The sequence below is a fragment of the Cyprinodon tularosa genome, unplaced genomic scaffold (genome assembly GCF_016077235.1).
Source record: "Cyprinodon tularosa strain WSP-4 unplaced genomic scaffold, ASM1607723v1 ctg433, whole genome shotgun sequence".
Classification (NCBI taxonomy): Eukaryota; Metazoa; Chordata; class Actinopteri; order Cyprinodontiformes; family Cyprinodontidae; genus Cyprinodon; species Cyprinodon tularosa.
Genome location: NW_024039156.1, coordinates 404,958 through 518,434, shown reverse-complemented (window position 1 = coordinate 518,434; position 113,477 = coordinate 404,958). Strand labels below are relative to the sequence as shown.

The following is a 113,477-nucleotide window of genomic DNA, read 5'->3' as shown; positions in this document are numbered from 1 at the left end:
GACCTCTGCTGTGAGCCACTGAGACAGATAGAGACTGCCTTGCTGTGGCCTGCCTGCTAAGCTCCTGCTGGATGGAAACTTAACCTTCCATATGGACACGGACGAAAAATGTTTGCAGGTCTGGCATGGTTAGGGACAGAACAAACATGTCTTTTGATGATGAGTAGAGACAAGCTAACAGGATGGACTGCATGCTCTGCTATGCGACAATAATATGTTTTGAGCTGTTGTTGAAGCTTTGACAAGCTTTATTTCACTAAGGGTTTAAACACTGATATAACATTAGTGTTCATGTGTTCCTCAGATGCTCGTTACATTTCCATTACCAAGAGTCCAAGAGTCATTTAGTGGAATCCTGATGTCTATTCGCTGCTAGCTATTTCAAAGAGGGTAAAGAATCATTTAGCTAAAGGTTATTGATTTATTCTTGATTAAGCAAATCATTTAATAAAACATTATTTGGCCAAATAATGTTTTATTCACCTCATGGATTTGCATTGTGAATTGGTCTGAAAATATTCCAAATTTTCTAAATTAGTGAAAAAGTAATTTGATCATATCCCAAATTATTCCAGATAAACTTTGGTTTCAAACATAAAATCCATCTTAAACTCTAATGTGGTTTTCAACCATGTTTCCCCTTCATCTTTGTACATAGTAGTTAGTTTAGTTCAGTTTCACTAGTTTTAGTTAAGAGTATTGAACTGAAATATGTTTGACTTGGAGCTGAATGATTTTTGTTAATAAACTCTTATATTTTGAACAGAAGTTGTGGTGAATTTATTCCATGTTCCATCTGCACAGTACCTACAGTAGCAGGACTGATAACCTTGCAGATTGTCCAACAGACTATGAGACAGAGGCGGTTTCAAACATCATGTAAAAATATGCTATAGTTTCTTAGACCTTTATATACTTTTAAGCGTTTTTATTGGAAGTGATGTCATATTTCTCATAGATTATAAATGATTTTATTTAAAACTGAATATATTACTAATTATAAAATGGTTATCTTCATGTGAAGACAGGCCATTTTATATAATTCAGTTTATTTATATAGAGCCAATTCACAACACATTTCATCTAAAGGCACTTTACAGTTCACCAGATTATACAGTCAGATTGATTCAGTTTTCTATCTAAGGAAAACCAGTTGATTGCATCGACTCATTGACTCGAAGGCAATCCCTCACATCAAGGATGCTTGTAGCAACAGTAGAGAGGAAAAACTACATTTTAACAGGAAGAAACCTCCAGCAGAACCAGGCTCAGTGTGAGCGGCCATCTGCTGAGGCCGACTGGGGTTCAAGGAGACAGAAGCAGACATAGAAAAAGACTCAACCAGCTCCACAGGCGGCCCCATCCAGGAAACACACAGCCAGGCAGACGAGCTCCGAGCCAGCTCCCATGTCAATGGATGAAAGAGAACACATACAGTTAGTCACAGAAATAAAACTATACTGACGACAGGCCAAGCTCCAACATCTTCAAAAAACAAAAGGAAAAAGGTTGATGGCAGCAGTACAGCTGATATTTCTCTCCATGATGGAGTCACAGCCAAAAAGACCAGATGAAGCTACTAAGAGAAAAAGCAAAGAGAGCATAGCATCAGAGATTAAACTAACAAATTCTACAGAGTGGGAGAATCAAGCAGAATGATGAAAAAGGGTCCCTATGTCCTCCAGCAGTCTAAGCCTATAGCTGCAGAACTATAGATATAGCTCAGGATAACCTGAGCCACTCTAACTATAAGCTATATCAAAAAGGAAAGTTTTAAGCCTAGCCTTAAAAGTAGACAGGGTGTCTGCCTCAAGGACCCAAACTGGTAGTTGGTTCCACAGGAGAGGAGCCTGATAACTAAAAGATCTGCCTCCCATTCTACTTTTAGAAATTCTAGGAACCACTAGTAAACCTGCAGATTGAGAGCGAAGTGCTCTGTTAGGAACATAAGGAACAATCAGATCTCTGATATCAGATGGAGCTTGGCCATTTAAGGCTTTATATGTGAGAAGGAGGATTTTAAATTCTATTCTGGATTTAACAGGAAGCCAATGAAGAGAACCTAGGATGATCTCTCTTTTTCATTTCATCAGAACTCTGGCTGCAGCATTTGGATCAGCTGAAGGCTTTTAACTACAGTCTGTGGACTTCCTGATAGTAAAAAATTTAAATAGTCCAGCCTTGAATGGATGTTTTGCTCGTTAATTTTCCTTTTGGAACAGTGTAGACTGACCGTGAGGTTCTGATGCCTATCCGCTTTCGGCCCCCCCTCACTGTACATTGGTTATTGCCTGGCCACCCTTATAAACATGTTCTGGCTACGCCTCTGATGTTTAGTTGAAGAGATCCATCCAAGCTTATGCCTTCGAGACAGAGTTTGATTGCGATGACCCCTGAGTCCTGATTAAAGCTTCAGTGGATGGAGAAGCTGAATCAAACTGCAATGATGAGAATGATAAACAAAACTTGAACTGTTGCTAATTCTATAGGCCTACTGCTTGATAAACTTCTGTGCAGATTACGTCCAAAAGTATAGCCTATGTTATCACGATAGAGATGTGATTTCCCAGTGCTTCTTTAAACAGAATAATTTTTCTTGAACCAGACAACATGGTTTTTTAATAGTTTGATTTAAAACAGGGGGATTTTCTCATCAACCTTTTTCATGTGCTTTCCTGTTCCCAAATCCATGCACTGTTCTTAATCCATACTTGTATGTACACCTGTAACCCCATACTTCCCACCTGCCCCGCGTCCCCTTACAATTAAACATAAAAAATTAATAGGAAAGACAGCAAGAACACCATGAAAAAAGTCCTATCGGCTTCATTGTGCCTTTGGTAATGTCACCAGACCAACTTGTGTAACACACTGTGACTGCAGTCGGAACCTTAATTAGTGGGAAGTCCCCATTACCCGGACATCTGAGTGTGTGACCCCGCACTGTCAAAAGCAGGAAATGAACGCTTAAAAGTGCTATAATGTGAGCGATGTGAGTTATTTCCCCCCTATTCTCCTTTATTTACACAATATCTAGGTGCATCTGAACGTGTGGGTCGCATTGTCTGGAAGGTGAGTGCTTACTTAATTTTTAAGGAACGTGTAAAGTTAGGTTCGGTAACCCGGTTAGCATGTTGGCTAGGTTCTGCTAGCTGTGTCAGTGGCTAAGCTACAAATAATGGGAAGAAGTTGATGGATTCTCGTCAGGTTTCTAAATCTGTAACATCTGAATGCACTTTGTAACATTTTAGTGCAACACTTGGCTTTGAAAGACATTTGAGGCTCATTTTTTGGTACATTTTCTTCTTTTCGTGAGATTTTGCCGGCTTGTCAGCTTCACTCTTTTATAGACTTTAAACATCAAACAGCAAACTACAGGAGATCAGTCCTTTTTTAGAAATCAGTTATTTTCGAATAAAGTTAGATTTTTCCCTCTTTGGAGATCTAAAATTAAATTAATAAACTCTGAAATCTAGAGCTGCTTAGAAAAACGCTAAGGACTTTGAGAGATGTCTCACATTTCTCCTAAACTGATTATTTGCACTTATCTCTAAAGCAAAATTAAGTATCAAAACCTCATGTCTTAGAGAAATGATCAGACTGTGTATAAAGTAGGAAAAAAATATAATAAAGGTAACACAGATATTATTGTTATTTTCCAGAAAACATACAAGTTTAATGTAAAGAATTTGGTCAATCGGCCTTTTAAGCAGAAATTCTGTTAAATTTTGACTTTTACTTCAGATGGTCATGTTGGGTCTGATTTCCTCATGTTTTTTTTTTATTATAATTATTATTATTGTTGTTATTATTCATGAAATGATGTAGAGACAAGAGGTTACTGCTAGAGTTGTAACCAAATATTAGGTTTTCTTATATCATGCTGCTGCTTCTGTAGCTCCCCATTGACTCCAGATAACAGTTTAAGATCTTATTCTCACTTATTGGGCTTTGACCAGTTAAGCATCAGCTTGCATCTCATTCCTTTTAAATCAGTATATCCTTAGCAGGTGATTTGAACCATCTGCTATTTAGTTTGAGGTCAGTGGAATCTGTTAAGATTTTGAAGAACCAACTAAAAGCCAACAACTTAGAAATCACTGAATTACTTATTTTGATTTTCTGACCTTTTAATGTTTTTGGTTTTCTTCCATACATCACTTTATTATTCTATTGATTTTACACCATTTTACACAAATATCATCCAATAGAAGAACATATAGCTATCATGTTTTTGCAGAAGATTGACACCCCATTTTTTTAAGCATAATATATATGAAATGAATTGTGATTCTGTAAAAAAATTCCAACAAACTTTCTAGTGTAGATATTTATCAAACAAACTATAAACTCTAACCATGTTTTATTTAAATGAATTAAAGGGAAAAATGTCTCTCTTTAAAGGTTGCTGAGCTTTGGTGCTGACTAACATCTCACTGCATTTTAATGAGAGACGAAGCTTAGAAGTTCTATTTAATTATTTTGTCCTGTAGGCAAACGGCATGGTACCCAGATTGTCAGTGGAAGAAAGGAAACCCAGATACAGTTTACACTAATGCTAATGATAAGGTAAGAAGGATTCAGAGATCGTATTAGTGTGACCTAATTGAAACTGAAGGTTTTTTTTTTGTCTTTGTGCCTTTTCCAGTCCCAAAATGGCCTCAGGAGCGCAAGAGAAACAGTTCACACAATCCCTTCTGAGTTTTTTCATTTATAACCCTACGCTTGGACCACGCGAAGGAGAGGTGAGCAGGACTTTCAGTGGATGACGTCCTTTTATCTTGTTTTTGAATGATTTTAATTCATTTAAATATTTCCACTTAGGAAGAGAAAAAGATTTTGTTTTACCACCCGAGTGAGGTCGAGAAGAATGAGAAAATCCGAAATGTGGGCCTTTGTGAAGCAATTGTTCAGTTCACCAGGTAAAATTAATACTTTTTATGGGAAATGCCTGAAGATACATTAGACTGAATGAAGTGTCTGAAAATCAGCTTTTAAGTATTGCTGCAAATTCTTAGATGGATTTAGGTCTCTTCAAAGACTGGATCAGTTTAACACTTGGATATGTTTTGAGCTACGCTATTCTATGGTGTAATCGTTAGCACTCTGGACTCTGAATCCAGAGATCTAAGTTTAAATCTCAGTAGGACCTTCTTTCTTGGGGGAGTCTTGGTCTAGTGGTTAGAGCAGTGCACTGGTGCTCTAACAAAGTTGAAAGTACTTGGTTCGATTCCTGCATTCTGGGTCTTTGAGCAAAACTCTTAACCCCACACTGCTCCCCATGATGGCGGCCCACTGCTCCCCAGGGGATGGGGTAATGCAGGGGTAAATTTCTCCAGTGTAAGATCAATAAAGTTCTATTATTATTATTTCATGGTAGATGCAGCTTTATGTTTAGTCACTTAAACGTCCTTTGCAGCCTCTAAAAGATCTAGAAAAGATTGTGTTGTTAATGTGCCTGCTGAGGTTAGGAAAGATGACTAGATGCGCTCCAGCACTACCATCCTTGTTTACTTTCTTAAACACAGAGCAGGCTAGCTTGTGATGACATTGAGTGCTGTACTGCTCGGGAGATCACATGCAAGTTGCATATATTTTTAAATGTGAACGACCACGCAAAAGAAACAGATTTCACAAAACAAAAACAGAATTGAGCATTAATGCTGAATGCAGCCATAAAGTGTAGTTTTCATCCATGAAAAGTGATCTTTGACAGAACAGGGAAATTATTTAATTAGTGTGTGCTTGCTCACTGACGCATATCAGAACTATTATAGAGAACAAAGGAGCTTTGTTTTTTGTTCTATATTTTTCCATTCCCCTTCCTTTTGTGTTTCAGGACTTTCTGTCCAACAAAACCAGCAAAATCTCTGCACACACAGAAGAATCGGCAGTTTTTCTTTGAGCCAGAGGAACATTTTTGGATAGTCATGGTAAATAACATTTAAAGATTTCTTGGTCGCTGTGGACTTGTTTCCATCTTTAGCAACTTTAATGCTTTGTGGAGTGTTTTTATTTTCTTGTTTATGTTTTCCTTAGGTTGTTCGAAACCCAATGATTGAGAAGCCGAACAAAGATGGCAAACCTCCAACGATAGAGTATCAAGAAGAGGAAATACTGGTGAGTTGGTGCTTGTAAAAAGGCAAGGGCTGCGGATGAACTGAGAAAATTACCTCAGTTTAAGTATCATAGGTCTGTAACAAAAAAAAAAACAAACCCAAAATGATTGTATTACTTTTATAAAAGACAAAAAAAAAGCAAATGTTTATTTCTGTTGAGATTTATGCTTTTTTTTCTGCTATTAGATTCCAAAACATGGAGGGAATCTCTTTCATTTTGTGATAGTTCAGAACAGGCTCTATGCACAGCTCCACTACTTCCTGAATTTAAAGCAGCTCCTTTGTTTCCTGTCTTTCATTACTGGACGAACTGATTAATCCAGGTGTGTCTGGCCAGTTACTTAGGTCATACACACCTGGATTAATCAGTGCATCCAATCATGAAAGACAGGAAACAAAGTAGCTGCTTTAAATTCAGGAAGTAGTGGAGCTGTGCATAGAGCCCATTGCTTTGTGCTCTCAGGGCACCAAAATTGAATTTACAGGTCTAGCACCTCTAGTGGTGAAAGGTGACCGAGGGTTTTATTAATTATTAGTTGCAAATAAATATATCTTAACTATGAATTATTGTTTGACCCACAGACTAAAGCAGAAATATAGATTAAATATATGTGATAGGATATTATTATCAGGTTCTTATTGTCCAGGATATGTTCTGCTCTTTATTGAGTGAAAATAAGATTTTAAATAAAGTTTTTAAAAAGGAAATGTTTTAACTTGTTAGTACCCTTTTAAAAAGTCAAACCCTCTCTGGGATTAATGAACTTGCCAGTATTATGATGATTTATCTCCAGGAGAGAGTTTCAAACCTTTGGTGTTGAAGGCCCTCTGTACCATCTCCCTAATTTTTAGCTCGCTCTAATGATTTTTAGATTCACTTTGTTATTGTGGATGTGGCAATCCAAAAGCATGAATTGATTCTTTCAGTGAGAGAATATGTTGACTGAATAAAAATAATTTAAAACCAAATCTGTTAGAATTCAACTTGACTGTAGCAGTGGGTCTTAATTAGGAGCTGGTTAATCAGAATCACTTTATTAATTAATCTGCTGCTTAAAGGAATAGTACACCCAAAACATGATTAGCCTTCATTTTCTACTCACCTCCATGCCGAACAACACTCTGGAGTACTTTTTTGATATCTCAAATGCATCTGGAGATCTGGGAGGCTTCTTGCTGTCTGCTGACATTCAAATAATGGAGGTCCATGGCGCCCGAGACAGAAAGGTCCATAAAAGTCCACAAAAACGTGTCAATATTCCTCCATACTGCTCGTCCAATGTAATCCAAGTGTCCTGAGTGGGTAGCATCCAGAATTTACTCGAAACGAAGTAATTTAGAATGTTTTTAGAGCATAAACAGTAGTGTATAGGATTTCCTAATAGCGCCCCCATGCGCGCTCACGATTCTACGGAAGCCGGCAGACCAAACCGGAAGGAAGTGCGCATTCAGCGTCTGGTCTGCCGATAATGCAAGCGTAGAAGAAGAAATGTGCTGTTTACCTGTGCAAAGAAAGAAACAACGAAAGAAAAATGTCTGAGGACTTCAGTGTTGAGGAAGAGCATGAGTTCTTTGCCGAGCTGAATGCGCTGGTTTGGTCTGCCGGCTTCCGTAGAATCGTGAGCGCGCATGGGGGCGCTATTAGGAAATCCTATACACTACTGTTTAGGCTCTAAAACGTTCTAAATGACTTCGTTTCGAGTAAATTCTGGATGCTACCCACTCAGGACACTTGGATTACATTGGACGAGCAGTATGGAGGAATATTGACAAGTTTTTGTGGACTTTTGTGGACCTTTCTGTCTCGGGCGCCATAGACCTCCATTATTTGAATGTCAGCAGACAGCAAGAAGTCTCCCAGATCTCCAGATGCATTTGAGATATCAAAAAAGTACTCCAGAGTGTTGTTCAGCATGGAGGTGAGTAGAAAATGAAGGCTAATCATGTTTTGGGTGTACTATTCCTTTAAGAAGCTCTGGAATCGCACAAAAAACAGATCCTTTCAATTCATTTTATTAATTTATCTATTGATGCAATTTTTTCCTAACCTTCTCATTTCAATTTTCCACCATGTTTTCCTTGTAGGATACGGTTTATGGTGCAGTGGTTCGGCAGTGCTACAGCATGTACAAGGTAAGAATTATTCCTGCATCAGAGGCTGCTTCACCTTACGGCTAACATTTGAATAAAGAAAAAGATCATTGCACAGATTAAAATTAATAGTATATGACAGAGTAATTAAAGGGTAAATAATATCCGATCATCAACATTTTTTTTTAAAGTCAAGATATATTATACTTTTTTAAATGTTTCTTTGTATCTGTGCAGTTTTGTCTTAATTACTGCTGTAAGTAGGTTATTCTTTCAGCAGATGCCATGTTTTAGAGTCTGTACTATTACAGCAGGAAACAATTTAATTAGTAAATTATTAGACAATTTTGATATTTTTTTTTCAAATTGGTTAATCTTGATTAATCACCAAATATATGATTCTAGTTCGCATTAACAACAACAGCTTTAACTCCTCTCAGCTGCTCTCGTTCCGTACTTGCCAGGTCTCCTAATACTAACCTTTAGTTAACTTTACCAAATATGTTTTATCTGCCTGTTCAGTAGAAACGTGGGAACATCTGCGTAGCTTCTAAGCCCCTATTCTTTTTTAAGTCGTCACTGATTAAAATCTTGACATGTTCACCGTCGATTTGTTTCCTGTTTGGGATTTTTGGCTTTAATTTGGGGCTCGTTTCCAATGTTGAAAATCAGGGAGGACATTCAAGCGAAGGTAGAGGTGCATAATAATTAGTTCCATCAGAATAGTTCTGTTAGTTAGGAAGGAGCTAGGAAGGGGAAGCAGTATACTTCCTATCACCAGTTCATAAAGCATAGGAAGTAGGGGTGGAACGGTTCACAAAATCCACGGTTCGGTTCGGGTCACGTGGTCACGGTTTTCGGTTCAGTTCGGTATATGTTGATTGTTACACTGAAATCCCATAAAAAGTAATGAAAAAAAAAAAAAAAAAATTTATGAATTGTAATTATTTTTAATGATCCGCGGAAACCATGGATCATTTCCGCATGTTTTGCTGCTTTGAATTTAATCATCTGGCGCATGCCCTCTACCATCTCCAAGGAACTCAGAGCGGAGCGGACAGGAGCCACAGTGGAGGCTGTAGGCTTTGCTTTGAGCAGCCGGTCTGGAGCGCAGCGGGGCGGAGCGCTGACGGAGTATGTGGGATTTCGGGGTTAGCATGACATGTTGTTCATGTTGCTGTTAGCATAAACAAAACGTGTTGCACAATGCTTGCACACTGTTGCACTTTTATCCACAACTTTCTTTCCGCCGTCATCGTAGGTCACTCTAAATGCAAAGTGGTCCCATACAGCAGACCTATATAGTGCTGCTGGCGCGTCTTCCAACTCCTGTTCTTTCCCACTCGCCATACCCACACAATTCTCCACAACTACTGATTTTTTTTTCTGCTACGCCCGGTTAAGCTGCTTCGCTTCTTCTTCTTGTTTACTATTGGTGGTTGGCTTTGGTCGCAGTACCGCCACCTTCTGCTCTGGAGTGTAAACGCTTCGCCTATGAGAAAAAGGAGCAACGCATGAACCGAACGCAACACACACGAACCGAACCGAGACAGTAGAACCGAACGGTTCGGACGGTTTTCATCAACCGTTCCATCCCTAATAGGAAGCTCCCCTGCTAAGAGCTAAAAGATTTCCCACAATCCTTTGTGTGACAGAACATAAAGGTACAGCCCACCTCACAGAGTTTTGGAAAAATGCATTACTGCTTCACCTGTATTTGTGTGACACATGCTAATGTTCACACCTTCGCAGTTGTTTGTTCCTTTTGTCAAATGGTTGTTTTCTGTAAAGCAAACATCCTTCCTGTGTTCTTCTTCTGTTGGTGTCCATAAGGCTGAACGCTGTTCAGATTCACCACAGCAGTTTGGAGTTACTGATCTAACTTGGATAGTGTTCCTATTGTTGACCCCATGAAAGGTGAAGGAACAGAAGGGAGGGGCTACAATTTAATTAGGTCAGAAGGAGGCTGGGAAAATTAACTCAGCTCTATCAAGGAGAAATCTCTCACATGACTTTAACCTGCTTTCCTATTGGTGCAGAATCTTTCATGCTGACGTTGGCTTCACAACCCGATGTAAATATTTAATGCAGCCGTCAAAATTTATAAAGCAACCTGCTGTTTTTAAAGCTTTTTTTCAGTAAAATGGATGCTTTTATTTTGCTCCTCTAGACATATTTCTCATATTTTTGAGAAGTTGATCGTTTTGATTAAAAGTTATAGATATGACTTTAATATCCTGATAACCTGAACCCTCAGATGTGCTTAGAGTTTAACAATGACTTCTCTTTTTCAGCTATTTAACGGCACCTTTGGTCGAGCGATGGAAGCGGGTGGAGTGGAGCTGCTCATTCAGAAGCTTGAAAAGTTTTTCTACAGGGTAAATATCGCTGACATCTGTCCAATGACTCTTTTCTACCCGATGTTGTTGCTAGGTGTATTTATGTTTTTGACTGTACATATTGTCTTTAGCACAGTGTGTCAAATTAACTCCACCATGGCTTCCATAAAAAGTCACCAGAGCCTGACGGCTGGTGTTTTCACAAGCAGTGAGATCCTCTCTGAGTATTTGATGATTATTTCAGGTGGCTCCTTTAGTGCCTTTGTAAACAGTTGGGACCTGTTTGCAGTCGTGTTTAATTTCTTGGTCCTTCATGACCCGCATTATACGTTCCTTTCTCAGCAGCAACAGAACTGTTGGATTAAACACTGTAGAAAAGTTTTAAAAATTCATTTCTAATTAGGAAACACCCGAAGTGGATCCAGGCTTCCCTCTCCGATGTGTAATGTACACACGGAGGGAAAGTAGACGTTACGGTGTTCTGTATCTGACCTTGATTGTCAGATGGATATCTTATCCTTTTAATGATGCAGAAGCTTCTGCAGCCGACCGGTCAAGAGCTGCTTAGTCTGCTGTCTTTATTGCCTTGTAAACAAGCTTTTGTAAACTAATCCGTTTCTTTGCTTTTTTTTGTCTCTGTATCTGTCTGCGTGTTCTCTCTGGGCATTCCAGTATCTGCAGACGCTCCACTTGCAGTCCTGTGACCTGCTGGATGTATTCGGAGGCATCAGCTTCTTTCCGCTGGACAAGATGACCTACCTGAAGATTCAGTCATTTGTTAACAGAGTGGAGGAGAGCCTCAGCCTCATCAAATACACGTCCTTCCTCTATAACGACCAGCTTATCTGGTACGAATGCTTAAAACTTTGCAAGCTTGTCCAACTAATCTAGTCTCTGTGAATATTGTCTGCTCCCACTCCTCTAAAAACAAACACTGCATATTTGCAGCTTCTCACAATGGTAGAATCACAATATTAGAGTGTGTAAACTAATAATTAAACACCGAATAAACAGAGGTGGTACTAGACATGAACCTAATCCTCTTTGTGGTTTGACTAGTCACATAATGTTAGCCTCCATAATCCGTAGGTAAATACATGGCTGTCAACTAAAGGAATTCACAGAACACCTTCTACAGAGAGGGAAAAGGTTCTTTAATTATTTCTGTATAAGTGATATGCTCTCTGTTGCAAAAGAGGAAGCATTTTAATGATTATTTTAATGGTTTAAAAGTGATTGGTTCTATTTTTGTCTCCATGTTTGTGCAGGAGTGGGCTGGAACAGGACGACATGAGGATCCTTTACAAATACTTGACCACGTCTCTTTTTCCCAGGCATTCGGAGCCTGAGGTAGATGGAAGTGTAACTGTGTCACTGTGCCTGGCAAACTTTATCGCATTTTATCGATTCAACCAAAAATGTTTAAATTCTAAGGTCAAAAATGTTTCTGCTGTTAGGAAGCTTCTCAGCAGCGACATGGAAGCTGATCAAGGTTTAATGGAAACAACAAATACAGAACCATCCTATGAGAAACTCTGTTAGATGCTGAGAGGAGTTGGGTCACCATCAGGCTATTAGATAGCACATTGTACGGCCTTTACAAAAATAAAAGACAAATTTCCCCTTTTTCTCTTCTGAAAAATTCACTCTGTTAAAAATTTCACAGGCAAAAAAAGCTGGAGTTGGAAAATTAGAACTTTTGCTGCTTGATGCATGACATCAACCAATGAGAGGAGCTTATCTGGTAGCAGGCAGGGAGACAGACAGAGTGCTGCTGATGAAGATCACTGAACTGAAAATTTTATTAATGCCTAAACTAACTTAAAAAATCCAAACCTGCCAGCAAAATGTGTTCTTTTATTATTGTGGTGCCTGCAGTTTGAGCCACATACCTGAAAAACACTAACATCTACTTCCAGCCGCCACCAACAGCAGGGGAGGGCCTAACGCAGTATGTGGAGGTTTGAGCGGCTCTAATAGAGAAATACTTTTTAAAGAAAGGATCATAATCCTGATGAACTGACTGCACAGACCATGTTTTCAGGTGGACTTTCTCACATAAAAATATTAAAGCTACTTTTTACCCACTGATCACAGCAAATATAGCAAATCCGCTCTCTGTCATTGAACACAGGAGCAGTAGAAGCATCAGATGCATCTGAACACACTTTACTGGATGTCTAACCTTAATATGGACAAGCATAAGAAATGAAGCAGCAGAAACTTTGTTGCTGCTGAAATCACGTGCCGTGTGAACGTAGCTTTAGACTTTCTGGTTGTTTGAATCAACCTATGAATCAGAATATTCTACCTAAAAATCTAATGTCTTCATTATGAAATTTCCACCTCTAGTCAAGCAAACATACTTCCCATAATCGGGACAAAATTAGTGTTGGAACAAAGACAAAAAGTTGGCTACATTCCACTTCAAAATGCAGGAAATGCAGCTTCATAGAGCCTATATTTAAAATTTTTAGCCACCTATGACCTGCAAAGCCTAAAAATATGGTACACCAAGGTGTACAAACTATGAAATATTCCTAGCTAAAAGCCTGGTCACCATAAGTAGGATGATGACCTCATGAAATGGAAAAGATCAACTCAAACTTGGAACATTGTGAACAAATTAAACATCTCATCTCCCATTTTAGAAAATTAACTTTTGAATTTGAAATTTTTTAAGAGATTATTGTGGCTTACAGAAAATAGACACTCGTTCAGTCTGAGATAATAAAAAAATTGTGTGAGATCAATGGAAAAGAGATGAGTTTGCCGTCCATTTATAATTCTTTTCTTTCCAAAATGTACTAATACTAGATGATCTAATCAGTGTTGGGAAAGTTCTCTTTCTACGTGAACTAGTTCAAAGTTCAGTTCACACATTTTAAAATGAACTAGTTCAGTTCATAGTTCATAATTCAAAATTTTGAGCTAAGTTCACAGTTCGAAAAAATGAACTAGTTCATAGTTCTTTTTTTTTCATATATTGCTCAATTACACCATAGCCTACTGTAGAACCACAGACAGCAATTATTTTATCAGTTGTAACTCTGAAACTGTGCGTCAGATTTCATCTTCATATCCAGTTTTGAATCCTTATCCAACCAGGGTTTACATTAGCATTGAGGGGACAGCATTTCCCCATTGTTGCTTTGACGCTTTGTTGCTGTCCATTCACTTCACACTAGTAGCAGCTGCAGCTTTCACCCCTACAGTATATTCTCAAAAACATCAGGAAAAATGTGCTGCTTGAATGGTCTTTTTATGAGGAATTATTAAAAGAAAAACAGGAAAGTAGTCTTTAAGGTGCAAATGTTTTTTTAATTTTAATATTTTTTTTCCATTTGAAATTCCATTTCAATACATACTAAAAAGGAATACTGGAATCCTGGAAAATTATACCAGGCAGGTTTACATGAATAGTAAAACCCTCAAGAACATTTTACTAACACAAACTGAGGGACCAGGCTGAGGTAGGAATTTAAGGTTACTGAAGTGCGGATTTTTTTTACTGAAAGCCGGTGGGCAAACTTGTTGCCATCATCCTCACCGACCACCTGGTCATAAAACTGTTTTAAGGGATCATACTGCTGCTTTGTCGCCTCCACGGTCGCCTCCATGCTGCTGTGGCTTCCACGCTGCATTTTGTTTTGATGACGCACGCGGCTGTAGGCTACAACACTGGTAGCTGGTGTTGCCAGATTGGGTGTTTTTCCCGCTACATATTAAGGCCTGTTTACGGTGTGATTTAGCCGGGGTTTCGCCTTGAGGGCTCTATAGAAATCGGACAACCTATTGAAAGGAGTTGAACTGAGAGAGCGTGCCGTTCACAGACACCAGAATGAACGAGTTCACAATAACGTTCATCAGACAGTACTTTCAGTTCACGTTCACCCAAAATATGAACGAGTTCATGAACTTTCGTTCAATGAACTTTTGCAAGGTGCTAAAGTAAACAAATTCATTGGACTAAATTATTTGAACAGATCTCAGGAAGCCAGAGACACTAGAATGTAACAATGCATTTAGTTTGTTTTGTAAATCTTTAAATCCTGTATCAGGATATACAACATTATTTTTTCCAAAATAACATGATTTCTGAAACCTTTTGTATTCGTCTCTCTGTCCCTCTGCAGTTGGCTGGTAGAGACTCTCCTCTGAGGCCTGAAGTCACGGGAAATCTGTTGCACTATGGGAGGTAAGTCCTCCTCTATCCTTAATCCTGCCTCCTGCAGTGCTGTAATCTGGCAGAAAATGTGATTTTATTTATTCTGCAAGTGTCATCTGTGTACATCACAAAGCAGGCAGGTTATAATTCATCTCTTGGATTCCTTTCAGCTGGTGTAAAATCAGCCTTTCAATCATAATGCAGGTGTTTTCTCGGTATTTAATTTGTGAAAATTAACACTATTTGTTTTCCAGTGGATTTAGCCTCATCTGTTCTTCAGAAAAACACATTTCCCAACCACTTCTTCTTCTGTTGGCCTGGACTAAAGCTTTCATTGTAATGACATGTATACTTTAATAGTTTTCATGGAAACTCTTAAATCAACAAAGATTTCAAACCAATTTGTTCAGGTTTATCCAAACATTTTGGATTCTTGACTGTTTGTGTTTTTTCAGAGGACTGAACATTTCCTCATAGATTCTCATAGTCTTAACAGTTGTTCAAGCGGCAGAATGATGGACTGTCTCATCTGTCCCTCAGCTGCTTCATAAAAAATACTGCTAGAGTTATAATGTTTGAAACTGGAAATCTGATTCTAGATTGAGCCACTTTATATATTCAATTATTTGAGTGTGAGACAGTTTGTTTTTCTTGCTGTAAAGCATTCTATCAACAAACCAATTAAGAAGCGTTTTTATTTTTTAACTAAAACCTTACTAAATATTTAATTACAAGCTTCAACTAAGTGTTTACAATAAAATGAAAAATAAAAAACACCTAAAAATTCAGAAGAAAATGTATCATTGAAGTAGGATGAAATTTATCTGCCAAGATGCAATCAAAATATGTAACGGCAAATAAAATTTTTTCTCTTCTTCTCTTACTGTGGGTAGTTTTTTTTTTCTCTTTGTCCCTCAATTTCTTTTTTTGTGTGTTTCCATTAGAGACTGACACGGGAGTGGATTTTTACTCCTGTCCCGTCCCACTCCCACAGAAAAACATTGTGTCCCGTCCCGATCCCGGGCCAGAGTAGAAATCTAAATCCTGTCCCGTCCCACTCCTGGTGAAATTACTCCCATCCCGCTCCCATTCAGAATGACTCCCGCTCCTGCACCACTCCCATTCTTGTTGTCTTCAATAAGATTTCTGCCAATACATTGAATCTGAATTTCTATGAAGGGTCAGTTAACTTCCTGTTTCTAACTGTAGTAAAGGTCAGTTAAAGTAAAAGGAATAATAATTATAAATGTTTTTTTGGTTGTGTAGTTTTTTTGTCTCGCATTATAGTGTAGGCTTCAAGGAAAAAACTACAAAATGGCGGCGCCAGTACTGGATTTTTTTTCTTTCTATTTTATTTTATTTGTTGGCATCGATCCTAGTTTTTTTTAGTTACTATTGGTTTGCTCCCGCTCCCGTCTGCTCCCGGTAATGTTTAATCCTGTACCGTCCCAATCACGTGATCGTTACTAATACTGACTCCCATCCCACGGGAATCCCGTGACCCGTGGGATTCCCGAAAAAATGTCAGTCTCTAGTTTTCATGTATTGTGGCCCCATGTGTTACAAAGACAAACACATTGTTAAGGCTAAAAAATAAAATAAAATGTCATTGTTTGGCTAATGCTAAACGTTTTAACAGTTTGGTAAGAAGAAAAAATTAATGGGGATGATTTATTTTTTTTATTTTTTCTCCTCAAAAATTGACCGCCTTTTTTTGGATATCTGTTCTAACTAGTAAATTTTGTATAACATAGTCAGGTTATTTTTGGGGGGGTCTAAAAGTTTTTTTATATTACGTGAACTTCTTAACTTTCCTTCTTAATTATTTCTTATCTGACCGCACAGCTGATGATAACATGAGGTTCTTTGTTTGGGAAGTGGGGGGTGCAGTTGACTCTATGTCCAACTGCTGAAAAAATATGCTAATGTTGGCTGAGGGAAATGTCTGGCGCTATGCTAGGCTAACAGTAGCTTGCCTCTTGATATAACTCATTAAAGCTCATAAAAAGTTTCATTTTTTGTTCCAGTTAATTATCTGTAAAGTTGCATTTTTTTGTTGTTGTTGCAGCATTATGTTGCCTTCAGGTCTCAGCTAAACACGCCCTAAAATAAAGCTCATGCTGTAGATTAAGACTGTGCCCAGACCTGTTTAGATTCTGGACTTTAAAGATCAGTGAATATTTCCTCCTTTAAAGCCTCCAGATGTCTTTAAAAACTATAAACTCATGTTAAATTAAAAATCGGCTTTAAGGTCTCACTCCCTGGTCTCCATTTGTTCTCTTAGGTTTCTGACAGGACCTACTAACCTTAAAGATCCAGAGGCTAAGTTCCGATTTCCAAAAATATTTGTCAGTGCAGAGGATGGCTACGAAGAGCTGCATCTCATCGTTTATAAGGTGTGTGGAAATAAACCAGTCTCTGTTCTATTTTATTTTGTTAAGTTCCTACTGTATGTTCCTATTTTGTGTCAATTCATGGATGATTTTCTAAACTAATCTGTAATGGAGGGGATTTTAGTTCTTTTTTATTATACTAGACTTAGGATTAAATATTTTCCTCTCTGTTGATGGGTTTTTCTGGATTAGATGGCTCAATTTTAAAATGAAGCATTTCCTGCAGTGCTTATCATCCGATTAGTGGGAATTTTTAACCTTTTTGACCTAGATTCTCCATGAAACCTGTACCAACGTGTTTTATGTTTTGGTTTTCCTTTGCAGGCGATGAGCGCTGCTGCTTGTTTTATGATCAGTGGTAAGTTTAAACCTTTATTCTTATAACTGTTTTCGATTTTTATCACATTTAAGCTTTTTTTCATCTAAAGCTAAAACAAGGCATCTTATCCACTTCTTCTTAAAATGAACTGACTTTCTTCTTCTAACCATATTTCTCCAGCCTCTGTTGAGCTGACCAGGGACTTCTGTGAGCAGCTGGACAGCTTGGTGGGCCCCCAGCTCACTCTGCTGGCATCAGATATATGTGAACAGTTCACAATAAACCGCAGGATTTCTGGGTCAGTGCAGATCTCTGTTAGTCCTCATCTTCTGAACAGTATCAGTCATCCACGTTGTTCTGACATTTAATTTGGTCCTGAAAAGGATCAGAAACCATCTTAAAAACCTCTATGCGATCTATGAGCTTCTAATTGATGTCCTGTTATAAACTGACTCATAAATTGTCCCGGCATCAAAAAGTTTGCGTTCCACAAATTAAGCTTCAGTCAGAGGTTTATGCATCCGCATCCAAAGCATTAATTATTTATTGATTTGGGGATTTTAAAGACATTTGAGCTTTTCATTTTTCCATCATAATACAAAAACATTTGTAAAGATGTTAACAACATAAAGGTGAATTTATCTGTTGTGGATATTCTGTGATCCACATATCCTGAAAAGTAAACATTGTCTGATAAATTAGCTTTACTAGCAGCAAACAACGATCCTCTTAGAAGCTGTTAAGAATCCCTGAGCCAGCTCTGACTGACTCAATTGTTTGGTTTCTGTCATAGGCCGTCTTAAAAGTATAGTCTGAACATTTTCAGGTTAAAGGTTTAGTGGAGGAGTTTTGTAAATAAAAAAATAAATAAACAAATTCACATACTCAACCTGTACCCACTCCTGAGAGGGAACGCCTATTAAACGCGTGTGAGCGTGACAAAGCCCATTTCTCCTTGTGCATCCTCTGTTTAAAAGTTGCTGTTTGCAATGCTCACACAAGCTTACTTTCCATAAGAAGTAAGCAAATTTTTCCTATGTCAGACTCACCACCAGTAAGGGAAAATGGGGATGAGCACGTAGGACGACCTTACATAAACATGTCACCAGAATGATTGACAATTAGGAGGACCACTTATTTTGATGGAAAAAGAACATCCTCCACTATACCTTTAATCTACTCCATCGATTACTAAACTAGTTTTAAAGACATTTTGGGGCGTTGTTATGATTTGCATATAATGGTGTCTAAAATTAAAGCATTTTGCTGCTGATATCAGTAAATCTTAGTTCATTATTATTATCAAACCTTTTTTTTCTTAATACAGTTACTTTCAGTGAAACACAAGTTCTCATTTGTTAGAGAGACCTGTTGGCACGTTTTAAAACTTTAATTGTTTATCCTCATCTTGTGACACAGATTCGGATAAATCTGTTTCAGATCCAGGACTGGTAAATGGTGGAGGTCACCATATCCCATGGTGATTTCATCCACCCTGCGTAACGTGCCTGTGGACCCTCACCATGTTGCTGCTATAACCACACTTAGCAGTTGGATCTTAATATAAGAAAGCCTCACCCTGACAGTTTTCCACTGAAACAGTTCCAATGTTAGTGAAGCTGGAGCTAAGGTCAGGCTTCTACCCCAGATTCAGTTTGCCAGAGGAAAAAGACTCCACAGCTGAATAACTGATAATGGTTATCTAAGGGTAATATTTTGGATCAGTTGAGGAGAGTTTTTGCACAGTGATGCCAACAGGAAGGCGCTCCCAGCCCACATCATCACTGCTTCTTGGATGGTTATCGCAGGCTAACGTTGATCCTTTGGAATAACCATTGAAAACCCTTCAAACTGTCTGTTTCATCAGACTAACTCATTTGATTAAACTCTCCGGTTCCTGACAGGAAGAGGAGTCGGACATCAAATGAATGTTTTTCCAGAAGCTTTATACCAACTACAGAAAGTTAAAGGTTACCAGCAATTTGCTCAAAAGGAATCAGTTGGTATCAGCGTATGTCTGAGCCTGTATGTGTAGTTTTAGATCCTTTGTGAACGAGGGAAAAAACAACAACAATTTTTTCCTTGCTGTTTACTATAAACACTTGGGTAGCTGAATGTTTTATCATTATTCCCCAGAAGGTAAATATTCTGTGTTTAGGAATAAAACCTACATCTGCTTGCATCTGGCTCACCTTTTGAGGAAGAACCTTTTTCTGCTCAAACTTTAGCCTGAAACTGTGCAAGATTGTTTTTACATGACGTCATCCCAATACATTCTTAATTCAATTATTTTAAGGCTGAGCAGTTAGATTTTTCTATAAATAACGCCACATTAGGGCCGATGCCATTTAAGATTAGATTAAATGAGCAACAGGAAGCTGATAATGATGCATTAGCTGTCAACATTAGCTCTGCCTAGCTGGCAGCAGCAAACAGAACTCTAACCTTACTGCAGATCATGGTTCCAGGTAACACATGCATGCCATTAATGACAGGTCCGCTGCACTGGCAGCTAGCTCCTGATCCGTAATCTTAGACCGGCTTTTGCAATCTGATGGACTCCTTTCTAATCAACTTGGTAAAGAATGCACTGAATAAATAACAAGGCTCCAAATTCCTTAGCCGGTATTTTACACCATTCCTGAATTTCTCCTCCTATGGATAGAAACCCAGGGCTTGTTTGAATTAAGCAACTGATTCATTCCAGTTTCAGAGGAGCTGTAATCCACGGTTGAAATGTTTTTGTTCATCTGGTTCCTGTAGGCCGGAGAAGGAGCCCCAGTTTAAGTTCATCTACTTTAACCACATGAATCTGGCGGAGAAGAGCACTATTCACATGAGAAAAACCGCCAGTGTGTGTCTCACCTCAGTCCACCCTGACCTCATGAAGATTTTGGGCGACATCAACTGTGACTTTGCAAGGTACAGCATTTTCTGTAACAAAGCTTTATGAAATGTTTTTTATTACTTAATGGGATGTTTTTTAAAGTAGATAGAAGGAGAAACTCCACCTTTTCAATTCATGTGCATGTAAGGGAGCAATGCCATGAATTAAAGTAAATATATGTTGTTTTGCTGCCTTAAAAGTAACTTAAGCTCTTGTAAACAAATCTTAAAGGACTTTATGCTTCCATGGTTTGTTTCATTATTAGAAGTTCTTTAGATGCGCTAAAACAGCCGCTTTGTCTCGACTTTGCACAGAAATGATCACCGTCTGCCTCACATCAACACTTTTCTCTGACACCTCAGTTTATTTTGCTCACCAACTCTTTGGCAGGTGTCAGATTTAGCTAAATAAACAAAATTACATGCTGTGAGGTTATAGGGGTACCTCTAAATTATTTATTTTAAAATGTTAGAAACTGACTCCTATAATGACACTCATACAGCACATTTTATAAAACATCAAGAAGTCTGAGTATAACCACAATTAAAAACTGTTTAAATTCTCTTATTTCTGCTAATCTGCCTCCTAGGGTTGATGAAGACGAGGAAATCATCGTGAAAGCTATGACCGACTACTGGGTTGTCGGTAAGAAGTCCGACCAGCGAGAGCTGTATGTGATCTTAAACCAAAAAAATGCCAATCTCATTGAAGTAAATGGTACGTCTTCTCCACCAGGAAATGTACATTCGAATTTTCTTTCCAGAATATGCTGTAATGATCCCAACCTTCTCCTGTTTTTATTTTAATTTCAGAGGAAGTAAAGAGGCTTTGTGCAACACAGTTCAACAACATTTTCTTTTTGGACTGAGCAGACACTCTAAAGACTCTCGGCTTTGCAGGTTTGCAGATTCAGCGTAATGCAATAATTGCATTGTAAAATAAACAAGTTGAAAAGCTTTGTCACCAAGTTTTTTATTTAACAGAAAAAAGTGTAATTTTATCTTGTAAGTACCTGTAAAAACACAGATTGGATTCATGTACTTCATCTCATCTCTATGTACATAATTGTTGGATTTTATCATCTTTTTAAGTTTCCCCACATATTTCTGCATATTTTTAATTCTATCATATCTTACTTTAATGTAAAAATTATGTTCATTCCAGTTTTATTTGAGTATCAGTTTTGGTTTTGAGATGTCCTGCCAGAACTATTGTGGGGTTTGTAAAACACTGCACTAACTTGAAATAAAGGAAGAAATCATTTTCCTAATTGTATGCACTGCATTTTACTTTTGGTTTAGTTTTAAACTAAAGTTTATGAAACATGCAAAGTGTGATGTCAGTATAAGAATAGAAATTAACACATGAATTAAAACTTTACCAAATCTAAGCATTAAGTGAAACTTAGTTCAAATAGAAATTACCTTAATGCAGTTGTTTAAGATTACAAGCTTGTGTTTACAGACCTACAGGGTATTTTATTCCAGATTTTGTTATGACAGTCTTATTACACATGGCGATAGTTGGTCTTTATCAAAATTATAAGATAAATCTACAGTGGAATGGTTCACAAACATATCCAGGTGTTTTAATGGCCAAGTCAAAGTCCACACCAAATCCAATCGACACTCTGTGGAAAGAAATGAAAAGTGCTTTTAACAAGCGCTCTCCATCCAACCTGTCTGAGCTCCAGCTGTTTGGAGGTAGAAGGGGCAAAAATTTCAGTCTCTTCTGTGCAAAACTGACAGACATGCCAGCATTAAAAGATGGTGCTACAAGTATTAACTCAATGTTAATGTTACACACCTATTTTTTTTTTTACTTTTAAAATATCCAATAAACTTTGTTCCACCTCATGATTGTTTCCCACTTGTTGATTCTTCACCAAAAAATTAAATTTTATATCTTTGTTTGAAGCCTGATATGGCAGAAGGTCAAAAAGATCATTGGGGGGGGGGGGGGGGGGGGGGGGGGGGGGTGAATACCTTCTCAAGGCACTATATCATGATTTCCATTCTTTTAATATTATAATTTTCAATTATTACTTTTGTCAATTTCAATTTGTTTTACTGGCAGCTGATTTTGTTCTGTCTTTAATGGAAGGGTGTGCAAACTTTCAAGCACAACTGTACATCCAGGACAAAAAAATATGAGGAAAATAATATTTTATAAGTGAAGCTGTAAAACGGGAGAAAATTATATCGAAGGGAAAAAAATCTGCAGTTGTAAATATAGTTAATCATAGGTAAAACTGAATTATTTTAATGTAAAAGAAAAAAATAAAAGTTCCTTATTAATTTTGCAAAATATAGACAACATAAGGCAGGCATCCCCAAACTCGGTCCTCGAGGGCCGCTGTCCTGCAGGTTTTAGATGTTTCTCTGCTCCAGCACAGCTGATTTTAATTGATAGTTGATTAACAGGCTTTTGCTCTCCTGCAATCATTATAATCAGCTGTGCTAAAGCAGGGAAACCTCTAAAACCTGCAGGACAGCGGCCCTCGAGGACCGAGTTTGGGGATGCCTGACATAAGGGAATAAAGACAAAATCAGGGACACAACAAACAAACAATTAGCAAACAAAACAGAAAAGACAGGATTACATGTTTTTTGACAACATAACTTGGGGAGACGGTTACCTCATACAAGTAAATACTTATGGGCAATTTGGCACAACCCAAGAACTTATATCATAATTTTACTATGTAGAGTATCTCAATGCGCTCAGTCAGACATACCTTCCATATGCAACTGTCCTTTCCATAGAGGTGCAGAAAGTCGAAAATAAAGATATCCCTGTTAATACACTGGATCCGGATCACACACTTTTTTTTTCTTTTTTTTTTTTCTCCAGAACACCAGACCAATACTGTCAGACCTTAGGTCAGGAGTAAATGAGACAGCGATCCATCAACAGACTGATATCTATGGCATTCAGTGGAGATATATTGAAATAATCTGTGAATTAACCTTAACCTGAATAAACTGATGTTTTATATTAATGGAGAAAGAATTAATCCTCTTCAGGCCCTCCTCCAAAACGCCATTCTCAATCTTTATTCCCTGTTTCTTCTCCCATGCAGCCTAAAGGGAGCTTGAGGCAAGTTTAGATTTCTCTATAAATATGTCAACAAAGCCTAAAACCAGTTTTGTTTTTACTCTAGAGATCCAAGAAGCAACTTGCAAATCTTTTTTGGGGGAGAAATTTGGAAAGTTATGTTGGACATAAATTTGCACAAGTAAAAATCTAAATAAGCGAGTGTTGATGGGGAAAAATGGTCCCTAAACTTACTAAATGAAGCAAATATTTGATTAACATACACATTTTTCTAAGCATTAATACCTTTTATCACCTAACTATTAAAGGATGAATCTGTACCCTTATTTATAGGCAACATAGGCGCTTAGAAGAGAGATACCATTCTTCACACTAATATTTTTGATGATGGTCTAGGGGGCTGTCTATGTACTATTCTCCAGGGAATAGCCTTCTTGCCTTCTGATAAAATATAGTAAACATGGTAACTCCAGTCCTCTCCTTGTGTTTTGGAAATGAATATCAGAATCAGAAATACTTTAATAATCCCAGAGGGAAATTACTTTTGTTACACGCTCCAGTTACAGTTTTATATATATATATATATATATATATATATATATATATATATATATATATATATATATATATATATACACACAACCAACCACACAAGATAATAAAGATAAAAATAAAAAAGATAAAAAATATATACACATATAGCTCTTCTGTATATATATATATATATATATATATATATATATATATATATATATATATATACAGGTGCTGGTCATAAAATTAGAATATCATGAAAAAGTAGATTGATTTCAGTAATTCCATTTAAAAAGTGAAACTTGTATATTATATTCATACATTACATACAAACTCATATATTTCAGATGTTTATTTTGTTTAATTTTGATGATTACAAATGACAACAAAATAAAATCTCAAATTCATCATATCAGAAAATTAGAATATTACTGAAGACCAATAAAAACAAAGGATTTATAGAAATGTTGGCCAACTGAAAAGTATGAACATGAAAAGTATGAGCATGTACAGCACTCAGTATTTAGTTGGGCCTCCTTTGGCCTGTATTACTGCAGCAATGCGGCGTGGCATGGAGTCGATCAGTCTGTGGCACTGCTCAGGTGTTATGATAGCCCAGGTTGCTCTAATAGTGGCTTTTAGCTCTTCTGAATTGTTGGGTCTGGTGTATTGCATCTTCTTCTTCACAATACCCCATAGATTTTCTATGGGGTTAAGGTCAGGAGAGTTTGCTGGCCAATTAAGAACAGGGATACCATGGTCCTTCAACCAGGTACTGGTAGCTTTGGCACTGTGTGCAGGTGCCAAGTCCTGTTGGAAAATGAAATCTGCATCTCCAAAAAGTTGGTCAGCTGCAGGAAGCATGAAGTGCTCTAAAACTTCCTGGTATGTGGCTGCGTGGACCCTGGACCTCAGAAAACACAATGGACCAACACCAGCAGATGACATGGCACCCCAAACCATCACTGACTGTGGAAACTTTACACTGGACTTCAAGCAACGTGGATGAAGTGCCTCTCTTCTTTTCCTCCAGACTCTGGGACCTTGATTTCCAAAGGAAATGCAAAATTTACTTTCATCAGAGAACATGACTTTGGACCACTCACCAGCAGTCCAGTCCTGTTTCTCTTTAGCCCAGGCAAGACGCTTCTGACGCTGTCTGTGGTTCAAGAGTGGCTTGACACAAGGAATGCGACAGCAGAAACCCATGTCTTTCATACGTCTGTGTGTGGTGGTTCTTGAAGCACTCACTCCAGCTGCAGTCCACTCTTTGTGAATCTCCCCCACATTTTTGAATGGGTTTTGTTTCACAATCCTCTCCAGGGTGCGGTTATCTCTCTTGCTTGTACACTTTTTTCGACCACATCTTTTCCTTCCCTTCGCCTCTCTATTAATGTGCTTGGACACTGAGCTCTGTGAACAGCCAGCCTCTTTAGCGATGACCTTTTGTGTCTTGCCCTCCTTGTGCAAGGTGTCGATGGTCGTCTTTTGGACAACTGTCAAGTCAGCAGTCTTCCCCATGATTGTGTAGCCTATAGAACTAGACTGAAAGACCATTTAAAGGCTTTTGCAGGTGGTTTGAGTTAATTAGCTGATTAGAGTGTGGCACCAGGGGCCATCAATTTTGAACCTTTTCACAATATTCTAATTTTCTGATATGATGAATTTGAGATTTTCATTTGTTGTCATTTGTAATCTTCAAAATTAAACAAAATAAACATCTGAAATATATGAGTTTGTATGTAATGTATGAATATAATATACAAGTTTCACTTTTTAAATGGAATTACTGAAATCAATCTACTTTTTCATGATATTCTAATTTTATGACCAGCACCTGTATATATATATATATATTTTTTTTTTATGTATGTACGTATATATATGCATATGTAAAACTAGATCCAAGTAAAGTGATACGTGACGTGCAAAAATAGTCCACATATATTTGATACATGGTGGACTTTGAAATCACAGACAAAATACATTATTAAATCTAGCTTTATAAAAACACCCTGGTTTAATGGATGGGTAGACCCTGAAGAAAGAACAAACAAAAGAAACTGCAATAGTCAACTACTATAGACATTAACATACGTCAAAACAATATTGAGCAGGTCTTAATCAGAAAAATGCATGGTTTTAAACACCATCTGGTCTGCTGGGAGCAGAAAAGGTTCTACAATCTAACAGCATCTGAGAGAAAGACTGCCTAGGGTTCCAGTCTTTTCCTGAATGCGTTCTCCAGCTTTCCAATGGCTCTGTGAATTAAATGGCATTTTCCAGCTGTGTTGTGTCTAAGGATCACAGGGATGACCCTCCTAATTTAGTTGCCAATAAACTTCTACACATGTCGAACCTTAAAAGATGGCTGATGCAACCAAAGTTAAAGGTCCTCAGGAGTTCTCGCTCACTGGGTTCCTCAGCAGGTAGAACCTGCTCTGCCTATCTCTGTAAGGAGCACCACTGCTGTTCATCCGATCCAGTTCATTGTTGAGGTCAACACCTAGATGTCTAACATTAGTTCCCTGGTGGTTCCGCATCTGTGGAGGTTATTTTGACTTGCATTTCCCGTAGTAAAAAGTAGTATACTTGAGGTAAATTCTATTAAGAATACTTAAGTATAAGTTTAGAAAGTATACTGAACAATGTACTTTTAGTGTACTTGAAGTATTACAAAAGTAATACTTTTTCAAACTAAATTGGGACATTTTTAAGTTTACTAAAGTATGCTTGAAGTATACTTGTCAAGTACACTTGACTGTACTATTGTTAAGTATATGAAATATACTTTAGTAAACTCTAAGTGCACTGCCTGATGTAATATCAAGTATGAAATTAGTGCACTCTTAGTATACTTGAATAAACTACTTTTTGCTAAGGGTTAACTAAACATGGTTCTACTGTCTAGTCATCTGAGAACTTCTACAGTTGGGATCCAGATTTTTATATATATATATATATATGAAATGTGTGGTTATGTATATTTATATATCTAGCAATGACTCAATCATAAAACATAAAAAATTGTTTTTTGCAATACTAAATAATAAAATGTAACATTTTATTACGCAATCTACATCTGGAGCAAAGTACCAATCGAGCAAATAAGTTTTCTTATGCATCATTCGCTGTCACTTTAAGTGTTGTTGAAAATGTCTTCCTGTATGGTAGGTAAGAACACCAATCACAGGCCGATGTCGTAGTGGCAGGCAGCCAATCAGCGTCACCTTGACAGAATTTGAAAAAATTCACCCGCCATGATTGTTTTGTTTCTGGTTCAAGCAGCGTTAAGGTCGGAACGACTGACTTTAGAAGAGATATTTTAAAAAGGAAACGCGTTTTTTCCCCCTGCTTTGTGGTAAAAGAGAAGAACTCGGGTAAAGTGCTGATTTGCTATCTTTATGTTTTTTTGGTGGCGGTTACAGACTTGGAAGACTTGCTGTTATTTTCTAATGAACTATCCTGCTGGTTGGAGCAGCTAAGCTAGCTTTGGTCAGTGCGTTAAGCTAGCTTCGGGGGGTTACAATAAATATCACGATTTGTTCAATGATTTACTTGCTTATTACAGCATTTTTATTTTCACAAAATAACAAATTTGTTGTAGCTCTCAGTTTGGTATATAATTACTCTGTGTTTTAGATTTGAACGTTAACTAATGAAAGGCTTATTTTTTCTTAATCTACCTGTAGATAGAAATAACATATTTGATTTAGACAACGTAATTTTCTTTTTATGTACTGAGTAGTATTAAACAGTTTATTTCCCTTGTATCAGGATCAACCATTTTTTTATCTGTCAGACTTTAATGCTCTACCTAGGAACTATATCTTGGTTATTCTTATCATGTTTGTGTTTTTATTTTAGTAAGTTTGTCATGGTTTATTGTGACTTTTGCATTTATTTGATTATTTATATTAGACATGATGTTTTGTTAGTAGAGACAATGATAATCCAACTGGTTATTTAAAATAAATAAGCTTAGATTAACCTAAGAGCAACAGAATAAATAAAACGTTTTTAAAAAATGAACTAAAGCAGAGTCCTGTCACATGAAGCCAGATTACTGGTGGTTTTATCCTCTTAATTTTATATCTTGGTAACTGAACTATAAGACTCTGGTTAAAGATGTATATTTCCAGTTGTTATATGTGTTTATATCTCATGAAACCTAGCTGCTGAGTTACAGAGATTCAGCAATCATCCCTCTGTGCAAACTTACAATGATTGCTGAGCTTTAACGGGAAGAAACATCCAGCAGAACCTGACTCAGTGGTAGCAGCCAAACCAACAGAGCATGGAGAAGACAGACCGCACACACAAAAATCACAGAGGAAAAGATCCTGAAGTATTACCTTAATCTTAAAGGAGAAAATAAAGAATTTCATATTAGTTCCTGTAGTGGCTTCATCAATGACAGATTAGTTCTGAGTTTATTTTAAAGTCTGTACGATGAAAACAAACAGTTTAGCTTTTAGTTAAGTTGCAAAAGTTAATCCAGTTGATGTGTTTCAGAGTCCATATTACTAAAGGTTGTATATTCATTTGTTAATCCACCCATCAGTTAATTCAATACAGTTTTATATATTTTTTCTTTCTTTTTTTTGACACCCATCCATCCATCCATAAATATTTTATCAGTGTCCCACTTACTATGTACTAGTAACATGTGAATGTCAAACATATTTTATTATTTTTGTTTACTCCAGATCTCTAAACATGGAGTCGCGGTTTGCTGACCTGCGGTGGCGTGACACAAGTGTGTCGATGCTCAGAGTAAAGCAGTCTCGCAGGAGGTCTCAGTCCCAAAAGGAGAACCGCGAGCGGTTGGTGAACGCTCGCAGGCAGATGGAGAAGCTCCCAGAAATGGATATCTCTTCTCTGGACGCCTCCATCATGACAGCCAATATGTCGACTATTCAGGAGAAGACGCAGCTCAATCCTAAACCTGTTAAAAGTACGGCCTAAATTCTCAACTGTAACGCATTTCTAGAAATTTTGATGCTTTTTAGTATTTCAAAGATGTAAGTTATCTTCTGTAAATATCTGGCTTGCTAATGTTTGTTTGTAGGCTTCTTCTTTTTTTTTTTTTAAGTTGCTTTATGAACGTTTTTTTCCAAAAGCTGCAGCACTGGATAGGCTGAAACGGCTTCAGAGCTGGAAAGAGCAAAAGGAACTAAAGAAGGAGAAGGAAAGAAGAGAGAAGGAGGCCAAAGGAGTCTTTAAGATTGGGCTGTATCAACCGAAGGACACGTTTACTCTCGCGCCGCTGCCTGCCGTTCCACTTGCCGCATCTAAAGTGAAAGAGTTGGTGAGCTGCCTGACTCAGACGTATTTTCTTTATTAGATCAACAGAAAAATGTTTGTACACTTCGCTTGGGAAATGATTAAGAAAAGAATCTGCTGAATTGCTCTAAAAATGTTCAGAAAAAGGTGAGCACTGCTGCGCCCCAAAGCACCAGAGTCACACGGTCCATGAAGCAGCCTCAGCAGGAACAAAAAAAGGTAAATCAGAATTTTTCTAATTCTTCATATTTTTCTCATGATCGCTGTTACATTAATTAAAACATCTAACGTTTTATCACTCTTATGCAAATATCCATGCAGCCTTTGGCGACACAGCATCCGAATACTCGGACAAACAAAGGTAAATGAGGAACAAGAACAACATTTAAGAATATTATTTACGGTTTGATTAAAAAATGAGACTAATTGTAAATATCACTACTTTTAGAGACATTTATTGAAGGTTTTTTAAGAGGATTACAAAAATCCTAAATGAGGATTTTTTTCTTTTTCTTGTTTTGTTTGTTTTAAGAAATAAGTGACAAGTGAAATGGACAACACTGACTAAATGCTTTACCTCAGCCTCTGGTCTTTAAGAAGAATCTTATTTCCTTTTCCAACGTTTATTATGAATCTATGGATAAAGATAATGGCCACCAGAGCCATTAAACCAGAACCAAAGGAGTCTGATCATCTCCCTCCAACACCTCACTGATGCTAGAAATCCTCCAAAAGGAGCTCTAAATAGGACTTTGACCTCTGACCTTTAATCAGCAGATATTCTTGTGTTTAAATCCATTCATCCATTTTCCATCACGCTGATCTCTGCTGGGGTTGCTAGGGCTGCTGGTTTCTATCCTCAGCTGTCAGTTGGTGAGAGGTGGGGTACACCTAGGGTTGGGAATTGATTCCGAATGCCTTATCGATTCTGTGAAACAATTCGATTCCTTATCGATTCCCTTATCGGTTCTGTGAACGCATCGATTCCTTATTGGTTCTCTTATTGATTCTGTGAAACGATGAACTCTTTAGTGCACGGTGACATTCGTCTACCTTCTCCTGGGACATTCTATTTCTGCCTGCCTCTGTGAAAACAGAAGGCAGTGATAGGGAGCTGCCAGCTTCTGATCCAGCCAGGCTACCCGTCTCGTTCACATTCATCTAAATATAATGGAGAAGGAATCCGTTTAATGAAAAGCATTACTGTAGAATTTTGGGTGATAAACTCATCTCCCCCTGATTTAAATAAACGAGCGTCACCTTTCTCTCGCTCCCTGAACTGTGGAGCAACTTCCTAGCATGTTTAATAACTCCAAAGAGAGGTAGGAAACTGGTTTATTTCCAGTATTGGCATCTGATTTACTAGGAACCATATTAAGCACAGCCAGTGATATAAAACTAGCTACTTACCGCCAGAGTTTCCTTCCATGCTGGTCGTAACTGTAGCTTCTGTCCGGAAGCATCAAAAACACGGCATTCGTTAAAATGTATGCCACCTTGTGTGCGCAGGTGTTTCTGCATGTTGGATGTATTTCCTCCCGCGGATGTAATTGCCACTTTACATCCAAACTTTCAATCGGTTTACCAGATGGGACGCCATTTTTGTTTGTTTTGCTTTTCTAGGCTAACACTACGTACTTGCTTACTGAATGCAGTGTGTGTAACTTGCATTAAAAAAACATGACATAACTTGCGCAAACAAGGTGACGTAACTTACGTGGAAAACGTGACGTAAGTCGTGCTGCCCAGCGCTAGGCTCTGGTGCTGCCTGGAATTGTTAAGAGAATCATTAAGCAAGCTGCCAAACGGTGCCATGGAATTGGAAGACAGGCAACCGGTTCTGAACAGGAACCGGTTTTCGATTCCCGTCCCTAGGTCCACCCTGGACAGGTCGCCAGTCTTTCGCAGGGCAACACAGAGACAAACAGGACAAACAACCACACACTCACACCTAAGGAGAATTTAGAGAAGCCAATTAACCTAACAGTCATGTTTTTGGACTGTGGGAGGAAGCCGGAGCACCCGGAGAGAACCCACGCATGCACAGGGAGAACATGCAAACTCCATGCAATGCAGCAGGGCTAGCCAGTGCCACTGAGCAGCATATATTCTAATTCAATCAAGGGATGATCAGTCTCCAAAAACAGTGTTTTCATCTGATATAGAAGTATGTAATGTATGGTTTAAATATATCCCCCTATGTGGAGCCAATATGTGTGTGATTATTTCTGACTATGAATTGGATGAAGGAAAGTCTTCCAGGACGTTCTAACCAAAAACTTCCCTTTTCCTTTTTAGCACAACCTGCTGCCGCAACATTGAGCAGGAGCCGAGCAGCTCCCGTCAAACCTGCTTCAGCTGCCACCAAGACCAGTGCTGGTAACTCTTTGGAGAGAACCGAAGAACCTCAGCAGCTGTTTTCTTTCCATTTAAGTCCTTTAATATGTGCATCTCTGTCAGGCTATCCTGCAGCATCAGGGCCCACTGGGCGAGCTACATCAACTAGATCAGCCACCAGGCCTGCTGTTACAAAAGCTCCTGTAGTGAAAGACAATCCTAAAGCCAAATGTGCAGGTACACATTACACAATGACATGCCTGGTACCTGCTTCTAAACAGCTCTTTTTAATGTGTTTGGTGGAGAAAAAGAGGCTTTCTATATGAAACTGGATGAATCTTTCTGTTTTCAGATGTAAGAGCTACAAGGAACACAAAAGCTGCCAACCCCTCTGCTCCTCCGTCTAACAGAGTGAGGAACTGTAAAGGTACATACGATTCTGTCCTGTTTGCCTGTTTAGGGACTACCGGTAAGCTTCCTGATACATTTTTGTGTTTGTGTCTCTGCAGCCGTCAGCGTCACCGCTCAGCCTGATGACCACCAGGTGGGTGGTTTCTGTTTGTGTCGAAGCACAAGATAAAGGTTTGATTAAAGCGCATCCGTTTCTTTAAATTCCTGTTTGTTTTCATGGGAGGTTGGAGTCACGGAGTCTCAGATCGAGGAACAGCAGACGAGCATTTGTCCACCAAGCCCGACGCCGTGTCCTGAAGAAAAGAACGATGTGGCGAACCCAGACCCTGCTGCTGCTTCTGCTCCTTCGTTTGCTCCAGAAGGTTTTCTCTTTCAGGCCCCCTCTGGTTTGTCATCCTTCAAGTTTGAGCCTCTCACCCCTCGATCAGCTGATGCCTTCCTCACACCAAGGTATTTCCCCCTCCCAACAGTTTTCTGTTCTTTATCATGTTTGGTAAGAAAGCACAAGATATTGGCATCTCTCAGTGTTCTTTAGTTGTATTTATATATGCTTTTTATTTTATGTTTAATATATTTTTAGTGTTTCTGCATATAATTGTATAAAGTGTCGTTAATACAAGGTTATACTAGGAATACTTAGTAATACTAGGATATTACTTAAGTGTCGATTAAAAACAAAATAAAAGCCTCAGAAAGACGCTGAGAATGCCCAAAACAGAATCCTGTACAAACTAAAGATATTTTGCCACATTTAGAAAACTCCAGTATATCATTTTAGGAATGTTTGCTTTAAGATAAATGCTACCCCACGCCAATAGAGGACCTACTAATTCAATTCCAAAAAGGCAAAGAGGATAAGAAGCTGATAACTAAACTATATAAAGAGTTTCTGGCCAAACTTTAGTGGGCCCACTTGGACAAAACAAAGACTGTAGGCAGAAACGGCCAAAAGCATTTCTGATGAAATATGAAAGGAGACTGGACTGAGGCACACAGAGTTACAAGCTCTAATATGCGGTGGGAATATAAATGGAAAATTGTCTGTAGATATTTCTGGACCCCAAATTTAGTAGCTAAGATGGATCCTAAAGATCCACGTTTGTGGTCCAGTAATCCATAATCATACACATATGTTTTGGTCATGCTCCAAATGACAAAAGTTTTGTGATGACATGAGCAAGGTTATTAAGCAGATCTTTCAGGAGGTTGTCCCAACGGATGTTACAGTTGCATCACTCTGTACCTTTCCAGCTGGGTGACAAGGATGAGCCCAATCCTATATCTTAAATGCTGTTCTTAAAGCAGCCCTGAAATGCATTACAATTAAGGTGAAGCAGTAGAAGCTGCCTTCTTACCACCATGGGTTCAAATGATAAGGGAATGTACCGAATAGAAATGATAACATAACTTACGGTATTAAGACTTAAAAAATCCTCTTTTAGCCGACACTGGGGCCCACTGGAAGATCTACTTAAAGCTACAGTGTATAATACTTACAGGGATATACAGTCAGAAATGTAATATATTATACATAACTATGTTATTTATCATCATCTACGAGCTCAGCCTCTTAACCTTAATATTTGCGTTGCCTTAGAATTCGTTATTTATAATTACATAGGAGCGGGTCTCGCAGTCATGGAGGCAGACATCTTTGCGCTACGGCAGCGCAGAGCCAACAAACTAGCGATTGCGAGATCGCCCATTACGCTCGAAAGTAACTACGGCAAGTTGAGAGAGATGAACTGAGACGGTACTGAAATCTATACCCTACACAGACTAATGAAATACTATCTGTAAAATTATCTATGTAAACAAACCTCATCACTTGAGAAGGTAGGTGATGCGGACGTCGTGGAAGACATTTTGTCCCGTAACGCTCGCCGTACTGTTGGGGAGGAGAAGCGGTGGGGGGAGATGTTCATGTTGCTGCGGTCTGCAGTCTGACCGCTAGATGTCGCTGAAAATTAGACACTGTAGCTTTAAACAAGTTCTATAACTGTTGGATTATAGTACTTAGCACACTTTTGTTAGGTTTATTTTGTGATGCTTTTTTTTTTTTGTAAAATGTCCTGCTGAGATGTTAAATATATGGTATTATTTCAGAATTGTTAAAAATTATAATTATTATATATACGGTTCTATAATTGCTCTGTTTCTAAAATCCATAAAAATTTAAGTTCTACAAAAAGTATAAATGCTCTAATTATGGACAGTTGTGTATGTTAAAATGCTGGAGATATCATATAAGTATTATTAAATAAAACTATCGCTATATATTAGGGGTGGAAGGGTTCAGAAAATCAACGGTTCGGTTCACGGTTTCGTGGTCACGGTTTTCGGTTCGGTATATGTTGATTGTTAGCATGACATGTTGGTCATGTTGCTGTTTGCATAAACAAAACGTGTTGCACAATGCTTGCACACTGTTGCACTTTTATCCACAACTTTCTTCCCGCCGTCATCGTAGGTCACTCTAAATGCAAAGTGGTCCCATACAGCAGACCTATAAAGTGCTGCTGGCGCGTCTTCCTACTCCTGTTCTTTCCCACTCGCCATACCCACACAATTCTCCACAACAACTGATTTTTTTCTGCTACACCCGGCTACGCTGCTTCGCTTCTTCTAGTTTACTACTGATGGTTAGCTTTGGTCGCAGTACCGCCACCTTCTGCTCTTGAGTGTAAACGCTTCGCCTATGAGAAAAAGGAGCAGCGTGTGAACCGAACGAAACACACACGAATCGAAGCGAGACAGTCGAACCGAACGGTTCGGACGGTTTTCATAAACCGTTCCATCCCTACTATATATGTGTTTATATAAGCTATTGTCCACCCTTAGGCACAGTCAAATACTATGCCTTTAAAAAAGAAACCCCAGGGAAACCCAGATGTTTATGTGAAAATGAAGCTATATTTCCAACCATTAATCCTATTGATGTTTACTAGTCCTTATTTTTTTATGCCAGGAGTGATCAGTGGACCTAATTGTTGCAATCTGTCACCATCTGCTGGCGATACGAACTCACAACTCCATCAACTCAGCAGCTTTAGCTCAATCTTGAGTTAACATTAATGCTCCTGTGTTTTTCTGACAGCTGCTTCTGATTGAACCCTCTTAGCTTCTATCATTCTGTTCACTTTTTCACCCTTATGGTTTGACTTTTTTGCTTTTGCACGTCTGCTTGGTGTTCCTTTGCTCTCATCCTTGTTTAACCATTGAGCTCATTTACATCATACCAACATAACTTTGGTCTCCTTATGGTAAATACTGAAGAAGCTTAAGTTTATTAACTCATGGAGAAAACCTAATGGTAAAACAAATAATATTTAACAAGTAGAGATGCAAGTTATCAATTAATGAATTGATCTAACCTTGATTGATCCTTTCGACTGACGATTAATTGATGCAAGGCCACGTTCTTCAAAACCCAAGTTTTCTATTTTAAAAACAGAATCTTCCAATTAACATGAGGAGCTAAATATGTTTTCAGTATACTATATTTAAAATGTAAAAGTTTAAGATGTATTAACGGAATAAACAAAGTTTTCTGACACATTATTAAACCAAACACATTTACAAGAAACAATAAAACCGGAACCTATAGAGTCACTGAATAGAATCAAGAAAATGAAGGGAGGAGGTATAGTTTGAAATGTACAGAGATATAAAAGTATCTTTAATAGTCGTGGTATGTCGCTCTGACATACTGTCAGGGCGACATACCAACAAACAAAGTTTGTTACGGTACTTTGTTTTAATGAGCTGGAAGCCAACTGTGATGTTTGGTCCATTAATCAGTGCTGGGAGAGTTCTGTGTAATCAACTCCACATCATCATTGCGTCCTCGCCATCAAAGCACCTGAGAAGGTGCACCGCTCCTCCATCAGCACGGCTGAATGGCCGCTAATTAGGTGATGACTGAAGGAGTTTATCTAGTGTTTATATTTAAAAAGCAGAACTCCATAAAGTTCATTCTGCATCTTTTTCTGCATCCACTGCTGGGAATAATCGCAGAATGGACTCTGCATCAGTTTGCTGTTCTCATCTTAGCAGACCTCCACTTTGGCATTACCAGTCATGCTCTCCTTAAAAATTATAATCAACAATCATAAATCTATTATTACAAGCTTACAGAGTGCATTAATTTAATCAAAAACTTTTATATGCAACCAGAAGAGCTGCTGGTGTAGAAATTCATAAAGTCTCAGTTTGAGACTGATCCTCTTAATCAACAATATCAGCCCAAAGTAGTTTATCTTACTGTGCTTGTTTTCTGACACTTATGGTTTGACCTTATTAATAATGTTCTTTAGTAGGAAAATGTGTCTTAAGGCAATCAGGGGTCATATTTTTCTTTTTTTTTGTATAAGGTAATTTAAAAATGCCACCTGTTTCTGATCTAAATGTTTTACGCTGTGACTCTTTCTGCCCAGTCCCAGTTTCAATCTCCCAGCAGCCCCGGTGTTCAGTGCAGAGGCTCCTGCTGAGTGTGAAGAGCCGCTTCCTCCTCAGACTCCCAGCAGCTCCTCTCTTCATACGTCTCCAACCTCAGGCAGTCCTCAGGAATTAAAGCATGATGTTCCTTACTTCAGGTAGTGCATGTTTTTTTATTCATTTTCTTTTTATTCCTATCACCTTAACTGTCTTATGACTAAGAAAATTAAAGTATTTTCTGTTTTGTTCAGGTCAGAAATTTCCAATGAGACGGACAGACTAACGAGCCTTTGTCTCCACTGGGAATCCAAAGTGGAGGACGAATCCATCCCAGAGGAAAGTGAGTATCTTCTTCTCTAGAAGAACATTGACCAGGTTGATCAACAGAGCCGTATTCAGTTCAGTGCTCCTGTGTGACAGTGAGAGACCGAATGCGCACAGCCGTAGGCCAAGCCAGGCTGCTGATGAAGGAGCGTTTCAACCAGTTCAGTGGTCTGGTGGATGACTGTGAACTGGGCCGTGGAGAGAAGATTACCACCTGCACCGACCTGCAGGGCTTCTGGGACATGGTTTATTTCCAGGTATGAACCTGTGGGAGGCAGAAACAAATTAGGCTTGAATTCAGAAACTACCACCATAACCAGATGTGTTGGACTGCTGTGGGCTTTCAGGTAGAAGATGTCCAAAAGAAGTTTGATTCTCTCAAAGAAGCAGAGAGCCGTGGCTGGGTGGAGGAGCAGAAACTTCCACCAAGGCGGAGGAAAGTCAAGGTGAGGCTCCACAATTCAACAGCAGCCTTAATGTTGTTGTTTTCTTTCTGCTAAATATTTATTTTAATTATATTTTCTATCATTCATATACAGGTGCAATCAGAGATTTAAAGGCCAATTTCAATCATGTTTTCTAAATCTCTTATCTGAGTGTACTTGTTTTAGCAGATTGGTTTAATAACTGTTACTTTAATAACTGTAAAGCACAACTTTCTCTTTTTTATTTTAAATTTATTCTTTTTTTTCATCTGAAAATCTCAAAATACATTAAAATCCTCCACATAATGGGACACAATGTAGAATGATGGGCTAGTGCAGGGGTCGGCAACCCAAACTGCCCAAAGAGCAAAAAAATAAAATGTAAAAGTCTCATATATGCCTGGTATGGCAACACGGGCTCTTAGTGTATTATCTCACTATAGAAAGGATGATGTGGACTTAAATATATAATAAACATTCATGTTTACATGTTTATCCTGGAGCAAATGTCACATAGCAGCATGAGGTGAGGGACGAGCAGTGAAAGCTCCAGCTCCGGTTTAAGTTTTGTTGCATTGATGAAATGATAGAAACACGATAAAGGAATCTTTCTATGGTGGACGCGTTTCTATCGGTAGGAGTTGATTGAGTCATGAGGAACCGAGCAGGAACTGAAATCCCTCATCCTCCGTCACCAGCGCTCCTTGGTGTAATTTATATTTTTAGGATTTGGGGAAAAAATGGAGGAAAGTTCACATGCATCAGAGCTCTGCCTGTTTGATCTGAGGACGGTTTTCCATCCTTGTAACCAAACTAGCAGCAGTTGTGCAGTTTGGAGATGCAAACTTCTGAAATCTATCTTTGCGCTCCTCTAATTTATCCAGAAGTTCTGCAATCGCACTTATTCTCTCCCTCCCAGCTTGGTGGTCGGCTGCATATTTAGCCTTCCCTGGAAATGCCTTTCCAAATTACTCTTTTTATTTTTTGACAGCCTGTCATGACGAAGCAGAAATGTAGGCAATCCTTCCGCATTGATGATGAAAGCAAATGATTCGGTCTGTTTGAATCCTCTTTTCTCATCGGCTATCTTCTTTTCCCTTTGGGTTCCATGGTCTGAGACTCACCTGCAGCTTTGGTTGCCTGGCACTGGCATTGCAAGTTGTAACCGCTGATCTCTATGGCTATGAAACAAATTATTGTTTAAATTTATTTATAATACAAATGTTTACAGTATTGGAAAACATTATACATTTTTGTTTAACCTCCTGCACACTATATTAAAACAAACAAACTAAAAATAAAATCATTTTCCATACATTTTTGAAAAAGCTCCAGGGAGCTGTAAAGGGGACGCTAAAGAGCCGCATGCTGCTCCGGAGCAGCGGTTTGTCGACCCCCGGCCTAGTGGTTAGAGCAGTGCGCTTGTGCTCTGAGAAGGTTGCAAGTACCCAGGTTTGATCCCCACAGACTGCCACTCTGGGTCTCTGAGCAAGACCCTTAACCTCAGACTGCTCACTGGCCGCCCACTGCTCCCTAAGGGGAGGGGTTATATCAGAGGTGAATTTCTCCATTGTAAGATCAATAAAGTTCTATTTCTTTGTGTTTCTGAAAATCAAAATCTAGCTTAAATTAATAAAAGCATTTCACATGTAGTCTGTTACAGAGATTATTTTCAAATCATATCAAAAATATATTATTTGTCTAAAACAGAGGCCTTCAACAGGCTGTCCGGGACACCTAGGGGTCCACGGAGGTACTGCATGGGTGTTGTGAAAGTTTTGGTTGATCTGATTTTATTTACTTTTTATATTCAACCCTGCAATTATTTCCACTAATTGAAATGTCTTTAAATCCACATTAACATGAATTCAACAGACTGTAGTAAAAAGATAAATGGAGGCAGAAGATGTCTTTCAGTCATCAATACTCACATTCAGCGACACACAGGAGCTCTTTCAAGCTGGGCACCGTTTCATTCACAACACCTGTCCCATCAACCAGGAATCAGAAATACTTTAATAATCCCAGGGAGGGATTACTTTCATTACATTACTCCATCTGTAATAGAGTGACTATCGGACCAGTTTGATATAACAGTTTTATACAATATATATAATTGGGGTCCCCGCTCCATCTCGTCATCAGTTTGGGGGTCCTTGGCCTGGAAAACGTTGAAGACCCCTGGTCTAAAAGATCAACCAGTGTCCAACTCTGGTTTAGTTTCCTGTAGTTTGCTAAATGCTTCTGCTGTCTTCATGTTTTAAAAGCTGATAGTTGAAACATGTGAATCTTGGTTCAGTAACATAATTCACACTGAGGGGAGGATTCACCTGGATCTGGCCTAAGCAGGATTCATTTTGGAAAAAAAAACTTTGTCCACTTCCCTTCCATGTTGATTTGCTCAACCACCAGCCTTAAAGATTGGATTCAAACCAATCCACAAACTAACAAGCTTCAACCTGTTCTTTTATTATTTTTTTTTAAGACGACCTCAGTAGCTCCCACCAAGCCAACAGGAAACAAAACAGCAGCCCGATCTCGTCTGGCTGCTGTGAAAGCTGCAATGAAAGCTCGCCAGGAGGCAGCTGAAGCAGAGAAGACATCCAAAGACGCTGATGTGCCGCAGCCACAGGTGGAAGGCCAAACGGTCGTCTTTGACGGAGGTTTCTTCCAGGTGGAGAGCCCAGCCAAACCATCAGGTGAGCCACTTCTTTTCTGTTCATTACCGTTAATCTTTCACATCATTTTTACAATATACCATATTTTAGTGCTTTCAGTTCGGAGATCTAGCCGCCTAAGCGCTGCAGCGCTGCCCTGCGCTTCTCCGTGCTCCAGCTACTTCTCACCCAGGAGAGTCACCCGGCGGTCCCTGGCATTGGCCCAGACATCTGTTGAAGCAAACGCTTCCCCTGCTCAGCCACTCCACTCTGCAGAGAGGTTCTGCCTTACTCTTGAGCAAACTCCAAGACCAAAGTCTCAACCAGGAACTCCTCAGATGTCCCAGAAAAAGAGCAACACGGCGAATCTCTCTCCTGTGAAAGATGTGCTTTCAGAGGAGGCCCAGTCAGTCCAAAGTCCTCAACCATCAGAAATCTCCTCTCCTGCTGAGCAGGTTCCAATGGAGACAAAGCCGTCTGTCTGTCCCACACCAGATGGTTCCGTCATTGAGGTACGGTCGAAATAGTTATCTTTATATTAACCCTACTCCTTGTTATATACTGTAAATGATTTTGGTATATTTATCAATGCAGGAAATCCCTGGTTTGGACTTTGAACGTTATCTCCAGCCATCACTGAGGTGCAGTTTATCACCAAGAGGCAGCGTCGCCGTAGAGATGTTATCTATGGGAACAGATGTAGAGATGGAGAGTCCTAAAGGAGAGGCTGAGGAACTGCTGACTCATCTAGAGCCAGGTATGAAAAAGGGCTAGAAGAACACTGCACACGCCGGCTTTTGGCATTCTCACAGGGTGACACTTCACTAAGCAACAACCTTGGAAATTGTTCATACGCCCAATTTCTGTTTTAATTATTACCATAATCTTTAAATCAGTTAAAAGAAAGGTGGATCCAGATGTTTTTTTTTCTCTTCCTCGTTAGCCATGCCTTCCTTTATCACATAAAGCTCAAAGAATAGATGTTTTTGGTGTTAAAGTGAGAAATTGTCTGTATGAACAGTTTATCAAGGCGTTCCAATATTGGTTAAAAACCCAAATCTGTGGAAATCACTTCTCATTTTTAATCTGCTCCTGCTTATTGCTGCCTGTCTGGTTGCTTCGGGGGAATAAACTCTTGGTCACGGTTTTGTTCATGTGTCACAACAGCACCGTCAGCGGCGTCCCTGGTGTCCACTCCTCAAACTCCACAGGTTAATGTTTCACTTGTTCTTTTCGATAGAAAATAACATACTAACTTAGATCAACACCCCACCCTTCTTCTGCTTTTAGTGGTTCATTCATTCAAGCATTGTTTTTCTATTTTCACCTGAACACATTTTCTTTGTGTTTTGGTGCAGAATGCAGCGTCAGCCCTGCTTCTCTTCACCTCCGACCTCACGGACAGGATCCGCCAATCCACCTGCCCCAGTGACCTAATGGTCTTCACCCCTCCTATGATTTAAAGAATATCTTGCGTTGACTTTACAGGATCATTGATGATCCTCTGTGTTTTAAAACTCTTTTAAAAATAAAGTTGTAGTTAAAATGTAAAGTCTATATACATCCAGTGCTTTTGGGTTGATTCACTTTTTCATACAGTGGATAATGCTGAACAGGCTGTTGGTTTATGTTGAATATGGGTCTAGTGACATCTAGTGGCACAGCTGTGCAAGGTCAAGTACTGATATGCAAAGTCTGGTTTTGTTGTCTACAGAAACTTGTCAGACATGTTGTAGAGCTGTTTTCTTTTGTGGCATTCATTTTTATATATATATATATATATATATATATATATATATATATATATATATATATATATATATATATATATATATATTTGGCTTTTCATTTTATTTTGAATTTTAATAGAAAATTAAACTCACTGAAACTGAAGATTCTGTCAAACTTTACAATGACTTCTGAAAGTATTGTATTCAGAATTGTAATTAAAAAAAAATTGGAATAAAGGCATAGTTCATTGGAATCAATACTCAGCATTTGCACAAAAGTCCGCTGTTTGGTCAGACTGAGTTTTTACTGCAGCTTCTCTGCTGGATTTAATTCAAAGCTTTTGGAGAACACTTGGAAATGCTTTGATCTAAAGCACTACACTACAGCTCTGACTGCTTGTTTCAGCTTCCAAAACCTTTTTGTCCAGTTCTCTGCTCAGTTAAGCTTTCATTCAACTCTGACCCGCTCCCCCAAAGAAAAGGGTCCAAACAGAATGATGCTGCCACCACCTTGTAACGAGGTGAGAATGGTGTGTTCAGAGTGATTTCAGCATCGTTTGTGCATAGCATGTTACATGTAGGCCAAATGTCCTCAGACTTCCACTTTCATAAGGGCTGGATTTGTAGGGTGGGGATACCAAGACGAGCCGTGGGTATCTGCGGCTCCTCCAGAGGTTCTTAGGGGCTTCTCTGTCGTCTATCATTACTGATGTTCAATTCAGTTTTATTTCTATAGCGCCAATTCCCAACACAAGTCATCTCAAGGCACTTTACAGTTCAACCAGATCATCCAGTCAGATTGATTCAAAGTTTTCTATCTAAGGAAAACCAGTTGATTGACTCAAATACAATCCCTCACACTAAGCATGCTTGTAGCGACAGTGGAGAGGAAAAACTCCCTTTTAACAGGAAGAAACCTCCAGCAGAACCAGGCTCAGTGTGAGCGGTCATCTGCTGAGGCCGACTGGGGTTCAAGGAGACAGAAGCAGAGATACAAAAAGCAGCTGTAAAAGGCGGCCCCGTCCAGGAAACACACAGCCAGGCAGACGAGCTCCCATGCCAGAGGATGAAGAGAGCACATCCAGCCAGTTCTCTAATGAATTAGTGATGCAGTCAGACCCTTTTAACTGAAAAATGTATTTTCCAAGAAAGATAACTTGGAAAGTGGATTAATTTCCATTCATTTCTACAGTTTGGTGTTCATCTACCTCAGGTTGTGACAAAAAAAGGTTTGGTCTTTGAAAAAAGTTGTAAGAAATTTTAACATGAAAATCTCCTAGGAGGTTGTTTTTGCTAGTCGCCGCAGGGAAAAAAAAAAGTAATTCCAACCTCAAAAGAAATAAAATTATCTGACAGTTAAGGCTTTCTGATTTCAGTGAAATAATTCATGGCTGAGTACAAAGCTAATAGTACTTTGGTACTTAGTTTTAATAATACTATTTAAGCCTAAAAGATCAGAGGGATCTCCCGCTCCATTCTTCCCTCACTCGTGAACAGGACCCCAAGATACTTGAACTCCTCCACTTGAGGCAGGGACTCTCCTCCAACCTGAAGGGGACAAGCCACCTTTTTCCGGTCGAGAACCATGGCCTCGGACTTGGAGGAGCTGATTCTCATCCCGGCCGCTTCACACTCGGCTGCGAACCGCCCCAGCGCACGCTTTAGGTCTTGGCAGGAGGGAGCCAGCAGAACTACGTCATCCGCAAAAAGCAGGGACGAGATCCGCTGGTCCCCAAACCAGACCCCCTCCGGTCCTTGGCTGCGCCTAGAAATCCTGTCCATAAAAGTTATGAACAGGACCGGGGACAGAGGGCAGCCCTGTCGGAGTCCAACATGCACTGGGAACAGGTCCGACTTAGTGCCAGCAATGCGAACCAGACTCCTGCTCCGCTTGTACAGAGAACGGATGGCCCCTAATAAAGGGCCCCCGACTCCATACTCCTGGAGCACCCCCCACAGGGCGGCACGAGGGACACGGTCGGATGCCTTCTCCAAGTCCACAAAACACATGTGGACTGGTTGGGCAAACTCCCATGAACCCTCAAGCACCCTGCAGAGGGTGCAGAGCTGGTCCACCGTTCCACGGCCAGGACGAAAACCAGACTGCTCCTCCTGCAGCCGAGGTTCGACAATCAGCCGGACTCTCCTCTCCAGCACCCTGGCATAGGCCTTTCCGGGGAGGCTGAGAAGTGTGATTCCCCGATAATTGGAACACACCCTCCGGTCCCCCTTCTTGTGGAGGGGAACCACCACCCCAGTCTGCCAATCCAGGGGGACTGTCCCCCACCTCCACGCGATGTTGAAGAGACGTGTCAACCATGACAGCCCGACAACATCCAGAGCTTTAAGATACTCAGGACGGATCTCGTCCACCCCCGAAGCCTTGCCACCGTGGAGTTTTTTGACCACCTTGGTGACTTCGGTCTGGGTGATGAACGATCCTAGCCCCAAGCACCCCGTCTCTTCTTCCCCCACGGAAGGCGTGTCCTTCGGGTTGAGGAGGTCCTCAAAGTATTCCTTCCACCGCCCGACAATATCCTCCTTCAAGGGATTAATGCGGAAGCTGCACCGGTCTGTCGTGGTGAAGAGAGAGCTGAGCGAAAAGGCAAAGCTCTCAATTTACCGGTCGGTCTACGTTCCTACCCTCACCTATGGTCACGAAATTTGGATCATGACCGAAAGAACGAGATCCCGGATACAAGCGGCTGAAATGAGCTTTCTCCGCAGGGTGGCTGGGCTCTCCCTTAGAGATAGGGTGAGGAGCTCGGTCATTCGGGAGAGGCTCAGTGTAGAGCCGGTTCTCCTCCACATCGAGAGGAGTCAGTTGAGGTGGCTCGGACATCTTCTTCGGATGCCCCCTGGACGCCTCCCTCGGGAGGTGTTCCAGGTACGTCCCACCGGGAGGAGGCCCAGGGGACGACCCAGGACACGCTGGAGAGACCATGTCTCTCGGCTGGCCTGGGAGCGCCTAGGGCTTCCCCCAACAGAGCTGGAGGAGGTGTCAGCGGAGAGGGAAGTCTGGGAGTCTCTGCTTAGTCTGCTGCCCCCGCGACCCGGTTCCGGATAAAGCGGGAGACGACGAGTACGAGATCAGAGGGAAGAAGGACTGGTGACCTGTCCAGGGTTTACCCCGCCTCTTGCCTGGAGATAGACACCAGCACCCCTCGTGACCACAGCTGGGATAACGTGGGAAAATGGATCAGTAGGAAAAAAACCTGGGCCTGAGACGAGATAAAAATATATACAACATACAGTAATTAATCAATAGCAAATTCTGGATAAGACATACTTTCCAAAATGTACCTTTTATTACAATTCTATTAAAAATAATGTCAAATAATATAGTATTTTCTGTGTACAGGTTTGGTTACTTCAGTAACATGATTCATTGTACTGTTTTCCGTCTGTTCACTTGGCCTTAAAATGACAGAAGAATAGAAAATATGAAAACCGTGAAGTTTAATTACAAACGGTTTAAAGCAAACAAGCTTTTCTTTTCTGAGAGAAGTTGCAAAGGTAAGAGTTGTGAGACTTTATATTGTTACTCAAGTAAAACTAAGTACAATGGAACGACAGTAAAACTACTAATACTAAAGGAAATGTAACTAGTCAGTAGCTACAGTGATATCATTTTTTTAACTATGTATTTGTATGATAGAGCTCCAAACACAGTGATGATGGGTGTAGCTCTGTGGCACATGGTGACATAAAATATAGCATTTGCCCCTTTCTTAAAACAAAAGTATAAGCTTAAACTTTCAAAGGCAACCTTCTATTTTGAAATTGTACTTATACCCAGGCATGGCAAATGCCCGGTACGCCCGATTACCAGGGGCGTACTGGGCATTTGCCCGGTGGCCCAACGTGCTGTTTGGGTCGGCAGACCTGACATTAATAATTAATATGTAATACATATTAATAATATGTATTATTATTATTATATATCGGCCTCGTTATATTTTCATAATGCATGAAGAAAAATAAAATCAGGAGCGCAAGAGTCTGTTCCGATCATCCGGCCCTTACCACAGGCTACTGCTGCCCATTGGTTATCATCCCTGACAGTCTAAAGGGCTAGGCCAATCAGAAAGTAGAAAAACACCTTCACTCTCCATTGGAACTTTATGCAGCGGCGTTCACAGTAGTAATAGATAAGAAAGTTCTTCAAACGGACGCTGCGAACTGTGTCAAACTGACTGACATGTTCCCAACAGCAGGCCCTTCATCTGCTCCGGTGTCTGATGTTAAATATGATGGTGGTTTTAGTGGAGGCGACGGCGAACCGAGCAGTGAACATGTCAGTGCGGCTGCTGCAGTAGTAGAACCTGCAGTAAGCCGGACAGTTTTCAGAGCCCCAAACTATGTAATGCAGACATCCCAAGTCTCTCCCTGATATGGATAGATGTTCACGGATTTCCGCGAGTCGGATAAATTATCCCGGATTTTAGACTGTGAGGTGGAGTTTTTTAATGCGAATGAGAGCGGGCAGGCGGTACAATGATTCATGCATCATGTGAGGATTAGAACTACTTCGATTGCCCAGGAACAAGAGAGAGCGGGGTGAGGAAGAGGTTGCTGGTGAAACCTGTGCACAGTTCTCTGTCTCTGGCAGCACCTAGTTACCGCTCAGAGCTGTGCATCCTGTGAAACGGCAGAGGTTCAATCCTCGAGTAAAAAATTTATATATAGGACTAATTTTACAGCAGAATATACTAAAGTATATCTACGTCTAATGAAGGGGAGGAACAGTGGCGGATCTAGACCAAATGTAGGCTACCAGGGGGCCAGGAGGGGGCCAGAGTGTTTTCAGAGGGGCCCAGAAAAGCATGAAATAAATAATCAGGGCAAGAGATTCAAATATATAAAGAGAGCTGCATGAAGGGAAATGTCTTTTCAATGAGGTTAAATAAAAATTCTATTTCTTATGAGGTCAATATACATTCATTATTTAAGAATTTTACATATTTTTTAACTTAATTTAAGTTAAAACTACAGTTTTCTATAAATTTGAACTCAAGAAGAACTGTTAAATTCAAATGTGAAAATTAGAGCAGTTTTTTATTTGTTGTGGAAAAAAAAAACCTTTAGCAGATGAAAACTGGGATCCTATCTCAGTACCACTGAAACTATCACCTCATTGTTTTTGAATAATTAGTAAAACAGAATTTGTAATGAAACAATGAAATAGATCCAAAGGACCTATCAGTAATCATGTCTGTTCCAGCCCAGATCATCATTAGAATTTCTTTTAAGTATCATGTCTTTAGTACAGGGGCCATAACAGGGGCCAGGACATGATCTACAGGGGCACTGGCCCCCATTGGCCCCTGTCTAGAACCGGACATGGTGAGAAATGATGACACGGTGGCGAGGTGCACTGTATGCTAAAGTCTCATGAAAAACAGAAAGCACAACCGATGTTCAAGGCTACAAGATTGAAAGTATTAAAAATAAAAGAGCAATACTGTTCTGTTTAGTGTTTAAGAAATTACTGTTAGGTAATAAACAGTTGTTGAAAAGCTGCTGGCCTTAAGTGTGTGTGTATGGGGCATGGTGTGGATCCGTTGACCCTGGGGGCGGGGGGGTTGGGGTATAAGCAGCTCTCTAAATTGAGTTTTTGGAACCCTTGATGATTATGATAAAAATTACATAACCCCAATAAAAATATGTTGGTTAATGTTTCATGGTAAAGTTAGTTTAGTAAACACAGGTGCTGCTACCCATAAACTTCATGCTAGCACTGGTGGCTAATGATGATTTTTTGTAGCCTACACTGAGTGCATCCTCTTTGACAGGATTTCTAATGGTTCATCATTTTGTCATTGACATCCTTTTTAACACAATGAGTGCTCAGTAGTCCAATGTTACCCTACAGTATCTGGAAGACTGAATAGATCTGAGGAGAAACTTACAATAACTTCTTATGAAGATATAACGTGGTAATATGTGTGATTGACTGTGACTTTTTTCTCTCTCTCTCTCTCTCTGATCTCAGAATTGTTCCTGTGCTGTGCTGGAGTTCACATTTTACAGTGTTAACAAACTAAGATTTTGGAAGTATTTTAAGTGTCCACTCTCACTAATTTCCATTAACCTGGCCTCAATGTATTGAACAGTTGGCATACACATTCAGTACACCAAAAAAAATGTGGTGGGCCAGTGTAGCCCAAAATGCCAGGACAGATTTTTTGTCCCAGTCCGCCCCTGCTTATACCTAACTTGTGATGAAGATGTATCAAACCGGTAGAATTCCCATTTAAATGCCCACGTTTACTCCAACCATTAAACCACTGTTACACCTGCTGCCACGTTTCAGCAATTCTGCACTTTACGCAGACTCTCTATTTAAGGGCTGAACGGTCCACTCGCCCTACTCACTACTGGGTTTGGGGTTTGGAGGAAGAAGAATGATGAGCATCATCCTAAGAACACCTCCCTACTGTGAAGCATGGGGGTGGTAGTGTCATGCCTTGGGGGTATTTTTCATAATAATAATAAAACATTTTATTTAACAGCGCCTTTCTAGACACTCAAGGTCACTTTACAAACAATAAAAATGGAGATGGACAAGAACAGTGTATTTACAAATACGCAAGCTGGTGGGGTTTGAGTGTGGTTTTGGGGGGGGTCAATTCTGCAGAGGTCAGGTGACAGTGAGTTCCAGAGCTGGGGAGCAGGGCGGCTGAAGGCTCTGCTTCCATGGTGACAAGTCGAGCCCGGGGTACAGTGAGGTGGATGGAGGAGGTGGCAATGGGAAGGAGGTCTGATAGATATGGAGGAGCAAGGTTATGCATGGCTTTGAAAGTATTCAGAAGGATTTTAAATTGTATTCTGAGCTGCTGAAGAGACAGGGCGACTGCACTGTATAAGGAGAGGATGACCATGTATTACAAGATATTGGGGAACAACCTCCTTCCCTCCGTTAGAGCAATGAAGATGGGTCGAGGCTGAGTCTTCCAGCATCACAATGACCTGAAGGAGTGGCTCTGAAAGAAGCATATCAAGATTCTGGCATGGCCTAGCCAGTCTCCAGACCTAAACCAAATAGAGAATGTTTTGGAGGGAGCTCAAATTCTGTGTTTCTCAGTGACAGCCCATAAACCTGACTGATCTGGATAAGATCTGTGTGAAGGAATGGGCCAAAATCCCTCCTGCAGTGTGTGCAAACCTGGCGAAAAACTGCAGGAAACGTTTGACCTTTGTAATTGCAAACAAAAGCTACTGTACCAAATATTAACATTGATTCATATACTTATTTGCAGCTGTATTGTGATTTCTAGATTTTTTGTTTTTCAAATTATTTCTCTAACAGTCTACATGCACCTATGATGACAGTTTCAGACCCCTCCATGATTTCTAAGTGGGAGAATTTGCAAAATGCAGGGTGTTCAAATACTTATTTTCCTCATTGTATTCGCTGTTGGATGAAATGAACACGAAACTGCCACTAAGTTAAATATTGTGGAGGTTAAAATAACTGTTATGTAAAATTAAATTCTGACTCGGCACATTTTCCTCAGTGTATTAACCAGGGCGTGAATTATTTGCACTGTGATTTTAAACTGTTCTAGAGTGAGATGATCTATGCCATTACTACTTGGGAAATCAACCCTCTGCAGAATTTCTGCTGTGTTTCATTTTTTCCAGTTTATTTTTAGACCACCAATTCACAACACCTATAATCCCAAGGCATATTACACTCGATTGAATCCAATCATACAGACATATCGGGTTAACTTTTTTTTTGAGATCACATCGAGTCATTGACTTTGCAGAAATTACTTTTCCTGGATAAGCATGTTGCAACATGGACACCTAATGCATTGTGTTGTTGACTTTGCAGCAATTCCTCATACCAAACATGAATATAGACACATTGGAGAGGAAAGCTCCACTTATGCGGATGATGCCCCATCATAACCTTGCAAAATGTTTTATAAAGGTCATCATCATAATTTGCTTTCATTTTATAAAGTCTACTGTGGTCTTTGTCCTTTCAAATACAAAAACTCAGACTTCACTCAGTTCAAACACCTGCAAACCAGAAACCACAGTTATTTCAGAGCTGTCATTTGCCACTTAATCTAAAGAGATGGAAATAATTGCACATGCAAGATTTCAGCTAGATCAAACAACCGGAAGTGGGTTAGGGGCAGTACTTATTGAACACCCCTCGTAGCATCGCTTTACTGCTAAAGTGTCACTACAGGCATCATTGTTTCTTATTCCCACCTTCCACCCAGTCAAACTTATTGAAATTATTCCGTTTTTGCCAGGCCGTTGAACATTAACCTCACAGAGAGCAGGGAGATCTGGAACATCTAAATGCTTTTAGATCACTGACTAGAATAAAGCAGCAGTTTACAGTCTCAACCTGTAGTGAAATTAGCATTACTCTGTTATTTTTATAGAGCTTAGTTAGATTGCTTCACATTTTAATCCAGAACATGAAAATGTCCGTGGTCCCTTCTTTGTCTGCCTGCTCCTCCAAATCCTCACCCTTCTACCTCTGAGCTTAACCAGAGATGGCAAAAGTACTCACTTTCTGTACTTGAGTAAAAGTACAGATACTTGCGTTAAAAAATACTCTGGTAAAAGTGGAACTACTGATTAAACTTCTTTACTCAAGTAAAAGTAACAAAGTACAGGCTTGTAAATGTACTTAAATAATAAAAGTAAAAGTAGAAACCACTTTTTTCCTGCCGTTGCCTACATTTTAAATGGATGTCTGCCAATAGGACTAGATCTCCGTTGCATTCATTTTCAATCATCTCGTCGTCCATGCTACTATGCTAACGCCACCGCCACCAAGCTGCTATGATTTGCCGCAAATGAATACCGCCGAATCTGTCGATTCATCTTGTAGTGGTGCATCAAATGCAACGTAGATTCCCATCCAATTAGATTGAATTTGGTATTGATCACGTGAAAAATAATAATGGTAACTCCATTGAAATGATTCAAAACTAAAGTAACGAGCCAATTTTTTAAAATGTAAGGAGTAGAAAGTACAGATATTTGTGTAAAAATGTAAGGAGTAGAAGTAAAAAGTCGCCATAAAAATAAGTAGTAAAGTAAAGTAAAAATATCAGAAAAATCTACTTGAGTACAGTAACGAAGTATTTGTACTTTGTTACTTCCCATCTCTGAGCTTAACACACGCTTTAGTGTCTGAACTGATTTGCTTTATTTTCATTAAACGCATTGACTTTATTCTCCCAGGTGCACAGAATATTAAGGCCACCATACATGTTCAAACTCACAGTAGCAGGCATTCAAAATGGCCCTTCCCAGTTTAACACCAGCCAATTGCCAACTCACTTCCCTCCAACTTCCAACCACTGGAGTTGCATGTTTTTTTACCCTGAGTCCTCACTTTCACTGGATTACAGGGTCTGACCAGGAGATGACGCTTCTCTTTAGATCTTAATGTTCACAAATTATGACAGAAAGAATATTTTAGCACAGATATTTATGTTTAGAAAGAAATGGAAGGGAACCAGCCAAGGAAAGTGGGGAAATTTTGAATGGCTACTACTTTAAGCTTCATAGTAGTCACAGCATGCTAACCTACAGGTGTCAAAAGTATTCATGTTTATCACTCAAGTAGAAGTATAAATCCTACTGTTCAAAAACTATTTGTAGAAGTTAAGAGTAGGAAGCTTTTTACTCAAGTAAAAGTACCAGTATTAAAACTGCTTAAAGTATAAAAGTAAAAATAATGCAGAAAAAAATGCTTTACTGCACCACCCTGTTAAAGGAAAATGTTTCTACAATGCTGGATGATAACTTCTTTATACTAAATTTTCTTAGCTTTATAATAATGGTAACAGTCTCAAATTTAACTTTGAAAAACTATTTATTTTGTTATGTGGTGAACAACAAGTTGGTGCAGTACTTAGGCCAACCACAATTACATTATTTTGATGATTTTTATTTTCTTTAAATGCTGTAACTTAAATTAGCTTAAATTAAAACAAAACTAACGCATCTATTTTCAAATGTAAGGGATGGAAAGTTAAGATAATTGCAAAGAAATATAACAAGTTTGTCTAAAATAATAACTCCAGTAAAGTACAGATACCTTACTTAAGTAGAGATTTTGGGTAACACATATTTGTACTTTGTTACCTCTGCTAACCAGGGCATGCATTCTCTGACTCTGTTTGCTTCACTCAAATATGATAAATCTTGAATGTTTTTAAACTGTGAATGAAACCTCCTCTGTAGGATGACTGCCATATCAGCCAAACAATCTCAGATTGTTCCTTTTGTCCTTCTGCTTTGGTATAAACATGCCTTCCTAACAATATGTTCATACCTCTCATCTCAGTTCAACAGAAACAGGAATCCTTTTTTGACATGTAAAATGATTTATTGGAAATAACAAATAAAAACACAGATCTTCTATTTAAAAGAACAAAAAAATATATCAAACAGTATCCAACCAGTGACTCTGAACCAGTCTAGATGTTCTAAGGGTTTCCATGACTGAACCGACTTACAGAGAGTAAGTGTTGATGCATGGGGTCAGTCCTGTGAGATCATTTCCAGGTTGGCGAGGTGTCGCATGGTGGGCCTGCCGTGAGGACAGTTCCACGGATGCTTGATCTCCCCCATGTGAAGCACGAGCTTCTTCATCTCCCCGACGCTTAGAGCCGTCCCGATCATCACCTGAAGGTAATTACAACCAGAGGTACGCTGCTGAAGATTCTGTCATCCAGGTCATAGTCATTCCAAAAACGTTAAAAAACAAACAATCCACTGGAGTTTATTTCAAAGTTTAAAGACGTTTCGCTTCCCATCCAGGAAGCTTTTTTTTAATTCAAAATGTCAGATATAGCGTTGAGTTCCAGGCTTTGTAGAGTGGAACAAAAACAAAGCCTGCTTTTTGGCGTAGAAAACATGCAAACTGAACCGGAAGAACGGGGCCACCCCTTAAAGGAATAGTACACCCAAAACATGATTAGCCTTCATTTTCTACTCACCCCCATGCTGAACAACACTCTGGAGTACTTTTTTGATATCTCAAATGCATCTGGAGATCTGGGAGGCTTCTTGCTGTCTGCTGACATTCAAATAATGGAGGTCTATGGTGCCCGAGGCAGAAAGGTCCATAAAAGTCCACAAAAAACGTGTCAATATTCCTCCATACTGCTCGTCCAATGTATTCCAAGTGTCCTGAGTGGGTAGCATCCAGAATTTACTCGAAACGAAGTCATTTAGAATGTTTTTAGAGCATAAACAGCAGTGTATAGGATTTCCTAAAAGCGAGTTCACGACGCTACGGAAACCGCGGCAGACCAAACCAGATGAAAGTGCGCATTCAGCGTCTGCTCTGCCGATAATGCAAGCGTAGAAGAAGAAATGTGCTGTTTACCTGTGCAAAGAAAGAAACAACAAAAGAAAAATGTCTGAGGACTTCAGTGTTGAGGAAGAGCATGAGTTTTTTGCTGAGCTGAATGCGCACTTTCATCTGGTTTGGTCTGCCGCGGTTTCCGTAGCGTCGTGAACTCGCAGGCGCGCACTTTTAGGAAATCCTATACACTACTGTTTATGCTCTAAAAACATTCTAAATGACTTTGTTTCCAGTAAATTATGGATGCTACCCACTCAGGACACTTGGAATACATTGGACGAGCAGTATGGAGGAATATTGACACGTTTCTTGTGGACTTTTATGGACCTTTCTGCCTCGGGCGCCATAGACCTCCATTATTTGAATGTCAGCAGACAGCAAGAAGCCTCCCAGATCTCCAGATGCATTTGAGATATCAAAAAAGTACTCCAGAGTGTTGTTCAGCATGGGGGTGAGTAGAAAATGAAGGCTAATCATGTTTTGGGTGTACTATTCCTTTAAGAATGGGCAGGTGTTTGGCTTCTTTGTTAGCCTGCCATACCAAATACTGGTCTATCCCTTTGAAAGTGGGGTCTTTAGGGGGAATTCTTGGCCTGGCTGAACAGGCTAGATGTTCTATTCTGCTGTATAGGCATGGGGATTGAGATGGTAGCGGAAAGAATTCAACTCCATCGCTGCATTGTAGATTTTTTAAAGAAACCAGCTCTGTTTAAGGTTGGTTTTACTTAACTCTCAAACCACCTGTCTTCTTTGTCTAAAATGTGAACATTCAGGTCTTTAGAAGAATGTTCTTTGTCCATCGGTGGTACATTTACACCTTTTGGAAGCGAAACGTCTTCAAGCTTGGAAACAAAGTCCAGTGGTTTGTTTTTTTAAACATTGCTAAGTAATGTTGAGAAAAAAATATCTCTCAACATTACTAAGAAAACATCAATTAATTTTGGGTTTATTGGCTTTTATTAAAGCAGGAATGATGGAGAGAAAGATCTGTGTGTTGAAAGTGAGCTGAACTCAACTGATTTCCTGCACGCTCGAGAGGCAAACATCTGCCTGACTCTGGATGGGCGGCACATGACGCCTGGGCTGTCAGTCAACATGAAGATCAGCTCTTCAATGTCTGCCGGGCCGAAGGTCCAGTTTTTACTGGTGGGCAAAGAGACCAGCTTCACCCTCTCCATCACCTGAGCTGAGGTAAAGTTTCAGTGAGAACAGGAGCAAACACTGATTCCAGCCTGATGATTGAGCCGTCCTACCATCCTCATCGATCTGAAATTCAAAGCCGTTCTTCTGGAAGATCTCCAGGTTCTCTATGAGCACGTTCTCGCTGACTGCAGTGAGGTGAAGTTTCTGTGGGCTTTAAGGGTTCATGAAATTTGCCGGTGAGACTCTGGTCACATCAGTGCATAGCAGTGCAGCATTTCATCCACTTACACGATAAGTTTCTGCCCCTGAAGCACAGTGTGCTGCTGCAGCATCTCAAAGTTGTATTTCTCATCGCTGGCGTGCTGATCGATCATAAAGATGTCCGAGTTCAGCTTGGTGATGATGAAACCCAGGTTAAACTGACCGATGATCTCCATTTCTTTAAACATTTCCTTACTGGAAGAAGAAGAAAGAAACTTTTACTACTTTCAAGCTGCATGCTAGGATTGATCTCTGGGCTTTGACTAGGCCAATCTGTTTCATTTAACCCAAAGGATAATAAAGGGTCACTAGGCTTACGTTGGGTTGCTAGGCTCCACAAACATGGAGGAGGGTTTGTCTTCTGGAGGAAATGAGGGGGGGGTTAAGTTTCTGTGGTGGAGGCCGGCGGCTTAGAGTGGCCTGCTCCAGAGATTCCAGGGGAATCAGACCATAGAGTGGGAATGGTTTCTGTTGGTGTTTTAGATGCTAGGTTTTATGTTAACTGTTAATACTGAGGTAAATATCTAGACTAGAACAATTTCGCCAAAAATCTAAATTGCAATTTTTTTTAACCCAAATTGCAATGCCATTTTGTTTCAATTTTCCTTTGCAATAACCCAGAGATTGTAGATGTTTCATCCAAGGCTTTCGGTTTTTGAAAGCTTGCTTGCCCAGAGTCCATTGCTACACAGACTTATTGTAACCATTATGTGAAAAAAGTGTTTTCTTCTACTTGCATGGATCTGCGAGCTAGCTGCTACTCTGTCTACATTTCTGTATGGCAACCAGAGATGGGAAGTAACGAAGTACAAATACTTCATTACTCTACTCAAGTAGATTTTTCTGATATTTTTACTTTACTTTACTACTTATTTTTATGGCGACTTTTTACTTCTACTCCTTACATTTTTACACAAATATCTGTACTTTCTACTCCTTACATTTAAAAAAATTGTCTCGTTACTTTAGTTTTGAATCATTTCAATGGAGTTACCGTTATTATTTTTCACGTCATCAATACCAAATTCAATCTAATTGGATGGGAATCTACGTTGCATTTGACGCACCACTACAAGATGAATCGACAGATTCGGCGGTATTCATTGGCGGCAAATCATAGCAGCTTGGTGGCGGTGGCGTTAGCATAGTAGCATGGACGACGAGATGATTGAAAATGAACACAACGGAGATCTAGTCCTATTGGCAGACATCCATTTAAAATGTAGGCAACGGCATGAAAAAAGTGGTTTCTACTTTTACTTTTATACTTTAAGTAAATTTACAAGCCTGTACTTTGTTACTTTTACTTGAGTAAAGAAGTTTAATCAGTACTTCCACTTTTACCAGAGTATTTTTTAACACAAGTATCTGTACTTTTACTCAAGTACGGAAAGTGAGTACTTTTGCCATCTCTGATGGCAACTAACTCACTTCAAGCATTTAACCACCACTTAAAGGGCTGGAGGGAGAAATGTGTTTTGTTAAATTGCGATTATATTATAAATGCAATACATTTTCCATCCCTAATCTAGACTCACTTCAGCGTCCTACAGAGGCCCGGGGCTGCTGATGCCAGTTTCTCTGGGTTTATTCCCAATACTGGGCAATGCGACAGTAAATGATCAGATGCAGTGACACAGCTTAAACATGGGGAGGGCGCCAAACAGACAAAATAGGATTGCAACAAATGTGCAGTAAGCAGTATAAGACGACCATGAATGCTGTTTTGGTCTATCCAGCTGATTGGTTTAACTTTCTCGCTGACCTGCCTGCTGTGTTCCTTGTTTGAAGCCATTTGTTCATCAGTGTTTACTAAAGAACTCTTTGAGGCTGTAATCTGGAATATTTTACCTAATCTCTCTGCGGAGTTCATCCTCTGCGCTTTGGTTTTCTCCAGGGTTGATCTTGGCCCTGAAGCGCCTGTAGTGCAGCTTCTCTCCAGCTCTCTGTCTCTGCTGTTCCTGCAGCCTCTTCATGCTAGCCGTCAGGTCTTGCAGTGAGAAACGCAAAGGCACCGCCTTCCTCTGCAGAGAGACAGGGACGTCCACTGTAGAAGGAGGTGTATCTGAAAGGTTTTCAGAACTTTGTTCCACCTTGAGAAGTGGAGAATCTGTTCTGGGCTTTTTAGCTTCCGGGCTAATCATGGAGTCCTCCGTAGCTGAACCTGCTTTAGTTTGTAGATCCAGGTCCTCAGCTTCGTTTTGGCTGACTGACGAGTCATTTTCTACACTTTCAACAACCGGTCCAGTGACTTCGGAGTACTCTGTACATGGAGACTGTTCTGCACTGTCACCAGTGGGCTCAGCCTGGTCTCCCTCATTATCCGGTTTATCCTGGTTCCATGTCCCTCCATACCTAAACGCATCGAGCACAGACCTCCCCCCTGTGCTGCGTTTAGCTGCATCTGTTCTGGGCTGTAAAGGTGACTTCATACACAGGGTGGTGCTGGCAGATTTAACAGGATCTTTAAAGAAAGACTGCAGCGTCCTCTGGCTCAGCCCACTACCAGACGCTTTTTCAGTCCCCGCCTTACTCCCACAGGGGGAACTGTTCTGGTTTGAAAAAGCAGCTTTGAGGGCAGCCAGGTTCATGGTTGACTTTGAACTGGGAGCCACAGGTTGGTCACTCTCTGCTGGTTCTTCCTTGTTTTCTTCTTTAGATGCAGCTGCAACCACTGGAGAATAATAACACAGACATAACATTCTAATTAAAAGAGGTCAAATAAATTAAATAAGAGAATAATGTAAAATGTCTTCTCACTCTGAGTTGGTGCACAGTTCAGACTGATCTTATTAACTCCAGCTTCATACATAGCGATGAGGGAAGTCTTTAGGATGGCAAGTAGGAGTTTCTCCTCTTGAAGGAAGATTTGTCGTTTATCAGGGGTTACATTCACATCCACACAGTCTGGAAAAAAGCAACAACAAAAACAGACTGGATGGATAAGTGGACAGACAGATGGAACGTTTAGAGATAAGAATAAGGAACAAAAAAAAAAAAAAAAATCGATATATACAGAAAGTACCCCTCCTCCAACTTACACTACAGTCAATTTAACATGTTTTAATGCCCTAAAAAGAAATCAGCTGTGGTTGATGAATACCATTTATCTGTGATACTCCAGTTTATTCATGTTCATAAGAAATTCACAAACTCTGATTACTTCTGGAGAACCACCAGGTTCAGTGTTAGGGCCAGTTCTCTTGGCCCTATCCTGGTGCTGGATCGATTTGCATCATTTCCTGTGAAGCAGACTAAGTCAGTGGGGATGATAGGATTTAAATTTCAACAGGACATCATGTTGAACATTTTTACAATCTGATCCTTGGGTTTCCCCTTTAAAACTAATAAAGACACTTTGGCACCATGGTGAAAAGTCTGTAGTGTGATTTTAATTCATCACTTTCTAGTTGTATTCAAACATTTTACTGCAATTTGAAGGATCACTTTAACATGAGATTTGAAGACATTGATATATCAATAGTCACGAAAGTCTCACACTTAATCCATAAAGTCAACTGCAATTCATAGGATGGAGGAAATTCCCTTTATGTCCTATGAAATATAAAATGATAATAAAAACATCAAAAACATCAAACTTTGCTTTCGTCAAAGAATCCTCCATTTGCAGCAATTCCAGAATTGCAGACCTTTGGCATTCTAGCTGTTAATTTGTTGAGGTAATCTGGAGAAATTGCACCCCACGCTTCCAATTCTAGTTGGATTGGTTGGATGGGCACTTCTTGCGTACCATAAGGTCAAGCTGCGCCCACAACAGCTCAATGGGGTTCAGATCTGGTGACTGCGCTGGCCACTCCATTACCGATAGAATACCAGCTGCCTGCTTCTGCTCTAAATAGTTCTTGCACAATTTGGAGGTGTGTTTAGGGTCATTGTCCTGTTGTAGGATGAAATTGGTTCCAATCAAGCACTGTCCACTGGGTATGGCATGGCGTTGCAAAATGGAGTGATAGCCTTCCTTATTCAGAATCCCTTTTACCCTGTACAAATCTCCCACCTTACCAGCACCAAAGCAACCCCTGACCATCACATTACCTCCACCATGCTTAACAGATGGCGTCAGGCATTCTTCCAGCATCTTTTTATTTGTTCTGCATCTCACAAACATTCTTCTTTGTGATTCAAACACCTCAAACTGGATGAATCCGTCCACAACACTTTTTTCCAGTCTTCCTCTGTCCAATGTCTGTGTTCTTTTGCCCATCTTAATCTTTTTCTTTTATTAGCCAGTCTCAGATATGGCTTTTTCTTTGCCACTCTGTCCTGAAGCCCAGAATCCTGCAGCTGCCTCTTCACTGTAGATGTTGACACTGGTGTTTTGCGGGTACTATTTAATGAAGATGCCAGTTGGGGACCTGTGAGGCGTCTGTTTCTCAAACTAGAGACTGATGTACTTATCTTCTTGCTCAGTTGTGTAACGCGGCCTCCTACTTCTTTTTCTACTCTGCTTAGAGCCTGTTTGTGCTGTCCTCTGAAGGGAGTAGTACACACCGTTGTAGGAAATCTTCAATTTCTTGGCAATTTCTCTCATGGAATAGCCTTTATTTCTAAGAACAAGAATAGACTGTCGAGTTTCAGATGAAAGTTCTCTTTTTCTGGCCATTTTGAGCGTTTAATTGACCCCACAAATGTGATGCTCCAGAAACTCAATCTGCTCAAAGGAAGGTCAGTTTTGTAGCTTCTGTAACGAGCTAAACTGTTTTCAGATGAACATGATTGCACAAGGGTTTTCTAATCATCAATTAGTCTTCTGAGCCAATGAGCAAACCCATTGTTCCATTAGAACACTGGAGTGATAATTGCTGGAAATGGGCCTCTATACACCTATGTAGATATTGCACCAAAAACCAGACATTTGCAGCTAGAATAGTCATTTACCACATTATCAATGTGTAGAGTGTATTTCTTTAAAGTTAAGACTAGTTTAAAGTTATTTTCATTGAAAAGTACAGCGCTTTTCCTTAAATAATAAGGACATTTCAATTTGACCCCAAACTTTTGAACGGTAGTGTATATAAACAGAAATCCAGTTCATTGTGCCCTCCCCCTTTAATAGAGAGCATCTATTAAAGGACTTAGTATTAAAGGACTTAGTACGTAGTCAGAGACGAATGTATGAGCAACTCCGATAAAGGCATAAATCATCAGTTTTAGGAGAGTAATCTCAAGTAGTATAATTGGATGTATTTAGAGAAGACAAAACAAGTGTTATATTTACAAAGACACACACGTGTAAAAAGTCTGTGTATATAATAACTGAACCAAACTTCCAGAAGTGACATATGAACTGTAAGAGTGTGTAAACATACCTTCCCCTCACAATGACAGTAGAGTCATCCTGAGCTGATAAACTGCTTCTTCTTCTCACATACTTGGATTGTATGATGGGTTGCTAATGGTTGCTAATTCTGAACAAGGAAGTCTCTTTGCTAACATATGGTTTATTTTGGCAACTGTGTCCCTGGCCTGTTTAGGTCTAACGCCATGGATCTTTGCCTTGCATATCTGTGTCTGGGGTGCAGTTGGTACAAGATGGCAGCACCCATGAAAGGCACAGACAAGTGAAAAATACAAAAAAAAAAATAGTATCGCTTTATATTTTCACACATTTGTTAAAATGATAAGTGATGGCACTTGAAGTCTGCCATTTAATGAGGCTAAAACAGAAAATCTCCAGGGTTCAACAAATCATATCTTATAAAATGAACTAAACTGATTTGGGAAAATGTAAAAGTCCATGCAAACTCACACATTGCAATATAACCAATTAAACTAGCCATTAATAACCTCTTCTTGTTTGGTTTCTTTTCTCACCTGAGGCCACAGCTATGTTGAGAGCAACAAATGGATACTGATGTCTGTTATACATGTGGTAGACTTCATTCACAAGTTTGCTGACCTACAAAGTAAAAAAAAGGGGGATAAGATGAAAGACAAACATGAACAAACACGGTTTAATACATTCAACAGAAATCACCTTAATGGGGTCACATGGGCGGCTGTTGATGAAGAAGAACTGCCTGTCTGAGACGCTCCGCCCAACGCCGTGGTCCCCGGCAGACACGAAGCCTGTGATTCTGCCCAAAGCATTGGAATTTGAAGCCCGGACCAATTAAAAGAATATTATCACTTAATTAATGCAGCGATCCCACTCACGAAAAAGTCGGTGTGGGTAAATCTCCGGCTTTAAGTCCGTATTCCTCCAGAATGTTCTCTGCAGCAGATACTTGGTGGAAAGGAAGAAGACTCTGAAGCTGCAGAGCAAAGAATTTAAATCAGAGACCCAGATTTCTGCAGAATATTTTGATGCTGCTGCCATAAAATAAAAGAACCATAAACGAATCAGAACCTGCTTTGGTCCGAATATGGCGCCGATGTTATCTCTCATACTTTGGCTGGCGCTGGTGCTGAGGACAGTGCTACGCTTCCCCTGCCCATTTTGGTTTGAGCAGGTGATACGCACTCCTGTGGAGATGATGCAGTAGGCCTGCAGGACGTGGATCATTTTGGCGTACTCCTGAAGAAGCAGCAGCAACATGTTTAAAATGAGAGAAAAACGCAGCTGGGTACGTTTTCAGCAGCAGTTAAACAGCAAAGAGTTTAAAGGGTCTGGTTCAACATTAGGGGTGAGTATTGGCATGTGTGTTGCGATACGAACGGAGTCATGACACTTGGGACACAGAACAATATTATCATGATATTGCAATATCACCATATCTTGCAATACATTTCCCAGACATTAAATTAAATGTGTAGATAAAAAAAGAAAGAGTATATACCGGTAGGGTAAAAATCCCATTTGGGTGCTAAGATCCTATCCAGATCCGTCTGACATCACTGCTGCCAAGCAAACATGAATGATGTGCATTCCTCAACTAGATATAGTGACTTAATGTCACTGTGTTTTTTCTTTTTTTTTTTTTTTTCTTTTTTTATCGCTGCTGATTGCCTTGTCAAGGCTGCACTTGAAGAATGAGATGCTTTAGAGTGCTGTTCTGAACAAAATTTCTTTTTGTTTACACTTGTTTATACAAAATGACAAAATAAATCTGTCTAAGTCGAATATGTTCAGCAGAATCCATCCTGTTTGGGGTTTGAGTCAGTCCACGTCTTCCACTGTGACTGCTTAGACTACAGATATGGTGCTTCACTGCACAGCAAAAGGGCTCCATGGCGCTATCTGCCAGAGTGGCGGTGCAGAGCTAGCCCATTTTCCCTCATTGTTTTAGGTAAAAAAAATATATATATTTTTTTCTTCATCGGGGCACCTGAAAATCACGATATTCTGCCAAATAAATTTTTTCCCACATCCCTATCCGACATTAAAGGAAAAGTCCACTCATATTCCGAGTCAAACTTCTGAAAGTACTTTAAATAGGAAATTATTCTTTACTGGAGGCATCCATGTTTGTCAAAGAACACTACTGCCACCTACTGGTTTGTGTTTCACGGTGCGGTATCGGCTGTTGATCAAGTCCCAGTGCTGTATCTGGTGTTTGTCACAACGCGCTATTATCCAAGTCATCTTGAAAACATTCTTCTTCCAAATGTTGGCTACATATTACGGGTTTTTTCTCTGGCCAGAAGTTCGATGGCAAATCCTCCCTCTTCAAGTTGGCGATCCAACGACCAACCCGTCCGTGGAGGATCAGGAATCAGAAAGGTGGAATAACTCTTTTTTTCACTTTTACCCGATGTATTCCAGCATCCAGCTGCCATGCACGTGGGCATTGTCAGTTTCACTATAGCTCTGGTGAATTTCAATGGTGAAGTCCTCTGGAAATCTTCAATAATTCTTGTTGATTGCAGATGTGTCTAGTAGTTCCCATTGATTTAGCTTGTAAAGCGGGGAGAATGGCGCTAGGCTTACCGCACCGTGACGTCACTGCTGGAAGATGTCAGGAGGGAGGGGTTACTATATCTGGGCTAAAATGCCGATCCCAGACTCAGTGATCACGATGAAAAATATATTTTTTATTTTTTTACTGATTAACGCTAAATTCATTAAATCACCTCGAAGGTATTAGTTCTAGTTAAAGATAATGATCCATTGATCATTCCTTGCTGACCGGACTTCTTCTTTAAGAAAAGTCTGAGTTTGTCTCTAATTCCTAAAAAGGTTGTTTAAACCAAAAAAACTTCTTCAATTAGATAATGTATGAGGTTGATACAGGTGCATACCTATGAAATGCAGAAGAAGAGTAGTCATTGTTGATCTGTGATTAAGAAATCTGAAAAGATTTCATTTCTGGTTTTCTTTTCTTTTTTTGTTACTTATAAAAATTTCTTTTCGCACATAAATAACGGAACTAAATTCCCTCCATATATACTTTCACTTCTGTTTTAGCAGCAAATGTCCACAGGATAATAAAAAGTGCTTTGCTTTTATTACAGATCAAATGTTTTTTTCATTGTATGATTTAGATTTATTTAGTTTGGATGTTTTCCCTCATCTGCTGTCATACACCAGATGATGCCATGGCATAAATATATTTGAGAAGGGAAGCAAGATACAGAATATTCTGCAACTTTTAAGAACCTTTCTTACTGAGCTAAATAACCTGCTGAAATCTAAATTTACCACAATATTGATGATGGATTTAACATATGTACTTTAAGAGCAGACAAAATAAGAAATGTTCCTCCAGTAAATTAGAAAAAGGAAACAGTTAAAGGGTTTTAATATGTAAAATCTCCAGTATTTCACACACTGATCCCATCAGTATGTCTAAAATCCGTCAGGATGGTTTGGCTGCTGACCTTCTTGATGTTACGCTGGAACTCCTTGTGTCTAACAGGCAGAGTGTAGAAGAGCTGCTGCAGAGTGACGGTGGTGCCTGGCTGCCTGGGACAGGGCGACTGCTGCACAAGATGGCCTTTGTGGTCAAACACCAGTTTGGTGCCTACTTGGCTGGACTGATGGCATGTAATCACACTCAGGTCACTGCAGTACGAAGGTGGGAAAAAGAATAACCAACAAACGGACAGTTACTGCCAGCTTCATGAACAAAGTAAATGTGAGCAGTGAAGACTTTACCTTAGTGCACACAGAGAGCTCAGGGCTTCACCTCGAAAGCCAAATGTTTCCACATGGATCAGATCGGAGAAATCTCTCAGCTTTGATGTGTGATGCTTTAGAGCTGCGGGACAGACAGAATGAGAAACCTCAGGTTTACAGGGTTCATACGCATTTAAGGCACCAACATCTGCTCATCTTCTAAACAGACATGTCCAGAGTTCAGACTTAAGTTTATGGTGGGCTGGTATTAATGGATGGATGGATGGATGGATGGATGGATGGATGGATGGATAGATAGATGATAAATTAATGAATGAATGATTGGATGGATGAGTGATTGGATGATGGATGGATAGAACATTTAGACAGTAGGTGAAGGAAAAACACCAGAAACCACCTATATTTTTTCATACTAATTGTAGAGGACAATATGGCAAAAACTTACGGTTCCATTTAGTTCGATAAGATTGAATTTTGAAGTAAATATTGCAAAATAAAAGCATCAGAAGGACTGCCAAGAATGCCTGTACAAACTTATAATTATTTTACCATGCTTATAAAACTCTAACATATAATTTTAGAAATTGTTGCTTTAAAAAGCAAAAACACATAAAACTACATAAAACCCTGAATGTCACTTGGTGATGAATGCTGTATCCATAGACTGTAATGTAGACATAAATATCAGAGAAAGCTTTCACAGTCATATCACTAATAATGAATGAAATTACATTGCGATATATAAATATTGTCCAGCCCTCACTTATTGCTACTTCAATAATAGTAGGACTGAACTCCATACTTTTCCTGATTGTTCCTAACTACCCAGAAAATAAGCAGATCCTACGTACTCAGTCCTTCAAAGTTTGCTTCTTCAACCCCTCTGCCGTTGTCTGATACTTCGATTTGTTCAGCGCCACACTCCTTCAGCTTGACCTCTGGAACGATGCATGGGATGTTATAGAGGAAAGCAGTATATTAATAATAATTTAATTAGCATTTAATTCAGTCAAATATTTCTGAGAATGATTTATATGAATGTAAAGTGTAGGCTGAAAAGCTGAAACATAAAACCTCTAACTACATGGTGAGCTATACCTTATATCTTATATTTCCCCGGGCTGTAAAATTAGCAACAAACGGTTTTATGTTTCAGACGGACTGTGCTGTGTGCTTTCCTTACCAACATTGGTGGCTCCTGCATCTATGCTGTTCTCCACCAACTCTTTGACAGCTGTGGCCAAACTCAGAACTACTTGTCCTGAGCAGATCTGATGGACTGAGTGACGGTCAATGGCCTTTATAGCCCCAGCAGACTCAGAGGTGCTGAAAAGATAAAAAGACAAGAGGGAGAGAGTTCACCTTAACAATAGCATTACATTTACCTAGAGTTACAATAGGGTGGTGATTAAAGCTGAATTCTGTGCAGTGCGGCCCAGTCCAATCAATCAAAATCTATTTTTTTATTTAAAAAAAAGCTTCCTGGATGGAAAGTGAAATGTCTTCAAACTTGGAAACAAAGTCCAGTGGATTGTTTTTTAACTTTTTGGAACTATTGATGTAAATCTAATTGACGGTCTGTTGAAATGTGGTGTCCCAGAGAGCAACAGCTGTTCATTCAATGTTGAATTGTGGTCAAAAAGACTCAGTTTTGGTTAATATTAGATGACTGATGGTGGGGCAGCCATCAAGCAATCATCAAACTTTAGACAAAGCATTGAAATGATGTCCCTGAATCAACATTTTGTGGTTGAATCCTAATGATTGAAATGGCAGCATCTAACCAATATTAAACCAATCTATGCCGTTTGCAATGTACCTCATCCTCATCTCCGCCACTATAAGCTCTGTGGGAGAGTATTTTATCATTGACCGGGCTTATCATGTTTTAAATGAAACTCCATACGTTGAAGACAGTGAGTTTTACCTTTCTGTGTACTTTGTCTTACTTGTCTGTAAATATTATTCCTAATCATTTGCACATAAATGGTCATCACAAAAACATCTACATCAACCACCTATTTACACATTTAATGACTTTTTTATGTACATACATCAACATTGATTCCTTAACTTTTAATATAGAAGCAGCACAAATGTGCATGCAGAGCCAGATTTAGATAGTGGCTAATTCAACAATGACATCGGTTATAGTTGAAAACATTGATTTAACAAACAGTCACTAACCACTTTTACAGGATTATATTATACTCAGGGCGGACTAAGGACATATGGGGCCCTAGGGAAAGACAGGCAGAGGGCCCCTCTGAATTGAGAAGACAACACATAAAACAGACCCATTATACAGATACAGATTTTTTCTAGAATAGACAACCATTATTTGTTCTATGTTTTTTGTCCCTCTCTTCTTCTTGTTTTCCTCTCTATGTTTTGTACTCAGCTGACTTTTCATGCTGTCTCTAAAGGAATGAAAGATTTTTTCCAAGCACTAAGCTCACTTAGCTGATTGCTCCTTCCTGTGTTTCCTAAAAGGCCAAAGTAAATAACCCAGTCCTTCTTTTCACTGTAGACAAGCCATGATCTGCTTCTCTGTTCTCCATTTTTCATTTGGATGAAATAATAGCTGCATGATAAGGAATAGTTGTATTAACCATACATGTAAACAGACTTTTATGGGGCCCCCAGGAACTTGGGGCCCTAGGCAACTGCCTAGTATTGCCTAATGGTAAATCCCCTCTGATTTTACTATAACCACATCCCAACGGTGAACCTCTTATTTATTCTACCTGTGTTGTGCAGACTTTCCTTTCGATCAGACTCAGTTTAAACTATTTTGCAAAAAGATAATGGCAGACATGTCAATGTAAATGAACAGAAAGTGGAGACATAAACACTAGAATGAGTAACTCCAGTGATAATCTCAGCTTTATATCTAATTAAGAGCTTGAATGTAAACATTTGCCATTTGTCAGTTATTTAAAGGAATTAATATTTTTAAAGGCAGTTAATGTAACATTCATACAGCAACGATAAATTCCGCTTGAAAACTGAGCACTTCAGTTTTGACTACAACACAAAATGAAAAATTAACTCCAAGTTATAAGTGAGTTTTCTGGTAGGGAAAACTAAGGTCTGTCTTACCAAACATCTGACATCTTTCAGCGGGTGTCTACTGGTTCTCTGCTCTCCACACGGATCTAAATCTCACTTTAAACGGACAGGAACACCGGCTGATTATTCGCCATGATGAATGAAAAAGGTTTGTTTTCACTTATTTCTTCCTCCCTGCGTGATAAACAAAAAACTGAACCTCTCGCGCGCCGTTTAACTACATTGTTCGTGAGTATTACTAATGCGCAACACTGCGCATCTTACTTTTACTAAAAACAAATAAATATGTGTATATACATAGCTCTAAAATAAAAATTAAAACATATGTAAAGTTATCAAACATATGAATCAGAAAATAAATGGTTTCTTTCCCTTTTTTAAATATGTTTCCGAAATCATTGTTGAATTTCATCACTGGGACGTTAGGGCTCATCTGTAATCATGTAGCTTCGAAAAAAACGAATATATCTGTGTTAGCCAAAGTGTTTCACCTTATCCTTTTAAACATAATGTCCATATATTTAATTTTCCACCTCAGTTTTTATGGATGTGTTTATTTTGTGTGGGATGATTGGAAAGGAACAATCTGTTTGGTCTATTTTTATAGTTCACACTTTGTATGACGGTGCCTTAAGCCGTCTGTTACTCCAACATGGCCGACAGTTCATACGGAACGTGAGGGACTTTTCTCAAAGCTATCATTTCTGACAAGTTCTTGCCATGTTGATGTGTCAAGAGCGACTATCCCGTTATAGTTAGCGAAAACCATGAGGTTAGCTCATGTGAATTTGGTGGCGCTTTAGAAAAAATGTTTTAAGTTTATTTTATGGTTATTTACGTTTAGAATGTACAGTTCACCGGACAGCGGTCCAATGAGATCGGAGGAATGTTCTGGCAGTTGTAGCAACCTGTTGGTTCACTGCAACCTAACAGCTGTCCGGAGACAGCAGGCTGACAGCAGCATTAGCCTTTTAAGTTTGGCCAGCGAAGAGGACGAAGACGTTCAATTTGACAGTAAGATGGTTTGCTTTATGTTTTGATTTGTTATTATCATAAATTTCGTGTACAACGAGCAGGTGTCTTGCATTTACCCTGCTTATTTTCAGGGCAATAGAAGCATTTCTAAGATCTCGCGAGATAAACTGCTGCTCGTTTATGGAGACAACTGCGACCTGTTTATAATCTATTAGTTCTAGATCCTATGGAGATGTCTATCTAAACTGATGTGGATTTAACCAATAGTTCTTGACTTTGCACGGTGCAAGTTATCAATTTATTGTAAATACACATTCTAGGATATAAACACATGCAAAAACAGAGAATAACTTACTGTACTCTATTTTTTATTCTATTTTTTCATTCTTGTAAATGGGTTGTACAGTCATTGTAAAAAGTGTTAAAATGTAAAGAAATATGCAACTCCATTGATAGGTTTAAAAAAATAAAGCAAAAACGTATAAGTTTATCTATGGGGAAGAAAAATAAACCTTCCTATTTACAAGAATGGAAAAATATGTCAACATATGGATATAAACCCTTATAGAGGTTGTTAGGAGCACTGATGGTTTTAACTGCTGCAGGGAGAAAGGATCTGCAGTAACGCTGCTTTGTGCACTTAGGATGCAGCAGTCTGTTACTGTATATCCTGTCAATTTCTGCAACAAGTTCATTCAAGAGATGGTAGATATTGTAAATCAGTGATTTTGTTTTTCATTTGTTTCTTTGTCTTCCACCACCTGCACTGATTTGGGGAGCGGATCCTAGGTCAAAAAAGGCCTTCCTGGTGAGCTTTGTCAGATATAAAAGCAAGTGCTCTAACAAACTGCTACACAGAAGATGGTTGATGACATCATAGCGTTAAAAACAATTAATTATTCTAGTTAAAATAGCACAAGTTTCAAGCGTAAGCCTAAATAAAATGTACTGAGGGGATGGGCCATGAAAAACTTTACATAATAAACTGTTCCTTATATTCCGAAATGTATTTACCATTTCAGAGATGAAAACTGCTATTCAGAAAAGGGTTGATTAAAGGGTTAGAGGGCATTCACTACTAAAATTTGTTTTGGAATCTTGAGGTTCTGGGTTCGAGCCCCACCCCCACAGAATGCCACTCTGGGACTCTGAGCAAGATCCTTAACCCCACACTGCTCCCCGGGCCCTGCACAGAGGCAGCCCACTGCTCCCCAAGGAAATGGTTTAAATGCAGAGGTATATTTCTTCAATGTGAGATCAATAAAGTTTAATTAATTGTAAAGTCAGTAGTAGGGCTGCAACTAACCATTATTTTGATAATCTATTAATCTGTTGATCATTTTTTAAATAAAACCAGTTAAAAATCGGATAGTAAAAGCTCCCTTAAAGAAGATTTTATACAGAATAAAACCAGGTGAAACTAAAACCTTTAGACTTGTGGAGTTCTGGATAGAGAATATTGACAGGAAAAAAAGTTTTTTTTAATCTTAAATTTTTTCCCCAATTTTGGTATAATTCCTGCTCTAAGTGGTTCGCTCTGTCAGCTAAAGGCATGTTTTACAGTCTCTATACTCCAGTTAACGATTAATCGATTAATAAATTAGTTGACGATTATTTTAATAATCAATTTACCACGATTAATCCGATTGCTTCAGCCCTTGTCAGTAGTAATGTCTACTATTCATTCTGGGATACTCATGATATGATTATATATGGCAGAAACAAACTCTGCAATGGGGTAGTAAAATATTAGCTATTACTTGGAGAAGTAATCACTGAAAAATTTACTATAAAATTTACCAAAACAATTGTCATTTATCACCCAGTATGGGAGTAACATTACTTATGGAAAATCATTCTCCTCCATCAATAACGTTATCCATGTTCTTCTCCTTTCAAACCTAAAGGTGCAGCGCAGTATTGGTGCCACTTACCGGCTCCGGCATCTCATTTGCCAGCTGTTACTACTCAATAACCGGTGCCAGCCTATCATTAAATAGATTAGTAGCTTGCATCAGAATAGATAAAGCCTCCAGCGCAGAGGAAGTCGGTGTTGCTGGGTGTGCAGTAGTCTTGACTGTGTCACCAATACTGTACCAGTCCCTTAACCAATTCATAGCAGTGTGTAGTTGGCGTTTACCTCCTGGTTCCTGAGATAATCCTATGACAAGTCATAGGGTTGCCTAGAAGGAGCACATGGTATGTTGGCAGAAAGAGCAGCAGCCTGCAAACATGGAACAGCTAGCAAGAGAATGAAAATAGAATTAGTCTCCAGTTAGCTGGAATGTCTAACCTCAGCCTCCTTTAGAGGAATCAGCAACAACTTCTCCATTTTAGCTGCGTTAAAGTTTTATGTGTTTTAACTATATAAATAGAAATGGCTTTAAAAAGCTATTCTCAAACCGAATGAAGACCCCCCTCCCCCCCGATAGTGACAGGCTGCTCCCCCCAAATGAACAAAGTAGCGTCATCGTATGATGTCCTACTAGCAGGCCTTGCATCAATGTTCTAAACAAGCCTGATAAAATGTTTATATTGCTGCCATTCTTAGATAAGGTTACTGTATACCTAAAAATGTTCTACTTTTAGAGCAAATATCAACATCTCTATCAGTTTTGAACTATTTTTATTACAGATTAATCAATACAGGTTCACTGATGCTAATTATTTAGATGTTCCTCTAACCTGATATGTGCTGTTTATTTCTTGGGGACGATTTTTGAAGTTCACGTTGCTTTTTATTTCTCCATTTACGTGATCAAAAAGGACACAGGTCTCATTAGTATATATGGAAGGAAAATATTTAATCTTGAGTAGTAAAAGTTTTTTTGTAGAGTTTTGTTTAATACTGCTGCAAATGGGTTATTCTTTCAGACATGCCTTAGATCCTCTGTCCCTTTACTGTAGCTAACAAACGGTTATTTACAGCAATTAGTTGACGATTATTTCAACAATAGATTAATCAGGATTAGTCAAATCAGTCCTGTGCATTTGATACTTACCGGTATTTATATCCGCATAGTTTTACCTCTTAATACTAGTACAGTCTCTACTTTTTTTTCTTTTTTTTCTACTTTATCTGCGTGATTCTAAACCAGAAAATAAATTCAGTTGTTTGAGCACTTCCTCCAAAAAATACTTAACCTGTAAGAACAGCTTTATAAAAAAATAATTGTTTTTTAACCTATTTTTAAAGAACTCAATATGCTTTGTTTGCTACCAATAATGTGTTTAGACTGTTTTATTTTAAGATTACATTTATAAAGAGGGCTTGTATTCAGTCTTTAGTACTTAAAGCAAGGTTTTTTAGTAGTTTATATCAACCACACACCTTGCATCATGGCGAGCAAACGCTCAGGCCCCTCCTTCCTGTTTTGGCACACTAAACATCTCCAATCACCCGTGTGTGTGTGTGTGTGTGTGTGTGTGTTATGTTGCAGTGAGGGTGGGTTGGCCTCTACTGGACATAGCAGATAAGCATGAATGCTGGGTACACTCCTGTATGTAAAAGTAAGATGAGTTCATTATATGGACCGGTGGAAGGGAATAATCATTATTAAAGCGTGGAGTGCGCAGTATTCTGCCAGAAGGCTTTCCATTCTGAGTCATGGACCTAGAAGAGAAAAACATAGTAGAAATGATAGCAAAAGTAATTGAAGAAGGTATGTGGCTAAACTTAAATATTCTCTTTATTTTTATCATGCTGTCTTCCATATGATCACCAAACAGTTGTGTTTTTGTTTGCTTCCCTTTTTATGAGACAATGAGCTGGTTTTGTTTCTTTGCTTTGTGTTTTGCTCAGCTTCAGATTCAGAAAGTAACCATGAGCTACTGATGGCTGGAAGGCAGTACTCAACCATCCAAGAGTTTGCTTCAGCAATCCCCAACCACCTCCTCATTGGCTCCCTGCTGGAGCACCTGTGCTTCGTCTATGAGAGCAATCCTTCCCGTTCACGTAGGCTGTTTAAAGGTGGATGCTTTAAATCCCCCGTTTTTCTGCTATTCTTCATTGAAATGTACTCCTATCATACTTCTAAGTTCTCCTTTTTTATTTCTAACAGCCATTGGCAACCGTTTGGCAGCCATGAACCTTGTCTCCCCTTTGGCCATAAGTGATGAATTCAGCACCATTAGACTCCAGCATAACCGAGCTTTCACTGAGTTACTCAGTGCTGCAAGTTCCTCGCTCTTTCGACAGGTAACGACCTACTCGTTAGTTTCTTAGCGTACTCCGCGCATCTCTCGCATTTTGCCTGATTAAAACCACAGTGAATTTCTTACATTATTGTTATTATTGTATAGCAAAGAACATGTTTTGAAAATTGACATTTGAAAAAACACATAATCTAAGAACGAAACTTGAAATAACTTCTTAATCATTATTTTTAATTTATTATTGTTTTAAATTCCTTAAATTGTATATTTTTTCACTGCTACTATATTTCTACTAATGTCTGCTCAAATTTCCCTTTTTCACATTGAGTTTTATAAGTTGCATTCTTTTCAAATTGAGTTTTATAGATCGTTTTCTCTTCACTTTAGGCCCAATGCAAACTTTCCCTAGAAGTCAGGAGAATGAGATCAATAAAACACTATTTGAAATATCTGTAATTCATCTGAACAAGAGAAATTTGAAAAAAAAAAAATAATAATTTGAAAAATAAACTGGAAAAAAAAAGACATTTTTCTTCCATTTCTTGTTAAGCACATCAGGCAATTCATTTACTGATTGATTTATTATTCTTTTTTGTTTTGTCTCCCTTTTCTGCAATTATGCCTGCTAGTATGTCGGGGAATGTTATGATGTAGTTTGATATTGTGGGTGAATGAAAAATCTTATTGTTTGTAACTTTTGTAACTTTTAATTTGTTTGCAGGGCCAGCAACGTCTTGGCACAAATACACACAATCCAGCTGTAAGGTAACGTGTAGTTAAGAGTAATCTTTTTTTTTTTTCTAATATGTTTTGCATATTTAAAATGACTGATTTGGTCACAGGTCAAAAGAGGGACTCTTCCAGGCTCAGACATCTCGGTATCTCAGTGAGTTTGATGAAATCTGTCTGCTTGGAAAAGGTTCCTATGGAAATGTTTTTAAGGTAACACATTTTTCTGTTTTATTATTATTTTTCTAACTAATGTTGGAACTTGTGTCATGTTCAAAATGTAATTTATTTGTTCCAAATGTTTTTTTCTTTAACACCATTTTGTAGGTTGTGAACAAACTGGATGGTCAGTTTTATGCTGTGAAGAAGATTCTGATTAAGAGAGTCTCAAAGGAGGATTGCATGAAGGTTAGATTCCACATTATTCTCTATAACCAAAAGACTACAGACCATACTGCCTGCTGGGACAATGATTTAAGGTTTATTACGCATAAAAACTCTCTATGCGCTGATTAATTGTTCATTATCATCAAACCTTTAAACATGTTTTAACTCTACACCAACAAAGTTTAGTGTCATTTATTGGGGTTTATGTATTTGACCAAACAGAGTTGGGAATAGTTGTTACATTGGAGGAACAGATTATTTTTAATGAAATTTTACACAAATACTTTGCTTTATTTTAGCAGGGAGGAAATTAAAACTTGTTAGAGTTTATAGGAAATGTTTTTTTTTTCTGTTCAGTCCTGTTAGTCTGGTAAAATCCTGGGAAAGTCATATTTAAATGTGGCTCAAACATGTATATAAATGTACTGTTTATCAGACCTATCAGATTGTCCTAAAAGTTAGAAAATTTCTATTTTTAAAATAATCCTGTCTTAAAATCTGTGGGTTTTTTCGTTATCTTATGCAGGCCAGTTAGATATACGTCAGCTTTTTTTCAGCAAATCATATATCAACAGTCATCTGTCAATCAAATTTTGTCAGCCATAGCATCTTGATTCCTATGTCGCAGCTAAAAAACGCAAGGGTTGAAATAAGAAATAAAAATAATCTCCTTTCCCATTGAGTTGCGTCCCAGTGTTCACGGGGATGGACGTCTGTGTCTTCAGCAGGCGTAGAGCTAACAGAACTGGCAGCGTTGCGAGGCAAGGGCTCAAACATGTACGGCTGTAAGCCTTCTACACCAAACCAAGCTTCTTCAACCCTGGCGTCCTCTTCCACAACATCTTCGTCCCCGCTTTCCTCCTCTAAATAAAACATGTACGATGAAGGAGACTCATTCAAGACCTCCGACACTAAACTCTCCTCCTCTTGCATGTTTCCTCTGTCCATAGCGTTCCTTGACAGTGTCGTTGCTAAGTGCTACTTGGTCCCAATGGAATTTTCCATTGAGAACCTACCAGCACTAAGTTGCTAACTGTTTAGCAAGATGCTGCTGACAAACCGGCCACAACCAAATAGCTTGGGAACCTTCCACCACAACAATCCCGCCCCCTTGATAAACGACCAATAACATTCACTTTATTCACTCTTGTAAGTCGGGCACCAATCAGGAGAATTTGGAAATGCAACGGTTGGAACAGCCGCTTCCCTACGACTTTAAAAGTGAGGTGGAGCCTGATGTAGCTGTATAGCCAGAGCTCCAATGTAATGGATTGGATCTAAGTTTATTCATATATTACAATGATGAAGTAATATCTTAAACCTAAATACCATCAGGAATCTGTGGCAGGAAATCAAACGTGGTGTTAAAAACACTCCATCAAATCTGACTGGATGAGCAAAAATCCAGTTTCTATTTGAAAAAAACTATTTACCAGCTGCCTTATTATAGCAATTTCTCTAATTGTTTTAATGTAAATCTTCTAAAAGGCATGCATATTTTCTATTTACCTGACAGAAATGAACTATCTCTGTCAGTTTAATTCACTTTATTTATAAAGCAGCACTTTACAACGATCCCATCTCAAGGCAGGGAAAGTTTACAGCATATTTTAGTGGCAAGACAGTTCAAAGTGCTGTACATGAGAGAACAAAAAGTAGATTGCAGTGGTATAGAGGCAACAAAACTAATTCAAGAGGGGAAAACAAGTGAATTAAAATAAGTAGACTGTATTAAAGAAAAGTTTAATGATTAAGTAGAAAGGAAAGAAAACTTGAACTGACGACTCATAATGTTTAGACCGCTCATTCAAAAGCTTTTAAACAAATATGTTTTTAATCTTGGGGCAGTGGCAGGCTACTGGGTAGGGCATAGAGCTTGGAATCCTGAGGTTCTGAGTTCCAACCCCACTCCCACGGACTGCTACTCTGGGTGTCTGAGCAAGACCCATAACCCCACACTGCTCCCAGGGCGCCCCAGTATGGCAGCCCACTGCCCCCCAAGGGGAGGGGTTAAATGCAGGGGTAAATTTCTCCAGTGTGAGATCAATAAAGTTGAATTTTATTTTTTATTATCTTAATTAGTAGAGACTAAGGGTTTCAGTTTCAGGGAGTTTATTTCAGATTGGTGACATTTAAGAACTGATTGCTGCTTCTCCATGTTTGATCTGGTTCTGGGTATGCAGAGTAAATTTGAGCCAGAAGTCCTGAGGTTTGGGTCCTCAGTAATAATACACTGCTCAAAATAATAAAGGGAACGCTCAAATAACATCCTAGATCTGAATTTAATATTCTCTGTGAATGCTGAATGTGCCAATAACAAAATCACAAAAAATTATCAGTAGAAATCACATGTTTTAACCAATGGAAGCCTGGATTTGGAGTCACACACAACATACGTGGAAAAACAAACTTTGATTTTATGTCCTTAAAACGTGACAAAATGAGGCTCTGTATTGAATATAGCCTCTATGTGCCTGTATGATCTCCCCACCATGCCTGGTCATGCTCCTGATGAGGTGGCAGATGTCTCCTCCTAGAACTGGACTAAAGCATCCGCCGACTCCTGGACAGTCTGTGGTGCAAAGTGACATTGGTGGATGGATCAAGACATGATGTATGGGGAACGTTGGGCCAGTCCATACTTCAATGCCTTCATCTTGCAGGAACTGCTGACAGACTCCAGACACATGAGGTCTTACAATGTTCTACATTAGGAGGAATCCAGGGCTAACTGTACCAGCATAGGGTCTCACAAGGGGTCTGAGGGTCTCATCTTGTTAGCTAATGGCAGTCACGCTACCCCTGGCAAGCATATGGGGGGATCTGCGGCCCACCAGACAAATGCCACCCCACACCATTACTGACCCACTGCTAAACCAGTCATGCTGAAGGATTTTGGAGGCAGCAGATTGCTCTCCATGGTGTCTCCAGACTCTACTAAGAATCTTCTTGACAAAAGCATAGGAAAGTATGGACTCTGAATTAATCAGGGTTAGTTGGAAAGTTGGAAGCTTGTTGTCCCTCTGTTTTGTTTTTTTTGTTTGTTTTTTGAATATTCAGTGAAAGAAAAAAGGGAAACGAAAATGCATTTTCATTTTTTTTGTTTTTATAGAAATACAAGGTTAATATTTGCCAAAGATCTATTGCTGACTTTCCAGCTGACAGGTAATTGTGTTTATTTTAGGTTCTTAGGGAAGTCAAAATGTTATCCAGCTTGCAACATGTAAACATTGTGGGATATCACACAGCATGGATGGAACATGTTCAGCCAACAGACTGTGAGTATTTATCTGCTATCCTGAAGCAAAATGTCTTCAAAAGGAAAATTTCTCAAAAAAAATCTGTACAAAAGTTTGGTTTGCTGCAGATCCTGACTTGCACCTTCCTGCTCTGGAATCCCCTGGAGAAAAAGATGGGTACGGCAAGAGTCATTAGCTAAACTTTCACAATAGCCTTTTTATTGCATTCCCCTGTATGTGAACAGAACAGCAAAAATATCAGTTATACTTTACGTCTTAACTCTCTAATTCACAGTTCGGATGAAAGCGCCGACAACAGTGGCAACAGCTTTTCTGTGGTTTTCCAAAGCCAAAGTCAAGCAGATAGTGCAAATGTACTTCCATCAGAGAGCCAGTCTTTAGTTTCCAGACCAGACTGCAAGATTATGTGTCCCAAGGAGAAGAATCGTATGCAGGATTATGTTCCCTGCGTCTTCCTTGAACAGGAAGAGCCCAGAAATGGCTCCAAATGTCCCGCCATGAGTCACGACCAGTCGGCAGTGTTAGGCGAGGAGGCCAGTAGGAGCAGCATTGAACAGAACAATAACTCCTGCACTGAAAGGGAGCATCAACAGTGCGCTGAAATACACTCAAGGAAACCCTCTAAAGATGTAGGTGCCTTAACTCTCTCAATTTCATTTAATATACCAAAGAAAAAAATGTAATGTACAGTAAAAATCTGTATCGTTTTCTTCTTGGTTCCTCCCGATGTGCTCAGGTTCAGATCCACCTGATGCTCTACATTCAGATGCAGCTGTGTGAGCGCTCACTAAAGGACTGGATCAATGAGAGGAACTTCAGGCCCAAAGAGGACCAGCTCTCTGACTGTATTCCTCTTAAATTGTTTATAGATTAGTCATTATTTGTAACAATATACAAATGGTTGTCTGTGAAATGAAATGAATTGCTGACTTTCAGTCCCGCTCTGAAACCTAAACGTCTCCCTCTTGTGGTTTCTGCAGCTCCTTATGCTTGTGTTGATGCTGAACACACACTGAACTTGCTCAGGAACATTCTGGAAGGGGTGGCATACATTCACTCCAGAGGAATCATGCACAGAGACTTGAAGGTAACATTTAGAGTTTGTATTTTAGCATTTCATTGTGAAGCGGAAGGAGAATCCAAGGCTTCAAAGGTTTTAATGCGTTTCAGCTCCTTTATGCTTCAGTACGGTTGATTAACCTTTTGTCACTGTTTATTCCTGCAAGTCTTACTGGCATCTGTAAGCTTCGTACCTTTAGTCACTGAAATATTTCTCATTTCTCTATGCAAAAATCACTGAAATTCAAATTGGATTAAAAGCCTCTGTGAATATACATTGTTACATTTTGCCAAACCTAATTAGCCTTTTACTTTCAGATTGTTGCCCCAATCATTTTCAAATAGCACATACACTATATTGCCAAAAGTATTTGCTCACCCATCCAAATTATTGGAATCAGGTGTTCCAATCACTTCCATGGCCACAGGTGTATAAATTCAAGCACCTAGGCATGCAGACTGTTTTTACAAACATTTGTGAAAGAATGGGTCGCTCTCAGGAGCTCAGTGAATTCCAGCGTGGAACTGTGATAGGATGCCACCTGTGCAACAAATCCAGTCGTGAAATTTCCTCGCTCCTAAATATTCCACAGTCAACTGTCAGCTGTATTATAAGAAAATGGAAGTGTTTGGGAACGACAGCAACTCAGCCACGAAGTGGTAGGCCACGTAAACTGACGGAGCGGGGTCAGCGGATGCTGAAGCGCATAGTGCGAAGAGGTCGCCAACTTTCTGCAGAGTCAATCACTACAGACCTCCAAACTTCATGTGGCCTTCAGATTAGCTCAAGAACAGTGCGCAGAGAGCTTCATGGAATGGGTTTCCATGGTCGAGCAGCTGCATCCAAGCCATACATCACCAAGTGCAATGCAAAGCGTCGGATGCGGTGGTGTAAAGCACGCCGCCACTGGACTCTAGAGCAGTGGAGACGCGTTCTCTGGAGTGACGAATCGCGCTTCTCCATCTGGCAATCTGATGGACGGGTCTGGGTTTGGCGGTTGCCAGGAGAACGGTACTTGTCTGACTGCATTGTGCCAAGTGTAAAGTTTGGTGGAGGGGGGATTATGGTGTGGGGTTGTTTTTCAGGAGCTGGGCTTGGCCCCTTAGTTCCAGTGAAAGGAACTCTGAATGCTTCAGCATACCAAGACATTTTGGACAATTCCATGCTCCCAACTTTGTGGGAACAGTTTGGAGCTGGCCCCTTCCTCTTCCAACATGACTGTGCACCAGTGCACAAAGCAAGGTCCATAAAGACATGGATGACAGAGTCTGGTGTGGATGAACTTGACTGGCCTGCACAGAGTCCTGACCTCAACCCGATAGAACACCTTTGGGATGAATTAGAGCGGAGACTGAGAGCCAGGCCTTCTCGTCCAACATCAGTGTGCGACCTCACAAATGCGCTTCTGGAAGAATGGTCAAAAATTCCCATAAACACACTCCTAAACCTTGTGGACAGCCTTCCCAGAAGAGTTGAAGCTGTTCTAGCTGCAAAGGGTGGACCGACGTCATATTGAACCCTATGGATTAGGAACGGGATGTCACTTAAGCTCATATGTGAGTCAAGGCAGGTGAGCAAATACTTTTGGCAATATAGTGTATATAGAATACATTCACAACAACTCCCTTATAAAATTAAATTGTTATTTAACAAAAATGATTCAACTTCAAGTCAAACATATTTTGGTTGAAAAAAAGTTTGACTAAACAAATGAAACTCGAATAAACTAATTAGCTACTGTTTACACAAAGAAGAAGAATTGAAAAGGGTTCAGAACCATGATCAATAACATTATTTGATGACATCATAGGCCAGGATTTTATGTTTGAGAACCAAAGTTTATCTCGACGAGTTTGAAATGTGGTCAAATTAGCTGCTAACGTATTTAGAGCAACTGGAATGTGTTCATAACAATTCACAGCGCCGGTAAAAATACATTACTTGCCAGGATTATATTTTATTAAATGATTTGCCAAAATCAGACCTTAATAGCCTTTTATTTAAATTAGTCTAAATCGTCTGTGATTATTCCTTAGAGAATGATCCAGCTTACGGACCACCTAGTAGGGCTGGGTGATATGACCTCAAATCAATATCATGATAATTTGGGCAGTTTTACCTCGATAATGAAGCAGAATTATGTTCATTACTTTTACCGACATGGGAAAATTGTCACCAGTTATTATAGTGAATGACGGCAACGGCTAAAATCTGGTGTAGTATTAGTAAGTAGTAGGGGTGTAAATAATAATCGTTTTGTATCGATTCATCGACCCAACAGCCGATGATCCGATGCATCGACACGTCCGCAAGAGAATCGATTCATGTTTTTTTCCCCCTCCGATCTATTTTTATCCATTTGCTCCTGGGCGTAATTCTCCTCCCATGCTGCGGTGGCGCTAAACCTATTTTGCCCTCCTACCTAGCTTCCTGGTTATACTCTTACAGCAGTGTGTTGCAGTGAGCTTGACACAGACATTTTTAAAATATGCTCAATATTGAAGCGTGGTCTGTGCTACACACTGTGGGTCTAGATACGGCCGAGGCGGAGAGGACGTGGGGGCGAGTTTAGTCCGACGACGGAGGGACATGAGGGCCAAAAAGAGCAGAGATCCAGGTGGATAAAACACATACACATTTGAAAACACATATGCTAGCATACCCCATCAGGCCAGAATACCCTTATTAATACGCATTACATAGAGCAGGGGTCTCAAACTGGTTCCAGAAAGGGCCGTGTGGCTGCAGGTTTTCTTTCCAACCAAGCAATAGCACACCAGACCTCCATTCATCTCATCAAGTCATTGTGTTCAGATTGAACTCACTTAATTAGATGACTGGTGTCTGGTGTGCTACTGCTTGGTTGGAAAGAAAACCTGCAGCCTCATGGCCCTTACTGGAACCAGTTTGACATCCCTGACATAGAGTGTCCTCTGTCTCCGCTCTCCTTACAGCCAATCATGCTGTTTTATTGAATTAACTTAGAAATGCCTGGAAAATGATATGATATAAGAAAATAAAATACTTGGTAAAATAGTACAGCAATTTGATCATGGAATGATCTACTCCTTTAATCCCAACATTGAACAAGATTACTCTAACTTTTTTATGGGCCAAGTTACTAGCAGGCATCTTGCTCATGTTTGATTCACATAAATTAATCTTCCTTCTTCTCTGCCAAGCCTCTGGATCCGAGATGACGTAATGTCCAAATCAGTATCATCCATTAGCGGGGCGGGACGTGTGTTTAGTATGGGACGCGTTTAGTAGATGGCAGTAGACCCTTCTCTAAATAAACTTTAAGCTACCTCAACGCGTGAGTATCTCTTAAGCTTATTACGATAAATACACTTTAAACTATCCTTTTTACTCGTGTCCAAAAAAAAAACTAATTAATGACTACTTTTTGGTGTTTTTTGAAGGGTATGGTGATCTGATGGCTCTTCCATGCGGTTGTGACTTTGTGCAGTAATAGGCGTGCACGTGTGTATTATTATGGGTATGCTGGCCTGATGCGGTATGCTGAGCTGACAGAACACCGGTTTATCGTCCTGCCCTACCACCTAGCATCCTTTAAACAACAGTAAACGCAGGAAATGATCACACTATGTTGATCTCCGTTTTGGAAAACTGCAGCTTCTCTAAAGCTTAGATAAGCTTAGCAAAGGCTGTTGGTGGGTCTGAGTTCAGATGGCCTCTGTGGTCTCCTGGTTCTGGATCCAAATCTGGGTCTTCTACAGGCACTACTGTGAGGCTGGGGGATCTGTGACAGTTGATAATAAGTTGGCTCTTTTAGAGAACAAAAAGGTGCAAACAGATCAAGCAAACATGTTTTATTTTGCGTACAGAGTTATTTACTGTATTCCTTCAATGAGTTGAAGCTGTAAAGATGATTTTGCTTCCTATAAATAATGCTTGAGCTCTCTGAGGAAAGGATTCTGGATAAGCAGGAGATCACATTCCTATAGATGATTTTATTTTTTGAGGAAATCAATTTCAGTCGACCACAAAGGAAAGGTTTATGATCTCCCACTGGTTAAAGACAAAAGCATACAAGCTTTCAGGAAGGATTTTTTGAAGTTCTTTCTGTCGTCCTCTGATATATTTCAGATAGATCTGATATTTTGCAAATATCGTGAAGCGTCTTTGGCTGCTGAGTTAGGTTGAACAGTTGTTCTCTCTGTTTGAGGAAACATTGCTGATTTAAGGTTGAAGGTAAGCAGCCGTTCTGGTTGCAGACTGTGAGCGGGGAGCTCAGACTAAGCAGTTTCATCAGGAGAGAGTTGTTCCTCAGATTAGGTCGCTGGTCCAGAAACAGAAACAGACAGCTCTCGCCTGCTCCGCTCACTTTATTGACGCTAGCTCCGTATCTTAGCAGCAGATCCAGCAGCTCCTCATTGCCAAGGCTGCATGCTTGATGCAATGGTGACATCCCCGCCTTGTTTATGGTGTTTGCATTCGCTCCATGCTCCAACAGCTCAGAGATGCAGCTGATGTCCTCCTCCAGGATTTTAGTGCTCTTTGTCATCACAGCAACTACGGCAATATGCAGAGGAGTGTTCCCAGACTGCTGCATCCTCTTTGGAAAATAAAAAAAGTTATGAAAACTACAATCTTCAAGACTTCACTACATTTAAGAAATGAACCAACCGAGCAAATTCAATTTTATGTGTAATAAGGAGTAACTTGTATTGCACTATTCTAGCAAGCAAAAAACCCATCGTAAATAGAAATGTGATGAGAAAAACACTTTGTAAATGGAAATTTGAAAAAATATATCATCCAGCAGAAATTGAACATAGAAAATAATTTAAGTAAACAAAAAGGTTTTAAGAGTACATTTTTTTCTGATTACCGTAATTTTTCCTGATACATTTTTATCCTATGTTTCTTTCTTTAAAATTATTTTTTTCTTCAAATTTTTGTTTTCCATTTATGTTTTTTATTTTGCTTATCTTTTTAGATTGAGTTTTTTGAATTGCATTCTTTTCTGGAGTAAAGAGCAAAGATGAGTTTCTATTGATCAGCATGGACGTGGAGAACGAGCGTTTTGATTGGGCTTAAATTGCAACTTAAGAGAAAGCAATTAATAAAACTCAATTTGAAAAACTTGAATAAAAAGAAAATGGATAAATGTAAAATCTGTCAAAAGTAATAAATATAACATAGAAAAATAGGAAATTGATTAAAAAAATTAATTTAAGAAAAGGATGACAAAAAATAAGAGTTAAAACATAGATTTAAAGAATATATATATATAATTAAATGTGAGAAAACAGCAAAGTTACTCTCCAAACCTTTTAATGATTAAAATGTTTTTGAAAGTTTAATTTCAGGCTTGTTTTATTTTTTAAATTCCCATTTCCAGAATGCGCTCTTGGAACAAACTCACTCCATAATTTTAAACAAAGATGTAGAACAAACCGTGTTCACATCAGCTCCCTGATGAATCAACCTTGCTGTGATTTCCTGATGGAGGATCCCTGCCGCCATGTGCAGCGGCGTCATCCCTCTGCTGTCAACAGCGTTTACATCAGCACCATAGCTGATCAGGATGGAGACAGCAGGCAGGGCTTTGTAACGTACCGAGACATGAAGAGCCGTTGGCTGACCTTTTTCATCCATCTACCAACATATATACATTAGTAAGATGATGTCTTACAGTGAATTTGATACTTTATTGTGGGTAAGAAGTGTGAGACCTCCTTACCCGTGTGTTGACATTAGCTCCATGATCACAGAGGAGCCGTAAGCAGGCCTCAGCCTGCCTGCTTTCTCTCAGCATAGAGCTCCAGTACTTGGAGGAAGGTTTTTTCCGGGTCATTAAGGCAGTCGGCCAGTTGATGATGACCAGATGTAGTGGAATCCGACCGAGCTGGTCTCTGCGAAATAAACAGTGTTGGAAACACGGGCATTTCACATTCAAAGTAAAACTAATATGTGGGCTGTTTTCTTCCTGGTTTCCCTGTTTAGCAGGAAGTGTAAAAATAACCAGAAGCTTTCAGATTTTTGTTGAAACATTTTTGTGTTTTCTTACTTAAAGTCTGCATCAGCTCCTGCTGACAGCAAACTCTGAATGCTCCGTGCTCTTCTGAAGGCAGCAGCCAGGTGAAGGGGACAGACGGAGCCCTAAGGCAGAGAGGGAAACTTCAATGTAAAAGTTCTGTCTTTGAGTCTCTGCTTTGTTAGCTTTGAAATGCTTCTAAGCATAAACTGAGTTAGAGCATTTCTGTGTTTAGATTGTTAGAGTATTTATTACTGATGATGTGTGAGTCTGTTAAAGGAATAGTACACCCAAAACATGATTAGCCTTCATTTTCTACTCACCCCCATGCTGAACAACACTCTGGAGAACTTTTTTGATATCTCAAATGCATCTGGAGATCTGGGAGGCTTCTTGCTGTCTGCTGACATTCAAATAATGGAGGTCTATGGTGCCCGAGACAGAAAGGTCCATAAAAGTCCACAAAAAACGTGTCAATATTCCTCCATACTGCTCGTCCAATGTATTCCAAGTGTCCTGAGTGGGTAGCATCCAGAATTTACTCGAAACGAAGTCATTTAGAATGTTTTTAGAGCATAAACAGTAGTGTATAGGATTTCCTGAAAGCGCGCGCCTGCGCGTTCATGACGCTACGGAAGCCGGCAGACCAAACCAGCGCATTCAGCTCGGCAAAGAACTCATGCTCTTCCTCAACACTGAAGTCCTCAGACATTTTTCTTTCGTTGTTTCTTTCTTTGCACAGGTAAACAGCACATTTCTTCTTCTACGCTTGCATTATTGGCAGAGCAGATGCGCACTTTCATCTGGTTTGGTCTGCCGGCTTCCGTAGCGTCGTGAACGCGCCGGCGCGCGCTTTCAGGAAATCCTATACACTACTGTTTATGCTCTAAAAACATTCTAAATGACTTCGTTTCGAGTAAATTCTGGATGCTACCCACTCAGGACACTTGGAATACATTGGACGAGCAGTATGGAGGAATATTGAGACGTTTTTTGTGGACTTTTATGGACCTTTCTGTCTCGGGCACCATAGACCTCCATTATTTGAATGTCAGCAGACAGCAAGAAGCCTCCCAGATCTCCAGATGCATTTGAGATATCAAAAAAGTTCTCCAGAGTGTTGTTCAGCATGGGGGTGAGTAGAAAATGAAGGCTAATCATGTTTTGGGTGTACTATTCCTTTAAACCCTCATACTACCTGCCAGGTGTGTGTCAGAACTAATGTTTTCCCAAGTAGTTTATCTCATTAGGACAGTTCCTCAGTCAGGATAAAAAGTCGTCTTTATTATTTATGTGGCAAAGATTTAGGAATGGAATGAGAGCGGTGTCCTTGATTGTTGTAATTATGTGATAGTGTGGCAGACTGGAGTTGTATAAAATGCTTCTCTAACTGTGATTGGTAAGAAGCTGCCTTCTGTAACTTTAAGCAGGTTCTTTGGTCTGAGTAAGATTATAATTTATGTTACAATCTGTTGTCACGTCTCCTGGTAGTTTAAAGAATTTGTACTGAGTGATCTCTTCTCGAGAAAAGAAATGGAGATAGAAAGTGTCAATGTGTAAACAGATCTTTCCATAACTAAGTTCACGTTATTAAGGCGGTATTATTAATCTTGATTTAGAGATGTATTTCCATAGAAGCTTGTGTTACCTTCCAGAATGCTCCAGATGCACCTTCCTGTATCTCAATCTGACAGTTGCTCCCATATTTCCTCACCATCTCTTCAATTCCTCTGACGTTCTCATTCATGACAGCCGTGTAGAATTCATTACCGTACGTTTTGGTTACCCTACCTTCCACATATCTGTCTTTGCGCTGCTCCTCGCCCATTGCTGGTTTTCGTAGACTTACTTCCTTCAGTTTCTTCTTTAAAGAGATGGTGGCTTCGAATCAAGTAATTCTGGTTATTTTGCTCCAGCTCTGAAGACTTATTGTAGAATAATCAGCAGCTTCCTCTTTCTTTGTGTTCGCTGTTTTCTTTTACTACTTCTGCTTTAGTGTTTTTGGTTTGTTTTTGTTTTTTCATGTCTAATTTCATCATATTGGGCTGTACTGGTCTAACCTTGATGCTCAGGCTTCCTCCTACATCTGATAACTCCTGCCTGCAGTCGGGGCCTCTTTAGGGGGGGTGTTGACACCCTCCCTCTGTGTTTGTGTCTCTTGTTTTTGTATTTTTGGGATGCGGTTACTACTTTGCAAAAACTGCCAGTGTAGCATTTATTTTTGTTAGTAAAAACTAGGGTTTTATTTATTAATAGTGGTTGATTTGGTATTCTCTCCTGTTTTAAATTTGAACATTTGCATGAATGCCCTGTAGTTCATTATTGTTATAAAAACATACTTGTAAAAACAATGCAGACGTAAGCCTCGATTAGATGAAACAGGATGTTTTTGAAGCTGTTACAGTTCTCTGTTCACCTGGCTTGGTGACAAAAACCAGTAGAGCGTTGTGGCTTTATTGATGCATCACACATCGAATAAATATTTATCCTGATTTATTAGAATAAGTTAAATATTTAACTGTGGCAGCAAGGATCATGGAGGATCAGGGTGAGATTTTCATAACATAACTTTATATAAAAATACCACAATAAATAAATCCAGTCTAATCATTTTTCTTTTTTTTTTGCACGTTTGAGCCCGGTTCATATCAGCTGCGTTCAACTTTTTGATCTCGCATCCGTGTATTTTTAATTCTTTGTTTCTGTCACACTGACTGCAGTGCATACAGAGAGGCTGCGGCTGCACAGGGTGGGCAGATCTGTCTCTGTGCCACACAATTTAATACAATTGACTTGAATAGATAATGAAAATGTATTATTTAAAAAAAAATAAATAAATAAAAAAACAATCGGTGCAGCTACAAAGAAAAGCCCCACCTAATGAGCCTGTGCAGTATCTTGTTAGGATAATTATCATTCATGATGTGTGAGTTTATTACACCTTAATATTGCCAGAACTGATGTTTTTCGCAATTTTTTTTATCTAATTAAGACAGTTCCTCTGTTCGGATATACAGTTATAATCTTCATTTTGTACGTGGCAAATATTTGGAAATGGAATGAGAGCAGTGACTTTCAGCTAAGAATAAAGTGTAATATTTTGATAAGGCTGGAGCCATGGATGTCTCCTCATCTGCTAACGTGAATGATGTAATGATGCAGCAGACTGGAGATGTATAAAATGCCTTTTTAACTTTTAATCGTGGCCTCTTCCTGAGAGGTGAGCCCAGTTTGTAAGCAGCTGCCTTTTGTAGCTTCTCTGATCTGAGAAAGATTACAATTTCTGTCAAAATCTGTTGTCATGTCTCCTGGTTATTTAATACATATACATTATGGAGTGTTATTTAAAGAGTTTGTCCTGAGTGGTCTCTTTTCAGGAAAAGAACTGGAGAGAGAAAGCTTCAAGGTGTAGACACACAGAGAGCCTATCTTTAACAATCGCTTAAAGCAGAATTGTTATTGGCCTGTATTAAAAACATAATGGGAACAATGTTTAAGAAAAGGAAAACGCAGCAGTTAAGGCTGTGGGACGGTTTATATGCTGGCTAAGACACTGAGAGGAGATTCTAAGAGGGATCTGGGAAGTTTGTTTAAATTTTTAAAAAAATTTTGTTCATAGAGTGGAGAGTGATCAGCTGTTTTTCTACACCCTCTACCCCTAGATTTTTTTTCTTTTTTTATGAGGCTCAAAGAGGATCCCTATATAACCATATCTATTTTCTATCCTGAAGTTTGTCAAAGTTTTTTGTTTGTTTTTTTGGAGCAGAGCGAGAAGCTGCACTTTCTAGTTTCCTTCACTGTTTTTGCAAGACTTCGAGAGAATCACTACTTTATCTGTTTTCTGTCCTCCTGAACTCCTACAATGGTTAAAATGTTCTTTCTTTCAATTATTCATTCATTCATTCATTCATGAGTCTTCCATGTGTGCTTTATGTGGGCTGTTCAACTCCAAACCTGACCAGATTTTATTTTTATTTTGTATTTCCTGCCAAAGTAGATTGTGAGTGTGTGAGTGTTTTACTTTGTAACTGCGTCTCCCTCTTCCTGTCAGACCAATGGCATTCCCGCTGAATTGATGCATAGTCTGACTAAAAGGGGTCGGCCTCAGTCTGAGCTATGCTAGCCCTCTGCAGAAAATGATGTTTGATGTCATCGTCTCCCATGGGCGTAGGTTTGCATAGGGACCATAGGGACATGTCCCTACCAAAATTTTGGAAGGACCTATTTGTCCCTACCAATAATTGGATGTAAACAACATGTTTATAATTTACTATACAGCAGGCGCTTCTTTTCCGCTCGCAGCTTCTCTGTCTGGTAGCTGCAGCTGCCTGCTCTTTCCTGTCCCTTTCACATAGCAGGGCATCAACTGAGCTGCACGGTTTAACTCTCTGATTATTCTGCCTTAAGTTCCGCCTTCTCTCTTTCTGATTGCGTGTTTTCTAGTCTGTATGTGTGTGCGCGCGGGTGCTTGGAGCGCGAAAAAAAGACGCTAAAATAAATTAATATTGGGCTACGAAACTAGTCCAAATGAAAAAAACTTATTATCTATGCTAAAACAGGCGAAAGCTTCTGATTGGAGTTCTGTAAAGAAGCAGGAGAGAGTTTTTTGATTTGTGGAACTTGAGAAATGTAAGTTAACAACGTTAGGATTTCTGTTATTTTATCTTTTAATCAGATGGCCAAAGGCTCCTTAAAGATCTTTTATGAAATGAAACCAGGTGAAACAGAAACGTTTAAACGTTTCCTTTGGAGGAGTTCTGGATGGAGAATACTGACAGACAAAAACTTTTTTTTTTTTTTACTTCTTAAATGCAAAATGTTTACATATTTTTTACAATCTTGGTATAATTCCTGCTCTAAGTGGGTCGCTCTGTCGGCTAAAGGCACATTTTAGTGGCCCTATATTCCAGTTAACGATTAATCAATTACATAGTTCACGATTATTTAAATAATTTGTTAATATGATTAATTGTTTCAGCCATAGATAAAATACATGAAATTAGCTACAGAAAGTAACAACAGCCCAGATGTACAACTTCTAATATTAATACTTTAAATGCTCAGTGTCAGTTCCTCTTCTAGTTCCAGTGCATATGTAAATACAATACATTTATTTGCTGTCCCTTGAATGTATTATTTTGCATGATCCAGAGAGAGCATATTAGATTAAAAAAAAAAAATAAGAGTGGGGTTTTACCTCTGCACAATTCTATATCATCAAAAGAAAACACAGGATAAATCCACATATTTAGACTATATTTGGTTAAACAGACACTGTCTTAGTAGCAGGTAAATTTAAATGCAATCCTTTTCAAAGTGGAAAAAGTCCTAATTCCACATTCATCAGAGCAAGTTATGCTTTAAATATTGATAAACAGCATCTAGTGCATGTAGTGCTTATAAGATTTGTATTAATGTAGCAAGAAATGCTGCTGTTCTCTTTAAACAAAATGAGCCCTGAAGCTCACATTAAGCATAAAAAAGAGCATGCATATTTTTGCAAAGGACCAATGAAACTGAAGAATAGTGTCCCTACCAAAGTTGAAATCAAACCTACGCCCTTGTCGTCTCCATTTACTTTCAATGAACGCTTAATGCAAAAACCTCCTCCGACACGATTTTCTGTTGGATTGGACACAAAATCTGATTCTGTGTTTTCAGGGCTTTACTGAAAACCTGCAAAACACCATTGCATTATACTGTACCACCAATGCTTCGATTTTCCTCAAAATCTGTTTGCCAGGTTTCAACGGCTACACTGAAACAAAACATTTTTAAATATCTGCTTCAAAAAGAATTTTTCACTTTTTTGGGACTGAATAAATTGCCTCTGGCATGTGGACAATATGATACAGTGTCTTTTTACTTATAACTACTTTAAATTTCTGCGGTTAGATCTCACACATTCTAATAGCTTTTGTTTTTGTTTTGTTTTTCCAGCCGAGGAACATTTTCCTCCATGGTCATGAGTGCCACGTCCGGATTGGAGACTTTGGTTTGGCTTGTAGGGATATGATAGTAGATGACCATAAAACTAGTTCTCCTGGTGGCGGTAATTAATAAACTCTTAAAACACTACATGTTCATAACATACCAGTAGATGGCACAATTTACACTGAATGGATCTTTTTGTGTTTTGCAGATTTCCCCCACACATCAGGGGTTGGAACATTTGTTTATGCTGCACCAGAACAGCTAGAAGGCTCTTATTATGATTCAAAGGTAATTATGATGAAATATCCTTAGATGACCTTAATTATTACAATGTTTTTAGTTCTGTGATTATCTCTTTTATATATATATATAAAATAAAACACAGTCTTTTCTGCATGTTTTAATACTACGTTTGAATCTGGTCCTCTTGCAGTCAGATATGTACAGCATTGGGGTTCTGGCTCTTGAACTGTTCCAGCCTTTTGGGACAGAGATGGAGCGGGTCCGAACCCTCGGGGACCTGAGAGAAGGGAAAATTCCTGACTCCTTCTGCCACCGATGGCCAGTTCTCACCAAATACATCAGAAACCTGACAAATAAAGACCCCAGTTTTCGGCCAGCAGCCAGACAACTTCTAGAGAGTGAACTTTTCTTCAATAAAGACATGGTAGATTGGGATAAGTATTTACCTAATATTGTATGTTAGTTTGAATTAGGTTTGTGTTATCATACTGCCCCAAGCCTTGTTTTAAGTTGGAAACAAAAAAGTTTGGACCTGCAGGGCTTTGTTGTACCTGCAGGGCTAATGCGTCTGTATCTAACAACTAGCTTTAATACACATTTCCTCCCCTTTCAGGTAATCCACGGTTTACAGAAGAGAGTGGAAGAACAGGAGGAGGAGATCATGCAGCTGAGGATGCAGATCAGCCGGCTTCAGAACTCCACAGCTTCCCCGAACTGAAAAAGACCAGAGCCTTAAGAAAAATTATAAAACTTATTTTATGAGCCACTGTTTTAAATTTTTTTTTTTGACTTGATACAGGTGTGAACATTTGTGCCTTCTACACCTAGATATATTATCGTTTTTTTTTTTGTATTATATTTATTTCCATCCAGCTGCTAAATAAAAGCTTTTTCAAGGGTTGCAAGATGCTTTTGTTGCATTTGAGTCTTGTGATTTTGGTTTTTGGTGGCATTGTAAAGTTTTTTTTGCAATCTAGATTTTCCATTCTCCACCTATCATAATAAAAAGTACTTTAAATCGTATTTTCCAAACATTAATGTATTTTGATTCTCTCTTGGCTATTGTCTCTTGTGGCAAACCTCAATATTTTACATCTCAAAAGGCTTAATTTAATGGGATCTTATTTTAAGATATTTTCTTTGTAGTTAAGTTGAAATGTCAGTGTTTATAGTGCAACATGACTTGTGTCACTGTGGCGCACAAAGCACAATAAGGTCAGAGTTAAGAACATGCGTCGGATATTTCCGAAACACGTTCCTCACGGATCTGTGTCGGATGGACCTATCAGAGGCGCCGTTTCATGGCAGGTACCCGGATGTAGCCGTGGGGCAATTAGCTACGTCATTGTTCACCGGCGGACACCCGTTGGAAATAAGAAATGGATTTAAAACGGCTATTAAGATGTTCATAACAGACTCCAGGTGAGTGTTGATTTGCTTTAACGATCTAACGTTAGAAGTGGTGACGCGCTGGGGGGCAGCAGTTGGCCCGAACCGCTGGGATTCGCTGTAGTAGCGCTGTACCGGTTCTGTCATGTCGGAGAGCAACGCAGTAAGCACGCACAGGCGCCGGTGTGCTGCCCAGCCCTTTATTATCCTGAGGGACAAATCTTTTATAAAACCCGTAGAGTTGAAAGGCAGTATAAATAAAAATGATCTCCATTGCCTTCCCGCTAAAACCCCAGTTCATAGCTACAGGGCTCTTCTCGGCGTTAGCCAGCACCAACTGACTGCTAGCTAGCCAACCCGTTAGCCGCATTAGCAGGAATTGTGTCGTTTCTATTGGTTCCATTCTTCGTCTCCTTAACGACAATCGTCTTGGTAACCCGCCAGTCGTTTCCAATGTTCGTCAAATTGTATTTGTTTTATCTGGGCTTCGCTTCTCGCATAGAGTCGGTCTTACTGCGTGTTCTCTTTCGGTTCTAAAGGCGCTGCGTGTTAAAGGCCTCGCTACTGTCTGTTAGCCGATGTAAGTCAGTCTGTCTGCGGGAGCAGGTGGGATGGAACAGCTGCAGCTAACAAGGAAATGTCTGGCTTGTGTAACTTGTAGTAAGGCAGCTAGCTATGCGCCACTAACAGGAGCAATATAGTTCAAACTCAGTCATTTTCAAAGCAAATAATGATTCTAATATTCTCTATTTCATCCTTGAGACATGTATCTGGAAAATACCCTCAGTGGAATTTAAATACAACCACCTGACTTTTTTTTTCTTCGATGTTGTGAAATATTAGGATGTAATAAAACTGTTGTAAATGGGGAAGAAAATAGCAAGCAGCGTTAAGACTGCAAACTACTTGGCTCTACTGTGATTTTAAGTAAATTGTTCTCATTTTTATTGCATTTTCTACACAAGTCATAGTAACCTTCAGTGACTAATAATGAGAAAAACATTTGCATTGTCAAAAAAAGCTTATTGAACATCCTCAATGTTTATTAATGGTTTTCCCTTACCCATTTTATTGTTGTAGAGCTAGCAGGTTTGACAATGGATACAATCTTTACACTTTTTATTATACTTAGACCAGAAAAACACCTCTGAGAAGGTACTTTAACTTCATCCAGTCCCCCCAAGCAGACTTCTTCAAAAACTGAGCAACTCACTGTCCTTCTGGAGTATTCTGGAAGGAATTATAATGCAATCAAAATGTAACTCCTTTAGTTTCAAACAAAACAAAAAATGCTGTGGAAATGTGTTAAATTATCTTTACCATTAATTTGTTGCTTTGATTTTCCCATGTAGAAATGGGAAAACCCTTTATTGTTCCACAGTGTGGAAATTCAAGTGTACCAGCTGCAAAGTAAGAGCCAAATGGAAGCATGCAGATTCCCATAAAGGTACACAATATTCAAGCCAGTAATATACTGAACACTAAAAGGAAATTTAGGATATAGGAAATACTGTGAAATTATTATTAATGGAATGCTAGTATTTAAAAAAAAATGTAATGTCATTTTGAAAATGTACAAAAGATGAAATATCTGAGAAGAGCAACTCAATCAGCTTAGGTGTGAACCTGACTTGATTGGGAGATGAAATACTAGAAAATTATTAATCGCATCAATTTATTTTTATTAAATGCATCAAAACTTGAGAACTCGCATTTTAATTGATGCTTTTTGTTTTTCCTGCGTGTGTGCCCAGAGAAATCTGATCATGCTAGCTATTTCTCTGGTATCTCATTAATATTTTAAGAACCATTTGAGAGACAAACACTGAACTTCTGAGGATGTTTTGATGCAAGTAACTGGTAAATGACTAATCCTTCAAACCACTGAATGCAAGGATAGCTGCCCACAGATCTTCCAAAGTCATCTTGAATACAGTCCCACTACAGCGGTGCATTTTCAGTCTCATCCTCTAGCTCTAAATAAAAATAAGTAGCCTTCAAAGTGCCTCTACCTTATTTCTGACATCATCTCTTCCCCCCTTTTGTCATTAAGAAACAAAACATGTTTATCCTTAGGCTCTAAGATTACACATGTACTGCTACTGTATTATATGAAAAAAAGGGTTCCATCAACTTTTTAAGTTTTGATATGTTATTCTTATTATATTACTGTTTTCATTTAGCATTTTTGTATTTTTTTTTCTCCATTGATATGTTTATCCGTGTTTCATTGTTTTTAAGAACTGTAATCTAACTAAAAATCATTGCGTATTTTCTCCCTTTCTGCCTCATATAATTTTGTGTAGTTTTGTGTTTCTCTATTGCAGCTATGAACAATGACCATAGTTGACAGATTGTCAGAAAAATCTGACCACGAGTCAGTTGGATTTAACCGATCCTTCACCAGTGGAGAAGTGGGGATGGACGGCAGTTGTTCCAGTAGTTGGGCGGTGGGTCCCAGCATGGCCGGTGACTCTCCGAGGCTCAAGTCTCCAGGAGGCTGCCTGGGTCCGATGCCAGGGGCTGCCGTCTATAACGGCACTCACCCCACTGTGGACTGTCCCAAGGACCAAGGTACAAGGAGAGACCTTTATTTTCTGCTGTTTTATGTGCGGATGAGAGGGGAATAGAAGAAGAATCTAAGAAGGGTTATGTTTCGTCTTTAAAGGCCAGATCTATTGATCTAATTCTACACACATCAGTCAGAGCAGACGCTGGGGTTGTATAGCAGATAATCTAAAACTGCTCAAATATGTTAGCTAATGGTCAGCTTTCCTATTCCTAGTGAAAGTGGGGAAATTGTTATGTTTTTTTTTTTTTTGAACCCACATTAAACAAAGGTAACGTTTTTCTTAGTCTTTTTTCCATTTTTGTTTTTTACTACAAATTGGTTTATATATTAGTGAACTATAATAAAGCTGAACTCAGTTATAGGGAAGTGTTTATCAGCTGTGTTTGCACACGTATGACACAATAGTCTTTGTGCCCGGCTTGTTCTCCTCTTTCATTCATCCAGTTACATAACAAAGCTAGTTTAAAAACAGGAGCACAATCAGTCACTTAAGCCTCTGATGCCATCAGTGGATTGGGATAAAATTAGAAACAAAAGAGACTTCTGTAATTTTAGCTCTTGTTCTGTTTGGCCAGTAATGAGCAGTGAGGATGGCATTGACTCACCCCAGAAGGTCCTGTTTCCTCCGGAGCGGCTCAGCTTAAAGTGGACACAGGTTCACCGCATCGGTGCTGGCCTGCAGAACATGGGGAACACATGCTTCCTCAACTCAGCCCTGCAATGCCTCACTTACACTCCGCCGTTAACCAACTTCATGCTGTCAAGGGAGCACTCCAAAACCTGTAAGTCTGTCCTTTTGGTAATTGTTTACCAAAAAGTATTAGAATATATATTTTTTTCCTTACTAGTCCAGCAGCATTTGTGGAAATTATTTTTTTTTGTTTGTTTGTTGTTGTTGTTGTAATTTTTGCCCATTAATCAGTTTTTCTTCGCCTTTAGGTCATGAGCCTGGGTTCTGTATGATGTGCACAATGCAAAACCATATCATTCAGGTTTTTGCCAACTCTGGGAATGTCATTAAGCCCATCGGTGTCCTCAATGAGCTTAAACGTAAGTTTATGTTTACAATGCCTCCAGGTGAAATCACTCACTGTAAAGATCGGCCTGTAGTGGGCGCTGTTGGGCCTTTTTGTTTATGGAGGGAACATTTTCTGACCACATTTAGTATTTGCACTTGGAACTTTACTCTTATGCTTTTTAAGTGCTATATTTAACCACACCCAAACACTCTCTTTTGGTTTGATGATTTTAAATATTTTTTTTTTTACCCAGGAATAGCAAAGCACTTCCGCTATGGAAGCCAGGAGGATGCACATGAGTTCCTGCGGTACACGGTGGACGCTATGCAAAAGTCCTGCTTACCTGGAACTAAGTGAGTGTGGTCATGCTTTCATTTGGCTAACCACAGTAATTATGTTATTTATAGTTCATTTTAATACATGACTTCAATAAATTATGTGTCTAGGCAAAGACACCTTTAATAAACTTCCTTTATTATCAAGTACAACATCTTTGAAAATGTTTAATTAAAGTTTTCATGAAGGGGCTCTTAGTTGAGACAGGTCCTGGTGAAGATTTCATCAAATTAAAGCTGCTTCTTTTTTAATTTAACATCTAAATTAATTCACTTAAGGTGTCTCCTTAAACAACACTTTATGCTGGATCATTTTTTATTTCCTCAATCAATAAACCATTAGTATCATTTCAACATGTTAGAAGTCCTTGGATTTTACTGAATCTAATGGTGTTTCTGATTTTAAGTTTTTACGATCCATTCAGATTTTTTACATAAAATCTTATTTATATTAAGATCTAGTTTGGTCATTCAGATTACACACAGTTCTATGTTGTGTTTTTGATTTGGTTCTTAGTTTACAAAATATTAGTCTTTCATTTACCTAAAACAAAAAGGATTTAAAAATTACACAATATGGCAACCTCCTATGCAAACCTCACTTAATAAATCTGGGATTTTATTTAGCGCTGCAACTAACTCTTATTTTGTAAATTGATTAATCTGTCAATCGTTTTTTTCGATTAATCAATTAATAATCGGATAGAAGAGGTTCCTTAAAGAAAATTCTGTTATGAAAGTAAACCAGGTGAAGCTAAAAACGTTTCTACTAGGGCTGCAACTAACGATTATTTTAAAAATCGATGAATCGGACGATTATTTTTTCGATTAATCGATGAATCGGACAAAAAATATTTTTTATATTAACCTCTTTATTCCAAAATAAACATTATAGACAGAACAAACAAGCACACAAGTACAGGTTGCTCATTAACTGTACTGGTGCAATATGAAAAATAAATGTTTGTGTTAAAACTACGCAAACTTACATGAGAAATGTAGCTGTACAAATATAGGGTACTTTGTTTCATAAAGCGCAAAAAAATACATTTTTGTTTTTAAAAGCCCCTAAGGGGTTCAAACAATAGGCCCCCCCATTTCAACAAATGAGTTTATTTAGACTAGAAGAGTTCTGCCTTTTAAGACAGGAAAGTATAGCAGTTAAAGTTGCTACTTGAGAAAATACTGAACCATAGAGATAAAAATAGCCCTGTGATTCAAATTATAAATTGTATTTGGAATAAAAATGAGAGAACTAGGGGTGCTAAAAAACACATCCTCCAAAGACAGATATTTACATGGGAATGTGGCAAATATAATTAATTGACATATTACTGATCTTGCTGGATTTTATTCTGCTTTACTTCCATAAATTGCAGGATCATCTTTACTTTATCTTTGCCAGAAGATTTAAACTTTAAAAGTCTTGCCCTCATAATTTGCAAGTTAATTTATTTATAAAGTAAATATAAACGCTGCTTAAGCTAATTCAAATGAAATTAAAAGTAAAATAAGTAGCCAACCTTATCACTGTCTGTAACCTACTAACACGGTAAGGAAAGCATCAGATGAGCTACCTGAGAAACTAACGTTACGTTTCCCCACTTTAAAACCAAACAAACATGGTGGTTCCGTGCCATGTTAATTTCTTTTGAAAAAAGTTGCATGTTATCACTTTTTTCGCTTTACAAAGCGCAGGCTATTTTAATTATTGTGATCAATTTGCGCCATCAATCCCGGCGCATGCGCGCTTCATTTGCAGTCTGGACGCTGAGGCTGACTGCAGAGCTGAGAGGGACTCCTGCGGGAAAACGCGGTTGGGGTGGGGGAGGCGCCCCACGGCAGAGTAGGAACGATGCATGCTTTCACGTAAGAGTCTCCAAAAGCCGCCAGTGACACCGAAAAAAGTCGCCAGATTTGTCGCTAGTCGCTTTTTTGAAAAATAGTCGCTGGAGAGGTCTGAAAAGTCGCGGAGTTGGCAACACTGCACCTGCGGCGCTGACTCGCTCTGCCGTATTTTTTTTTCTTCCTCTTTCAGTCAAGAGGCAGTGATGACGGCGCGGCAGATGACACAATAATCGCGCGACACAACTAATCGATGATGAAATTCGTTGCCAACGCTTTTAAAAGTCGATTTTTATCGATTTTATCGATTCGTTGTTGCAGCCCTAGTTTCTACTTGAGGAGTTCTGGATTGAGCACAATGACAGATGAAAAGTTTTTTTTTTTATCTTAAATGCAAAATGTTTCCATATTTATTTTAACAATTTCGGTATGTTTTGCTGCTAAAGATGGGTCACTCTGAAAGCTAAAGAAAAACACTTTAGAGTCTCTACACTCCAGTTAACAATTAATCAATTAGTAAAACAGTTGATTATATAATTAATTGATTAATCTGATTAATCTGATTATTTGTTTAAACCCTAGGTTTTAATTAAATCTACAGTGTCTGTTGTCCGTCAGCAGTTTATTCATACAGAATTGGGCCAGTAAACCTATAAGTACATGAAGCTCCCCTTCATATTTATTGACTGAAACATTGAGTAACATTTTGTCTGTGACAGATTGGACCGGCAAACGCAGGCCACCACTTTCATCCATCAAGTATTTGGAGGGTACCTCAGGTCCAGAGGTAAATATTGCTGCTGTTTGGTTTCTTTTCAAGTAGTTTTATTTCAGTTTCACATTCTTCTTTTTTTTTTTTTTTGTCTTTCAGTAAAATGTCTGAACTGCAAATCAGTTTCTGATACATTCGATCCTTTTCTGGATGTCACTTTGGAGATTAAGGTAATCGGGACTAAATTCATTGTCCAACACAAATGTTTTATAAATTATCATCTTATGTTAAGGCAGAACCAGAGAATGTATTTTTTATTTTTTTTGTTCTTTTTATTTAGACGGCACCGAGTGTCTCCAAAGCTCTGGAGCAGTTTGTCAAACCAGAACAGCTAGATGGTGAAAATGCCTACAAGTGCACAAAGTAAATATTAAAGACAACAAGCACAGTCCTGTGTTTTGTTTATATCCTTCTCTTTCTTTATGAAACTGAAAAAAATATATATTTTTTTTTTCCCCAGGTGCAAAAAAATGGTTACAGCCTCGAAGAGATTCACAATCCACCGCAGCCCCAATGTGCTCACCCTTTCACTAAAACGATTCGCAAACTTCACTGGAGGAAAAATCACAAAGGTAGAAAAAAAACATTGATTTTTTTTTTTTTATTGCGTTCAGCAGCAATATGCATAATTTCCTTTCATGATGTCCCAGATTATCCTAAGTACTGGTAACATCACACTGTTTGTGTAAAGCCGCGCTTATACTGCAGTTTTTTTTAATTTTTGCCCTATTCAGGGCGACTTTCCAGACGAGCGAGAATTTTCTGATCGGCCCGACTTTCAGCCTGAGCGTGCGTCATGTAGTGTCCAGGGGGTAACGAGTGGCGATAAGCCTCTCGTGACCACCTCCCGGTCAGGAATTGTGAGGTTGTTTTATTTTCAGTCGACCATCCTCGGCAAATCCCTCAGTGGGCAAACAAGGATTCTTCTTTTTTTTCTTCCTTTTAGATGAAAACACAGAATCATGGCGGGGGTGCAATGAGTGAAATGGAGTTCTTTATGTAAAATTCACAGACTGTAGCACCCACGTTTGCTCAGCCATGTCTTCGTCCAAATACGTCGTCTGTACTTTTCTTCTTGGGTTTTTCAGCAAACACAATTTCACAAATAGCCAAGGCAGCGCATTTCACACTAGTTAGCTTCATATTGGTATACTAGTTTGGCTTCCGGATAGACGAGTCAAAGTAGCACCATCTCACTGCGGAGCTGAGTTCCACATGGTTTTTAGACGTACAGTGTGAGGAGGTAGATCGCATCAGAGCGTTAGGCGGCACAGTGTGAGAACATACATTGTGAGCTGTAGCTGCGTGCAACAACTGAAAGAATCGCACACTGTATGATCGGCTTAAAGGGTCAACTTTTTCACCTTCCACTACTGTAATCCGTTCATCTAATGTCCTCATGAACGAACATTTAGTAGAACTGAGCTCATGTGAACCTCCCAGTTCGCATGGGGTCTGGTGAACTGTAAAGTGCTTTGAGATATGTGTTGTGAATTGGCGCTGTATAAATAAACAGACTTTAATTTAATTGAGGTTATAGTAAACATCCTATTTTTCTCTTCCTTTCTTCCAGCCTTTTTCTGAATTGATCCTTTCTTTGTGTGTTCAGGATGTTAAATATCCGGAATACCTGGACCTGCGGCCCTTCATGTCTCAGTCCCAAGGAGAGCCTCAGATCTACGGCCTGTACGCTGTGCTGGTCCACTCTGGCTTCAGCTGCCATGCTGGACATTACTTCTGCTACATTAAGGTGAACGCTAAAAGTCACCATGAAAATTCATCTGGTTTAGACTTTGACAAACTGGCGTGCCTCCTCTTGTTTATTTCAAATAAGAATAGTTAAAGCTAACGGATACTGAAGGTATATCAGAATAGTAATGCATTGTGTTAGGGATCAGCCTTGCTTTGGCTTTGCTTCATGTGTTCATACTTTTCTATCTTAGAACAGAACCAAAGCTGACATCTCTGTATTCTCACAGGCTAGCAATGGTCAGTGGTACCACATGAACGACTCCTCTGTGTCTATGAGTGACGTCCGCTCTGTCCTCAACCAACAGGCCTATGTGCTTTTCTACATTAAGTAAGTAAACCATGACTCAGCTTGGTATAAATACAAAAAGCTAGAAAGTGTGCAGTGAGGACTGCAGCACAGCAGAGAGAAGTGGCTGTGAAGTGTGGTAGTTCAGATTCTTAGATTCAAGTCTTGTTTTCTCAGAACTTCTGACTGAGACTTTAATGATCCGATGGGAAATTCAAAGTCGTTGAAAATTGTTGGACTGTTTATGCATTTTTAATAGTTTTTTTTTTCCTGATAGATCATGTGATGCGAAGAAGTCTGGGGACTACAGCAATCTGAGCCATAACCCAGGTATCCCTGGTCAGTCGTCTCCCCGGCCGGTGGTAACGCAGCGCATCCACACCGCCATCCCCCACAGCAACACAGGCTTCATAGGTCCCCAGCTCCCACCACACATGACCAAGGTAATGCCAAGAAGCTCACTGCAATGTTTGACATTCCTTATTAAGGATTCAAAGAGTTCTGTTTTCTTTTTCAGACTCCTCTCCATGTTAATGGGAATGGATCTCTGAGGGACTATCCCAGCAACTCTAAGGCCAGCAGCAGTGCAGTTGGAAAACCTAACCACGGAGGAGCTTCTTCCTCAGCCTCCCACTCAATCAGCCGACCCACGTCGATTCCAGACCAAGAGAAGCGTCAGAAACTTTCGTTCTTTATCGGACAAGGCAAACAGAACCGCCCATCTTCCTCCTCCTCCTACAGCCACCCATCCTCAGCAAGCGGCTCCTCCTCCAGCTCTTTATCTGCCTCTCAGTCTACCTCAGACGTTCGCTTTGTTCCACGTCAGCTAAACCATGTTAACGGCACGTCTTGCAGTAACGGGGATCAACCTGCCGGTGGAAGTGGGTCCTCTTTCTTGGTGCCGTACAGTCAGGAGTCTTCGGAAGAGTCGGACCAGGAGAGCTGTAGCACTCAGGATATGGGCTGCACGTCCAAGCTTCAGGCTAAGGGCAGTAATGCCACAGGAGAAGTCTTCGCCCCCTCTTCTAAAAACATTAACGGTGAAATAAATCTGCATCATAACAGTAGTGAATTGAATGGATCAGCCTCTGAATTAACTAAAAAAAACCAAAATGGACAATTTAATGGACACCACAGAGTAAATGGACAAACCCCTGATAAGGTAAACTATCTATTCATCATAGTTAAAACCTGCAAATGATCTGTTGCTAGTGTAGCTGATGTCAGTCATAGCGTCCTCTGGTTCTCCACAGGTATCCACCCATAATCACACCAGTTCCTCTGTGAATGCTGTTGCCAATGGACTTGGCAGTGACCATAAGGAAGCAAAGTAAGATTAATGTGTCTGGTTGGTTGGAAAACAGCTCTGTGTCCTTCAACATGAAGGGATTCTTTTTCACTGTGGTCAAAGTTTTAAGAATTAACCATACAGCTCCCGCTCACGTACGTCATGCGTAGTACTCGTCTGTTATGCTAATCATTGAGAGCTGTTCCACATCCTCCACTACTCCTCCGCACGTCACCGTCCACGTACGTCTTCTCCGTCCGATACCGTCTAAATACGGAGCAGAGCTATTTTTAGCTCAGTCAAGATCTGCAATTGCAATCGCACCAAATAGAAAAAAGAACATAGAGAAGATCCGGTTTGTCAAATTAAAATATTGTAACTACAAATTATAGCATAATTCATATAAATTCCCAAATACTAAGGCTGTTTAATGAAATGATTTGATGCAAACTATTGGTACTTAAACATACCAGGAATCAGACTTCTCATCTTTATCAAAATATTTAATTTATACATAGAGGCTTAAACATTTGATCAAATCAGTTTTTTATGCAGCTGTAGAGCCTCTAATACTTTTTGAGCACTTGTCAACGTTTGTCACTGTAAAGGTGGACCCGACAGGAGAAGGTAAACTACCTGTGATTGGCTACTTGTTCAGGTCGTACTACTTCCTTCCGAAGACAAGAGTTTAAAGTTGGTTAAATGAAGACAGCGTTAAATCGCTTAGTCCAACACAGTAATGAATGTGTTCTGACAGAAAAACACCCCTATGTAGCCTGAGAGGGTTGGATCTGTTGCTGATGGGGATTCCCATCGACAGCGCACCGCCTTTATGTGGAAGATCTGAGTGACTCTGCAACAAAATATTTTAACGCAGCATCGTAATCTGGATAACCGACTGCACAGACGATGTTTTCAGCTTTACTTTCTTGCTTATAATATATTAAAATGACTTTTTCTCAGCGTATCCCAGCAAATATAGCAAAGCCGCTCTTTGCCATTTAACACAGGAGCAGCAGACCCATCTGGAAACACTTTACTGGACGCACTTCAGGAGCGCAAAGAATGCTCTTAACGTGTGCCTGACCTTAATCTATGCAAGCTTTAAAAATGAAGAAGCAGAAGCTTTTTCCAGTGTGAACGTAGCATAAGTCAGAAATGCTATTCACAGGAAAAGATAATATTTTATCTTAAAAGCAAAACTTATATATTTTTTGTGCTTTTAGTTGTTCTTTCAGACAATGAGATGTTTTAGAGCCTCTATTCTGCAGATTACAATTATTGGATTACTAAAATAGATTCTGTATTCAATTAATTACAGTTAATCTATTTAATTATCTTAGCCCTGATTAATGGTCTGACAAATGATCTTAAAATGCATAACAAATATATTACTGCCTGTAACTTTCCAAACTTTTCTTGTATTGGCTGATGCGTTTTTTCCTAAAGAATAAAGCCTTACTGACTCTGCTCTGTTTGCTAATGTTTCCAGCAGAGACTCCGCCTCATCCCAGGCTGCTTCAGAGAACATTCATCCTGCCGCTAAAGAAAGCCAACCTCTCCCTGCTGCTGATGAAAGGGTTAAAGTGCTGCCCGAACCCCTTCCTCACCAAACACCATCCTCTGCTGTCAGCGCTTCACCTTCAGCCACTTTATCCAAGACCCAGTCTGTTGCATCTAGAGACTCGGCTAGTTCTGGGTGTCCCGTGAACTTCTCAAACGTATCCTCAGAACCAGCCCGCTGTGAAAGGGGTAACGGGGTTTCAGCAGCTGCTGAGAATTTTAGCAAGAATGAGGACGTTAAGGATTCCCCACAGAACAATGGTCCATCAGCCAGGACTGAAACTAACATGGAGGAAAAGGGACAGTGCCAGTCCAAGTCAGGTTCTAGAGGCATTGAAAGACAGACCTCCCATGACAGGGAGAGACTTTACTCTGAGCACAGCAGAGACAGAGAGAAACACTACAGGGACAGAAGTCTGCCACGGGAAAGTCACAGCGACCGCCTTCGCTACAGACGAGATTACCGAGATCACCATCGCTCATATAGGGACCGGTATCCTCCTCCTGAATGCAGCTACAGGGACTGGGACTACGACCGGCGCAAGGACCGAGCTGGCTGGCCCTCCTGGGAGCCTGATCGTGAGCGACGCTCTTACCATTACAGCCATTACCATCACAGGTTTGATTTGAGCCACGAGAGGAGAGGACACCCCCGTCTTCAAGAGCCTCACGGTCGCTGCAGGTGGCAACAGGACGGTCGGGAGTCCTGGCCAATGAAGGACAAAAGGAATGGGTGGGACAGGGACAGTTACTATTCAAAGGAAAGGAGTCCCTCTCCTGGTGGTACCGGCCTAGAATCAAACAAGTCCAAGGTCTCCCCCCATCGGAATCATCTCTCTAATGCTTCTTCAACTCATAAGAGGGATGATCAAAGTGATAAGAAGACAGCTGCTTATCTGAGAAAGGACAGAGAGGACAGCTCAGAGGTACATCGCTCGAAAAAGCATAAAAAGAGCAAGAAGAAGAAGAAGTCGAAGGATAAAGACCGGCACCACGAAAGCAGGTAGGCCCCAATTACAAGTCCCAGGTGTTTTTGTTCACTTTGAATAGTGCTGATTCCAATCTTTAGCTGAAATCTAAAGGTTCACTTCATTCTGGGACTTCTTCAGAGTTTCTGGGGTTCTTTAAGAGGTCATTTAAATATCTAGTTCAAGCTTAATGGTACGTTCAGACCGCACACAGCAGAAGCAGCAAAAACGCATTTCATTTCTGATGCCTGTACTAGTTTAGTTCTGACCCGCGGCTGAAGCATCTTTGCTGCTCGAGCTGCGCTGTCGAAAAGTGGGTCTGATGCGCGTTGGGCGGAGCTACCCTAGCCTTTCTTTGCCTGGAACAATGGAAGCTGTTATAAGTGGGTAAAAAGTAGTTTAAATATGTTTTTATGTGATAAAGTCCACCTAAGAACTTAATCTTTACATTGAGTTCATCCTGCCTTTAAATATTATTTCTCTGTCTGAGCCGCTCAGACCTCCGTACACCAGCGATGCTCTGTGACTGGAAATCCTGTTTAACGGCAGCCTCTGGCCTGGGCACCTCTTCGCATTGTTCCTCTACTGTTCGCAGTGGCTGGAAGATGTTCGTAATCCAAACTGCAGCACCCAGAATATTCAAATCAATAAATTTTTGCCAGTAGGTTTTGACATTTTGAGTAAATTTAGGCATTGATAAACTGTTTCAGAGGAGTGATCATAGCGCTCTGCATCAGCAGCAATGTGTCTGTCTCCCTGCCAGCTCCCAGATCAGCTTCTCTGATTGGTTGATGTGGCGCGTCCAGCAGCAAAAGTTCAATTTTTCCAACTCCAGCAGCTGCTGCTTCTGAAGCGCATCCTGCTCCTGCTGCTCAAAACTCGCTGCAGGACGTTTTGCTGCACCTTGATGCGTGTCAACCATTGACTTTGCATGTAAACCTGCTGCTTCTGCTGCTTGCGGTGTGAACCTAGCATAAGGGCCATGAATCATGAACAAAATGGTTACCTTTCAGTTCCAGGGACTTGATATTCATATGTTTGAATGTTGGACTGTTATCAATCATGTTTTGTTTTCTGTCACTCTGCTTGAAGCTCTGATCTGGATTCAGACAGAGCAGCTGAAACCAGGAAGAGGAAGAAGAAGAAGAGACGGCACAGGGACAGTGATTCAGATTCAGGGCGAGGCCACACCAACAGGAGCAGCAAAGACGGGGAGAATCGAAAACGGCATCACTCTGACATGAAGGACTCGAGGTACGAAAAAGACTTTTTACCGGAAAAACGTCACCGCAGCGACTTAGCAGTGGGAGGCAGGGACCACCCATCACCATCTCACCATAATCCCTCCTCAAACCATTCAGTGCACCAACATCTTAACGGATACACAGGTACACCTGATTTTTACAGACATTATTTACTTGAATTAAAAGTGGATGATTTAACTTAAAGAGTCTCCTTGTTTCTCAGGAAATGGTCGAACCAATGGTGACTTCAATGGATTTTCAAGTGGCCTCAAGTAGGAAAATTGTGAGTAAAAAACTCCTTTGAGTTACAATTTATACTCAGACATGCATCTAAGATGACCTCTTGTTAATTTCATTACAGAATCCATCTACAATTTTGACAACAGCAATGGAATGATATCACACAACTCTTTGAAGTGGTGCTTCTTCACTGGGAATAAAACCTTTTTCTTTTTTTTACAAGACTAGTGTTTTAAATGTGTAAAAATCCAACATTTTAACAGTGTTCATTTTATTTCTGTTTATTATCATACTGTTGAAAACTAAACCACCTGTTAAACATTCATAAATCAAATATAATATATAGTTATTTGAGTACCAACCAAGCCTGGAGCTTAAACATCCCAATTGCTGCTCAGTGAAACTCAGGACTCAAACACATTTATCACTTATCCACATGCTTCAAGTAATAATGAGACAAAGGGAGAATGTGTCGTCTAAAGAGAAAAAACAGAAGACTGCTTGTCATTATGTTAAGAAGTTTAAGATGTCACCATATCTGCAGAGCTGCAGTGTTTTCAGTTTGAAGCTGTTCTGTGTTGTTGAACTAACAGGAGATATTTATGAGGGCAGCGGTGCGAACATGGGTTTCACTCATACCTCCATGTTAACCCTGGACAGACTTGAGGACATTTTTTTGCTTTTGTTTGGTTTTTGTTTCTTTATTTTCCCCAAACTTTCTCAGTTATCCTCTGATGCCTAAGAATCCCATTTAAACCATTTGATTTCTTTCTCATTTTCATTTCTGTCTCCTGTCTTCTATGGCATTCAGAAAGAAAATGCGTTTTTTGTCACAGTTGTGGACCATTTGTGTTTAGTTATTTTTTTTAATGAAAAATACTGTTCGTCTTCTAGCATCATCAAATATACTGTGAAGTTATGTTTGAACTGTAATATCAGTTATTTTTATACGTAAAAAGCCTGTATCAGGATCCTTATGCTTTGTCTGTAGAAGGATTTGTGTTGGTTTCGGCCATGTTCTCTGGACATAAGTCAGTAGTGGGTATGATGAGACTTTTGGGGGGAGGTTGGGGGGTATTTCTTTGTTTTTCAACTTTAGGAGGACGATCAAACTGCTGTTATACCTTTTTAATTTAGCATGTCTGAATTTATACATTGTATAAGGTAAAAGCCTTAAATACATTTATTGTCAGAAATTGTAATTTCTGTCTTGGAATTTGTTTACAAGCTGTATTGAATGACAAATGTCGATTGATGTTTTGCATTTATTTACCTTTTGTATTATACTGATTGATTGTACGGAAGCCTTTTTGTTTAACAAACACATCGTCTAGTTCAGTTGAAATGTAGATGATAAACCTACCATATATCCAGGGTTCCTTAAATAACAGAAACCGGATGACTTTGCTCAGTATTATGTCTCGAGTAACAAATGTATTCTTAAGCGTTTCCATATATGAAATAACCAAAGACTGGTTATATTCAGTGAGCTTTCCATTGACTTCATATCCACACAAAACCTATAAGCACTAATTGCATGTATTTAAATTCACATTTCACATCAAAGTACTTGTGCGCAATTTCCCCAACTAACCTTTAACCAAGGTAAATTAAACCTCTGCAGCTGCAGTTAGTTCTGGGCTTTTTTTTTATCTGGTCAGTAATAATCTAAGCTCCTCTAGATCCCTTTTAATATGTGCAACTCTTCAATGAGTAATGGCTAAAACAAAGGTAATTTTATGGTACAAAAAAAGTAAGATATTTGCATCCAGAGTGACCAACACACTAAGATAATCCTATATTGGCAGAAACTGATATACCCCCCTACTTTAATGTCCTTAAAATACTTGACTAATTGCGTTTTGGTTGAAGAGCCTTTTTACAGCTCTGATATAAAAGATGAATTTACCTAATTGAAACATGATTCATAAGAGCCTTAACATATTTCAGTTCTGTCTACATCAAAGAGAAAACGGTGATTGTGAAGTTTAAGGATTTGGGTTTTTCCTTAAGGGGCCACACTATTAAAATACAGTTCACATTGCATCCATTCTGTCAGGTCAGGAAATGATGAACTGGATGCTATGAGGAGAGATTTCTGAATATAACTGCTACTGTGAACGGAGAGAGTGTTATGAGTAATTTCTAGGTAACTTCCTGTCATGAATTGGCTTTTTTTCTCCAAATCTATAAGCCTAGATATTGCAGATTACAATAAGAAGGAAATTTAAAAAGACGTTTTACTGAGGGATGAAAAGGAATGACGGGGAGACCATGAAGGTCACAGGTGAAAGCAGCCACTGAAAGAACAGGAAGAAATCAATTTTAAGAAAATTGTTGGCAAGGGTGCAGAAGATGAGATGATTTCAGTCACAGAGGATGATAGGGAGAGTGAATGAGAATTGAAACATTTTTTTAATCCATTTACATATAAGAGAATATTTGTATTTAGATTAAAAGATCCAGCATTTCCACCCTCTTGCAGCAAAGTTTTCCAGAATCATCACTGCCTGCTTCAGATCCAAAGAGGAGCCACCAATCCATCCATCAACTGGGTCAAAAACAAGTCAGCGCCACTGTTTGACCATTTAACTATGTGCTATGGGGCTGTCCTTTGGGAGCCATGTTTCAGTGAGACACTTATGACAGGAAACTGCTACTTCTGACCACAGTGAAGTTCTTTTCCTAGCTGATTGGTTTAGATGTTTTTAATTCCTCCTTTCCCCCCTAACCCCTCAGATTACATCTATTCAATAAAGATGGTGTAAATGATCAAAGTGTAAATGAGGTGATTGTGATTACATTCCTAATTTCATCTTTAATCAGAGATGGCAAAAGTACTCATTTTCCGTACTTGAGTAAAAGTACAGATACTTGTGTTAAAAAATACTCTGGTAAAAGTGGAAGTACTGATTAAACTTCTTTACTCAAGTAAAAGTAACAAAGTACAGGCTTGTAAATTTACTTAAAGTATAAAAGTAAAAGTAGAAACCACTTTTTTCATGCCGTTGCCTACATTTTAAATGGATGTCTGCCAATAGGACTAGATCTCCGTTGTGTTCATTTTCAATCATCTCGTCGTCCATGCTACTATGCTAACGCCACCGCCACCAAGCTGCAATGATTTGCCACCAATGAATACCGCCGAATCTGTCGATTCATCTTGTAGTGGTGCGTCAAATGCAACGTAGATTCCCATCCAATTAGATTGAATTTGGTATTGATGACGTGAAAAATAATAACGGTAACTCCATTGAAATGATTCAAAACTAAAGTAACGAGCCAATTTTTTTAAATGTAAGGAGTAGAAAGTACAGATATTTGTGTAAAAATGTAAGGAGTAGAAGTAAAAAGTCGCCATAAAAATAAGTAGTAAAGTAAAATATCAGAAAAATCTACTTGAGTACAGTAACGAAGTATTTGTACTTCGTTACTTCCCATCTCTGTCTTTAATACAAGTTTTACTTAAATGCAGGGTGTCAGACTGGTCCACAATAACATCCTCCATAAGATGAAACCACAATCTTTTTTTTTTCTTTTCTGGTTGTCATCTTAGCTAGCTGCTATTGTTTATGTTGTAATAATACCAGTTGTTCTAATGTTATAAAGTATGATTGTGAAGCAGCAAACCTTAAAATGTGTGAATCTTAGTTTCCATTTTGACGGGACATGGTGATGGTGTTGAGGTTGTGGTTTATGGTTTAATATTTTCAGAGTTTATAATGTGATTCAACATGTTTTTGTATGAATCCTTGTAGAACCAGCTCACTGGGATCTATATGAGAAATCAAATGAATATAAATGCACTTCTGAACAACTTTAGTCAAGAATATTTTGTTTAGACAAATATAGACTAAATATCATGGTCTTTATAAACCTTTTTAACATATTTAACATGTCTTCCCCCAGGCTGTCTGATGAATATAATGGTAGTTAGATTTCAGGCTTCAAACATAAAGATCTAAGTTTGTAAATTTTTGTGAAGAATCATCAATAAGGAGCACGCAATTATGAAGTCGTCGTTAGACCTATTTAAGGGTGGCTTCAGTCATCCTTTCTTTGGCATTAGCCTCCCTATAATTATTTTGCGATTCAAAAAAAAATATTATTTTTTTTCTGTATTTATTTTTTCCTCATATTTTCCCAAAACAAATGCAGTAAAGCACCAAATAAAAGCCATAAAGAAGACAAGTTAATCTGGACTTAGACAACGCCTTAGCAGGTGCACTGAAAAAATTTCAATATCTTCTAGGGGCTGAGCCACCCTTGTCTCTTAAACCTAGAGACGCCCCTGAGTGGAACAAAATTTCTTTTAAACCTATTTTAAGGCTTTGAGGACCCCGAAGCTTATTGGTGCTCTTGGTTTGGGACTGAAACCCTTTCGGGGAGATTTAAGAGCTGTAAAAGATTTTTTAACCACTTTAACCTGGATGCCTTTGTGCAACACAAGCTCTACAACTTCTATGGATCCAAATATATCAACAAAAAGGACCTATCCCTGCACACCTGTTGGGTAGAATGCATGGCACTACTACAACAGATGCATGTAGAACAGATTTTGCATGTGTACATTTTGTCATCTGGGCCGTGTCAACAAAAAAGTGCTTGAATCAGAGAAAACCAGACTTTACCTCAGTTTTTTTTTAAATTTAAAGAAGAAAAAAACAACGTAAAAGACGTCACCATAAAACTTCAGATTGCTCTAGTGCAAGCCGATGGCACTGACTGGTTAAATCCCAAAATGCTCCCTAACCACTAACGCTCAACTATCAGGTCTCATTGGCAGCTGTGGATGGCGCCTCTATTAAAGGTGGGGGGGTATAAGTGAGAATGGGACAGCCTCTTCCCTCCAACTGAAAAAGAAAGCAATCGTTGCTAAGGCAACACAGTGATGCCCCATGTGCATGGCTGTAGCTCTGTTGCGCAAGGTGACATAAAATATAACATTAGCCCCTTTCTTAAAACAAAAGTATACGGTCAAATAAAACCATTTGGAAGGGGACCTTCTATTTTGGAATGAAGTTTTTCTTATACCTAACTGGTGATTTTTCGTCACTGTGATGAAGATTCAGCAAACTGGTGGAACTTAGATTTTAATGCATGCATTTCCTCCAACCTTTAAGCCACTGTTACACCTGCTGCCAAACTGCAGTGAGACTTGCTATTTAAGGGCTGGACGGTCCACTCTAACTACCCACTATGGGATTTGGTATGGCACTTAAAGGTATAGAGGACTATCTTTTATTTCCAGCTGGATCATCTAATTAAGTGGACCTCCTAATTGTCAATCATTCTGTTGATATGCTTACGTAAGGCCGCCCTACGTGCTCGTCCCGTTAGCTATCTTTTTGTGTGAATGCGCACCTTCAGGCGTATATCTGTGGTGAGCTACGGTTTTACACAGTCATTGAAGCTCACCTTTCTCACCGAGGTACTTTGAAAATGCCAAGGATCGTAAGGGAAAAGTGTCTACGAAGTGTATGAGATGAAAAGAAGCTTGTATGAGTTATGAGAACAGCAACTTTTAAACAGTGTGCATGAGGAGAAATGGACTTGTTCAGGCTGTTGCAGCGTGTACAGGGTTGTGCATGTGCATTTTTTTAAGTAAAAAAATTGACAAAGATCCTCCACAAGACCTTTAACGTGGTGTACCCTGTGCAGGAATGCGCAGATGTGATTAGTGCTTAGGGGCCAGTATGGGATTGGGCCAAAGACTCCTGGGTCTATGTCAAAATGTCTTCAGAAAACTGAGCTGGTTTAGCCCATTTTGTGGCATAACAGTTTTTACTTGACAGTATTTTTAACCTTAAATCAAACAAAATCTGTGGTGTTGGAATCTCGGTTTAAATTGCTGCTCAAACAGTTCTTGATCACAGCATTTATTTCAGTGTCTAATAGTCTGTCACAGCAAGTCAGAAATAACTCTTAAGCATGTTTCCATATTGAAAAATAGGAAATATGTGGGACGAGTCATGGATTAATGTTTACATTATGAGGATCCCATTTCCTGACAAACCCTTCGTAGACGTAAGTGACGCTTTGCTTTGAAGGGTGAAGGAAAGTATGTTCTGTTGGTTTTTAAAATTTTAACTTGAGGTGGGAAAAGGTTTGTCTTGTGTGAAAATGTGTTCATACACATGTAACATGTGTCTGAGGAATTCTTAATCTCTTAAAGGTTTAAGGAAATACCTACAGAGTTCCGGAAAAAGTCAGCCTGCTGATCAGGAAGTTGTGTGCCTGGAATTTTTACAATAATAAAAACTTTAGGTAAAATGACTTCTGTGTTCAATGCATGCTAAAAATTTTTTACTTTTACGAATTTACTTTTAAATTAGCTGTGTTGGGCAAAGAGAGTCCATAAGCCAGTTAGGCAGTCCATGTCTTATGCTGTGCAGGATTAAAAGAGCAGAGATGGTTCACACGCAATACTACCTGCAGTATAAATACCAACATGCAGGTAACCGTGGGGGAGCCAATCCTGCTTTCCATGGAGCTATCTGTGAGGCTGTGTCGCTTTCAGTTTCAACACCCTGTGCATTATGATGATCTTGTGCACTCATCTGCACAAGATCAACAATGCAGGAGTCTGTGACCTCTGACATTGGTAATATCTAAATATTCTCACTTTATAATGCAAATGAGTGTAGTATTTAACATTTGGTTTTGATTTTTACCAGAATCTGTCCTAAACTTCCTGTTAAATGTGGCCATCCTTCCTGACCTCCAGGGATGGGAGTGTTGAGTAGAAGCACTCTTCCAGAGAGATGCAAAACTTGGGTAGGACTAAATGAAAATTGGTACTTGCAGATCCCACCCAGGCAAAAGACTATTTGAACGTCTTCCACCATGAAAACACAGGAACAAAGAACCTAAAAAACTTCCCCAGATCTGTAGATGCCACTCCTTTCAAATTGGATACATGCTTTTTCCAGCAAGTAGAGTCTTAACTTCTCTACAGTGATAGGAGTCACTGCTGCATAAAATTCAATTCTTATTTAAAAATACTTTATTAATGCCAAAGGGAAATAAAGTGTTGCAATAACTCATAACTTATTTTTTACACAGGAGTAGTAGGAGTGAATAGCTGTAGGCAGGAAGGATCTTCTCTAGCGGTCTGTCTTGCACCAAATCTGGAGAAGCCTCGTCATGAAGAATTGTTCTTTGTGAAATGATCTCCCGAGGTTCTAGAGGAATTCCTGGAGCAGAGGAACTTCTATACTAGCTTGTCAAGGTTGAGTCTAACTCTGTGAGGCAGCTAATCAGACAGGACCTCTCCACACATGGGACGTCTACAATTCTGTAGAAGCTGAAGCCGTTTTGAAGTAACATTTAATTTTTATTTGCACAACATGAACAAATTCATGTTGTGCGAGTTCAAATAGAGCTTTTCCCTCTTTACCTGGAAAGGCTCTCGATGCATTCCCCGGCCTGAAGTGCTCCAGGATGCCTTAGGCACAAATTAAGTAAACGCCAGTTATCTAATGAAATACTTTGACCCCAACCCAAAGTGGCTGAAAGAGCAAAATGTAAAAGAGATCCTTTGATGGCCTGAATTCAACCAAGATCCTCCAATTCCTGAGGGTTATCCCGAGGATATCTATGCAGAATTGAACTTTTAAAAAACTGATGTAATCTTGTGTTTAAATGGATGATGCTAATAAAATCTTTTAATCCATTTTGTCTCAATGAATGAATGAATGAATGAATGAATGAATACCTTCAACTCCAGTTGGTGTCTGCATTGGTACCTTGTTAAAGTCCATATATTTCAAGAAATTACGTATGAGCCTCTTTTCGATATCATTGTAGTCTAATAAAAGGAAAGTCCACAGTGCTTACTGGGAATGCTTACTGCAAAATAGCATTTCCACATACTAATCTACTAAATGACAAAGCCCATCGTTTTTGTTTTACTAATACAGCTCTAAGAATTGATCTCCCAGAGCTAGATGATTTCATAAGCAGAACACTATGGTTGTTGACATAAGGTTCCACTGAGGACTTGTACATAAAACTTTATTGAAAATGATTTGGGGAGTAAAATGTAAACAATGAAAACAAAACTGGAAAGAGATGTGAGAAAGAGAGAAGGGTTAAAAACTTATGGGGGAAAAAGCGCATGCAAAGAGAAAAAAACAAAACAGCAAAATTAGACAACACAGAAGATATACAGTAACTCCTAGAAGTCTGCTTCCTCACCTGTATGAGATGAAAGGAACAAACAGCAAAAAGAAGACAACAGACAACTAAAGTAAACTTCAAAAACGCTTCCAGGGCAGCAGGTATCGTTTAGATATCTATGTAAGCAACCTTTTGTGATTACACAACATTATTCATGGAGGTATTAATCTGATGCTGCAGCTTAGTATTTAGTATTAGTTTGTATTTGTGAACACCTGTAACCAAATTCCTGTGGTATGTATGCATGGACAATCTCATGTATGAAGGACTTACAAAACTTTAGAAGTATAATATGCTTAATAGCAGGTGTGGGCGGCCCCAGACTCACCCTACAGGGCCCAGGACAGAAAAAGAGGCTATCCTGGCTCCAGATATCCAGAGATCACTGGGACACAAAGAGGGCAGACATAGGGATAGGCACCCACACCAGAGAAGGGCATACGAAAGCACCTGGAGCCAAACCCCCAAGGGGCCAAATCATAAAGGGGCCAAGTTCCTGAGAGTCCCAACCCTAGAGGCCATAGAGCCTAGGTCCTGTTGGTCCATTGCAATGAGCCCATAGGCTCCCCCGGCGGCTAGTCACACCCAAGGTAGACCCGGATGAGAGCCCAGGGCTCTGAAGCCTGCAGACGCACCACCCCTTGGTGGGGACCCCATGGGGCCAGGGGGCTCAAGCCCAGCCTGAAGCCACCAGGAATGACACAGTGCCCACTGAAATACCCAACCCCGTATATACAGAACCACCAGAATGCCAGGGAGCAAAAGAAGGGGGTGCAGACAAGAGTTAATATTTTTAAAGAGGTCTGACTCAGGGCCATAATTTAAAATACAGAGGAATGCAACATGATCACAGTGCAGATTTTGATTAAAATGCTAAAACAAGTTTG

The 113,477-nt window shown here is 39.4% G+C and overlaps 6 protein-coding genes across 12 annotated transcripts; 4 read left to right on the top strand and 2 right to left on the bottom strand.

Moving 5' to 3' along the window:
- Positions 1–2,909: 2,909 nt before the first annotated feature.
- Positions 2,910–21,205, top strand: ccz1 (CCZ1 homolog, vacuolar protein trafficking and biogenesis associated). Its single transcript, XM_038299745.1, has 17 exons — positions 2,910–3,072; positions 4,494–4,569; positions 4,649–4,745; positions 4,825–4,922; positions 5,840–5,933; positions 6,040–6,120; positions 8,205–8,252; positions 10,505–10,588; positions 11,222–11,397; positions 11,818–11,899; positions 14,686–14,747; positions 17,002–17,113; positions 17,435–17,468; positions 17,610–17,727; positions 20,193–20,351; positions 20,906–21,033; positions 21,129–21,205. The coding sequence occupies exons 2-17, from the start codon at positions 4,556–4,558 to the stop codon at positions 21,182–21,184; spliced, it is 1,443 nt and encodes a 480-aa protein (XP_038155673.1). The 5' UTR covers positions 2,910–3,072; positions 4,494–4,555; the 3' UTR covers positions 21,185–21,205.
- A 5,948-nt stretch (positions 21,206–27,153) lies between these two features.
- Positions 27,154–41,336, top strand: dlgap5 (discs, large (Drosophila) homolog-associated protein 5). 2 transcript variants are annotated; one of them, XM_038299720.1, is made up of 19 exons: positions 27,154–27,287; positions 28,617–28,864; positions 29,031–29,218; positions 29,335–29,412; positions 29,515–29,554; positions 31,492–31,572; positions 31,654–31,767; positions 31,883–31,957; positions 32,040–32,074; positions 32,162–32,391; positions 36,378–36,536; positions 36,630–36,718; positions 36,799–36,959; positions 37,050–37,148; positions 39,613–39,826; positions 39,905–40,296; positions 40,379–40,541; positions 40,952–40,995; positions 41,143–41,336. In XM_038299720.1, the coding sequence occupies exons 2-19, from the start codon at positions 28,627–28,629 to the stop codon at positions 41,245–41,247; spliced, it is 2,505 nt and encodes an 834-aa protein (XP_038155648.1). In that variant the 5' UTR covers positions 27,154–27,287; positions 28,617–28,626; the 3' UTR covers positions 41,248–41,336. The 2 variants fall into 2 exon arrangements, with proteins under 2 accessions (XP_038155648.1, XP_038155647.1); XM_038299719.1 differs by having other exon boundaries at positions 39,896–40,296.
- A 10,691-nt stretch (positions 41,337–52,027) lies between these two features.
- Positions 52,028–66,623, bottom strand: pms2 (PMS1 homolog 2, mismatch repair system component). The gene is made up of 15 exons (XM_038299693.1): positions 66,420–66,623; positions 64,501–64,643; positions 64,169–64,255; positions 63,336–63,438; positions 63,059–63,242; positions 60,648–60,815; positions 60,455–60,552; positions 60,276–60,375; positions 60,113–60,197; positions 57,038–57,184; positions 56,129–56,951; positions 54,305–54,472; positions 54,127–54,227; positions 53,890–54,059; positions 52,028–52,188 (listed from the first exon to the last, which is right to left on the bottom strand). The coding sequence occupies exons 1-15, from the start codon at positions 66,431–66,433 to the stop codon at positions 52,045–52,047; spliced, it is 2,535 nt and encodes an 844-aa protein (XP_038155621.1). The 5' UTR covers positions 66,434–66,623; the 3' UTR covers positions 52,028–52,044.
- A 393-nt stretch (positions 66,624–67,016) lies between these two features.
- Positions 67,017–90,028, top strand: eif2ak1 (eukaryotic translation initiation factor 2-alpha kinase 1). Of its 3 annotated transcripts, none has more exons than XM_038299696.1 (15): positions 67,017–67,403; positions 71,167–71,319; positions 71,426–71,562; positions 72,241–72,284; positions 72,362–72,461; positions 72,576–72,656; positions 75,820–75,913; positions 75,988–76,051; positions 76,170–76,524; positions 76,632–76,740; positions 76,876–76,982; positions 88,900–89,011; positions 89,102–89,181; positions 89,327–89,560; positions 89,750–90,028. In XM_038299696.1, exons 1-15 carry the CDS (start codon positions 67,235–67,237, stop codon positions 89,852–89,854), a joined length of 1,944 nt encoding a protein of 647 aa, XP_038155624.1. In that variant the 5' UTR covers positions 67,017–67,234; the 3' UTR covers positions 89,855–90,028. The 3 variants fall into 3 exon arrangements, with proteins under 3 accessions (XP_038155624.1, XP_038155623.1, XP_038155622.1); XM_038299695.1 differs by having other exon boundaries at positions 71,167–71,334; positions 76,003–76,051; positions 89,750–90,026; XM_038299694.1 differs by having other exon boundaries at positions 71,167–71,334; positions 89,750–90,025.
- On the bottom strand, positions 79,887–85,703 carry LOC119792865 (ankyrin repeat domain-containing protein 61-like). The gene is made up of 5 exons (XM_038299697.1): positions 84,608–85,703; positions 82,993–83,084; positions 82,666–82,837; positions 82,380–82,580; positions 79,887–81,534 (listed from the first exon to the last, which is right to left on the bottom strand). The coding sequence occupies exons 1-5, from the start codon at positions 84,785–84,787 to the stop codon at positions 81,016–81,018; spliced, it is 1,164 nt and encodes a 387-aa protein (XP_038155625.1). The 5' UTR covers positions 84,788–85,703; the 3' UTR covers positions 79,887–81,015.
- Positions 90,029–90,409: 381 nt separating the features above from the next.
- On the top strand, positions 90,410–105,823 carry usp42 (ubiquitin specific peptidase 42). Of its 4 annotated transcripts, none has more exons than XM_038299690.1 (19): positions 90,410–90,558; positions 91,878–91,972; positions 92,853–93,099; positions 93,673–93,879; positions 94,037–94,147; positions 94,370–94,469; positions 97,016–97,083; positions 97,168–97,238; positions 97,349–97,431; positions 97,529–97,640; positions 98,678–98,818; positions 99,048–99,148; positions 99,384–99,549; positions 99,624–100,268; positions 100,360–100,436; positions 101,890–102,960; positions 104,018–104,313; positions 104,393–104,452; positions 104,531–105,823. In XM_038299690.1, exons 3-18 carry the CDS (start codon positions 92,862–92,864, stop codon positions 104,443–104,445), a joined length of 3,540 nt encoding a protein of 1,179 aa, XP_038155618.1. In that variant the 5' UTR covers positions 90,410–90,558; positions 91,878–91,972; positions 92,853–92,861; the 3' UTR covers positions 104,446–104,452; positions 104,531–105,823. The 4 variants fall into 4 exon arrangements, with proteins under 4 accessions (XP_038155618.1, XP_038155614.1, XP_038155615.1 ...); XM_038299686.1 differs by having other exon boundaries at positions 101,887–102,960; XM_038299687.1 differs by lacking the exon at positions 91,878–91,972 and having other exon boundaries at positions 90,413–90,558; positions 101,887–102,960.
- Positions 105,824–113,477: the final 7,654 nt, after the last annotated feature.

Bases quoted from the DNA above. Each gene is read 5' to 3' on its own strand.
- ccz1 (XM_038299745.1), top strand. The intron at 5,934-6,039 runs GTAAATAACATT...TGTTTTCCTTAG, and splicing joins AACATTTTTGGATAGTCATG to GTTGTTCGAAACCCAATGAT. The intron at 11,398-11,817 runs GTACGAATGCTT...ATGTTTGTGCAG, and splicing joins TATAACGACCAGCTTATCTG to GAGTGGGCTGGAACAGGACG.
- dlgap5 (XM_038299719.1), top strand. From the start codon at position 28,627: ATGGAGTCGCGGTTTGCTGACCTGCGGTGGCGTGACACAAGTGTGTCG. The intron at 36,719-36,798 runs GTGAGTATCTTC...CCTGTGTGACAG, and splicing joins CGAATCCATCCCAGAGGAAA to TGAGAGACCGAATGCGCACA. The intron at 40,297-40,378 runs GTACGGTCGAAA...TTATCAATGCAG, and splicing joins CAGATGGTTCCGTCATTGAG to GAAATCCCTGGTTTGGACTT.
- pms2 (XM_038299693.1), bottom strand. The intron at 60,198-60,275 runs GTGATTTCTGTT...TTTACTTTGTAG, and splicing joins GCCCATGTGACCCCATTAAG to GTCAGCAAACTTGTGAATGA. The intron at 54,473-56,128 runs GTAAAATATTCC...TTCTTCTTCCAG, and splicing joins GAACTCCGCAGAGAGATTAG to TAAGGAAATGTTTAAAGAAA.
- eif2ak1 (XM_038299694.1), top strand. From the start codon at position 67,235: ATGTACAGTTCACCGGACAGCGGTCCAATGAGATCGGAGGAATGTTCT. The intron at 71,563-72,240 runs GTAACGACCTAC...ATTTGTTTGCAG, and splicing joins GTTCCTCGCTCTTTCGACAG to GGCCAGCAACGTCTTGGCAC. The intron at 72,285-72,361 runs GTAACGTGTAGT...ATTTGGTCACAG, and splicing joins ACACACAATCCAGCTGTAAG to GTCAAAAGAGGGACTCTTCC.
- LOC119792865 (XM_038299697.1), bottom strand. From the start codon at position 84,787: ATGGGCGAGGAGCAGCGCAAAGACAGATATGTGGAAGGTAGGGTAACC. The intron at 82,838-82,992 runs GTAAGAAAACAC...TTTATTTCGCAG, and splicing joins GGAGCTGATGCAGACTTTAA to AGACCAGCTCGGTCGGATTC. The intron at 81,535-82,379 runs GTTTGTTCTACA...TATTTTCCAAAG, and splicing joins AGGGAGCTGATGTGAACACG to AGGATGCAGCAGTCTGGGAA.
- usp42 (XM_038299686.1), top strand. From the start codon at position 92,862: ATGACCATAGTTGACAGATTGTCAGAAAAATCTGACCACGAGTCAGTT. The intron at 100,437-101,886 runs GTAAGATTAATG...TAATGTTTCCAG, and splicing joins AGTGACCATAAGGAAGCAAA to CAGAGACTCCGCCTCATCCC. The intron at 104,314-104,392 runs GTACACCTGATT...CTTGTTTCTCAG, and splicing joins ACATCTTAACGGATACACAG to GAAATGGTCGAACCAATGGT.